The sequence below is a fragment of the Oreochromis aureus genome, linkage group 4 (assembly GCF_013358895.1).
Source record: "Oreochromis aureus strain Israel breed Guangdong linkage group 4, ZZ_aureus, whole genome shotgun sequence".
In the NCBI taxonomy this organism is placed as follows: Eukaryota; Metazoa; Chordata; class Actinopteri; order Cichliformes; family Cichlidae; genus Oreochromis; species Oreochromis aureus.
Window position 1 is genome coordinate 32,286,218 of NC_052945.1, and position 144,179 is coordinate 32,430,396.

The 144,179-nt window shown below is 41.4% G+C and overlaps 4 protein-coding genes across 13 annotated transcripts; 2 read left to right on the top strand and 2 right to left on the bottom strand.

The window, feature by feature from the left end:
- Positions 1–8,945: 8,945 nt before the first annotated feature.
- LOC116321938 (cytochrome b561) lies at positions 8,946–19,827 on the top strand. Its single transcript, XM_031741885.2, has 6 exons — positions 8,946–9,072; positions 10,633–10,840; positions 16,029–16,127; positions 16,238–16,341; positions 16,426–16,583; positions 17,970–19,827. The coding sequence occupies exons 2-6, from the start codon at positions 10,636–10,638 to the stop codon at positions 18,160–18,162; spliced, it is 759 nt and encodes a 252-aa protein (XP_031597745.2). The 5' UTR covers positions 8,946–9,072; positions 10,633–10,635; the 3' UTR covers positions 18,163–19,827.
- Positions 19,828–20,717: 890 nt separating this feature from the next.
- On the bottom strand, positions 20,718–77,907 carry tanc2a (tetratricopeptide repeat, ankyrin repeat and coiled-coil containing 2a). 3 transcript variants are annotated; one of them, XM_039611334.1, is made up of 29 exons: positions 77,600–77,907; positions 53,857–53,969; positions 53,491–53,592; positions 40,925–41,061; positions 39,399–39,567; positions 38,991–39,311; positions 36,899–37,024; positions 36,547–36,816; positions 35,975–36,111; positions 35,495–35,726; positions 35,221–35,393; positions 34,056–34,136; positions 33,775–33,975; positions 32,703–32,837; positions 31,582–31,778; positions 31,382–31,490; positions 31,106–31,228; positions 30,885–31,022; positions 30,667–30,765; positions 30,071–30,262; positions 29,864–29,957; positions 28,726–28,859; positions 28,510–28,633; positions 27,831–28,006; positions 27,554–27,686; positions 27,183–27,274; positions 26,963–27,097; positions 26,748–26,848; positions 20,718–25,744 (listed from the first exon to the last, which is right to left on the bottom strand). In XM_039611334.1, the coding sequence occupies exons 2-29, from the start codon at positions 53,915–53,917 to the stop codon at positions 23,884–23,886; spliced, it is 5,853 nt and encodes a 1,950-aa protein (XP_039467268.1). In that variant the 5' UTR covers positions 53,918–53,969; positions 77,600–77,907; the 3' UTR covers positions 20,718–23,883. The 3 variants fall into 3 exon arrangements, with proteins under 3 accessions (XP_039467268.1, XP_039467267.1, XP_039467266.1); XM_039611333.1 differs by lacking the exons at positions 53,491–53,592; positions 53,857–53,969; positions 77,600–77,907 and adding an exon at positions 45,555–46,526 and having other exon boundaries at positions 36,547–36,813; XM_039611332.1 differs by lacking the exons at positions 53,491–53,592; positions 53,857–53,969; positions 77,600–77,907 and adding an exon at positions 45,555–46,526.
- Positions 77,908–86,732: 8,825 nt separating this feature from the next.
- LOC116321929 (ornithine decarboxylase-like) lies at positions 86,733–102,310 on the bottom strand. Of its 8 annotated transcripts, XM_039610738.1 has the most exons (11): positions 94,495–94,601; positions 92,150–92,255; positions 91,387–91,578; positions 91,146–91,285; positions 90,856–91,029; positions 90,596–90,768; positions 90,288–90,504; positions 90,122–90,205; positions 88,300–88,465; positions 88,073–88,194; positions 86,733–87,762 (listed from the first exon to the last, which is right to left on the bottom strand). In XM_039610738.1, the coding sequence occupies exons 3-11, from the start codon at positions 91,406–91,408 to the stop codon at positions 87,505–87,507; spliced, it is 1,356 nt and encodes a 451-aa protein (XP_039466672.1). In that variant the 5' UTR covers positions 91,409–91,578; positions 92,150–92,255; positions 94,495–94,601; the 3' UTR covers positions 86,733–87,504. The 8 variants fall into 8 exon arrangements, with proteins under 8 accessions (XP_039466672.1, XP_039466674.1, XP_039466670.1 ...); XM_039610740.1 differs by lacking the exons at positions 92,150–92,255; positions 94,495–94,601 and adding an exon at positions 102,308–102,310; XM_039610736.1 differs by lacking the exon at positions 91,387–91,578 and having other exon boundaries at positions 94,500–94,601.
- Positions 102,311–116,716: 14,406 nt separating this feature from the next.
- Positions 116,717–127,111, top strand: LOC116321918 (ornithine decarboxylase-like). The gene is made up of 9 exons (XM_039610637.1): positions 116,717–116,825; positions 119,680–119,798; positions 120,663–120,836; positions 120,922–121,094; positions 121,182–121,398; positions 124,399–124,485; positions 125,174–125,330; positions 125,422–125,558; positions 126,652–127,111. The coding sequence occupies exons 1-9, from the start codon at positions 116,807–116,809 to the stop codon at positions 126,907–126,909; spliced, it is 1,341 nt and encodes a 446-aa protein (XP_039466571.1). The 5' UTR covers positions 116,717–116,806; the 3' UTR covers positions 126,910–127,111.
- The last annotated feature ends 17,068 nt before the right edge of the window (positions 127,112–144,179 follow it).

Genomic DNA, 144,179 nt, shown 5'->3' on the forward strand with positions numbered 1-144,179 from the left:
GAGAGAGGACGCAACACATCAATACTCAGTTGCTAGTGGATCTAAGAACAGACCACAGCAACCTCCCTGAACAGGATCCAGTAACTAGTGGCTTACATCCAAGAACTGTCTTGAGTCTCAAGTATGAAGAGTTGGATACCACCAGGCCCTGACATGATTCACACCTATTGGCGAAAGTATAACTACAAGTACCTTGGAATCCCACAGGCAAATAGGAACCATGAAAAGGCCACTAGGAAAGCAAAGCAGCAACCACTAAATACCTGCAGAGAATAAAGCAAGTCCTGAGGAGTCAGCTGAATGGGAAGCATAAGATCCGTGCAATCAACACCTATGCCATGCCAGTCTTTAGATACCTTGCTGAGGTTATAAGCTGGCCAAAGAAGAAGATAGAAACCACTGACATCAAGACTGGAAAGCTCCTTGCAATGCATGGAGAGTTTCAGCCCAAGTTCACCACCCTGATACTGTACTTTAAATGGAAGGAAGGAGCCCAAGTTCCAGTGAGTGTCAGAACTATGATCCAGGATGAAACAACAAAGATCCATCCAATAATGTCCTTAGTGAATACCTCAGGATGCAGAAATAAGAGAAAGAAAAGGAGCAAAAAGAGGAACTATCATGGAAGAACAAGCTCTTGCAGAGCCTACTATTTGCAGGTAGAAGCAGTGGCTGATATTGAAAAATGGCTACCAACACCAATGGCTGAAAAAACTGTACTGAAACATACCACAAAGGCACGAATCATGGCAATACAGTAACAAGCTCTAAGGACAAGATCGATAGAGGATGGGACCTACACCAAGCCAGATTCCAGGTGTAGCGTGTGCAAATCCGGCACATTACAGAAGGGTGCAAGATGCTAGCAGGCAGGGTATACATGGGATACCATAACCAAGTGGCTAGCATAGTATACAGGAACATCTGTGCCAAGGATGGCCTGGAAGTCACCAGGTCAAAGTGGGATACGGCCCCTATATTGGTTGAGAATGACCAAGCTAAGATCCTTTGGGTCTTCCAGATACAGAAGAACAAATGGTGACAGCTAACCAACCTGACATCATAGTGGCGGACAAGCAGAGGAAGCAAGCCTTAGTGATAGATGTAACTGTACTAAGTGATAGCAAAATATGTGAAAAGAACCACAAGAAGCACGAGAAATAGCAGGGACTGAGAGAGGAGCTAGAGAAAATGTGGAGGGTGAAGACAGCAGTGGTCCCCATGGTAATCTGAGCACTCAGGGCATTGACCCCCAAAACTGGGTGAGTGGCTCCAGCAGATCCCAGGAAGGACATCTGAGATCTCTGTCTAGAAGAGCGTAGACTTTAGGCCTGTCCATAGGTAGTGTTGTGGCATTGACACATTTGGCTGCCAATAGAAATGGGTCACTGCTGTTTAGTGATGGTGTGACTGCTGATAAGTAACAGGGTAGATTCTGAAGCAAATAAAGCTATACTCTGTGCTGAGATTTAGTAAAATGCAGAAAATTTGACAGTACTTCAAATGAACTGCAAAAGTGACTCAAAACACTGTAATGGAATGTTCTCAAATGGGAAATTACGGAACCTGAACTCATCTGAGCATTATAGTACTTACTGTAGACTAATCTGATGGCAGAAAACCCATAAGTTAGCAATAACTGAAGGCAACTGTAGTGAAGGCCTACCAAATTATTTTAGGGAGCAAGCGTAGCATTTTGTGATGTCCATGTTCTGCTGAGTTCAGACAATCATTCACTGAAAAGGATACGTTGTTACAGTAAGACACAATAGTTCTTTTTCTCATTATTATTATAACTACCATCATTGAGGACAACACTTCAATCATGTCAGTCATGTCAAGTGTGCGGAGGTAAATGAAAATGTTGCCATTTTTTAGGCATTTCTGAATCTCACTGTAGCCCACTAAACATATGGTGGCATGGATAGGATGTAGTAATGCATCATAATGGACACCAAATTTCTAATATTAGGCCAATCAGAGTCAAAGTCCCGCATATCAGTAATGCAGGAGCACCAGTTCAAATTTGTCAAAATCTGATTTTAAAAAAAGCAATTAGTCTGATGTAAACAGGTGAAAACAACTGTCAGATTTAACCGGAGAGCTCAGAAGAAACACAGCAGAATCTCACTTTCATTCACAGTAAACAAAAAGAGAGGAGAGGAGGAATCATAGCTGAGGCTATAAATATATTCTCTCTTTGCACAATGTGAAAATGCTAAATAGATACATGCGGAGGAGGTGGATGGAATAAAAAAATGGAGACTGGGAAAAAAAATGAGGGAGGAAAGAAGGTTTGGAGAGAGATGGGGTAGAAAGGACAAAAAAGGAAAGAAGGTGGGAAATGGAGGAGAGGGTTGAAAAGGAGGGCATGAGGAGGAGTGGAGAAACAATGTGCATTAAGACAAAAAGAGGAGAAAGGATGGGTTGCAATGAAAGGTCGGAGAAAATGGAGAGACAGAAATAGAGAAGTAAAGAGCTATTCTGGTAATGATGTTGTTGCCATGGAGATGCTGTCCTCGCTCAGGCTACTCCACAGGTGCCTCGTGGGTATTTTTAAGGAACTGTTCTGATTGGGGGGGTTTGTGGAAGAGAAGGCTATTGATTGGTTGGTATGCATGGATGTCAAAGGTCATGTCATTGCTTCCCATTACTCTCCACATATTTTCTTATCCCCTCCTTCTTTGTTCTCCCTCTGACGAGTCATGAAATGAATTTAAATAAAGCTAAAATGAATGAGCTGCATCAGTGAAAGTAAAATGTGTATCACACCTACACACTGTTATGTAGTAAATTAACAGTGCGTAGAGAGCTTAATGGAATGGGTTTCCATGACCAAGCAGCCTCATCCAAGAGCTTGCCACCACTGGACTCTAGAGCATTGGAGATTTGTTCTCTGGAGTGACAAATCACAGTTCTTTGTCTGGCAATCCAATGGACAAGCCTAGATTCAGTGGTTGCCAGGAGAACAGTACTTACCTGACTGCACTGTGCCAAGTGTAAAGTTTGGTGGAGAGGAGATTATGGTGTGGGGTTGTTTCTCGGGAGTTGGGCTTGGCCCCTTAATTCCAGTTAAAGGAACTCTTTATACGTGAGCACCCCAGAACATTTTGGACAATTTCATGTCCCAACTTTGTTGGAACCTTTAATGAGCAAGTTTGGTGTAGAAGAACTTGACTGGCCAGCACAGTGTCCGCTACCCAATAGAACACCTTTGAGATGATTTAGAGCAGAAACTGAGCCAGGCCTTCTCATCCACCATCAGTGTGTAACCTCAATTTCTGGAAGAAGAAAACGCCCATGAACATTCTTCTAAACCTTGTGGAAAGCCTTCCCAGAAGAGTTGAAGCTGTTATAGCTGCAAATGGTGGGCCAACATCATATTCAATACAATGGATTAAGAATGGGATGTCACTCAAATTCATATGCATGTGAAGGCAGATGAGCAAATACTTTTGGCAATATAGAGTACAAGAATTATTTATCAGGGTTGGGGTCACAGGGGCAGCAGTCTAAGTGGAGATCCCTCTCACCCGACCAGCTCCTCCAGCTCTTAATGGAGGACACTGAGGTGGAGGACTGAGCCAGTCAATCGGCGTAACATCTTCAGCGGGTCCTAGGTTGAGCCTTCAGCCTTCTCTCAGTTGGGCATGCCTGAAAAACCTCACCTAGGAGGTGTGAAGGAGGCATACTAGTTGCCTGAATGACCTTAACTGGATGTATTCTGAGCCCCTCCCACATTGCCAAGCTCCTCATCCCATCTCTAAGGCAGGGCCTTAGATCCTTAGATCAATACCTGGCTGCTTCAGTCCACACTTCAGAAAGCACTTTGGCATAGAAAAAAATGCTTGTATGAATGGGTGAATGAGGCATTTTGTATAAATCGCTTTTAGTGCTCAGATAGAGTAAAAAGCATTGCGTATTTACATTTACTCATTCAATATTGTTACTGAAAGGGTAAAAGTAGTATTGGGTTAAACATTTGTCTGTCTGTTTGTTTGTTTGTTTGTTTGTTTTTTGTTTTTTTGGGGGGTTTTTTTTGTCTGTCCCATTTGGTTCTTAAGCCGTCAGAATTGTTGTCTGAAGACCAACAAGGATACCAAATGGATTTATTTTGCCAAATGGATCATCATGGCATTGCCGTATTGGTCCATTTGATCAAACTTTGTTGTTATTATTTATTTTATTTTCAGTTGTTACAGATGGGACAGACATGACGGGGGATAGGAAAGGGAGAAAGAAAGAGAGGAAGGAAAAGAAAAACAGAAGGAAAAGGGACAGTGAGAAAGGGCACTTACAAAGACAAAGAGAAAAAAAAAAAAATCTCCTGGATCACCTGTTGAGAGAAAAAGAGAAAGAAGACAAGCAAAAAAACCCAAACAAAAACAAAGCAACATACTAAACACAACACCATCACGTTAATCTAGCTGAGTGTGAACAGCAGTAAATACTAAATATTGAAAGTTGTTGTGCAGCACGCAGGACAGACAGCGCACAATGTGCTTTGAAGTAGCAGCTAAGAAAGGTGTAGTTTATGTCTACGAACAGTGAACACCCGTGTGCACACCTGTGTGGATCAACGCGCTTGTATACAAAAAGGTTTCCCCATGTAACGGTCTGCTAGAGGGTGTGGAGGCCCATAGCCCCGTCCCCCAGGGCATGAAGCAGGCATGGAGGAGATCCAGGCTCCAGACATCCAGAGGACCCAGAGTGCGAGAGCCCAAGGAGTACCACCGGAGGGGCATCCGTGCCACCTTCCTGGGAAGGGCTGAGGAGATCCCCAGACGAGGGGTCACCCAGTAGCCACGGAGCAGAAGCCAGAGGGGCTGCACCGGCGTGCCCGCCCGGCTCTGCCGGTAGCCAGCTGTGCCAGAGTGAACCGAGTTGCAGGCCCGAGGCCGGAGGCCGAGGCCCCTTTGCCCCGGAAGAGGCCTGACCGAGCGACAGGCACCGGGCCCCGCCAAGTAGCCACCGGGAGTGAGCTGGTGCATACCTGAGCGCCCAGCCCGGACACCAAGAACCACCAATGCACCAACCCCTGAGGGCATCAGTTACCAGCAGGGAGTGTGGTGAGGGGAGATAGGCCTCCACACTTGGAGGGCCTGGGAGTACCCAGGGAGGTGGAGTCTAAGACCCGACCTGACATATAGACACAGACAAACAGGCACACACAGACATAAACATGCTTTCCCACCCTCATGCACACATATACAAACACTCAGCACTCACCCAACGTAGGGATAGACATACATAGACATGTACACACAATCATACTCCCCAAACATACTCTATGCCCTGGGTCCAGGTACCCTCGCCCCCAGAGGGGGAAACGGCACCCAGACCCAAGAGATGTCTTGTTTGTTTGTTTGTTTACTTTGGACCCTAATACAGTCATTTATGAGAACAGAAGCCCCACCCACATACTGTTCAAACTTTCTGTTTACTGGGGGTAACCAATCAGAAGAAAGCTAGCCAAAGGCAAAAGTAAACGAAATAGCTTGTTCAGACAGTGGATAAATTGAGGGAGTGCACCAGGGCCTGCTAAGTTTCACTAGACCAAAATGCAGTAGAGGACAACAGGTAAAAGGTAAAGGGTTTATTTACAACAAACAGAGAACAAGTTTGACAGAGATATCCAGGTGAGTGTTGCAAAGTTCAGGGGCAGGCATAATAACCAAAAATACACAGCAGAGATCTGAAACGCGGGAGAAATCTGCAGCAGAGAAGAAGAGATACAATGTAAGTCTTTGTCAAGAACCAGAATTACTAAATACAGCTGAGAGCTTGAATAAGGATTAATTTGAAACTCTGAATCATTAAACATAATCCAGTAGAGTCCATGAGTAAATATCCAACGCTTTAAATGAGTAGAATGCTCCAGTGGCATTAATATTCTCATTTAGACAAGAAAGCAACTAAAAGTATTTAACATAGTTTAATAAAATGAGAAAGTGAGCTTTATGTGCAAGTGTTTCTTTAATTGTGACATCATACAGCACCAGTGGGTGGAAGTACAATCTTAGAGTAATAGAAATGTGACAGGTTCAAACCCACAGCCGTAGGAAAAAAAGAAAAAATCTATTCATACTGAAGGAGGGCCAAAGAGACTTTATTATTAGAGTGAAAGAAGACGGGGAGAACTGGGCACATGGGTGTCATTAAAAGTTAGAAGACATTAAAAGATGAAAAGAAAGGAAGGGGATGGGGGCTGTTGAGGACAGATTAATAAACAGCATGTCAATATGTGGCATGCACACACACACACACACTTACGCAAAAGGAGCAGTGGTGAGTCAGCCTCCTGTGAGTCACAGGAGAAATCAGAAATGTCAGACTGAAAAAGAGAGCACACACACACACACACACACACACACACACACACACACACACACACACACACACACACACACACACACACACACACACACACACGGCTGTAGCCACCCATTTCTGACATTAATGAAGATATCTCTTTCCTTCTTCTAAAAAAAGGTGACAGCGTAAGGCTTTAGACACACACATCCTGTGTTACAGTGCAGCTGGACATTTGGATAATATTGAGTATACGCAGACATTAGACCTGCATCTCGTCGTGGAGGATGGATACTTCCCTGGAATTTTCTGTCATCTATTGTTGTCCCCTAACAACTCCCCAGACCCCCAAGATCAACATCATCAAGGATTTGGCTGCTGTTCATTAAACACCCGATCACAAGGTGAATTATCTGAGACAGCAGCACCCTCAAGAGGAGAAGAAGGCAGAGTGCAGGGATGTTACTGTGATTGCAATAACGCAGTACTTTTACTACATTTTAGGAGTAACCACTGTATTTTTAAGTGCACTTCAATTGAAAGCTTTTGTTCCCCCCCCCCCTTTTTCCACTTATCCAGTTCCACTAGAAATGAGTGCATCTGAAAATGTGAAATTTACAGTGGAGCCTGTAATTGTGATTTAAAGGCCAAACAGCCACAAGCTCCCAGAATGCATTGCTATTTACAGAATATTACTGTACTTTAAAAAAAATACAGTAAAATCATGCTGTGATTTTTGCAGGAAATCATTAGAACATATAATGTTTTTTTTAGTCTGAGTACAAAGTCAGCCAGCTACTATTTATGGAGTTCAGGAGTGCTGGTGGTGACTAATCCTAAGGATATATTGGCCTGACCTTCTTGTCTTCAGTCAGCCTCGGTAACACTGATGAGATAAAGATGACTACTAAAAATCAAAGCTATGCTTTTTTTTTCATGAGTACAAATGTACTTCAGCACCTCCACAGGTTGACACTTTTCCCAACTAACCAAATTAAAAATCTTTTGAGTTTCTGTGACGTGTTGACTAAACTGATTTTTTATTGAGTGAGCTGTGTGTGTCTCTTCTCCATTAAAGTTATAGTATTCTGAACTGATGTCAGGATTTACAGTCATTTGCAGCTTTATAATCTCTATAATTTCCATTAAGTTCAAAGATTAGTTGCTCATGTTGTTTCCTTCCTGTTGGAAGAGCAAAGCTTTCGCACCATGAGTGAAGTGGGCAGCTGGGTTATTGACAACACGGATAAAACTTCAGAGTGACGCTTGGCTCTTTCCCTGATGTTTGTCAAGAATGTATATTCGCTCCCGATAAACTTTACAAGACAAGAGCAATGACTCATGATCACCTTTAAACAGCAGCATTTGCTCCTGAGCCACAGCCGTCCAACAACAGCTAACAGGAAAAACTGGGAGCATTATTTGACAGCGACACAGATTGCCAAAGAGCCTCACTGTTATATTGTAGCTGATGTTGTTACCTGCATGATTTGCTTTTCTTGTGAGTCTGTGCTTTCCTTGAATGGAATAAATATATTCCTACTATCATGCACATATTGATGCTTAAAGGTTCGAGAGAATCCAGGAAATGATGCTCAGAACTTAGATCTGTATCCATGATTTTTTTTAAGAAACTGGGAAATTCTATCAGAATTTTTTTTTAAACAAACAAAAGCATCTGATAATTCAATGAATGATAACGATTTTAATGTGCACAGACCCACCAGAATTCTGTAAACATAAAAGAGGAGGTTTAATGGTGACTTTAATAGAGCTAGAGCTAATAATAAAATGTAGTGTGGTTGCAACAGTAAATATATTTGATTTTACTGAGTGGCTGAAGGAAACGATAGTGTGTCTCGCTCACATTTTTCAAAGTAAACAAGTTAGAGAGTTAGAGAATTGTAAGCAATGGTTCAAAACTCACTCATGTGCTGCTTCCATCTATTAAACCAACATCGATAGTGTTATTTAACAGCACATAGTTATACATTTACAGCGATACACTGGTGATTTTTTCACTCCTGTAATTTCTGCCGATTACTGTGCCACATCAACAACCCCCCAGCCCCGCCCCTACGTCCATTGTCTTCATTATTCTGAGTGAAACTTGCTTTCTGGAAGGTAACGCAAACTGAGAATCCACACGAGTGGGTTCCAGCAGTAACCCACTCGTGTGGTGTAGTGCCTGTAAAAGCACTGCTGGCTATGACTGTCTGCGTCTTCACTAACGAGCTTCTCTCATTCAAAGACGAGCGCTCCCATCTTCCTCCTCCTCCTCTTCTCGCTCACGTACCCACCTCCATCTTTCCCACTCCAGCGTTGTCAAGGCAACAAACCTTTACATCGAAGCTGTTAGTCATAAGTCCACGCAGACCACCCCCTCCCACCCCTCCTTTGACGTCGTCGTTACGTTTTATCACTTAAAATCTAATTTTCATGATTCATTTTTCTTGGAATCCTCTGTGTGAGCTGAGTGTGTACATCAGAGTTTGATCCCCATATCATCATCCTCATAATAATATTATTATTAATAGGATTTCATACATCTATAAACATTTATTGCTTTCCACTTCTTATCGCCGTCCTAAAGTCACGTGGGCTTTTTTTTTTCTCTAATAAGGCCACCCAAAACAAACACACACACCCACACACAGGCGCACTTCAGCCCGGTGGCAGGCAGGGAGGAGGAGGAAGGCGGATCTGTAAAGTCCACTCTGCAGGACTTCCTCGCTACAGCCGAGCAGACCCTGCAGCGCAGTAAGTACTCCACTCTTCCTGTCCACCTTATGCTCTGTGCCTTTCCACAGTCACTGTGAACATAACTCAGACACAGCTAAAACAGGCTGGAGCGTCCCGTTGATCCCACAGGTAACAGGTGACAGCGCACCGTGGGAGCGTAAACACGACTGTTTGATTTGCTGTCATTCTTCCCGTGTGTGTGCGCGCGCGCGCGCCGTGTGCGTGGAAGGTGAATTCTAACAAAGAGGAGCTGATAATGGAGTTTGAGCTGCAGTCGTGGAAATCCGTTGGATTCGGCTGTTCTGTGCTCCAGTCCTCATGTAACAGCTGTGACACACTTCCTGTTATGCATTCGGAGCGGCATTGATACCTTGTGACTTTTGGGTGATATAAAACATGATTAAACACAGCAGACACGGGCTCCTGGGTGTTTTTTATTTTTAAATCTTCCGCTTCAAACCAGTGTGGTGCTGGCTGTGTTCGCGCCATGGTGATTATGTTCTGTAACAGTGACATCAGGGAGTTTAAGATTCTATTGTGTAATGACACTGACTTTTTGCTCCTTTTATCAGTCAGTAGTTTAGCGCAGTTCAGAGCCAAAGACGTGTAAGTACATGAAGGTGCCATGGCAAATAGGTTATTCCATTTTATGCTATTTTATATTTTTTAATGCATTTCTTAGACACCCCAGAGAAGAAGCACGGTGGCAGTGGCATCATGATTTAGGCTTGTCCAGCTGATGTTTAGCAGAATTTCAGTGAGAGGTTATGAGCAACTCACAATTATAGGCATGAGCAGACCTAATGTTATGCCTGATCAGTGTGCATGTGGTACTTGAATGTTAATATAATTGTATAACACTGACATGCCCTATCCTTATTTCATACACTAATATGGCATCTTATGAAAAACTAACCCAAGAAACTGAAACAAACTAACTCTTCTCATTTCTTATTGTAAGGAGTAAGATGAGCGCCGTTGCATCATATTAGCACACGATAACAGACATGTCATGATGGCCTAATGTATGTGTAGTGCTTTTTGTTACCAGTGTATGAAGGGTTTAGAGCCTGATTTTATGTTCTAGCAGGCCTGAATCCTGAAACAATCACAGAGGGCATTCAGTATATCTGTTTTTAGATATTTATATATCTTTTCATAGATGGAAGACTGTTCAGCTGAATCCTTTTTGCATGTTAGACGTCCCCTTGGTGAGTCTTTTCACTGCCCAGTCTTTGACACTGGCTGGGAAAGACAGACCCCAAAGATGGAATACAAATGCAGGGGCGATGTTGACTGATGTTATGTTTCATGGGTACAGATTTTCCTTTTCATACTGCAAAATTTCCTGAAACAAATATAAGTTATTTTAGCTTTCTTTCCTCTCAAAAGCTCAAATAAGTCAAGCTCTTTATAATGTGACATGATGAAAAATAATGTTTGTGAGGTACTTTGTTATGTGATGCTCTGTGTTTATCTTCGTCTAACCCATCTTTCTAATTGAATTCACTATGATTTTATTCAGCAAATGGTATAGCCCAAGGCATCGGTTCTAACTGCTCTGTTCCTGGCTCTCAGATCATGGAGGACTCTGCCCCCCGTCGTAGTCGCGCCGCGTTTGCGGGGCTGGTGGGAGTGTCCCAGGTGCTGGGTTTGGCATCCGTGGTGCTAACCGGTGTGTGGATGGGTCATTTCCGTGGAGGTTTTGCCTGGAATGGCTCAAAGCAGGAGTTTAACGTCCACCCTCTGTGTATGGTGCTGGGCCTGGTCTTTCTGCATGGAGATGGTGAGTCCACACTGATCAATGACTGTACAGGCAAAACCACAGCCTAATCAGGATGTGGCTCAAACTGAGTGATGTATCTTTGTGAATGTATTGTACTTTTTCTTATTGTTAAAAAAAGGCTTTACTTTCCTCACCCATCACTCCCCATCAGGTCAGAGTAGATTGCTGCCCCTCCCTAAGCCTGGCTCTGCTGGAAGTTTCTTCCTGTTAAAAGGGAGTTTTTCTTTCCCACTGTGGCCAAGTGCTTGTTCAAAAGGGGTCGGCTGATTGTTGGGGATTTCTCTGTATTGTTGTAGGGTTTCTACCTTACAAGATAAAGTACCTGAGGTGACTGCTTTTGCGATTTTACTCTACACGAATAAAATTCAATTGATATAAATTGTTTGTTTATTATGTATTTGTTTTTTTCCAAGCGGATATACTGAGCATGCTACTGTCAAACATTTTAGATCCCTAATGTTAGTGTTAAGCAGTAATCCCAGTGAACTCATGAAATATCATCTGTATCATCTATAAAAAGATTTATTGAACAGAACATATTGTATGAAGAATAAAGATAGAGACAGGAGGTTATTAATGCAAACAAGTGCTAATACACACACACACAACCCAGAATCAACATGAAATCTAAGAAAGCCATCATATTCACATAAAAAAAAAGTTGAGCATTTTGGTAAATGTTTCAGTGTTATTCAAGTTAAACTCTTAACGTGCACCACCTGGGGTAGAAATAGGCGACTTAATTTAAAATGTTACATCTCATAGCTGATACTGATATTTGTTTATTGGGCATGTGGCTAAAAACACAAGCCAGCCCTGCTCCTAATCGTAGACTTGTTTCCATTGATCTAGTCAACTGGCCACCATAAATGCCTTATAGAAGCAGAGCGGAGAATTCTTGCTGAAATATCAAAGTGATGTCCAGCTGACCAGTTAGCTCAGCTGAAAATGTTAGAATAGTTTGAAAAACTTGCAGTCAGTGATTGTTCCTCTCTCTTTTTTTCTCCTGCAAAATGCTCAACAGAAAATGGCTGCTCTAATTTAGTAGGCCTGTTGGTGTGTGTCTGTGCTTACGAGTGTGCACTAGTGCATCGTAGCCTCAAGCCACTGTTTTGCTGACTTGTTACATTAAGCTAACACTGGCCAGACACCCATCAATCCTCCCTAACCTGACCCAGCAAGACTGAGACAAACAGAGGAAAGGGGGAATGGTTTGCATCACTGAATGAATGTAACAGCTTGCGTGTGTGTTTTTGTCACGCATCCAGTAAAGGTTTGACAGGATGACTCAATAGGGAATTGGACAAAGTGGCACAAAAAAAGCACCAGTCAGCAAACAACAGTATATTTTTCACTCATAGCAGAGGGGCTCCACTCTATTGGTCTTTAAATTCTCTTGTCCAATTATGGCATTTCTCAGAACTGGGTCTTCTTGTTTATTCATGCTGTAGCCTGTTTAGACAGCTCAGCCTCCTCATGCTGGATATATTGAGCTAACCACTGCTAACTGCACTCCACCATTTTTAAAATGTGTCAGTTGGAATTATTATATTATTTGCACCCTGATTGTCAAAATTGTATAAACAAAATCAAATATTCTTGTGTTAGAGTTCGGGTTAGTTTCAAGTAACCTTCATGCCCGTTACCAGTAGTTAATCTGATACCTGACATTAAGAAGGAAGTTAGTTTGTTAGATGAAAGTGAAATAATATTTTTGACTCAGCTTTTTAATGTATTTACTCTGCCTTCTATCATCCTTTATGCACAAGTATAGCTAGTTATAACTACAGGAAAACAAAAGGATGAGGCTCTACAAAAAAATTAAAGCAACACTGGGACTAGTATCTCCTCCTTTGTGCAAGGAGGAACAGGGTGTGCACTACCAGAGCTACAATATGATCTCCAGCAGGCCACTGATGTGAATGTTTGACAGACTTCATGAGGGCAGAACTGTCTGGGAACATGGAGCCCTATTGGTATATGCCATCGAATACCAGAACTGGCAGGTCCACCATTGACAGCACGTTCACCTTGATTGATACACGTGACAGGGTCTGGAGAAGTTCTGGAGAATGGGATGCTGCCTTTAGGATTGTTCAGACTGACATGTTTGGTGGTGGGTCAGTGATGGTCTGGGGAGGCATGCCCATGATGGGACACACTGACAGGCTACAGGTTACAGGCTAGTCGACACCATCCTGACGGCCATTGGGTGTCAAAAAAGAAATCCTTGGACGGATTGCCAGAAACTTGGGTTACTGCTAGTAACACGGGAAATCATCTTGTTGGTGCGGGAATATTATTTTATATCTGTCACACTGTATTGTCGATTTTTTTTTTAGGTCAGTGTTAAGTGGCTCAAAAAACAAAAAAACATTCCTCTTCAAATGGTCAGGTACAAGAACTGGACTGAAAATGGGTGAAAATGCAGCCAATGTCCAAGGAAAAACACCTTCAGAAAGCTGGAAGAGCTTCTGCTGAAGAACACTTAAGAAAAACAGATGAAAGTCTGACTGCTTAAAAAGGAAAATATAAGAAAATGAAGAGTGGCGTAAGATATCTGCACAGCGCTGCAGGTTTTTGTATGTAGGCTTCATGTCACTTTAGTCTTAGTCACTTTATTATCTGCAACAGCACGATAAACATCATTCAAGACTGAACTCAGTTCACCACAATATAATGTTACACCAGTGAAAAATGCAGAACACACTTCACACCACACATTAAGACAGTCGGATGACACGTCAGCACGACATCCACATCCACACAGCCAGATTAAAGGAAGTGCAAATGACAGCTGAGGTGAAGTTGCTCTGTCACACACAAATGTTTTGTGAGGTGAGCAAAAGACACACCAAATCTCTTTGTAAGAATTTTGTCACATCTGACTTAAACTTCAGACGCTTGGTGTGTGAACATGATGTGGAGAGACTGCCCACAAGCAATTACTGTGTCGCACAAGCGATTAATACATCTAAATGTATTCATTCATTCCTTGTTTCTAAATGACACTATATAGCAGCTTGGTTAGGCCATTCTTTCCAATTCCTGTGTTCAGTTTCTTTTTAATGCAGATTTTCCTCCTTGATGGTGCAGTCAGTCATCCAGCTCAACTTGATTAGTTTTGGACACACTGTCACTGTTTTTGACGTATTGCTGCCACCTGCTCACGCTGCAGCAGATTTTGCTTTGTGTCCGCAGCCCTGGGTACCGTTCTAATGAGAGTAACCACATTAGCTCAACTGGTTCAGTGCTAGATTGCATTAGAGCAATAAAAACAAAGGTTAACTGGACATTAGAATGAGATTGAGGAAGGATCTTAATGTGAAATGGAAACCTCCTGGGGGTGTTCCTCACACAGAAACAAACACATGTCCACACTAATGATGCTACACTTCAGCTCATGCCCCCCTTCTTCGCCTTTAATATTGGGTTCTTTTCAGTATCTTTCACCCCCATGAGGTGGCTTAAATTTCTGTGATGCTGTGAAGTTGAAATTAAACAAAGCTGTTGGCTCAGGTGGGTGAATGAAGGATTTATGCTGAGAACAATTAGCGAGTGTGTGTGGTAGAGCTGGAGGCTCAGTTGCTGCACAGTATTAATGCTGACCTTTTAGCACAGTGTCGCCTCACTTCCAGCTGGACCGTCCTGACTCTGGTTCTGCTGGAGGTTTCTTCCTGTTAAAAAGGAGTTTTACCTTCCCACTGTTGCCAAGTGCTTGCTTATAGGGGGTCATGTGATTGTTCATTCTAAATGAGTGTGTGGATGTGAGCTTGACAGATTGTCTGTCTGTGTGTGGTACCCTGGAACAGACTGGCAGTTTGTTTAGGGTGTACTCTGCCTCTGGAGCCATAACCATTGAGATAAGCTCCAGCCCCTCTGTGACCTTGTATTGGATAAAAGGAATGAAGGAAGGAATCTGTGATTGCTTTGTTTTATAGAAAATCAAATGTTAGCTCCAGTAATAGTGTGTCCCTGCAGGAAGTGACACACAACCATGCTGTTTAAGTGTTGCCTTGAATTCTGAAAAAATACCGAATACGTTTCCAGCAAAGTAAATATAGACCTCAAAATAACAATTGTTTCTTTTACTTGTGATTCCTTCCATAGTATAGATTATTAAAGTAATATAACAGGACATTGGTTACTGTTGCCCTGAAATACATTTGGAAAAAGCAGTCTTGGCAATCGACTCCAAAGCACGCTTGAACAGACTGTGAGAACACTTTCCTCCCCTAGTTGTCTCAAAGACCATCCAGGATCACAGAGTGCTTTAATGAGGACTTTTCAGTGGTTTCTTGATGGTCTACCCAACATTGAGCCATATTGACGAATATTGATATAGTCGCAAAACTGGCCAATCCTCATCAGCATGCCATGTCCTTGTGTTTATAATAGAGTTTTCTTAATCAACACTGATTGTATGATCTACTGTATAATATAAAGCACCTTGAGGCGACTGTTGTTGTGATTTGGCGCTATATAAATAAAACTGAATTGATTTAATGATTATTGATTTTATATCTGTCTATGAAATAGTCACTGGGAAAATATTTGATGATTCTTTTCCCTCACCTTTACATGGTCTTCTAATTTTGTTGCCCAGTGGTCAATGCAAACAGTTTACAGGCGTGCACCGTGTTAAAGACTGATTGCAGTAATCTTCATCCATTAGTAATGTGTCACATTCTACCAGGCACCGTTAAAAATGATGGACAATAAGTAGATGAGTTAAGTTAAGAAGATGAGAAATAGTTTCATAAAAAATGTTTCTCTGTATTTAATGATGATTTATAAAGCGCCTTGAGGTGACTGCTGTTGTGATTTGGCGCTATATAAATAAAACTGAATTGAATTGAATTTCAATATTCCAAAATCACTACCCTTCCTATATGTGTCAGCGTCGAGTTTCAGTGCATCCCTAGTACAAAGCTCTCGTTGAGCCAAACAGTGGCTACACTGATGGTTATGAAATATGAGTATGAATCATGTTTTGCTGTTTCAGTCTGCACTGGATGTCTTCAGTTTCATTCTTGAAAGCAGAATATACCAGAAGTCTAAAAAAGAACAAACAATAATTAACATGTGTGCAATGTTTAATCAGTGTTAATTGCACAGTTTCCCTCATCATAATTGATTCTATAGTCTTCCATCTGTCTCCATGACCTCTGTCTGTCTGCCTCTCCAGCCATCCTGGTCTACAGAGTGTTTCACAACGAGCCGAAGAAGAACGTAAAGCTGCTTCACGGAATTATTCACCTGCTTGCTCTCATCATGAGTATTGTAGGTAAGGGAGATGCATTAGCCGGCGTCTGACTGCTGCAGATGTTTTTTTTGTTTTTTTTAAAATAACCATGTGTGTGTCCGTCTGACATGTTGGCATTTTTGTGCGTGCAGGTTTTGTGGCTGTGTTTGACTACCACAGGGCAGCCAAGATTCCTGACATGTACTCTCTACACAGCTGGTGCGGCATGACTACCCTAATCCTGTTCTGCTTACAGGTACACACACAGACTGAATTTATGCAGCAAACGAAATTGTAACGGATTACAACACTAAACTTTTTATCCTTCCATTTTTCCCAGTGGGTGATGGGTTTGCTGTTCTTCCTGTTTCCTGTTGCGTCGGCATGGTTACGAGCCTCATACCTGCCTGTCCACGTGTTCTGTGGCCTGGCTCTGCTGGTAATGTCCGTAGGGACCAGCCTGCTGGGCATCACGGAGACGCTCCTCTTCAACATCATGTATGTCTGTCTGAATGTCAGGCAGTATCTGCCCCCTCGTCTCCTCTTCATTTCATTAGTGATGTTCTGTAGACGTAAACCACAGACAGTATGACGTCACACGAGTGGCTTGGTGAAGGTCGTTGTGTTTTTGTGGACAGAAGTGACCATATTTATGCTCACAAGCTTAGTTACCAAAGGCAGCGGAAAAATGAAAACCGCTTTTGATATGTGTCAGTGACACGGGTAACCTTTATGTATTGGAGGAAGCCAAACAGACCCTCATTGCAGAGACTTGGTAGAACAATTTAATAATAATAATGATAATTTAATGATTCAATGAGAAAAATGACAAATTATATTATATAGAAATGACACGTTAAAAAAAAAAAAAGCCATGAAATTACACAAACTTGTTGTGTAATGCATATACACAACAGAAGAACTGTGATTTTATCACACTGTGAAACAAATGAGGAATGATCAGGAGGAGAAATCATTTCTTGCTTAAGTAACTACATTTATTTGAGTATTTCAGCACCAGTGCACTTTTCAAGCAGTGGTTTGGTCTGAAAATATAAAGCTGCAGATTTGTCCAAATAACATGGCCGGTTTTAACGGCTTCATATCAGATATTACGAGTCTAGTGTGTAAAGGCCTTTTTGGTTAGGGTCATCGCTGATTACAACTTAGATCTCAGAGGTCAGATGGTTCTGATTAAAAAGAAATCCACCGCTCTAATCCAGCACATCCGCACACTGCTCTTGTTGCCTGCCATGTTGGATATGGTACAATCACATGTTGCTAAGGAAAATGTGTAGTGGTTCCTGGAAGTTGTTGGCTGCATGAAATTGGTTGCAAAGAAGGCGCTTTACCAAAACCCTCCTAGCAGGCTGCTGAGGTTGTGAGTCATTTTTTAAAATCATTGTCTGCAAATACTTGCTAACAACAAACTAAGTGGTAGCAAAACTTTCAAAAATCCAAGTCTGTCATTTCCATTCAAACTAAAAACTATATGATAGTGACCAAAGCAGTTGGAAGAAGGTCATTCCCAACCAGAATATGTTTTTCCCTAGTGACACGTGGTTGCCAGGTTGATCACTGACCAGTCTGTAGGTCTGTGTGATCCTTAAGCAGCAAACTCCACCAACCACTCGCAGTAAAGTTGGGGAGTACTAAATTTTCCCTCACAACTGCTAGTTGAGAGATGGTTGCTGAGTGACCTACATTCATTGATCCCACATTGTCACATGTCCAGAATGGCAGACAAGTTAACATCACATGGTTAGCGGTCATATGTCTGCAAATCCTCAATAACCATCATCTGGCCCTGATTTATCTCAACTATCCTTCCATTTTACTATGCCATTACCCACTTATGATGTCTCCTTGCTTCCTTGGGTCCAGGTCGACCTACTCTAAGTTCACCCCAGAGGGAGTGCTGGCCAACGTCTTGGGGATCCTGTTGGTGTGCTTTGGGTTGGTGCTGGGACACCTGATGACGAGGGAGGAGTACAGACGCCCACCAAACCCAGAGGAAGAAGCTCTGTCCGTTCATTTCAAGACACTGACTGACGGGGGATCACCAACCACGCCTTAATCTCACTCTGAAGCCTGACACCTCTCCGTGATCTACATCTACAGTCCTGCCAACAGACTACCTGTGCTACCAGTCTCTGTTAGTACCTGCATACCTGTCAGAAAATGAGTTCAGCTTTAGGTTCAATGAGTTAAGAACAGAAATCTGTAATAACTGTCTTTCTCATGTTATCATATCAACCAGCTCTGTCATTTATACACACATAGTTAAAGATGTACTGTTTCACTACACATTGTCACATGGAGCGTCATGTTTGTGTAGTTGAAGGGCGCAGTTTATATTTGATTGTTTCCTGTTGTGCAGTGTTCATGGTTACGTTGTGATTCTCGTTTTGCTTAAATGTGTCCTTCACTTGTGTTTTATCGTTGTGTCTTATCTATATTAAAGATGTAGCATCAGTAGCATGCTAGCCAACCCGAGTAAGTGCAGTGTTCTCCTCTCCCATCCTTTCCTCCACAGCTGCCTGCTCTGCTCTGTGTGTCGGCTTTGTGAGGACAGTTATTGACATTAATGCACTCTCAGCATCTCACCCCCAACTTTAACCATATTAACTACAGTAAATCTCAAACCTAACATAACCCTAAAACCAAGTCTTAACCCTCAGACGGCGGTATGAGAAGATGCAAGTTGTACCTTTCACAAGTGTTTCTCAGGAAGATAACCCGACACGTTTTTGTTGTTACTTGTTTCTGTTTTTTGTTTTCCTGTGAGAAATAACTAAAGTCATGATGTGCGGATGCGTGGTTCACATAATATTTGGAAAGCTGGAATTCAGAATCTGTCCGTTTGAATATCAAGTATTTCTCCTGTCATTTTTTATCCTCATCAATAAGCTACCACAACCACCACCACCTTTTCTGTCCCCTTACCAGTCACAGCAGATGGCTGCCATGGGCGTTATCTGGTGATTGCGCTGATGCTCTTTTTTAGTAAATCTGGCACCTTATCAGTGAAATTAAATTGGACTAAAAAAGAAACTACAAACACAAATTTCACACAAAAGAAACAAATTTCTGCTTTTACACTCAGAAAGAAACTACACTACCCTCTGAACAACTGTACAAATCCTGCAAATGTAGCCTTTCTGTGAGCAGGGTGTAGCATGGTGGTGCGCTGGTAGTCTGTAGAATAGATGCTGTGGTCTGCTGGAGAACCACGTGTTCAAAAACTGTTCTCCGCAGCCGCTGTCTACTCTCCGAGCTGCTTTTCATGCTTTTTTGTCTCTCCGTGGTGAACATTGGTCGAGTTCCCCTCATGTTCCTCTCTGTGTAACTAAAGAGCCACAGGTCCACGTTTATTTTGGGGTCAATATGTGACATTAAAGGTGGTGTAAATTGGTTGTATGATAAAATTTCCTCTGCTGTTGCTCTAGCTTCGTGACCTGCAGTACCATAAAGTGCTGTTTTCTGAGAGAATCCTATCTGTCAGTAACTGTTCCTGTTTAAATGGTTCAATAACCTGTTGTGTGTATTCAAATACCTAAATTTATTTTTTTAATGTACTTTTTGTTTTGTTTTGCTCGTCTTCGGCTCAGAGTTCAGTCCTTGTGCCTCAGAGAGAGCTTGGTGGAGGTTGTTCATTTTTCTGTAAGTTGTGACAGTGTCCTTGTTCACAGGAAGTCCCGATCTTATCAGGCCAACCTGAAATAAAAAGTGTTTGAAATTATTTTCCCCTGATTTTTAACATTGGATGTGAAATCAGCAAGAAAACATATTTGAATGGTAGATTGTTTTAAAATGAACATTCTAAAACCAATTTTTATGTCGTACGTAACAAGCTGTTAATTTGGATTTAGCTCCATGAGTTTTGTAGTTTTGCCTTTGTACACCAACATAGTGGATTTTAAATCACACAGGCAAGATGTCATTGAAGTGCAGACATTCAGCTTTTATTCAGTGGGTTTAACACTAATAAACTAAGTGGGTATTGCGTTAACTGTTCAGGGTTTACATCTTCTAACGCATCTTCTAATGTAATTGAACATTGAACTGAAAAGCAGTTTGATGGCCAGTTCAGGTCTGTTCCCTCTTTATTTCATGAAAGGTTAAACAGATAAAAGGTCTGTAGTTGACCCCGAGAGCTGCACTTGCCACTCCTAAAGTTTTCCACAGCAAAAAGTTTAGGTTTGGCCGAAGGAGCACTCTGGCTCATTCTTACAAAGCTATCGTAAAAAGGCCTGAAAGCCCACTGACTGGTGCTTTATGTTAACATCAATATTCTGTTTAGATTGCTTCTGCTGCCCCCAAGTGGCCAAAAACAATCAGTTATTGTAAGAGCACTGTATGTAAGAGCAACACAATCCTTCCACCACAGTTAAAACAAAAGCATTTATCCACGTGAGCATATGAATGAATACTTGTGCTAATAACACTGCAAATATTTTGCATTCAGCAGGTCATGCTGTCCTTAAAAGGCAAAGTTTTTCTTCATTGTTTTGGGGGTTTTAACCAGTGTTGCCACATAACAAGAAGGTAATGTTCTTGTTCTAATGTAAGATTATACCCATATAGCCTTTCCTTGTTGGGTCACACAATGAGAGATAGACTTACAGTTCAGTCTTTTATTCAGCTTTATTCCTCTTTCTAACTCAGTGATTTCACGTGAGCCAAAGAAACACATTCATGTTGCTTGAAATGTTTGATAATGAAGCTCTTCTTGTCACCATCCTTGGTTTTAAATTTCAGCTCATCTTACACACTGTGAAAGAGTCCAAAGTACACACTGACCAGGCTCTGTTCTGACGGGATATTTTATAGTCAGGCACCAATGCAGACAGAAGGTAAACATCCTACATGTGATGCACAACGCACAGTTTTGCTAACAGATTTTCCACGTTTTCACTTTCAGTTACTTTGAACATCAACATCTAATATCATCTCACAGCTGCAGTCGCCTGAGCAGCACGAGATGACGACAGTGGTCAGAGACTGTACTGTGTGTGCTGTGTCAGAGGTTACATGTTTCAATAGCAACAGCAACTGAAACTGAAAAGTTTTGAAAAAACCCCACTACAAATGTACAAAAACTGGCATTCATGTTCATAAAAACCATTTTTAAAGAAGCCTGATCTTAATATATGATTAAAGTAAAATTTGTCCCTCTTTTAAATATTCAGCTAGCCACCTCCCCTTGTCGTTAACAAGGTTAAGATGGAAAAGTTAAATCATTTGCCTTCATTCCTTGCTGACATAGACAAAAACACTTTGTGCAGCAAACCGTGTCTTTTGCCATAAATATGTTGTCTGTTTTATCTGTTTTAGCAAGATAGGCAAACTACTGGTTTGAAAGGAAAACCTTGTAAAGACATCATAAATAAATATGTGCTTGATGGATTCATAAACGATAGTGTGCTAAAAACTGTTAACATTCAAAATCCCAAGTAGATGGTGATCGCTTTAGGAAATGCAAAAAAGAAACAGCGTAATTTTTGTATTGCAGCAGATGCTTGTTAGCCCTAGCATCTAAGGTACGATAAGAAAAACGCATTTTCCATTCAAAGTACTGATTTTTAAAACCCAGTAATGTGGCGCAATGAGGGAATTTATTTTTTAATGTCACAGTTACTGTTACTGACGCCTATTCTTTGATATCACATAAGCAGAAACACTGTCAGCAACTATAAATGTTTGGTATATAATAAGAAACTTTTGATTAATGAGTTAAAATCATTTGTTGCAGACAAACAATTTAATTATGATCTTTGATTACGACCATTTTTTTTCCTATTTAACATCTAAATTTAGGTCTATGTTCTGACCTAAACTTACTTTTTTGAATTACGCTCTGCAAATTCTAACAAAAACTTTCACCACTTTTAAAAATCTTTTCTTGTCTCTTTATTTCTGCCCTTGTTGCCTCAAGAGGCTTTGCCTTTTCCCAGAACAGCACTATAAATAAGAGGATGATTAAATAAAGGTTATATTGATTCACTGCACCAGCTCATGGTACAAACCGATTTCACATGAAAAGTCTTGCCTGGCTCTAGTACAACTTAAGATGGTGTTGCTCCAACACAGTACAATGTACATGTTTTGGAGCTGTTGTTTCTTCACATTTTGTTTGAACTTTACGTAATTTTTGAAGATTTCAAACATTTTCGAAGCGCAGGCGTTTATAACAAGCACAGAAACACACCAAAGTTGGAGGAACCATCTGAAGAGTAAGTAAACACACGGCTACGTATGCTAATGTTTGTGAGGCTAAGATTCTGATCTGACTGTGAAATACACAGTAGATGATAAGATGATAAGAGTGAACTGAACTTTAGTTTTTGAAAAACAACCTCAACACAGTAAAGGAATGTAGTTGATTAATGGTACATTTTTGGGCCTCATATGTAAGGCTCTGTGGCTGCTGTTGGTGGTAAGCTAGTTAGCTTGGCATGGTCATAAATTAAGCTCATTTCAGCAGATAAATAGATTGTTTCATTGGAATTTTACACAGGTATCTTTGGAAAGGCAAGAAAAACATACAACACCATCCAAAGAGTTCAAATGCACATTGTTGAGGACAAATATCCAGAAATTACATGTCAAGCCTAGTTAATGGTCAGAGTGGGAGTGACTGACAATACTGATAACTGAGGCACATACAAGCAAAATGTTTCCAACATAATACAGTATGAAGAGCCCTGGTGTATCACTTGGAATCCTGTGGTTTGCATAATTAGACCATTAGGACTACAGAATATAAAAGGCCTTTAGATAGCACAGAAAAAGGCTGAATGGATGCCCCCTCAAAAAAATCAAATTTTTACAAATGCACTATATCGTTCTAATTGAACCCAGAAAGAAACCAATGTTAACCCAACATGAAACTCTTTAGAGTTTCTGCTTCATGTAAACTAAAACGCTAAAGTTTCAGTTTACCTGTTCTTACAGACAACCTCCCAAAATAAACACGAAGGCAAATACCGTTTTAAGAAAAAACAAAAAGAAACTTTATAGTTTAATACAGACATAACTTAAAAAGATAAATACCATTTTTTCTTTTTCTTTTTTAAGTCAGTGCTTATTCAATGACAGCATTTTCGAGTTTCTCAAACTATGGCTTGGGTCTGGGTCACTAACAAGCGTTTGACTGGTACAATGTTGCGAGCCTGGATTCATCCATTTCTTTCAAGTCTCTGTGTTATTTAAGCGCTTCAATCTTGAAATGAGATCTTTATTAAAGGCGTCGGCAGCAGGCAAAGGTAATTGCGGTGCTTTTTCTCTCCTGTCTGGACGTCACCATTTAGACTTGAACTGCAGTTTTAAAATGTACTTCAAGCCAGAATTGTGCAAGAAGGAGAATACAGTCTTATTCCATAATTGTCTTCTTATTCTTGTGCTTTGTGAGGTGAAGACCTGTTAATGTTTCACTTCCAAATGGCAGAACCAGTTCATTATTGGGGAATATGTTCCATGCCGTTCTAATAGGTTAGGCAACTTCACCATGAAGGAGTCAGTATGCCTAAGATGAAGTGGCACTCTTTCCAAAAACGACATACAGCAATCACTTAAAGTAGCAACTGACGTGGGGTTCTCTGAAGCATACTAACAAATACAACCAAATGAAAACAAATGCTTTTTCCCAATCTGAACTTGGTGTGTCTAGCTCTTATAAACATTCCAAGTACTAAATGTAGGAACTTGACATTACTTTGTTTCAAGAACAGTCTTCCAGTATATCGGTACACTGACTTCATTTATACCACTTTTAATTAATGTTCTTGTATTGTCTTTACACATTGGACTCTACAAAGGGTCTTTTTGGTTTAACCGGAGATGTAGGACCCGTACGTCTCTCAGTCGGTCTGTCCGAGCAGCTGTGGATCATGGGCAGCGTCCGAGCCACCTTCACATCCATGTAGGAGGGATTCTGACTGGCAACCTGTACTGACCCCTCACCCTGATGAACATTTCCTGGTGTCACCTCATAGAAGTCCAGCTGGTTATCATAAGAGGCGTGACCATTGTGGGCATTGTTGTTGCTGCGGTTGTGGTAGGCAAAGGATGAGAGCTGGGGTGGAGGGGGGTTTTTGCTGGGTGAAGTGACAACTGTGTCCACTGAAGACACGGCCCAGGAGCGAGACGGACTGAGACAGGATGCTGAGCTGGACGGAGCTTGTTGCTGATACTGCTGGTGCACCCTTGCTGTCTTGTCGATTACTCCCATAAAAGGAGTGTTCCTAGATGACCGTCCCACCTCTCCAGGGTAAGTCCCGCCTCCTGACATGCATATTTCTGACTGGGGAGAGGCGATCAGGAAGTTATCATCATGGTAACCACTAATGCTTCTAGCAGAGGCCAGATCTGAAGGTAAATCCATGTGCTGAACAGAGGCCGATGTCCTAAAGCCTGGCCCAAGATTAGCTGGCTGTCCAGTAGCAAGACTACCACTACTGGGGGAGAAACGGACGCTGACACTCTGGGAATGGATGAGAGGCCTAGGGGATTGACCAGAGGAGGAGGTTGGGTGGGCACTGAGTGGACGTCGAAGACCACCCTGGTGTTGATACTGATAATCGTGCGATGACTGAAGCCTATCTGAAGACCCCATTGCTGCCTCTGTAACTTCCAAAGGGTAGTAGGCTGCTTTGGATTGGTTACGGCTGAACTGACGGGACTGGCCAAAACGGTTTACCCCCGCCCACTCAGCTCCTGCTCCTTTCCCATAGCCAGATGTGCCTCTGGCTTGGCTAACCAGGTCAACTTCTTCTTCATCCTGTACATAAGAAGCTCCAGAGCTCAGACTAGGCTGAGCCAATAGGCTAGGCCTGACATCCATAGGATTTGAGCAAAAGCCTTCCCCAAGCTCTGCTAGTTCTTTGGGCAGATGTGCAAACTGGGAATAGGCAGAACTTCCCAAAACCATGCTGGAGTGGGTAGAAGAACTGGGCTGATTGGTTCGGACCACCTGTGCTTTGGCTGGTTGGAGCCAGTGGCCTTGGACGGGGTTCTGCTTCTGGAACCTCTGACCAGCCAGGTGGGGGTGACGCTGGACTCCCTGGTTGTGATCTAAGTCAGACTGTGGATAGTTTTGTAGACCTCCACTTTCCGACAATGCAGGCATACTTTCAGACACACTGCCGCCTCGCTGCTGATGCTGCATTAGGGAGGAAGTAGGGCTGAAATCGTGATAAGAGGTGGAAGGAGGGGGAGGTGCAGAGTGACTAGGTGAAGAAAGGGAGGCTGCGTGGGTGGGACTGGGGAGGTGATGATACAGATGAGTGGGGGAGAGGGAGGAGGGCGATAGTACCCCAGAGTGGCAGCGGGTGTCAAGAGTTTGAACTGCAGGTTGAAGGTGACAGGGAGAGGAGTCTCTTTCCCTGAAACTGCTCTCTGCTTTCTCCTCTTCCTCCTCTTCCTCTGTAAGCCCCTCTCTATCCTGCACCTGCAAACAACCTGAATCTCTAGACCTGGCCTCGCTGATGGACATGTTCTGCTGATAGATGTGATTAGATGATGGAGGATGAGTGTCCTTTTGCTGTGCAGCCTGCCGACACTCTTCTTTGACCCGTGACAGCAGGCGCTGGATCTCCCGGTTGGATGGGCACAAACGGCTGGCTTCAATCAGGTCCTCCAAAGCAGCGTGGAATTGTCTGGGTTGTGATAGTGAGAAGGAGTGAAAACAGGACAAAATTCAGAAGATGACAGAGAATGTGTATATAAAAATGTTTCCTGAATTATAGATTTCATATTGTCAGTGTTTAGAAGTTCTGTTCCAATCTTTCGATGTTTGGTTACCTGAAATTTGCTGTAATCACATTCACAAAGAAAAAACAGGCTTAAAAATGTGTCCCTCCATCTGCAAACTATGCCTTCAGTCACAGTGACTGTGATGCAATGCTAGGTCAAAACTTACTTAAATGCTAAAACTTTAGGTCTTTACTCTCTGTTCTCTCTCTGGTGACTGGTGCCAGTCAGTGACCCCACGGTAACCACTCGTCACTGGTGGAAAATGTGTCTGGTTGGCAAGCAGGAAGTTGCTGGCTGTTTCATTTGGTCACAGAGAGGTATACTTTTACTTTGAAGGGAAATGGTCTCCGTTTCCGGTTTGTGCTGTACTTTTTCATGCTTCACCACTACATGGTGGTTAGTTAGTGACTGAGTGCAGACAAGCTGGCGTCTTCTATGCAAACTATGAGTAACCGCAGTAATCTTCTAGCAATCGAAGCAATCACAAGATGGTTTTTGGTCCAGCACCCATTTTGCTTTCCTAGCAATTGGAGGTTAACAGGGGATTGCCAGCTGGTCTCTGGGCCTGTGTAACTGAGGCCTTAGCAAACTCTGTGTAGAGCCTTAGCATGGAGGTAACTGGAAACTGACAACACCCGCCAACTAAAACACATGAGACCCTACCTGACAGCACATATGTCTTCTACTTCTTCTTACAGTTCAGGTCACTCTATCTTTACATGGTAGTGAGCCTAAAACTACTCAACTCTTTCTCGCTGCAATCTTGTATCTAAATTTCAAATAGTTTAAAACTGCCAAACAATAAAATCATCACAGTTCTACAACTGAAGGTCCAAAGAATCCAAACTCTCAGAAGATGACGATCAGTTTGTTTTATTCAGTGCTCTTTCTCACGACACTAATTACCTGCGGCTGCGTTTGGCACGGGCTCTGGCATAAAAGGCTTCATAAGATTTGGCTTTTAGCTCCAGGGCCTTAGTAGCAAACTCCTCAGCAAGGCTAAAGTCCTGTAAGGAAGATATATAACGATATATCAATACTGAAATAAAGTTTTCGAGATGAGATTTGTTTCAAAATAACAAGCAAAATATTCTCAGCATGTGTGTAACAAAAAGCCTCACGTTCATCTTGCGGCGGCAGCGTGACAGGTTGAGCAGCACGCACACCCTGAGCTGTTTGAACGTCTTCAGCTCGTCTCCTGGAAACTTCTGGAGAGCTGACTGATAGGAGTGAGCGGCTTCCCTCACTTTACCTTGCTGGAAAGAAAAAAAAGAAACTCTTTTAGAAAGAACTTTGGAATATCAAATAAATGTATCAAATCAAGATGGAAATGTACGCTACCTTGTACAATTTATCTCCTTCTTGGATCAATTTACTGAGCAGAACCATTAAGATATCTGGCTTAGAGGTTGCCATGGCCCAGGTTGCAGGTCCTACACACACACACACACACACACACACACACACACACACACACACACACACACAAACATGCAAGTTTAGTTTAGGGATATATGAAGGATGATTTAGAATTCATTCATTCATTTGCAGGATGATGTATTGCTAATGGAAATAAACTATATGGGAGTCCGGCCATGCAGCAGTGAAGGTGCTTACTGCATAACTACAACATCCATGGTTTAATTATTGCTGTTAAACTGAACAAAAGTCTTGAGTGATGGGAGCAGCAGGGGTGTGGGTTGTGCTTCTACCTATTTTGGCTCCCTTTTTCAGTAGAGCGATGACTGCAGAAGTGTTTCTGCAGCCGACTGCTCGGTCCAGAGGGCGCATCCCGCTGCAGTCCACATGCTCCACTGATGCACCGTGATCCACAAGGTACTGCACCTGGACACGGATCAAAGCGACATTTTTCACCACTTTTATAAATTCTCTTCCGGCTACATTACATTGCCCTTGCAGAACAGGTAGGACAGATACACTGTTCTGAAGTAACGAAAACACAATCATGGATACTCTGGCTGTACACACCACTTCTGGGTCTCCGCAGAATGCAGCCAGATCCAGAGGCGTGCGTCCATTGCGGTCTGCATGAGTTGTGGCTGCTCCTCTCTCCACAAGCTCTCTGACCAATGAGAGCTGGCCTTTCAGACACGCCCAGCTCAGTGCCGTTAGCCCTTCTCTGTCGGTCTGTTCGAGGGAGGCTCCTGGAAACAGACAGAAGGAGATTCATTAGCTATTGTCGGCGTTATTGTGATTAGAATGGGGGCTCTAAGAAAGACCTTATAAATAATGGCTCCAAACCTGGCCTCACTAGTCTCAGCACACACATGCCATTTCTGTTAAAACTGTAAATTCCTACAGTGGAGTGTTTGATCACAAGGACAACAGATTCAATTCATAATTCTTCTACTTTTTTGTCAGTGTCAGGAAAGAGGAAAACACGTTTTCACAGCAGTGTACATACTGAGAATACTGTACAGTATCACAGCTGCAAACAGATTAGCGTTTGTAGTTAAAGTATTATTCATTAGGACCAATCTCGTTTTCAAGGGTTTTTAACATCTGAATCTCCTGATCAAAGCTGTGAAAAAGTTAAAAAATACTTTCTGACTGAACTGAAGTTCATAAACAATGTGACTGCTGGTTTATTGCATTGCTGCAGCAACTCCTGCTGTTTTTCTGGCTATAGAGTGCAGTGTGTGATTACCATGATCCAGCAGCAGCTGAGCAGTGCTCATGTGTCCCTCTGAGGCTGCAGTCATCAGAGCTGTTCGCCCCTGCTGGTCCACCATGTTCACCTCCACTCCCTGATTCAGAAACAACTCCACCACCTGACCAAAGGATGCAGGAGGAGGAAGACTGCAGTTATCTGCTGCAGGTATCATGTGATCATGTGCCTGTTTGCTTTCTGTTTCCACCATACCTGCCAGTGACCCCGTCTCACGGCGCTGAAAAGTGGAGTGACACCCTGCTTGTTTCCTTGCTCCACAGCTGCCCCCTGATCCAACAACAGCCTGCAGACAGACAGACAGCCACATCCTGCTGCTGCTGTCAGAGCTGATGGAAACACACAGAGTGAGACAAGGGAAACCAGACGATTACTTCAGCTCTGTAACTGAACATATGGCATTATAAAGCTGTGGTGCGTGTTAGAGAACAAACATTAAATATAGAAGCCAGAGTTTATTTTGAAATGACGCGATGGATATTAAATGAATTCACGTCTGAGCTTTGGTAAGAAAAAGTTTGCAATGAGACAGAATCACCCAGGTCTCATCCTGGCTCTGCTGGAGGTTTCTTCCTCTTAAAAGGGAGTTTTCCCTTCCTACTGTCACCAAGCACTTTCTCACCGAGGGGACGTCTGATGTTGGGGTTTTCGCTCTACTACTTCAGGGTCTTTATCTTACAACATAAAGGACCTTGAGATGACTTTTATTGTAATATAGCGCTACACAAATAAAACTTCTGTATTTCTTAGGAGAACCTTTCGGTTTCAATATAGTTTTCTATTGTGTATTTGCTTGTTTCCATTTAGTTTTTATTTATAGTCGTTATTGTATCAGCTTGTATGTAGTGGCAGTTTTCACATTTACTGTATGTTTTTATTTTATTTATTTATTTATTGTCTCATTTTAATTATATTTAGCAAAGACTTATTTTATTGTGTTGGTTTTTGGACTTATATAATAAAAATATAATAATCTTGGCCAGAGGAACCAAACATGTAGAAGAGTCCAAATACTTATGGTCAGAACTGTATTTTTTCTGTTTTTACTGAAGTGAACACTTTCATCCACTAGATGTTACTAATGTAAAGTACAGTGATCAGTCATGTTGTCTCCTGTTTGCCTCTGATTAATTATGAGGTTGTGGTGGCAAAATGATCCTGCTATATCATCCGTTATGTAAATGACCTTTTATGCAAACCAAAGCATGTTTATGAAAACATTGTTTCCCACCATGTTCCATGTGAATTTATCACAGTGATGGCTTCTGGTTGACAGAAAAACAAAGCCTGCTGTGACAAAGTAATTACACAATAGTAGTTACGTGGTCATTACCTGTCTCTCCCCATAGACTGTCATATGTGTTGATCTCAGGTCTCTCCTCCCCTTCTTCATCTTCCTCTGGAAGGTCCAATAGGTATGACACCATCTACACACACACACCCGACTATGTGATTATATTTTCATGATTCAGTACCACACAGTGTTATACATTAAAGGTGTGTGTGTGTGTGTGTGTGTGTGTGTGTGTGTGTGTATCACCTCTGTGTGTCCCATGCTGGCTGCAGCAATCAAAGCCTGCTGCACCGCTTGGCTCCTACTTGCCCCCTTCTGTCCACAGCAGGTAGTACAACTCCACTCCGCCCTCTTTAGGAGAAAGCGCAGCACCTCGAGGTAGCCTCGCTGGGCTGCGTGAACCAGCACGCACCGACCGGAGCTGTCCACGTGACCCACCTGCACCCAAGGAGAGACAGACACTCAAAAAGGGCTGGGACTCTTTCTAGGTTAAATTGCAATAATGTTACTGACTATCAGAAAAAGTTATGAGATCAAGAATCCAAAGAAAAAGAGCAACTGAACTGGAACAATTTGAATTTTCCCCTATTTAACATATTTCACTGTATGTATAAGGTTGGCCTATTGCATACCACGGTGAAGCAATATAATGCTGAACAATATTTTATTTCAATCCCGGGAACTTTGGAACAACGTGAGAGAGAGAAAACTATTACTTTTTTCCGTGAATGGTGGATCTCCAAGCTACTAAATTATGGGATGTACTGCACTGAAGCCTGTGAAAATCCTGCTGTTGTCATTCTTTACATCAGCTGCACATGTGGAGTAGAACTGGTAGCTACCTTGGCTCTGTGCTGACTCAGCATTGTGACGATATCCAGGTGACCAGCTGCAGCAGCGAATCCCAGTGCAGTCAAACCATCATGTGACCGAGCATCCAGCTAAAAATTCAAAGTGGAATTGTGGTTGGAGTAAATTTGCTCCTGTTAAAACCCAATGACGCGTCTCTATGAACTCACATGATATTTAAAAAGCTACACAGCCTTTTCTTTTTTCTTACCTGCGCTCCGTGATCAAGCAGCAGTGCTACAGCATCAGTGTGGCCCAGGTGAGCGTGGACACACAGCAGGGGGGCGTTGCTGAGGACATCACTACAGTAATCCACGTCAGCCCCGGCCATAATCAGCAATCTGCTCACCTGGAAAAGGAAAAGAGGAAAGTTACAGCAGAACTGTGCTAGGAAATACACTCGTGTGTGTGTGCGCACACATGGTATGTTACCTTGATATTGGGGGTGTAGAGGTTGCGCAGTGATGCAAGAACAGGGCTCAGGCTCTGGGTGCTGTATGACAGCCACAGCCCTTGCAGAACTGAGGAGGAAACCCCTAGCTTCTTACTCAGGCCCTGGATGAGCAGAACAAATGCGACAGAAACCAACAGTTAGACATAAAACAGTGGGATCTCATACGTTTGTGATATGTAAAGAAAATCTCCTGGTGTGGTTTCCAGCCACAGGTATCCGTGCATGCGTGTCGAACTTTGTGTGTGAGTGCTCGCCTTGTAGATGTGCGCCTTCAGGATGTGATGCCCGAGCTCCAGTGTCTGCTGTCGGGTCAGCTTTCCAGCCTGTCTGCAGAGCCAGAAGGACAGGAGAGTGTGGCCACTCCTGGAAACAAACACACACAGCTCGGTGAGAAACATCCTTCCCCGTTTTCTTCTCTCTCCATTTGTCACTTATGCCCTCTGGCTGATTATACCTGGGATCGCAGAGGAACCTGTCATCCTGGCCCTCCTCCCTCCACATGAGCCACTCCCTGAAGGAGGTGTGGTTTAGCATCCGGCTGCCGTCGCTGCGCCGCAACAGGAACGAGGAGAGCTGCTCCAGGCGCTGTGAGAACTCCGCCCATTGCAGCGAACCTCTGGTCAGGGTGCTCGCATTTACCACCTCAAACAGCTGTGCATTGACAGTATTGTATCCACTGTTAGCAACTATTGGCACGCTAGCACTAACTGAAGCACAGCTGAGGCTGAAAGGCACGTCAGTAAGTTTGATGATATTTGTTCATAAAAAATATCCTGATAGCATCACTGAATACAAAGGATGGTTCTTACAAGATGACACAATTATACACACAATCGATGCATTTCAAGTCATTACTTTGAGGGCTTGAATCTATTCGCAATATCAAATATGGCTACATGAGGTGCTCTGTGAGTGATATCATGGATTAGTTATAACGGTGATAAAGATGACAGAGGAACATTGTACAGTTTCCTTGTTGAGCAGCAGAGAAGGAGGGACCACCAATCAATTTTGAGCCAGCGAGAGAGGAATAGGTTGTCAGTACTGCTAATGCTAACTAGAGTTATTCGGTGTCTATATTTGTTAAACAGTCATCTACACTGTAGAAAAAAGTATCTCGTGTAGGTGTGATCACAAAATTCAGTAGTGTTACAAATGTTACTTCCAGTACACTCATCATGTTCTGAGACCATAGTATACTATATCAAGTTTATTGTAGCTGGTGTGGCATGCTACAGTCACACTGGAGACCACAGCCTGACTAAAATTACTAAATTACTGCAAAGTTGTTGCCTTTGAAATGGTTGTTTTAAGACGGTGACCAGGCCTGTGACCACTGCCGTCCTTAAAACAACTTTGCTGTGTCTCGACGACAGAATAACAGCAGTAAGACACAATCAGTCTGCTATCAGTCTGCAACTGATTGGCGTCAAGTCAGCAATTATATGCAATGTTTTTGTGATGCTAAAACGATTAACTGTGATAAATATACTACCTGCAATCAATTACTGATTTTTCCTAGTTGCAAGGAAGCTGCTGTCCTGTTTTTTTACTCTACTGCGACTGAGCCTTTACCTGCTGATCAGTCAGCGGGTGCAGCGATGCCACAGTAACGTTGAGTAAAGGTAGAACTCTCTGGAAGGACGACTGGGTGGGAAAGCGCATGTTGAGCTGCAGCAGGTAAACCTCTGCTAGACTCACAGGAACCACCTACACACACACACACACACACCCATTAAAAGACTTTTTGGTGTATCAAATGAGCTACAAAGAGTGCAAACATTTGTGCTTCATGGTTACACATCAGTATCTCTTTGTTTACATTTAAAATGCCACGCCCACTACTTTGCGCAGTGTCTAATTATTTAAACTAACATGCTCTCACTCTTGTACGCTTCAGTTATTTCAGCTGACATTTGTTTATATTATGTTTACACTAAAACTTAAAACAAGTTATCTGCAATGCAGCGGACAGTCACAGAATTACTGCTAGTAAACTTTTTGGCATGCACAATTCAAACTCATCGCAGCATTTCAATTGCAGATTAAGCTCAGGGTCGACTGAAAGTGATGTTGGTGATTTTCAGTGGAAAATATGTTGTGGCTCACATGCTGAGTTTCAGAAACTGTCCCTTTTAAAAAGTTGTTTGACATAAAATTCAATGACTGAAACAAATGTTAAAATAAAATGTAGTCAGAACAGTCAGTCCCTTTAAATACATTTACTCAAATACTGACATAATCTCCAAGAGCCAACTGTGACAGACATTTTTCCAGCGGTATGGCACAGTAACTGACTGAATGGGTCTAGCTTTTTAAACAGTAGCACACAGTAAATGTTTCCAGTATGGGGGAAACTGGCTAGAGATTAGTAACTGTCCTGTATTTTGGCTGAACAAATCTGGTAAAAATGACAAGCAGACAGTAGAGAAAATAATTTTTGCCCTCCATTTGGAGTTCCTGCAACAATGTGATGTCATGTGGAAACTATGAGTACCACTTGATTGCTTTCATCTGTGTTTAAATGAAAGTGCTTTAATCTGTGTTGATTATACTTCAACTGTCAATTACTTCTTTGGTCTAGTTTGTAGCAGTCTCGACTTTCTTCAGGACCTTTTTTGACCTTTACCTTCTTTCCCCGTCTCACCTTGAAGCTGGAGCTCTTCAGAACGAGATATCCCCCCTCTATCAGGTCCAGGATCAGTTTTAAATAGAGATACGAGCCTCTGCTCAGGCTCTTCAGGTGGCTGATCAGTTTGGACAGTGCTGTGTTGTCGAGGCGGCCATTGCTCAGTGACACATTGCTTTGGATCTCAGTGCTGCTGTGAATACGCTGCATCAAGTAACCCTGAAAAAAGACAGACCGATGCAGTACAGATGTGCAGACAGACAGAGAAACTCACAGAAATGTATCTGTTTGCACCTTACCTGCAGGTCCTGGTCAATGGCACTATTCTCATCCATTTGGTCTAAAGAGATGCGGTGAAAGGGCAGAGAATGAGTGATGTCCTGAGTGAATAAAAACACAAAGAAACAGATTTTGTTAGTTCAGAAAAAGTTTTCTTTATTAGCCTGTGTGTGCCGCTCGCAGTAATTTGGCAGCACAGATAGTAAATTTGCTTCAGAATAATATGATTTTAATCACATTCAAAAGGTTCCAAACTGATAAGAGATATGCAGTTAACACTGGTAACAATGACAGAAACCAACACAACTCAAAATAGTCTCCAAAAGTTGAATCTGTTCATCTGGACGTAACGTTTTGTGGGAGAAACGTTTCGTCACTCATCCAAGTGACTTCTTCAGTGACTGAAGAAGTCACTTGGATGAGTGACAAAACGTTTCTCCCACAAAATGTTACGTCCAGATGAACAGATTCAACTTTTGGAGATTTACTTTCCTGGATGATTGAGAATGCATCAAGACAACTCAAAATAGTCTCCATGTGCTTGTTTGTATGCTGAGGCTAACCTAGGACCCACTACACTAGCATAGAGTCTTTCTTCAGACCCTTTAAAGCCTGTCTCATGTGTTCAGGGTGAACCTGCTCTCAAAAGAGCTGCCAATTCTGGATTTGTATGGCAGATGTCCACAGTGCTGGGCTGTGACCAAAAGGCCCACTAGAGGACATTGGGCCCTCAGACCCTCATGAAGTCTGTTTCTGATTGTTTGGTCAGAAACATTCAAACAGGTTCTCACCCTCTTCAATCCTGTCCAGGTCTCCTACAGTCTCCTGGAATCTCTTCAATGTTCTTGAGACTGTGCTGGAAGACACAGCAAACCTTGTGGGAATGGCACACATTGATATGCCATCCTGGAGGAGCCGGACTACCTGTGTGACCTCTGTAGGGTCCAGGTATCACCTCATGCTACCAGCTGACCCCAGTCAAATGCAAACAAATGCAAAAGTAGTGAAAAAACAGTTGGAAAAGATGAGGAGGGAAAGATTTCCGTGTCATCCAGCTGTAAAGCCATTCCTGTTTTGGGGGTTGCCTCATTGTTGTCCCTCTCACGCACCTGTATGCTCTTTTGTTCCCATTTCATGGTCACCTTTGTGATGTTACACTTCTGTGTGTTTGTGACTTGTGTTTACCTGCTGACTGGTCCTGACAGTGGTAATGACCTTCAGCCAGGAAGGAAATTTCTGGATGGTTCGGGATAGAAAGGAGGTCAGCGTGTCTCCGTAGTCCGGCCGGTGGAACTCTGCCTCGTTTAGCCCATCAATCAGTACAATAAGGCCCGCCCCTTCTACATGCAATTTATTTTCTGGAAAACAAACAAAACAAACTCACATTGCATCACTGCACATCAGTTAATGTGGCACAGTTTACCAAATACAAGCTAGCAGAATGTAGTAGAAGCTGTACCTCTGTAGAGAGCATCGAGTGGTTCTAGTATTCCTTTCTGAAGGGCAGAGATCGGATCCTGGATACAGGAGCGCAGACTGAGCATGCTCTGGAGCTGTGGCGCCCGGTGCAGTAGTTCATGATAGGCGGCCAGCTGAGGTGCGCTACTTAATGTAGCCGCCATGTTGTGGACAAACTCCGGAACGAGACAGGTGTGGCAGTTATCGGCCTGACAGAAATGATATGAGACTACCTACAAAACAAAGGTGGAAGAAAGTCGGTGAATCATCTGTAGATTTTCAGTAAAACTTTGCTAAGGTGGATTCACACACTGGCCTTTTAGCTTGAGAGACTGGTGATCATTAATTATACTGGTTGGTATTAGAGCAGTCTAATTCATTATGGTCATTTCCACTGCTGTACACAAGCAGATAATTATGAAAAGCACAATGGGTCATCTCTGATTAGAAAGTAGAAAGAGGAATGAAGTAGGGATACTACCTGTCCCGCGAGCCTCCTCAGCACCTCCTCCTGTCTCCTCCTCATTTCTGGTGTACCTGGACAGCTTTCTCCTGATCCCCCTTCGTCTCCTCCTCCACCTCCTCTTCCCAGAGAGTCGTGGGAAAAAGTCTCCACATCTGGGAAATTCAAACATACAAATGTGTCATTCTTTCTGAGCAGCTCTTGCCTTCATTAACTACATGATTTTACAATGTTTTTCTGATGCCTGGCTCAGCTATGGGTCTGGCTACTGGCCCGGTGGATTTTATTGGGTTACATATGATGACTCCGTTACTCTGAGTGAATTTAAGTACATAAACATTTTCGTCTAAACTAGTCAAAGACAGCCAGAGTCTCGTGTGCTTTGGCTCTTTATCTTGATGAAATACGAGCCTCGTTTCCAGTCTCAGCAGTGAGGGCTACACAAGAAATGAACTTTCTGATATACAAATGCAACCTGAAGACAGTTTAACGTTTGCATACATTTTTTCTAGGGTTTTGCTAACAGCTACATAATGTCTCTTGTACGATACAGTCAAGAGCTGTGAAAGGGAGGGATCTTTTCCTCTTACGTTTGTGTACGGTCTGGCTGCTAGAAGCATTTGGCCACATACGGTTTCCATGACAACTAAGTGCCACCAAGCGAGCAATGATGGCTGTTTTGCCAAATCCCATGTTGCCGATGATAACGGCGCCCCGGCTGGTTGCTGGATCATCGCTGCGGAGGCAGGTGTCCATTTCTTGGAAGAGCCACTCCCTGCCGGTGAAGAGCCAATCAGATGAGAGACCAGGAACCTCAAAGTGAAGCGGCTTCAGGTTCAGAGAGGGAGTGAAACGAACTGCTGGAAGAGGAGAGGAGCGCGTGTAATACTGCCATTTAGAATAACTGCATCTCGGGATGTTTGGCACCATGTGTGCATTTACCTCTGTGGTCCTGTTGACTACGAATCCCAGAATTCTGTCTAGGCATTCTGAGCGATGTCCTTGAAGGGATGTGTCTCTGCTGCTCATCAAGATAAGCCAGATCTTCAAGGTGGGCCGAACTAGTGGCTAAAGAGAAATAAAAACATAAAAAATAATGCTGTAATAAGACTGCTGCAAAATAATTTACATAATGTGCTTTATACAGACGCTAAGTTGGTTAGAGAAAACTAAATTAGAGCCGTTTGTAGGTGTATTTTTTTCCTCTGAACAAAGTCCAAAGTTTAAGTTAGCTATGGTGAATGTGTCCTTACTACTTGGTACAAACAGGTCTGGCACTTTGGTAAACCGATGCATTCACGTTCTAGTTTATACGTTTATAGTTCCAAGACTTTAAATCTCTTTTAAAACTGTTCTTATTGTTAATTTACCATTAACATACCTCCACAAATATACTCCACAGCAGTGAGAAATATTTAAACGCTCTCAGTAACAAATATGTTACAAATCGCTGTATGAACAATTTAAACAAGTTAATCTTAACATAACTCCAACCAAACCTGAGGTCTGAAAATACTCATGTGTGTCTTCTAGCTTGTATGAAGACAAACGTGTTCATAGCTTTAGAACAGATTTCCGTATCTGTTGTTAGCAAAGCAGACCGGCAGTATTAGTAGGATTCCAGTATCTTGACAGTTCCTATAAAGTTGATATGAAACCTAACAAAGTACTAATGGAAGTTAAAAACTTTAACTTTCCCTGGCTGCAAACACAAAACCGTGAGAAACCTACCAGAACTTTTGTCTTAATGACTCCAGTAACAATCCTGTTGCACTGCAGAGAATACGAGTGCAGGCTGTGCCTTGTATCCTGTGTGTCACTTCCTTCCTTCCCCAAAGTGTTCATGACTTTTAGCTTTTATTGAAACAGAAGAAGGAGAAGAGGAAAAGGAGAATGGGCTCTGAACACGTTACCCGGGCACCATCTCCATTTTTCAGCTTGTTGCCTTTTATCAGCAGTTTATAAACTACCGATGACGAGCTCGTTAACACCTAGTTTTTAAATTCCTGCTTGTGTACAGATGAAATAAACCAGAAACTTGAAAGAAACCAGACAGTGTTAATAGGTGATTTTTTTTTAAGGTGTTAAGGATTCTGTATTAGCATCTCCCCGTGCCTCAGTTATGGTGAAGTATGACCTGGATCCAGGACTGTGTGCTTCTGAAACACTATCTTTAACTCTCCGTGGCCCAAGTCATCTCAGGTGACAACTGTAGCCCTAACCTGTACATGCTATTTTGGAGAAAGCTAAAACTGACTTCTCTCTGAAAAGATGTGCATAGTTAGAATGATTATTTCCTTTGTTCTCAGACTGCCAAGACTTGGAACAACTTTTTAAAAGGAGGTGAGGTTTTTTTTAAAGAAAGATTATAAACTAGAGAAAAAAACTGTGTTTTAATTCCTCACTACTGCGTTCACGTGATCCAATCAGACTGCAAAGTATCCTGGCAGGTTTTTTTAATAACAGCAAAATTTACAAAACAAATTTCAGATTTTATTCAGTTTGATGCAAAATGAGTGAACGTGCCCATAAAGTCATCAGTGTCCCTTATTAATAGTATAGGAATATTTTTCTAACTGTTGCCCCCATAATTCACTGCAATTGTTTGTATATTTGTATACAAATTTGAATATAAGTGAATTCACTTTTGCAGAGCAGAGGGGTGTACTATGAAGCCAGATTATGGGCTTAGTGAGCTGTGCTGAGTTTAAACCGAGTTTCCTGTCGTGCCGCTGGCTCTCTTTTTACCTGGCTAAATCACTATGGCAACTTATGCTGAACACACGTGCTGGTCAGAGGCAGGTTATCTTTTAAGATTTGGTCTAAAATGAAATCATCTGCAAGCAATCTGCTAAATTATAGATTCTTTTATATGTGGAGCTTGTTAAGCTGGACTTTTATGGTTGGTTGGTGTCAGCCAGTTAGTTGTGACTTTTCTAGACCACACTGACTATAAATATCTGGTAAAATGCAACAGAACCTCACACTGTGCTGAAAGGAAAAAAGGCCACATCGCATTCATCTGCCATCTTACCAGCAACCGAGTTAGGGCGAGGCATGAAGTAGAGGGGGATGGAATGGGTGGAACCTGATGACTGGGTGAGGCCAGTGCCTCGATCTGGGTGGAGTTTGTTTAGGCTGTAAGTGGAGGCAGCCATGCTGTCGTCCACCCTATATAGAAAACCCTCATTTCTGCTTCCTGACGCTACCACACTGGTGGACGAAGTGGACGCCACCACTGGCCGACCCCCCTGCTGCCACAGGTTGAGACTGCTGCCATGGTAACATTCTCCTGGATACTTAGCGCCGTCATCCCTCTCTGCAGCTGAGTCAGCAGAATAGCTAGTCAGCGTGGCTGAAAATTAGAGTGAAGGGGAAACAGGGGGCATTAGCAACAAGAGCTGGTTGTTTAATGGCCCATTAGAAGAAAACTGCACCTTACCTATGATCCCACTGTCTCTGCTCTCCAGTGTTGAGGTGGGGGAGGTGACGGAGGCGTGGTTCGGGGAGGCGTGTTTGTTGTTATTACTGCCTTCAGCACCAGTGGGAGGGTGCAGTGTGGAACTGGGCGAGGTGTTGCTACTAGCCAGACTTGAAGATGGAGACATCCTCTGCGGGAAAGGCAGAAGAAAAATTGAAATATTCTTCTATTATTGTGTGTAATAGATCAGCAGTCCCCAACCTTTTTTGCGCCACGGACCGGTTTATGTCTGACAATATTTTCACAGACCGGCCTTCAAGGTGTTGCGGATAAATACAACAAAATAAAACCAGTACCCAAAAAAAGAAGATTTATTCATAACTGTCGCAGGGTCCTCTCCTAAGCTTCTCCCGAACAAATGCAGGCGTAGTCAGGAAGCGTTCAGTGTGCATAGTTTATTCTGCCGGCCTCCCAGGTGCACAAAAGATTATTTACAAAGAAAATAAACAACTAACTTAATTCAAAACAAAACAAACATCTATATACAAAACACAAGCGGCTGAGCCAGCCTGCATGTTACCCTCACTGTAACATCTCACAGAATGCCCAGGTAGGCCCTGACAGCCTCCTTTTATACCCCATTGCCCCTCCCACTAGGCATAATAGTCATCCCTTTATTATTTCTTTTCCCAACACACTCTTTTTTCCTCAGCTTATTGCCAGCTGTATTCCTACAATACATACATATCTATCTATCTATCTATCTATCTATCTATCTATCTATCTATCTATCTATCTATCTATCTATATATTATGTACAGACATTTATGGCCACTTCCAGGCAGCCTACAGTGTTTCACAATAACAAAAAAACACAAACAAAAACAATGCAGTTCACGTGACCTTTCCAAACGCGCGCGAACCCACTATTTGAACCCTGGAACACCATACCATCGGCTTGCATAACCACTCGCATAATCGGCGATCACGGAGAGTCTACATGAGCGGCTTTATTGAAGGTAAGCAAAAAAAATATGTTGGCCACCGTCTGTGCCGCTCAAAATATACCTCTCACCCCTTTTTTGTTTATCTGCCCGGTCGACTAAAAGACGTGCAGCCACGGTAACCCAGCGAGACAATAGTAGACTAATGGTGGTGGTGCGTGTGTGCGCTCAGATCAGCTGTTTGCGGACCGGGACGGTGTAACTCCGTCACAATAACACACGGGAAAAGACCCGAGCCTCAACTCTCGCGGACCGGTACCAAACGACTCATGGGGGTTGGGGACTGCTGTTATAGATGTTAACATTATATCCTACAGTTTTCATTTTTATAATTATCATGTGTCTGTATATGTTAGCATTTTTTGGCAAATCATCTTTAAATATTCAAACATAAACACAGTGGATGGATGAGATACATTTATCAGTGCAAACAGACTTTCCATGACCTTGATAAAACATCGTATGGCAGATTCACAGTTAAATCTCAGAAACTAAGAACATTCGATGAGTTAGGTGGAACAAAAGCATGCGTGTGTTACTTACCTGCCCATCCTGAGCATGGTAAGGCGAGCCTGGCTCTCCACTGATGACCTTTTCTCCAAGTAGAAAACCAAGCCTCGTCATCAGGGCATCAGCTGCCTCATCTACTGAGGGGGGTGGTCCTAACTCCTCATCTTCACCTAACGAATGAAAAAAGGGGAATTTAAAAAAGATACTATGCTGATAATGTCATCTGGCTGTTGACTGTGACATGTGAAACAATGGAGACCGTGTACCTTCATGTATTACAAAGAAACATTGCGTTACTGTAATCATATTACCTTTTTTCAGTAATGTAGTAACATAAAACATTAGTGAAAAATGTAATTACAGTTGCAATTATGCCAGTCTGCAGGTCATCAAACAAACATGATTTTTTTCTTGTGCTACAGTCGGCTGATTTCAGCTTGTGTACAGCAGAAGGAGAAGGATGAAGTCTACAGCTTGTCAGGAATGAGATATGGACATTCATTTTATTTTTATTGCACAAAGGGATGAGAGCGTGACGATAATGTTGAATCTGCATCCAGGACAGAAACAACTGGATTATACTGGCAAGATTTGAGCTTTTTGCAAGAATCTGCACAGACAACATGCCAACGCGAGGCTAGGGAAAAACCTAGCGTGATGAGCAGGGAGGGGATGAGCTTCAACAGAAGACAAAGCAGTGATGAGCAGTCAGCCTCTGTTTCTACCTGTTCATAGTAGAATCACTGTGACGATTGTTTTCAGGTCTCTCATACACTCATATGTATTCCATGTGTGTCCACCGTCCGTATTTGTGTCCATGTGGGGATTTGTGTTGGTGTGTGGGACTGTAGTGATTCTACTTCCATCACTTATCAAATCGATTCCTTATTGATTCTCATTGGTGTCACTTTGAGAGTCACCACCATCGCCAAGCAGCTTATCAAACACATTACATTCATGCAAATTAATTGCATGCTGTGTGATTACATTTTTTTGCATGTTGGAGGTATTTCCCCTCTTTGTTGAGATCTGGGTTGGGGTCATTACTCAAAAAAAAGTGTTCTGTATTACACAGAACACTTTTCTAATCCAGCACATGTTACATTACTTTCGTGTTTCTCCATAAAATGACCTGAAACACACTGTCTCATAATTACCATTTAACAATATAAACCCACAGGCTACAGGCCCACAGCACAAATCCCTAAACTTACGAGGACACTCGTGATCTTTCTCTTTGTATTTAGGTATGAATACAAAGATGAAAACCAGCACAAAGAGACTTTAAAACATGAACAGATAGAAATGCAGGCTGTAGCCTGAGTGCTCATCAGATTGTTATCTGTTGAAGTTCAGAGTCTGGCTGCTGGGCTGGAGTCAGCATATGCTCAGCATAAAGCTGCCTCAATGACAGTTTTCTACAGACATCCACTGGCAACCTGCGAAAAAGTCCCAATTTAATGTGCTGGGTTCAAGAGTAGACACTGTTAGAAGTCCAACCAATCAGAAGAAATTATGAAAATAGAACAATTCAGAGAATCTGAATCATGCACACGCTGCAACTCACTCAAAGCACATGCAAAACAGTGATTGATGTCACTTTAAATGTATTCACTATCATGACCTAAATATGCCAAGAGCACTGCACACGTACACACACACACACACACACACACACACACACCAAGACAAGAATGTAAGCCGCAGCACGAAAGCTCCGACTCTCTGTTTCTCTCTCTGTAATTACAGCTTTAAACTGCTGACTGCTGGTGAAGAATCAGACACACACACACACACCAAAAATAAAGCCATCCAGCACAAAGCACGTGTGTGTGTGTACGTGTGCACATACATGCGTGTGTGTGGTCAGTCAATGACAGGGTGTGTGAGTCGTTTTTAGCAGAAGAAAAATAAAATGGAAAGATCAGATACAGAGCGCGCAGACATTTCCATTTCTGCTTTCTTAACTAGTTCAGCTTCTGATTGCTTCTCCTGCCTTTCCTTCCTTCCTTAGGAGCCTTCCTCTCCCTTTGCCGTCCCTTCTTCTCTTCTTTCTGCCTTTGTGTATTTCTTCTTTTTTCTTGTCCTTCTTCCCTTTTCCTCCCTTCCATTCTTACGTTCAGCTTTTCTTTCTGTCATAGTTTCTCTCTTCTTCTAACCATTTGTTTTTCATCTCTCCTCCAGTTTGTCACAGTCTTGTGTCTTTCCTTACTTTCCCTCCTCCTTTCCCTCATTAGTCTGCCTTTTTTTGTTCCTTTATTTCTTCCAACTTTCTTTGCACATTCATTTTTCATCCTTTGTCTTTTCTCTGGTCCCATCTTCGTTTTTCCTTCCTTCGTTTTTTCTTTTCTTTCTTTTTGCTTTTATCTCTTCCCTCCTTGATTTCTTTCTTTTTCCCTCATGTGCTCTCTTTACTTCCTTTCTTCCTGAACCATAAGGACTTTCTGCTATAACAGAATCCTGATATAGAAACTCTAACATGTTTCCGTCAGTAAAACGATGCATTCATTTCTAAAGTTCTGGAGGAGTCTGAAAGTGTCACTATGGTTCTGCTTGTTAACTGCACCTCTGACTTCCTGTAACATTCAGTGAATAAAGTGATGAACAGCACCAAGAGCATAATCCTGGGTAAGGAAGTTTAGATAAATTAGAAACTCAGAGCTTTGTAAACTGGGATTAACATGCATTTTAGCTGATCTAAGCACAAGTGAATGGATACAGGTAAAGGTGCAAATGCAGTCCATATGCTTGAGATCTGATTGGCCAGATCATTTTGGTCACATAATGCATTTTTTAAATGAAGAAAGACGTCATTATTTTCTGTTTTCAGTTATGGTTTAGATAAGTAAAAGCAACAGAACAAGCTGGTTATATTTTATGGAAAGTATGGTGGCTAAAATGGACCCTGTGAACTCTCTGAATAATAATAATAATAATAATGATAATAACAATAATAATAATACTAATACTACTACTACTACTACTACTAATAATAATAATGATAATAACAATAATACTAATACTAATAATAATAATGATAATAATAATAATAATAATAATAATACATTTATTTAAAAGGGCCTTTCAAGGACACTTACCAATAGAATAAAACACTTAATAGAACAATGACAACAAAGAACAATAAAAAAGCAAAAAGCACAAGACAAAATAAACAATTAGTTCACAGTAAATATGCAGATTTGAACAGATGGGTTTTGAGTTGGGACTAAACTGGGGGAGAGAACCAATGTTTCTTATATCTGGGAGTAGAAAGTTCCACAGTCTGGGAGCACAGCAATTGAAAGCTCTGCTTCCCATGGTGGTGAGGCTGGATAGAAGAAGACCGAAGTGAGCAAGCAGAGGAAGTAGTGCTTAACAGGTCAGAAAAGTAAGAAGGGCCTTGAAGGTGAGCAGAAGAAGTTTGCAAACTCTCTCTGGAATTTCACAGGGAGCCAGTGAAGCTCCTGAAGAATGGGGGTGATATGCTGGTAGGAGGGGGTTCTGGTAATAATGCGGGCAGCAGAAGTTTGAACCAGTTGAAGCTTATGGAGGGATTTTTGGGAGAGACCATGTAAGAGAGAATTACAACAGTCAGTGTGGGAGGTAACGAGGCTATGAACTATGAACCTCCTCACAGAGAGCCTGACACAAAGTCCTGAGGGAAAACTCAGTCTAAGGAGTTAGCTGTGAGTACATCAGCTAACATTACTTAATCAAACAGCCTTGTGAGAGGTCCTGACTTTATCTTAACAACATCATTCAGTATCACAGTAAGTACCTTGGATTTTTTAAAGGCCATTAGTATATAACTTAACTCATTTCTACATTGTAACATCTGTTTGCAAACCCATCTAATCTTGCTTTAGTTCTATCTGAAGACAAAAGACTAAGTTTTTCTCCCTTATTTCAGGAAAAAGATCTCTGACAAGGTGAAAATACAAAAGAGAAATGAAAGCAGCAGCTGAGGCAGCTGAAGCACACTAAATTGTCATAAATGTGAATATCTGCAGTTATTTATGGAAAGGATGAAGATACTAAAGTGTATACACTGGAGTACACAAAACCTGGAGGCAAGATCACCAGTAAACAACCTGAGGCTAGGACACAGGCTACGTCTGCTGAAGAGGAGGAGTCACCACAGAGCGATATAATACTCAAAAATGCAGATAATCACGTTCCTTAACTAAAAGGACAAACTTTCCTGCTGTGGCATAGAAAGACACTGTGAATAAGACCACTTGCTACTATGTGAGGCTCGTGGACACCTGCAGAGCTGAAAAATAAACAAAACTGCAGTTCTTCAAACAGCCACTTGGGGCGAGTACGGAAAAAAGTTTTTTCTAACCTTTCTGTTCATAAAAAACAAACTTTTTTTTACATTCATTTGCTTACACGCTTGAAACTGCATACTAATCAGACATTAAATGGCATCATCGGGTTTTCGCCAGCTTGAGCAGCTCGACTCATTTTTGGGGTGAAATGTAGAATCCACTTTTTTGAGCTAAAGGGAAAAAGATATTTTCGCACACTATTTGTACAATATCTGGAAAAAACCGAACACAATTACAGACAATAGACTAGAGTAAATAAAAAAAATATAGTATTTGGCTGTCAGCATGATAAAACAAGAACTTCTGGACAGAGAGAGATCCGTCACTCTCACCTTCCTCCTGTCTCCTTCCTCTTAGATCGCTCTCCACTCCTTGGATCGGACAATCCCCCCAGTCGCGACACAACTGCGAACTCTCCTCCTGAGACCGACAACAGCACACGTGCAACAGCAAGCGCCGCAGGAGGGACGAGGTGTGGTTGACGAAGCCCCCCGCAAACACACCTTGACCACAACCGCAGCCGTTCGCCGGCCCCCACGGGCGACGGACACTGGAGCGCCCTTGGCAACACCACTTGGCTCTGGAGCGGGCGCATGCTTTCAAAATAGCCGCCGTGCAGTCCATGGCTAGCTGTCAGCAGGAATCTGATTGGTTCACAGTACTTCCATGTAAACTAAGTCAGCTGAAGTTGTGCTCTTCTCCCTCTCCATTAAGTTTTGTTGGTGAAAATGTGATGACATCATGATCCCGTCTTCTTCTTCACTTTGGTATCGAGCTCCTCCTTCTCCAGAGTACACAAAGGAGAGGGGGAGAAAAAGATGAAGGAGGTAGAAATGAAGTGATAAGAAGAGGAAGAGACTCTCCGGAAAAAGAAAAAAAACACCAGAGGTGCTCCGACTTTTCAGGCTGAGTGACTGCGGGACAATAAAACATGCAAATCCAGTGGTAACAGATGAACTTCTCATATGCTCAGTAAATATTCTTTGTTACTCTTCAGAGGTCAAACAGCAATCCGCATACATGAGAAGTGCTCTAAAGTTGACTGCAACTCACACAAACCTGGACAATGCATTTCCACTGGTTATTGTCCTTTGTAGCCAGAAAAATGAATGTCTTTCTCATTCACAGGTAGAGTCCCAGAAAACAGTAACAACTAAAGCATCCAGTGGAAAGACAAGCAAAAAAAGTCCACAACAATCCTCTCACATACGGTACGCTCTTAGGTCAGAACACACAAAAAGGAACATTTCTAAGTGTGCAAAGCCTCTTTCTCTACCAGCAGAGCCTCCATATCTGGTCTGAAAGACGACCTCCCTCGTCTGACTGCACCGCAAATCAAAACCTCCCCTCCTCCAACACCCCCCCCTACCCCCCCAAAAAAAAACCCACACAGGAGAGAAACAGAAAGCCTGCAGGAGGAGCTGAACCGAGAGTGTAATCTGTTACATGTCGAGAAGCACGAGGAAAGTTTAGAAAAAGAGTTCAGCCTAGTCTCTTGTAAAAGAAGAAAAACGCGCAGAGACAGAACAATTTCTGAAAAGCAGCAGACAAAGAAATCCTGCAATTAAAGTGAAACTCTTTCCAAGAACAGAGGAGAGTGCGACCACAAATCACAGTGAACATGGAAGACTGTAATCCACTTTAGACCAAAAAATGTGGAAGATGTACATGAACTAAAAAAGAACAAGTTAGATTGAAGTAAATATTATTTAAATTTTGATTTTACAAAAGAGTGCAGAAAAAACGGGTTTAAATTTAAGACTTGAAGGAAAGATTTAGGCTGAAATTTGTGGAAGAAAGAAGAAAAAACACAAAAGGCTGGTTTATGATTCTATAATGTCTCCAACTTTTACCTTTGACCTTTTTGTTGTTCACCAAGAAATAGTTTTAGTGCAACCTAAAACATTTAACAGGTTACATTAATACCTTATAGGTAACATATGGATGTACAGAAAAATGAAACTACTAGAGATAATGTATCTAAAGCATTATCCACTCATCTTAGAACTTTATTACACTATTTATTTTTTTATTTAGTTTTCTAAAAACATACAGAGTAAGAACCTTTTGTAAAGCCACAGTTCAAAACACAGACAGTCAGAAACTAGTTTGTGAATGCAGCAGAGCATTTACAAGCTGTCCTCTGTAGTTGGTGGAGACCAAAAGCAGAGGTAAACCAGAATCCCCAAATTCGGATGTCACAGTTGCTTTTTACTGAAGATGTGGACTGGGTCAAAGTCGGAGCTCTGACACACTCCACGATCGTGGATCACGACAAGCCTCTGTGATGTCACCCACTGGACTGTGAGGTCCTGTTATAAAGGCTCGAGTCAAACATTTTTACCGTGAGCATCTCTTTGGAAGCCAGATGTGATAACAGAGAAGTGGAGCTGACTGTGAAACAATAACCTCCTCTGATTGAATAGTCATTAGCAAATAAGCTTGGGCGATATGTTAGAAATTTCGCGGCAATTGTCAGTCCAACAACCGACGACAGGCGCCATATTCGCGCAGGCGCAGACATTTTGATGGGCAGAGCCATGTAATCATGCATGGACTGATTTTCACATTTAGAATTTATACGTTTTGTTTGTTGAGGGAATATTTTACCTTCTTTTCTTGTTTGTTTCAGTATTAATATAGCTACTTTTTGGATTATTCATTCATTTAATTCTTTGTTTGAGATTCACCAAATCGCACAAAAGACTTAACATTACGTCTGAGATTTTTTTTATGCTCGCTGGAGGAGACATTTTGATTTTTAAATTACTTTTTGTTTAATTTGTCTTTGCTGTTTGGTCGAGTGTGTAAGACAAACACTGGAACAGCGTGTAAACACAGTTATAGTAGAAAAAGATCCAGTTTCTCGTTCTTTCTCTCCCCGCCATTGTTTTTTTTAATTTAAATAAAATGTTTTTGTGTTTTTTCTGAACACAGGCGGCTGCCTTTCGTTCTTTCTGCTATGAGTTTGAGTAAATGAATCGCTGCATTTTGCGCACTCTGAGGAGGCTGCATTTGTTCACAGCTGGAAGACTGTGCCGTTAAAAGCGCACTGTCATTTTTTTGGTTGACCGCTTCTCTTAGCTTCAGTAAACATTATTAGCAAACTTACTCATGGGCAAATAAATAAATACACCGCTCTTGTAAAAACGACTGGCGAAAGGCTCAGCCTGTCGTCAATAGTCTGTATATTTATCACCCAACCTTATTAGCAAATGACAATATGCTAAATAATCCTCCTTTCTGAGTCCATAAACTCATTAATAAAGAGTTTACCAGACAGAGACAGAATTGTATCCAACACAAAGTGTTTTTCAGGTTAAAGTATCTCCCCGTGTTCATTAAAAAGAATTCAGATTTAAGCCACTTCAGTTTTGACTGAACTTTTCTGACCCCCAAACTACATCCATCTTTTACACTGTTGGACTTGTTAGTAAATTTTTGCTAGTTAGTGTAAAATACCAGCATAAAAACTGATTATATGTTAATAATGTGTTTGCAGCTTATTTACACAGCACGTACATAGTTAATTATGGGAGGTTATACATGTTATTAAAAGAAAGTTTATCAAACATTGTAAACTGAAAATAAGCTAAAAGCTAACCTTGCAGTTAAGCTCAGATATGATAAGCTCTAGTCAATCTTGAGCTAGAGTTAGCTTGCGTTTTTTGTTTTTTAATGACTGAATTTAACTGCAAAGGCTTTAACTATGGTGAATTATTATAGTATTATAATAATTCATCAGATTATAGTGTTTACTAAGCAAAATACAAGTCCCAAATTGTATTTTAGCAAGAAATATCCATTCACTGCAGTTAAAATGAAAGCTGCTAAAGGTTGGTGGCCAAAAGATTTTACTGTTGACAAAAATCTGCTTAAATCGGCTTAAATCTGGGACTTAAAGAAGTCCAGACGCTAGGGCTGTTCGATATAACGATATATATCGGATGACGATAGAAAAACGTCTATCGTTTCATTTTACGCTATCGTTTGTTTCGTGGTGTCGCAAAATAAACTGTTTACGGCAATATTTTTTCATTATTTTGATGGTCACTGTAGTGGCTATATTAATTTCCTAAAGTTCTCTCTTTCTCTTATGTTTAATATAACCACACTACAGACGGACAAGCGCTTGTTTTGTCGTTAGCAACAACGACGGTAAAACCACCTCGTGTCCGCTTGTTTATTTTCCACATAAACCTTTCACAATAAAGCTCAAGATCCTGTTGAGACTTTTCAAAATAAACTGAATCACGTGAAAGATGCAGAGTATTTACGGATGAGAAGCAAAAAGAGCCGTCAGGTGCTAAAAATAAACCTTAGACTCAAACGTTAGAACAGGCTTTTCCCCGCAGCACGCTGTGTAATAAATACTCACAAAGAAAACGGCGGCCGTTACAACCTATGTCTAAAAATGTATCGTTTCATGCATCAGTTAAAACACTCGACTCCAGGTACGCGACGCCCAGCTGGAAACACTTCACGCAAGTCGAGCTGCCCGACATTCACAGAATTTACAGAAAATGTTACATTTTTGTGATTTATATCGTTATCGGACGATAGATGTCTTAATATCGGGATATGAGATTTTGGTCATATCGCACAGCCCTACCAGACGCTTTTCTTTCCAAGCTCCTTAGACTACTGTTAACAAAGGTTCACCTGTGGCTTAAAAAAGCATAACTGTGAGTTGTGTGTAAGTTTAACAGAGTGAAATCTTAAGCAGACATTAGCTCCTTTTTCTGGATTGAGTACATATCATTTATTTATTATTAAATTACTAAATAACTAAATATTTTGCACAATAAAAAATTTTTTTGTACATAGCAACAACTTAATTTCCAATAAAATTACGTTTAGCTATTAAAAAAAACTAGCTTACACTTAATTAGCGCTAGAACTGAAGCTATACTACATACCACAACATACTTTGCACACTGCCTCTATTTGAGGTCAGTGCAGGCAACAGCTCTCTGTGTTGCTTGTTCTTGACACAACCTCAAAGGTATTTGTGTCTCTTCCCAGGATCAAACTGTGGATTGTTCACATGTTAGGAAAATGTGAAAACTACTACACCATGTCAGCAACTAATGATGTGTCGAAATCACAGAAAGGAGCAGGACAAAACAAAGGACAGGGATATGCAGAGGAGGTGAAAAAGAGTGTGGAAGCACAGGGAAAACAAACACAATGGGAAGAAAAAAAGGGTTAAGAGAAATAAGCCAAATCTGAGATTGTCTATGTTTGTGTGTGTAGACGTGGTGCAATAACTAAAGAAGTCTCCCTTCTTTAGTGCCGTACTCCTTTATGAGGGGCAGAGAGATAAACTCCACATGGTAATGTTTAAGACAAGTGTGTCAAATCAGCCCCGAGGAGGAGGAAGAGGAGCAGCGGGAGAAGAGTTTAGGTGAGGAGAGGATTGGAGGGCTTGGCAGGGGGCTGGGGTGTAATATTTCAGTGTTTTCTCTCTCACTCAGGCACAGTGGGACGATCAAATACAGGGTCAAAGGCCAACCCACCCCCATCTGCTACCATACACTGTGTAACAGGTCACAGCCCTGTGTGTGTGTGTGTGTGTTTGTGTGTGTGTGTGTGTGTGTGTTTGTGTGTCTGAGGGAGGAAGAAAACACGTAGTGCGCAGATGACACAAACAGCAGTCTGCAGTTTTAACTGCCTTCGAGTGCCTTAATGAGGAACAGGCTTGTGTTACCATGGTTACAAGAAGACTTGCATAAATTGTGTGTATAGATTTCTTATGATATACATTCATTATGCACACGGAAGAGGACGCAGACCCTCCCAGCAGTTTGAATCCTGTTGTTTTAGCACGTTTCATACCAAACATGACGTTTTGAGCAGCAAAGCTTTTGCAAAGATGAACTGATGAAACGACACAGACAGAAATCAACATGTCGTCAGCTGAAAATGTTTCATCTTCATTGAAACGTTCGCTTGATGACAGAGCTTATCAGCTCAGATTGTTCCAGAAGGATTCCCCAGCTTACAGCCATTGTCTGTGTGCAGCTGGAGGGTTGTGATTTAACATTTACAGCCATACGGACTTCCTGAAATCCTGACAATATGTTACACAAACTTGATTCTAGCTGTTGGTTGTCCTCCTTCTCCTCCTGTTGGCAAACATTTGTGGGTTTCCACTGTATAAGTGTAGTCACATGATGAATGTGAGTCGAAGCTTCACAACAACGAGCAGGTTTCTTGAATTTGCAACGATGCACTTCATATGTATACATGTATATCCAACATGTTTATTACATTTCTCACACAAATGTATTTTAGTCTTGTACTTTTCATTTATTCTTGAAGGACTTTTTCTTCGAAGGAGTTGAGATTCACCCTCTAGATACGATCGCAATACCCTCCATTTTGTTTTGCCTTACAAACATTACTCCAGGTGTGGACTTGCACACTTTGATGGTAAGTAAAAATGAAACACTAAAATGCTAGTGAGAAAGAGCTCACATAGTGTTTTGATTGGTTATTTTTATATAGGCTCGCTTTACAGCAACAGGAAAAGCAAAGGCTAAGCTAACTGAAGTTAGCAAACATTAACTACTAGCTACGACACGATGACATAATCGAATATAATGTGAGTTGAGATTTTTTTAAGTATTTTCCCTGTGTGTGGTTCACAAATACAACAAACCCCCCAAAACCTACATCTTTGTCCTGTAATAAGTGGTGGCACCAGCAGCGCTGTAGCAGTTAAACAAGCTAACACAAGCTGGGGGATAAGACGGCATTTAGCGTTAGCCTGGTGAGTTAGTATCTAAAATCTAAAATATATTTGAGTGAGCGACATTGTGAGCTATGAATTGAGATTATTTGTTGACATTTTGGTTATTTTAAACAACTAAAGGCATGCAGAATTGTCTGGTAGTTGTTCTTGCTTGTAGTGCACCTATGAATGTAAACATACCTATCATTCAGTGTGTCTGTGCAGGTTCAGTCATCCAGGTCATGGATGGAGCTTGGAAAAAAGAAAAGCGACTGGAATTCTTTAAGTTTTCTAAGACCAAATGGTGGAGAGTCACAGGTATTTAAGCCCTAGTGGGAGTGTCCCTTAAGAGGGTCGTTGACCCACTATTGATCATGCACCTCACCATGTGAGCCAAGGTGTGAAAAAGGGTGTGGGTCATTATCAGCAGAGGTTTCGAGTGAAACTATTGTGAGACCTTCCCTCACCCATCATGTGACCTATTGGGATGAATTGGTGCAACTTTTTAAAGAAGTCCAGCTGCTTTTCTTTCCAAGTCCTTCGACTATCATTCAGTGACGCTGATACTGATAACATCATAAACATGTTCAGGAAGTATAACAACAGCGTTGATGGAGGATTTAAGGGCAGATTTACAAATATTTGTATATCCTGTCAGTGTGTTCATATTTCCATCGGGTTACAACATGAAAAAGTAGCTCTTGTACTTTCATTAAAAAGAACCGGGGCCATGGCTCTGACAGTGGACACTTGGTTACTAATGAATGGAACACTGCAGGTATTAACCCTTTTTGGTCTAAGTCATTGTCAGTGATGAATTTGCCCTAATCCTGTGCTTTCAGAACGTGATGTTTCTGTTCTTTTCAAAAACTGTTCTCCCAGGTCTTGGCAGTCAAAAGACAAAATGTACAGGTTAGGGTTAACTCCTAGGATTTTTTAGACCTCAGATGGTTGACATGAGTATCACATTAGTAAGGTAAAATAAAATCAAGGTATGTACATTAGATCAGAACTGGAAAAAAAATGGATCAGTGCATCTACGGGGAGAAGAACCTACAAGAACAAAGAAAACCGAGGAAGGAGTGCAGTACAGTTTACATATTATACTTAAAGACAATTTGAAATTTTAAAATATCACAGTTGCCATCACTACTGGTAGTTATTTCTGAGTCCTATGCAAAATGAACACTTGCTTTTGCATAGGATTCAACTCTGCTTTACTTTTTAAATTTTCCCTTATGAGCCGTTTTAAATGCAAATAAATATGCCAGCAAATATTTTATATCACATTCTATTTATAAGATGCAGAAATATATACACAGATACTGTGACTAATATATTTGCACACATATTTCCAGCACTACTTGTTGTTTTTATAAGATCACACAATCATATACTAAACATGTGTGATCAGCCAACATACTGAGCTGCACAGACAGCCCAGAAAGGTTGATTCTGTTCATCTGGACGTAGCGTTTTCAGTGGGAGAAACCTTTCATTGAGCACGCACTGAGATAAATAGACAGTCCTACCAGGTCTCTTGCCCAGGCGAAGGTTAAGGAGAGGAGAGGAGGGGAGTGAACGAGTGAATCCTTCGATCATCCTGACTTCTGATGCCTCTGAGTCTGTGCTACCTATTGGAAAAGTGACAAAGAGTCACAGAGAGACACTGCTGCATGAAACAGTGGTGTACATAAAAAGAACTCAACTGTGTGTGCCCAAACAAACAGCCACCCATGATCTGTGTGTTTTACAACAATATTACATGAAAATATTTTGTGTAATATAGCATTAACATATCTATCTATTTACACATCCATGACATGGCTTCATTGAAACGGTCATAGTAGAGGCACAAAACAACAGGTAAAAAACACATATAATATGAATTTACTGACCACTGGTATTGTTCTTGCGACCTTTGCCGCCCAGTAGCATCTTCAGGCTGTTCCGGAACATGATTGCTCACGATGTCAGCTAACACACATACGCACACTTCCTGTCAACACTCCTACAGAGACAGAGATAGAGAGAGAGTGTGTCAGTAAACTATTAGAACTAATCACTTCCTTTTCCAGCTGACTCCTAATGTCCAGTCATGTTATGATCTGTATGTGTTCCTTAACAGAATCTCATTCAGAGATTAATAATAACATGGTAAATGGCAAATGGTAAATGGACTGATTCTTATATAGCGCTTTTCTACTCTCCCGGAGTACTCAAAGCGCTCTATACAACATGCCTCATTCACCCATTCACACCCACTGATACAAGCACTTCTAACATGACGTGTATAAACACATAGTGAGTAAAACGGGGACTGAAGAAGAAAAACTGCATCATGGGAATCTTCCAGCAGCCTAGGCCTTTTGCAGCTAAGTGAGGGAGCATTCATTCAAGTATTGATCATGTTCATGAGACAAAGGTCTCAGAAACTCATGTAGCAAATATGATGCAAATGGCATTATAGGGTTAACATTCAAACATTCCCTTGGAGCATTCACAGACCAATGGATACATCAGGGGCAACTTGGAGTTCAGTATCTCGCCTAAAGATACTTAAATATACAAACCAAAGGAGCTGTATGCTCTACCTCCTGACCCACAGCTAAACGTATATGAGTTCAGAACTTCATTCTAATCAGTCATTTGCTCATAATGGGGTCTAAACACGGTATGAAATAAGTTACAGACCAGCTACCATGGCCCCAGTTAGCTAGTGTTATAGCAATAAGCTCATCAACCCACTTTTGGTGTTAGCAGAGTGTTGTGTGTGGTGCACCCTCTATGAATCTTTATAACCACTGTCTACGACTGTAGCTTCACACTAAAATCCTTTTTCTACTCTCTGGCCTCCAAGTTTTAGTTAGGAATTCAGTCTTTTCAGAGCAGATTTACAAAGCTGAACAAGGACCACTGTCAGCAGCTGCAGTCCAAGATGGTGGAAGTGGAGTCTATCCATGGAAAACTAAAAAGCAGTATTACATTTAAGAGTTGATTCTACACAGAATCACACATCACACCAAATTTCCCTTCTTTGCTCTTTTGTTTTACTACAGTGTGACTTTTGAACACACCCATACTGCTGCCTGGCAATGCTGTTGCTAGGCAACCATCTGCTGTTGCTAAGCAATCCCCTAATGATAACTCATATTGATGTAACCCCTTTTGCCTGGTGGTGTATGCTTCCCTGGTTTATCTGTGCCATATGAAGGCTACAGAACTTCAGATGTGGGTTACTGTGTCAGTGTGAGGTTATTTACTTTGAGCAAATAAGCACCTCCATAAGACTTTACACAACTTCAACTTAACGTGAAACACACTCAGGACAAATATATAAAACTATTCAAGTGAAAGATACATTTAATTGATAAAAAAAAAGATTTCTGACATATATCCTAAAAAAATGTTACTGAAGATGGCAAACGCACATCTTTAACCTTGTGACATCTAAGCTGTCAAACCCTAACCAACCTTAGGCAATCTAATCAATACCTCATTTGTGTTTTATTAAACTGTTCTCATAAGTCAGCAGTAAAAAAATTATTTATTCATTTTAACGATATTTTTCCAAAATATAGGGATAGGTTAGGGTTACTACCTACATCTTAGATCTCAGAGGGCTAAGAAGATAAAGAAGATGTACTCTACAAATCAAGGGCACTGATTTGATTACACGGTATGGGTACCTGACATCTGGGAACAAAAGATGTGTTTTAGTGTTGACTTCAGGTTTGGGGTTAGCCATGTGGTAGCTAATAGGCACTGCATTAGTTTTGCTGTGTGCCGGCTGTGACTTCATCAGATGACACAGTCTCGTCGCACTATCAATGTGTGGGGAACCTGGAATCCCTTCGGTCTTCTCCTGAATGACATTGTCGCCACTCCAAAAAAACTCTAAACTCTAAAAACTCGTGCCTTTTCTCTCTCCCTGTGCTCTGAACTCCGCTGGTGCTCCTTTTCCTGTTCCAGCCCACTTTTCTTCCAGTCACCACTCAATCTACACACAGCGTGATCCACGTCGAGCTACATACTGTTTGGTTTTTAGGGAAATACCTCTGCAAACAGAAACAAATGCGGTACTATGAATAAGTGGAGTGGAGGAAAGTAAATGTACTTCCTTGTAAAAAATTTAAATAGTTTGTGATGTCAGTTAGAGGGATTATTTTCTTTGTTCCCTGATTTCCAAGATGTGGGAGAATAATGCAAATAAAAACAAAAGTTATATTTCCTGATAGCATAGAGCATAGATAGCATAGGGTTACAGTTCAAGCATTGCTACATAGCAAAACCAAATTGTGTCTTGTGTGAGAGAGCCTACATGGCTGTACAAGAGGGACGTTTAAATAACACAGGAAGCCCGAGTCGCAGCGGCATTGCTTCCTCACTGTTTTACTAATAAAATGTCTCTGCTTCAGGATTTATATTCTGAAAAGAATCCCTGTACAACATGCACTGAATAGTCTTGGGACTGGCACTGAAACCACACCAGGGGTTTACAGTTTAAACAGTTTCAGGAACCACTGACCTCTGGCCCCCTCTGTTGACTAATGCTGACAACAGCAGCATAGTTATGAGTACTGGCTCCACTGGGAAACGGATGTTTTCACAGCACAGCAATTTAATAACTGTACTCTCATTCAGCTTTATTAAACTACCAGTGTGAGTCATGTCAGCAACAGTGGATATTAATTAGGACTTTACACACACACTAATTTCTGTCGTGTTACTGCTGGCTTATTCCAGTTCGAAATATGGCATACAACATATGGTTTCTATATTATTTCAACATTATTGTGGTTTTCTTTTACTGCATATGTCTGACAACCATAAGAAGATTGGCAGGAATATTTTAATCACAAGAAGATCATAAGCAGCACTGCTACTTAGACACTGTATGGAGCCATATGCCCCTTTAGTTCCATTATATTCATAACAAGGCAGATAGCTAACATCTCCAAAGCTGAGATTACTCCAAAACATTACAGACAGATGAACACGACTACAGACTGCAGGTAAAATAGATAAATTTGACGTTTGATTTTTGATTGAACGTTATGTCACAATAAGTGAGCATAACATTAGCAAAGAAATCTAGATGTCTGATAAGGTGAACGGTGTTACGAAAATAAAAGGTATGTCACTGTCTTACCAAGACGTTTTACGTTTTTATGTGCTGTACAGCACCAAACCTACCAAGTGATCAGAAGAAAAGTCATCTGTAACAATTCTGATTTTCTTCCATTAACATTTTTTTCTGCTTTTACCAAGGTTACAGTAAACCAACTGCACTCGTAGTGTCACAGCCGTGCTACTCAAATATAAAGCTTAACAAAAAAGAGCATCACTGTTTTTCAGTTCTTTTTCTCCAAAAAGGTTGGGGTGACTGTGACTAAGGCCACCAAGACATTTCCCCAGCTCTTTTAATATGTTTTGTGATTATCTTAAATTAAGTTTAAAAAATGAAATTGGAATGTGAGCAGCCAAAAGGTCTTTATTTATTTATTTAAATCAAGTTTACACTGGAGGTAAACCTAAGGTTTAAACTGCACAATCTTTAACAGACACATTATTTAATAATGGAAATGTAGGCTTCCTGCAATTATGAGGCGGGGTTCACATGACAAGCAAATTTAATTCAAATGACTCTGACACAGCACTACCTGCTTCCTGATATAATCTGAAATGATCCAGTGTATGCTGGGAGACTTCACTACATCAACAACAATTTAAAGTTAAACTTTCAAATATATTTTTCTGCTTTTAACAGTCCTACATTAACCCTGTGAGGATTAAGTCACCACAGAAGCTACATTATGAGCTAAGTTTAATGAGCTACATTAATTCAATTCAATTCAATTCAATTTTATTTATATAGCGCCAAATCACAACAAAAGTCGCCTCAAGGCGCTTTATATTGTACAGTAGATAGCACAATAATACATACAGAGAAAAACCCAACAATCATATGACCCCTATGAGCAAGCACTTTGGCGACAGTGGGAAGGAAAAACTCCCTTTAACAGGAAGAAACCTCCGGCAGAACCAGGCTCAGGGAGGCGGCCATCTGCTGAGACCGGTTGGGGTGAGAGAAGAAAAACAGGATAAAGACATGATGGAAGAGAGACAGAGATTAATAACAGATATGATTCGATGCAGAGAGGTCTATTAACACATAGTGAGTGAGAAAGGTGAGTGGAAGGGAAAAACTCAATGCATCATGGGAATCCCCGGCAGCCTACGTCTATCGCAGCATAACTAAGGGAGGATTCAGGGTCACCTGGTCCAGCCCTAACTATATGCTTTAGCAAAAAGGAAAGTTTTAAGCCTAATCTTGAAAGTAGAGATAGTGTCTGTCTCCGAATCCAAACTGGAAGCTGGTTCCACAGAAGAGGGGCCTGAAAACTGAAGGCTCTCCTCCCATTCTACTTTTAAATACTCTAGGAACAACAAGTAAGCCTGCAGAGCGAGAGCGAAGTGCTCTAATGGGGTGATATGGTACTACAAGGTCATTAAGATAAGATGGGGCCTGATTATTTAAGACCTTGTATGTGAGGAGCAGGATTTTGAATTCAATTCTGGATTTAACAGGAAGCCAATGAAGGAAGCCAAAACAGGAGAAATATGCTCTCTCTTTCTAGTCCCTGTCAGTACCCTTGCTGCAGCATTTTGGATCAGCTGAAGGCTTTTCAGTGAGTTTTAGGACACATCCTGATAATAAAGAATTACAGTAGTCCAGCCTGGAAGTAATAAATGCATGAACTAGTTTTTCAGCATCACTCTGAGACAGGATATTTCTAATTTTAGAGATGTTGCGCAAATGGAAGAAAGCAGTCTTACATATTTGTTTAATATGTGCATTGAAGGACATGTCCTGGTCAAAAATGACTCAAGGTTCCTCACAGCATTACTGGAGGCCAAGGTAATGCCATCCAGAGTAAGAATCTGGTTAGATACCATATTTCTAAGATTTTCAGGGCCGAGTACAATAACCTCAGTTTTATCTGAATTAAGAAGCAGAAAGTTAGCGGCCATCCAGGTCTTTATGTCTTTAAGACATTCCTGCAGTTTAACTAATTGGTGTGTGTTACCTGGCTTCATGGATAGATAGAGCTGCGTGTCATCTGCATAGCAGTGAAAATTTATGCTATGTCTTCTAATGATGCTGCCTAAGGGAAGCATGTACAATGTAAATAGAATTGGTCCTAGCACTGAACCCTGTGGAACACCATAATTGACCTTAGTGTGTGAAGAGGACTCTCCATTTACTTGAACAAATTGGAGTCTATTAGATAGATATGATACAAACCACTGCAGTGCAGTACCTGTAATACCTACAGCATGTTCTAATCGCTCTAATAGGATATTATGGTCAACAGTATCGAACGCAGCACTGAGGTCTAGCAGGACAAGCACAGAAATGAGTCCACTGTCAGAGGCCATAAGAAGATCATTTGTAACCTTCACTAAAGCTGTTTCTGTGCTGTGATGAGCTCTGAAACCTGACTGAAACTCTTCAAATAAGCCATTCCTCTGCAGATGATCTGTTAGCTGTTTGACAACTACTCTTTCAAGGATTTTTGATATGAAAGGAAGGTTGGAGATTGGCCTATAATTAGCTAAGACAGCTGGGTCTAGAGATGGCTTTTTAAGTAAAGGTTTAACTACAGCCACCTTGAAGGCCTGTGGTACATAGCCGATTATTAGAGATAGGTTGATCATATTTAAGATCGAAGAATTAATTAATGGCAGGACTTCTTTGAGCAGTTTTGTAGGAATGGGGTCTAAAAGACACGTTGATGGTTTGGAGGAATTAATTATTGAAGTTAACTCAGAAAGATCAATTGGAGAAAAAGAGTTTAACTTAACATCGATGGTACTAAAAGTAGCTGTAGATAATATTACATCTGTGGGATGATTATTGGTAATTTTTCTCTAATGATAAAAATTTTATTTGTGAAGAAGTTCATTAAGTCATTACTAGTTAACGTTAAAGGGATTGTTGGCTCAGTAGAGCTCTGACTTTTGTCAGCCTGGCTACAGTGCTGAAGAGAAACCTGGGGTTGTTCTTATTTTCTTCAATCAGTGACGAATAGTAAGATGTTCTGGCTTTATGGAGGGCTTTCTTATAAAGTAGCAAACTATTTCTCCAGGCTAAATGATGATCCTCTAAATTTGTGACACGCCATTTCCTCTCCAGCTTACGAGTTATCTGCTTTAGGCTACGTGTTTGAGAATTATACCACGGAGTCAGGTACTTCGGATTTGAGGCCTTCGTTTTCACAGGAGCTACAGTATCCAGAGTAAATGCGTAGTGAGGAGGTAAAATTATTAACAAGATAATCGACCTCTGTTGGAGTAGCGTTCAGATAGCTGCTCTGCTCTATGTTGGTACAGGGCGTTGAAGATGATAACAGTGGGTGGATTATATTCTTAAACTTAGTTACAGCACTTTCAGAAAGACATCTACTTTGATAAAGTCTACTCTCCGCTGCTGTGTAATCAATTATTGTAAATGTAAATGTTATCAGGAAATGATCAGACAGCAGAGGGTTTTCAGGAAACACTGTTAAATGTTCAGTTTCTATGCCATATGTTAAAACAAGATCTAGAGTGTGATTAAAGTGGTGGGTGGGTTCTTTTACAATTTGAGAGAAGCCAATTGAGTCTAATAACAGATTAAATGCCATGTTGAGGCTGTCATTTTAGCATCTACATGGATGTTAAAATCACCCACAATAATTATTTTATCTGAGCTGAGCACTAAATCAGATAAAAGTCTGAGAAATCAGACAGAAACTCTGTGTAAGGCCCAGGTGGACGATAGATGATAACAAGTAAGACTGGTTTCTGAGTTTTACAGCTGGGGTGGACAAGGCTAAGCATCAGGCTTTCAAATGAATTAAAAGTCTGTCTTGGTCTTTCGTTAATTAATAGACTGGTGTGAAAAATTGCTGCCACACCGCCCCCTCGGCCTGTGCTTCGGGATTTCTGGTAGTTAGAATGACCCGGGGTGTTGATTCATTTAAACTAACATACTCATCCTGCTGCAACCAGGTTTCTGTAAGGCAGAGTAAATCGATTTGTTGATCAATTATTAAGTCATGTATTAACAGAGACTTGGAGGAGAGAGACCTAATATTTAATAATCCACATTTCACTGTTTTACTATTTGGTTCAAATGTGGATACTGTATTGTTCTTTCTTTGTGATTTTTATGTTTAAGTTGTTTATTGCTGGTTTTAGTTTGTTTTTGTCTGTTTGGGAGCTGACACAGTCTCAATGGAGATGGGTTTTGGGGGTAGCAGGAGGAGAGAAGCTGCAGAGAGGCGTGTAAGACTGCAACTCTGCTTCCTGGTCCCAACTCTGGATAGTCATATTTTGGGGGTTTAATAAATTGGTCCATATTTCTAGAAATGAGAGCTGCTCCATCCAAAGTGGGATGGATGCCGTCTCCTAACAAGACCAGGTTTCCTCCAGAAGGTTTGCCAATTATCTATGAAGCCCACATCGTTTCTGGGACACCACTCAGACAGCCAGCAATTTAAGGAGAACATGCGGCTAAACATGTCACTCCTGGTCTGATTGGGGAGGGGACCAGAGACAACTACAGAGTCCGACATTGTTTTGGCAAAGTTACACACCGATTCAATATTGATTTTAGTGACCTCCGATTGGCGTAACCGGGTGTCATTACTGCCGACGTGAATTATGATCTTACTGTATTTACGTTTACCCTTAGCCAGCAGTTTTAAAGTTATACAAAACTAAATTAAACTTATACAATCAGAAATGTAATAATAAAAAAAAAATTCTTGGAAGGAGAAGAAGAAAATAATCATTCTAACTGACACACATCATAAAGTATTTATAGTGGATCCAAAAAATAGTTTTTTCCTCAAAATTAGGGGTTAGGGTTATCAAAACATTCAGATCAGTGACTTAAATTAGCAAACACTGATTGGCTACGACTGCCTGTGTGAACAAACCTGTCAACCAAAGCAGCCACATGGTGTAAGCAAAGCAGTAAAAATGATTCTGAATGCCATAAAATTGGCCTTTTTTAAAACTTCTGTGCTGACAAATAAAGACATGCTAAAAAAAAATAAAGGTAGTTATAACAAATATTGAATATTGACTTTCAAGCTTGTTTGTGTTGTACAAACTCTGTTTTTGTTTCAATAAATCGCTGTGCCTATTTCCCAGTTCAGTCTTTATTAACTGTGTTATACTTTAAGGTATAAAGGCACAAGTAGTCAGCTAAGCGGGCACCCTTATGCCTTTCCTGATGACTGTAACTCACATTCATCACAGAGAGAATTTGATTCATCACTGAAGACTGCCTGCCCTTTCCTCACCATGCAAGACTCATAAAGCTGCATCACATTGTGTAGCTGCTAAAATAAAATCTTTTTGGACATATTTACAGTCTTAGTGAGTTTGTACTTATTAACTACAGACATTCAAAAATACCACAGCGGTCTTTGCATGCCCTAAATCATTTCAACAACAAACACTGTCGTGATGGAAGAAAAAAACGTTATGAAATATGTGCACACATATATGTATGACACATTTCTATCCAGTCTTGTGTTGCCAGTTTGAGTCTGAGCAGTTCTTTCTCCATCGGCAGTTTTTATTATTTTATATGCGCATAAAGGTACATGATGGATGAGGAAACCACTCAGCATATCATCATTACTAGCAGAATGTGGCAGAGTCTCTATGCTGTCCAAGCCTCTTCCTCTTTTCCTCTCCCTTTGTGTTTGACTACGTTTCCTCTTGGGAACAACATTCTCCTTTGTATGTGTGTGTGTTTAGTGTGTGTATGTTTAGGTGTGTGTTTTTGTGTGCCCAAGGGAGAGTGGATCAGGTGCTACTACCAGGTGCACAACGAGCAAGAGAGAGAGTGAAGTGACTCCACAAGGACGAACCTTTCTTCAGTGAGTGTGTGCAGAGCATGTGTGTGCAGTCAGATAAGCCACTGCTGTCAGTAAATAACACTTTCTAATGTTTAATTTCATTCTTGAAGAAAAGCATAGTGCTGAAATTAATTTAGCATAACATTCATTCCCAGCGCAGCCTCTCTTGGCAGCAGATATTTCAAAACCTGAGCAAATAAACCCCATGGCTATCTGCGAGGGGAGTTTAGGAATAAGCCTAATCCATGTCTGAGAAAGAATCCCACAAAGAGCTTCTAGCTGCAGCAGCTAGAGGACTACTGGCTCTTTAGATATGATGCACACACAGCAGTGACTAGCTCAGCCTTACATGGGTGTGTAATGTGTGTCAGTGTGCTAATCCTTGATGGGAAGCAAGCTGGAATGACGGGACTAAGTCTAAAAAATAAAATCCCACAGACACCCCCCCAATCCACAACACACACGCATGACTGAACTGCAGCACATATTAATATGACAGTGCATGTGTCTGGGAAATGAAAGATGTTGGCCTTCTTATGTAAATGCACCGAAGACAAATTAGACAATGGAAAATAGACCAAGAGTCCTTTGTGTCTGCCTGAGATGGAAAAATGAGAAGGCAAGCAATAACAAACATAAACATGTTCACTTACACAAATGAAACAAAAGAAGAAGACAGGGGTTTCATGAGAAATATGTTTTTGTACTCACCAGTAAAAGCGTTTTAGATTGGGTTTTTTTTTAGCTTGGTCTCACTTTTGTTTATCAAATTGCCAAAAATGAGAGAAAAATACACAAACTTCTGCTAAGTGAGTTCAAATAAACTTTGTCTACTTACACGCATAGTTAGTTACACAAGGAGGCTGTGGAGCCTGTGTTTTGTACTTCTATCAAACTGAAACAACGGTAAACCAGTGGACTGATTCAGAGACAATCATAAAGCAACAGTAACTATTATTTTGGCCACCTGGGTAAACAGAATGAGCTGTAAAAATGCTTTTATAGCCAATGTGCCGGCCTAGTTCTATGTCAGGCAAATGTCAACTATTATTAGTAAATGATTTAAAAATTGAATAAGTGACAGAATCAACACCAGCAAGCTACACTATCAGAATTCTTGGAGCATGGGCCAAGAAGGAGGAGTGGCAGGGATCTTTCACTGCAGCTTGTGAAAGCTAGAAGATGTAGACCCAGATTTGTTAGCTTTACTCTGAGACTTCCCCCCTTAAAACACAACAGTTAGCTTGTTACTGTTACTAAAAGCCCTCTGTGAAGCTAGGACATCTGACTATTTGTCACTGATTGAGGAAAACAGAAACAACCCCAGGTTTGAGCAAAGCATCTCTGTAACTTTAACTTATAATTACTTCATGAATTTATTTACAAATAAAATTTTACCAATTAATAAAAAATAATTATTATTAACTATAGCAACCTTACTATCAGGTCCAGTCAAGATGATTAAAAGAGAGCTTTCAGTCAGCAAGATGTATGTAAGTTAAAATCACAGGATTTAGGTAAGCTTGTGTTAGGGTTATTAATGGCTGCCCACAGCCGCCTTTGTCTAAAACTATACAGTCTCTCTCACGCAGGTCTCCTGAGGCAGGCGAGACGGCTGCTGTTTCAGCCTCTCTTCACTACTAGTCTCCACTCGCAGACATCCCACGGTGGAAGCAGACCAGTAGGCAAAGCCAGTTGTGATTGTAAGATGGAGTTTATGAAAAACTCTCTCTTTTTTACACTTTTTTCATTTAAATTATCCTTAAAGTTTAAATACAAAATGTATATGAAAAGAGATATTTTTAACTTATAACTGATAACAGCAAGATAATTGTTAGTGTCATTCAGAATTATGATTAATAATACTGACCAAAATAATCCTGATTATGATTTCTACTTTAATCAAGCAGCCTTAGTCTTAATCAAGCAGCCATGTTATGTGTTTTTTCTTATTTCCAGTCACAGTGTTCCTGTGGTGGATCCTCTTGTCAAACAATTGAAGCTGCAAGATAAAACTTCATATTTAAACTGCTGTAAACAGTTTCTTCTTCTTCTTTCGACTCTGTATGTTGTCATAAGGAGAGAGTAGCTCAGCTCTTTTGCCATGGGACAGCTAATTAGCAGAAAGTTGTCTTAAACAGAGAAGCTGAAATATCTTGTTTCAGACAGTGAATGAGCTGAGAAACTCCATCAAGGCCCGATATGAACTAAAGAAGGATTATTTTAAGCTATAAATTATGCAAAGCTACTCTAATAAAGTCCAAGAATAAAAATTATAGGGCTGAATGTGATGAACTGACGCCATTTCAGCCCAGCATTCACTAGTTGTGTTCTTTAGCTGCCATAGGGACTACGTTTTTTCTCCCCCAAAAGTTAGCCACTAACATTTTGTGGTTGCTGAGTAAGTTTCAACAGATTTTTTTCTGTGAAAAACATCCAGTGGTGGTGCTTGAGAAACAACACTTATGTGAGTGGAAAGCTTAAGCTAACCATTAATATCAAAAAGTTTAATGTAACAACACAGGAATTCACAATTTAATGCAAGCATTCATTTTGAAGAGAGATTGTTTATTATCCCTGAAAATGTCATAAAGTTGTTCAAGAAACATGCTGCAGTATCCAGCAACCTTTGAATTTTTGTGTTGAAGCAGAGACTGAACAACAAAACAATGTTGCTGCTGTCCAAATGTGTACAATCTGCACTCTACATTACCACAAACACACCAAGAAACATGCCGAACTGAGGAGACATGTGGGAAACGAGGAATCTGATGTGAGTCACTCTGATCAGACGGAGGCCAGTAAACGTGACTCAGTGCTGACGTGGTGAGAAGCTCATTCATGTGAGTGCCAAAGCCACAGATAAGCGTGCTGTTTGCATGTCTCTCTCTCTCTTTCACACAAACACACCATCTGTCGTCAGTTCCTCCTCCATCTGACTTCCTCGAACCTTTAGTGAGTGTGTCATAAAAACAGAGTTCTCTCCAGATTTAACTGTAGCACAAAATATACATAATAGTGAAGCAGGCTGAACTGCCCAAACTCAGCTCATATATACACTCACCAAATGCTTAAGTAGGTACACTCTGCTAGTACCCGTTTGCCTTTCAAACTCCCTGAATTCTTCATGGTGTAGATTCAACAAGGTATTGGAAACATTCCTCAGAGATTTTGGTTCATGTTTACATGATAGCATCACACAGATGCTACAGATTTGTCAGCATGCACGTCCATGATGCCAATCTCCCACCACCACAACATACCAAAGGTGCTCTATTGGATGTAGACCTGGTGACTGTGGAGAGAAGAAAGCAGTTTGAAATGATTTCAGCTTTTGTGACAAGATGCATGTCCAAATGTGCCACTAAAAACATCAGCCACATCATGGCTTTCTATCAGCTCAAAGCAATCTGTCAATCCTTATCAAACCTCTAACATTAACATCACATTGTTGTCAGTCACTGGATGTTTTCTCAGTAAATCCTAGAAATGATTGTGTAGGGAAATCCCAGTCAATCAGCACTTTATGATGGGCAGGTCAGCTGCTCAGCCCAACCGACACCAAAAGCCATGCCACGTTCACAATCACGTCAATGATCTTTCTTTCACATTCAAAATGTTTACGTGCCTAAATGCAGTTGCTTTCTGCCGTGTGATTGGCTGATTAGATATTTGCATTCACGAACAGTTGAAGAGGTGTACCTGAAAAAGCTGGTGCTATGCATACTGCTGTAGAGCACAGCTACCTGTTAATGCTAAAAACACCCTAAAACAAAGTGTTACATTTTGTTTTCCCACCCATCTATCATCCATGTAATGGTGTGTTCACACCAGTAAAAAGCAAAGTTTTTCCCTGCATTACTTGTATTGTTGTCAGTTAACAAACCCACATACATTCATCTCTGACAGCTTACAGAACAAAGACTATAACTGATAGTTGGAATCAAGTAATATAAACATATTTTAATAACTTACTATTAAGTAGTGTAGTTTTCATTTTAATCTGCACTATCAATTATTTAAGTTCAACATTGACTAGTTATGTTCCTTAGCTGCCATATCGTCTACTTTTCCCCCCAAAAGTTACAAACTAACTTTTATTTATTTTGTCTATTTTTGATGGTTTCCACCCTTAGGTTAGATAGTTTGAAGTGATTCTACACTCAGTCATTCTGCTTCTGTTTTTACTGCAAAGAAAATGTAAAAGACACAACAACATCTCTCTAGACCAGGGGTCGGCTACCCTAGGCACGCGTGCCACAGTTGGCATGCGAAGGGTTAACTGATGGCACGACCATAACTGATGGCTGGGCTGGCCATCGGGCATTTCCTCGTTGGCCCGGTGACTTTTTTTTCCTTTGTAACGGTATAAACAATGAAAGGTGGTGGTTTGGCCAGATGCTGGTTGGTGTGTAAAAATAACTCAGTTGTTTGGTGGTGGCCATGGCGGAGCTTCCACAGAGGCCAGCAGGTGGATGAGAGAAAGGGGAGGCAGGAGGAGGAGAGACCCGAGGCGGCCGCCAGTCCGAGTGTCAGGTGAACTGAACTTCAGGTAAGAAGTTATGACCTGCAGTCTATCTGGGTCAGATATAAACCAAGTTTAGGTGGAGTTTATTTTCGTTGTGCTGACTTTTTACAGTCAGTTACAATAACTCGTACTGTGTGCTAGCTAGCATGACGGAGTTTATATACTGCTGGGTGGGTGCTTTGATGTTAGTGATACCATAGTGAACTATATTTTATTCATAAAAAATTTACATGCCTGTAAAAAGACGGAATCATCCCTCATTCAGAGAAAATATTACGCGTTTCGTATTAAGGTGAAAAGGAACAGTTTGTCCCGGACTTCAGCTACAATGAAAATAAGACACAAAGCTGGAGTTATTCTGTCGTTACGCTGCACAGCTGCCGCTTCTTCTCTCATTCTCTCCCGCTCCCTCTCCTGTTTCTACTTCAATCATGAAACGATCAATGATCAGCTGATCGGCTTTTCTCTTGTGTTTGTTTATTTGCGCCAGAAAGAGGAAACCAGCGGATGTCGCGCTAAACAACAGCAGCACGTTTAAGCTTGATCAGCTGTTGTTAGAATTTATTTAATATTACTTTCTAGTATCAGCTGATGTTTGCTGGAGCCACAGCTGTAAAGCTGCTGGTCATGATGGTTTGGTTATCTGGTGAGAGGGAAACATGAAGATGAAACCAGGAGATGTCCTTACTGAATCATCAGAGCTGAACAGGTGATGGAGAAACAGGTTTACCTTTTAGGTGACATGAATGAGTTGAAGGGAAGTTATGAACTGTTTCTGAGAGACAAATAACACCAGGATCCTTTTCTATGTAGCTGACAGCTGGTAACTGTGCAGGGGCGGGTCTAGCAAAGCTTTGCCAGGGGGCCAGGTAGGGCATTAACAGGGAAAGGGGGGGACAAAGAAATATTTTTCTTTCTTATTCTCATTTAAAATGTCTGGCTGTTATTAAATAATTATCTGAAGCTTACAACCAAAGTTTTTATCTGACATAAAATGTATAGATATCATACATATAACATCGAAGCAGCTGGAATCCACAGCTGTGCGTGTTCATGGAGCTGCATTTTCACCTGCTGGACATCACTACCTGACAAGTTTAACTCTCTTCAGAACATTGCAGAGGCCTTATTGACAGTATTTGGCTCTACATATCTGTGTGAGCAGATTTTCTATCACATGAGTGTCCTCAGGTAGCTGTCTGAATGCTGGACACTCGGAGACCTGTGTCTCTGAGTGGGAGACTAGAGATCACATTAACATGTGTGTCTCTGTATTAACAAACATGTCATATTGGCCCAGTTTATTTTTCTTATCATTGTTGTGAGGAGACCATAAATAGCATTTGTATTTTCTGTATTTGCTGTTATGGAGTTCTTGTTATGGATAAAAAGTGGGTTTTTTTTTGTTTCAAAATAGCTGATAACTATTCGCTGATAGCTGCCAACATCTGCGAACAAATATAATTCTATAAAGTGGTTCTATATAATGTGTAACTGTTAATATAGAGCGTTATTAAATTTATTGCTAATGCAATCATATGGCACACTGACTTCTGAGGAAATTTTAAATGGCACTCGCCATTGGAAAGGTTGCCGACCCCTGCTCTAGACTAATACAATTACTTACCTTATATGTGAGCTACCATCATGCTACCACATTTATGCATGGAAATATGCAACCTATCAAGCTAGCATATTTCCATATATAAATATATGAGCTCGATACCATCATGCTACCAGATGTAAGGACAGAAACACCTTGGATGCCGTTATAGTAGCACACTTAGGTACAAAAATCTTTGCTACTGTCAAGCAAGCACATTTAGAGCCAGAAATACACTGACACAAAGCACATGAACAGACAGCACAGATAAAAGACTCAATTACTGCCCAATACACTTTTTAACTATAACCAGATTGACCTTATTGATGAAATTTACAAACACTAAATAAAGTGTGTGCCTTTAGCTACATGTGGCTGATGGTCTGGATTTACTTTAGATAACTGCACGTTTTCTGTCTAACCACATTTGTGCTCAGAGAGACCTACAGTGGTACTATGGATGAATACAGGCTGGAAAGAAGTAAATCAAGAATTCAATTTATGGCTACTTTGAACAAAACAAGAACAACTAATTACTCAGCTAAAATGCCTTTATTTTGTAGTGAATATGTCTTTATTTAAACTGTACTTGTATTGTAGATAGCCCTTTATTTCCATTTGTCTCTACATCATAAGTTGAATCTTCCTTCATTGCCAAATTTGTTTTGTTAAATTTACTTTACAGCATTATGCTGTTGACATGGTGGAGAGCAGTTTTTTTTCTTTTATAGAGATTAGAGAGACTCTTAGAGAGATTGTTTCTCTGTGTAACTTTTCCCATTGTCATAAACCAATGAACCACTACTGAGGATCGTTGCTCACCCACTGCACTCTTGGTGTCGCAGCTTTGCTAATCTAAAAGGAAGGTAACTAAAACACAGTGATTCTGCATCATAGTTTACTAAAGTCTCAGTCTCTGTCATGCCAGATTTTCAAAGTAAAACTGGGTCAAAGGCATTTTCAAAGTCTTATGGATCCAGTGTGGATCCTGGTTTAAACAACAGAGTCATTATTTACTCTGCAGTTCTCAGGCAGGCTTGACATAGCATGCAAATTTAATTCAAATCACCCCACCTCTGCTCTACCTGTTCCAAGACAAACTTTGCGCATGTTTTTCCAAATGACCCAAGGTGTACTGGGAAATGTAGTCCTACTCGCCTCCCTGTTAGGTTGACTTGGGTGTTGCACTGATAGCCCCCCAACAACACAGAGAGATTTCCCTTTTTATCAACCACCCAAAGAGTGTCTGATTGTATAAGCAGAGGAAATCACCAGCGATATTCACACAACACACTCACAAACACAACTTCAAACACACTGAACCTAGAGCACACAGGTTTGTTTGACTAGCTTTAGTTGTGTATCTATAGGTGTGTCTGTTATTAGCAACAGCTGAGTGCAGATGCTCTTGCATTAGACTGAATCCGCTTGTACATGCACACACACATGCACTGTGCCAGACTCTTATCTCTCTTCCCCAGAGAAGCCAATCCTGACTTCCTGCAATCACTCAGGACACACTTGGCTTGCCCACATACAGTACAGGAAGGGAATGAGAGTGTGTGTGTGCGTGTGTGGCCCCCAAAACAGCTTCCTGCAGATAAACAAACAAAGGCCTAAGTGATATGCTCACCTTTTACCCTCTCCTCGTGGTGTAAACACTTCATCACTTTTCCACTCTTTGAAGTAATTTAAAACTTCACACCACTGCCCTCTCCCAGTCGGGTGAAAAGTGATTTAAAAAAAAATACAAGAGGACTTCAGCACCACGTAAAGTCTCATGTACAGACACAACCTATAACTGTACTGCAAGAAATAACTAAAAATCGGCCAACCATTTTGACCAAACAAACCTACTGTAATTAAGTTCCACTAAGCCAGACTGTCTAGCTCCAGCAGTCTTTCTGGGGACACTGGTCAGTCCAAGGGGGCAAAGTAAACAAGACAGCAAAAGCAGCATGCTAATAATGCTATGAAATACTATTCATTTCATAACAGCAGTGCTAAAGCCACATACTGTACTAATTGAGTCTTGATTACTTCTTAAGTTACTAGGATAACGTTATGTTAATGTTTGCTATTGCTAATAGCTGTTGCTCTGCTCTCCAAACCTTCAAAGATTCGTCTTGTGTGATTTTTGTAAAAGTACACAAAATATTTATTTTCTGCTAGCATTAGTCATTTCTCTCTTGATGCATGCTCAAGTAAATCCCCAAAAAACTGAATCTGTTCAGATGAACAGAATCTATTTTGGGGGCATTAGTTCTGTCATTCAGTAGAATAGATACTATTTGAAGTGTATGTACAGTAGTGGTAGCAGAGGCTTTCTTAAAAAAATTAGGGGAGCCTACTTTGTGACACTAAAAACAGAGCAGTAACCATCATTTTCTTCAGGGAGTATCTGATGTTGTGGATGAAGTCTAACTCCCCCATCTTGGATTGCAGCTGATACTGGTGGTCCTTGCACTGCTCTGAAGCTTCCTGGAGCTCTGCTGAGTACATAAACCAGTACTCCATTGCTACAGGCTCTGGTTAGTGACCTTCAAGCTCACAGTGAATCTTCAGAGCTCCACTTCTGCTGCAGCTGCTACGGAAACAGGAGGAAGTTAGCAGCCACTTAATTTTCAAAAATATGAGTGAGGGGATTTTCCATGACCAATGGGTATGAAGGGCAGTCCCCCATAGACTCCAGTGTTATAATGTTCCACTTTACAGCATTAGAAAGTATATTTTTTGGCTGATACAAGAAATGTTTTGCTAATCTTTGGATAGCCAATGAGTGCCTGTTAGACCTCACCTCTACTATTTAGAGTCGCTGAACTGAACTGAGCATTTTAAATTCCTTACCTGATTAATATTCTGCCCTGCTCTGTGGTACATGCCATCTAAGAAAGTTTTGCTACATTTTTAGTGAATTACAGTCTAATGTTTTATTATGCAATTCAATATTTTATTAGTCTGTTACTTAGCTGATATGTACATCCGTCTATTATACCTATACATTTTATAGATACAGCTTGCTAGCCAAGCTAGTTTTTCAAAGTGGTCTTGAGTAAAAGTTCTCCAGGTTTTCTGAAAATCTTTCAAAGGTTTTCTTTAGACACTGACTGGTGGTTCATTTTCAGCTTTTCTCATTTTCAGTACAGTCCTTTTTCCTGAACATTTTCAGAGGAATGATTCAACTGACCAATAAATTACTGCAGCACATAAAGGGGACCTAACTCAAGGGACAAACCAGTGTTGTGTTTACATGTAACAGGTAACTTAGCAAAGAATCAGTTTTAAAAGGTTTCTATCCTGTATCTGTAGCCTGCATCTTTGTTTCAGCAACAGAGTTTTATTATGTTGTTTTAAATGTATTGTTGTTGTTCTGGTCTGTGCGCGACTCCATGCATGATGTTTCTGTTTCTGTTTCTGTTTCTGCTCCTGTTTCTATTTTTATTGCACTGAGCATATAAATGGCACAAAAATTAACCATGGGAATAATAAAGTTCTTGTGCGTGTATATAATTTGCTCCCATTTGTGGAACCTACAACAAAAATATCAACAATAACGCAGTTTGGCAGGTATACAATTGTATTTTTTCACCAACAAAAGTGATTCCCAAAGGTCTTTAAGGAAAAACTCTGTCATATCTTAGTATCGTTTACAGTGCATCCTTAAAAAATGTAGGTAAACTGGACAAAAGATAAAGTGGCAGGCCTCAAACACTATCTACAAGAGACAAACAATATCCGAAAATCAAGTCCTTAAGAAATAAGAAACTATCCAGCAATGACCTGACGGAGGACCTAAGAGATGCATCTGCCCAATACTGTCTGCAGAAGTCTTAGCTAATGCAGTCAAAACACATCAGTCATGGCCTCCCTACAGCCCAGACCTCAACATTATTGAACAAGGGTGGGATCAACTTGGCATAGAACAGAACAAAAAGCAGCCAACATCCAAAGAAGCAACCCTGTATCAAGGCAAAATGTGTAATAGACACGCATGCAGAAACTGCATTACCAGCAGAGGGAGATAATATATGCCAAGAAACGAAGTCGCTAGTGAGCAAGTAGTGACTCCGTTACTGTACATGGAAGTTTTTCAACTTGTTTTGGTGGTAATAATAATAAACCTCTCGTAATCAGGTGTTTCTGATATTTAGTCTACTACTTCACATAGTATATCACATTACTACTGAATTTCATCTGACTAATAAATAACTGAACTACTGGAAATATCATTGCAAACACCACACAGAGGGCTGCATTTCATGTAAATGGACTGCATCATTGGAAGCATCCTGATAGGGTGCATCACTCTACTTTATGACAACTGGGCCGCTTCAGATGGCGAGCTGCGGAAGGATGGAAGAGAAAAATATTGGCATCCCTCGCTCCATGATAGGTGCATTAGTCACGCCAATATTAAAAGCTCAAAAGATCATCAAGGACACAGGTCAGGTGGTCCACACTCACTCTGTGGAAAATGATGGTGGGGCATTAAATCACAAGATGCCCATTTCCAAGAGAGTTTCTTCCCACAGGGAGTCAGAGTGGTGGGGTATGCTCACATACAAGCACTTACACTCTGGATTCCCTTCTATCAGTCATCATAGCATTTTGTGAGAAATATTTAACATATTTACACTGTTCTGAGCTCAAAAATAGAATTAATCAGGCAGACAGGTTTGGGAGAACGGGTTTTATTTGCTGGGTGAATTTGGAATTCATGTTGAACTCGTGAAGAGTGTTTTAAAAAATCCTAATAAAATTACATTGCTGGGGCACTTCAGTTTGTATTCTTTTAATTGGCACTAGTGAGGCCATGCAAGTGATCTAATTAAACTAATGACTGACATGGTGGGGAGGGGGAGGCTTTTAATCAGAGCGGCGTTAAACCCAGACTACGAAGTACAGGGTTAGGCAGATTAATACAGGATTATGCCCATCTGCACTCCCACTGTCTAGGAACAGAAGCCAGCAAGAGGCTGGGAGTGCGCAATACATGACAAACAACTCCATCACAGAGACGTGTAACTGCATTTTGAAAAAATAAAGTTTGGTGAAAAATAGACCATCTCAGCTTCAGTTCTATCCATCAAGCCTCAGCAGCTGCTGCCTACCAGCTTTAACATAGGGAGGAATCCAACAGAGTTTATTGGATAAAGATAGGAGTCCTGAATACTGACAAAAAAGAGGAAGGTTGCATTACTTTGCACAACTCTAGAGCTGAAATTGTATAAGGGATCATTTAAGTTTTAGGTAATTCAAGCTAATGCTTAATTCAAGTCCATTACAGATATTTCTTGTGTGAAAAAAGGTTTTTATTTGATTTGTTTTACATATCAGGGGGTAAAAGGGAAGATTCTTGATGGCCTAAATTCTTTAAATATTTTAAGCAAATCAAGTTATGCTCTGCTCGAGTATGGAAGTGGAATGGATTCACAAATAGGCAAAGGACTACCCTCATTCAGCAATTCTGACTTGCAACCTCATATTTGCTAAATGCTGGGTTCTGGACGGTACTTTGGATAAATGGTTATAATATGAAATGTGACTTTTTATACTCTGCAGACTTCTGTATTCCCACACTCTGACAATAGTTTCTATGTGTGACTTTTGAACCCCTTTTAGGGAGTACCGGATGAATCATCAGAGATATCATGAGAGAATCTATGAGAGAATTCTGATGGTGGTGAAATCAAATTTGACTGGGGCAGTTTTCCTTTTTTGTTACCAATGTAACATTACATTAACTTACCAGTAAGTCTCAGTAAGCTGTTGACATGTGCTGATATTTTCTTTGACTCCAAGAAAAAAAGACATCATTATTCTCAATAAAGAGCCAGTTTCTTTTCTTACAGCTCTTCATCATGTCATCTTTGATCATTTAGCCACAGTGACAGAACTAGGACCATACCTTAAGATTCTTTAAGTGTCAGGAAGTCAGCTGCCAGGAACTTAGAATTTTTGCTGTTGATTTCAACACCTTGCATCAAAAAATACAATTCCTGCTGTTTTCCAGAAAGCCACTGATACCACCAAATTCAACAATAATCAGTAAAAACAGTTTGGTCACAAAGTACAAATATTTTTTTTTCACATATGGTCCATTTGTGAACAGCAGTGAACAGCTTCCACTCATCTTCTTCATACTCACAATGTGCCCAAAAGTAATCATGGATTGCAAAGAATGGAATAAGATCCTTCTCATGATGCCACAAAATTTTGTTCCAGAAGCCAGGAAGTTTTTCCCCACAGAGCCTAGACCCAAGCAACTCAGCCATTTAAATTTAGTGGATCCAAATCTCGTGCTACGTCATTTAACTCCCGCTGACTTAGCATTTAACTCTCAGCTGGGGGTACAGCCATAACTGGGGGACATGAGCTACTAGAAGATGAATCTTCAAAGTCCTCATCACTAGAATGTTGCACATCTGGAGACAAAACGTGATCGTATCAACTGTGCCAGTAAAAATGGGAGGTGGCATTTCATCTGAATGTGGTACAGCTCTCTTTGCTGATGGGAGGTTAGATTAACCTCCCATCAGCCACCTTATGTGGTCTGATAGATGATTGAGTTTGAGAACTGTATCCAGAAATATTGACTAAACAAAAGTCACCAAAGTGACTCTGTGGCTCCTTCCATACTACTGGAATACCAAAAGCCAAGCTCTTTCTTGGATTGGGCTTGTGGGCTTCCTGGTTTTCTGTAGCTCAAGAGGTAGAGCAGGTCATCTACTAAGCAGAAGGTTGGTGGTTTGATCCCTGGCTGCTCCAGTCTGCATGCCTCTAGACGCATTTGTTGGAGTGTGAGTGTTAAGCAGAAAAGTACTTAGGCATAGAAAAAGGTACTTATATGAATGAGGCATGTTGTATAAAGTACTATATAAGCACCAGCTCATTGATTCATTCTCTTTTCCTTAGTCCATTTTTGCAGCTTTTCAACAAACTATGCTATCAAACTGAAAAGGATGCCCATGGCACAGTTGCCCATTTTCATACCAAAAGAAGCAAAGTGTATTTTTTTCACTAAGTGCTTATGTTTTGTTGTTATTTGGATGAGGTTGTGCAGATATGATCCAATATGATGCAGGCTGGTGTTATCAGTGATGCCCCAGATCCTTCCAGAAGGCCTTTGATATTGGCCACTGGCATCAGCACCAGCATTTGGCCAATGGAGCATGTATTACACCGCTAATAGTTAGCTATAACTGCCACTAATACAAGAGAAATTATAAGACATGTCTTCGAAAGACTCCTGAATCTAAATTTATGGGAGAATTTTGTCAGAACAAAGATGGTGGGACCTTCCAGAAAAGAAAAAGGATTTCTTAAGAATGGTGATTTGACTGGTTTTGGATAATACTGTTACTGCTTTATTCTAGTGACCACTGAAATGCAAGTTAGTGTACAAAGTGCCTCAGATTAACTGCTCATATAAGATGTGTTACCAAGATGGCTTCCAAGTGCTGAGACTTGCTTCTAGAAGAATGTCGATATTGGTACACTGCCATCAATAAATGTCACCTCATATAGGTGTCAGTAAGGTATAAATTGAAACTAAGACAGATATCTGGATGGTGCATTCTCTACACCCCTAGTAATTAGGTGTCATTTGTACCTATACTAATTCATTTCAACCTGTAACATGTTAGCTAAATAACATCACACACAGACAAACAGATCTGATTTAGCCATTCCAGCCAACAGAGACATCACAATAATGTAGCATGTACATAGTGTGGGAGATAATCCACTCATTTCCAAACAAAGGATTTGTGTTTCCTTCGAACACAACTGTAAACCACCAGCTGGCTCCATCAGACAACCGGCCCAGCAGTGGAGGCAGGGGAAACTGAAATGTGACCAAAATGTTTGAGAAAAACAAGACCACACCAGGGCGGGAAAAGTAAAACCTGTGTCACACATGTACATGCACACAGTTCCTGGTGAGGGTCATCTTTTCCAGTCTGTCACCATGCTCCCCTCACTGTCTCTGCTGTTATTTTCTCCTTTTTATCTTCAACTGCTTTTTATCTCAGTACAGCCACAACATCCCGCTGACAATTTTGCTTTTTATTTTACACGTGATGTTCAAATGTGTGTTAGCTATACCTTACATTAGCAGCAATGATTCTAATATCATTCAGAGAATATGAGAATGTGCTCATGTGATCTTCAAGCATGATTTTATAGTGATGTTTTCTGCTGTCAACACAATATTTCTGCAGTGACTAAGAGCTGCCGTGCTGAGTTCAGCAATAATATAGGACCACATTCTTTACAAGCGCCTACATTACAATGATTATTAAATAAAAACACCAATACGGGGTAACAATAATACTAAATATGGACCTTTTAAGATTAATGGGCCTGTAATACGTTATCTATCTATATATATATATAGATAGATATATAAAGGTATATATATATATATGACACACACGATATTATGGCTGTACGTCCACACACACACACACACACACACACACACACACACACAAATACACGCACCACCTTACTATAATATTTAGCTCCTTCCTTCGCTCACATACACGTATAAACACAGAAAAACACAGGAAAGACAGTGGGCCTACCTTAAGTGTTGTTTTTCCTCAATTCAGCGGCGATGAGAATAACAACCGCCTGACCGGTGGATAATAGGTCGGTCACGGTCGGGTTAATATCCAGCCCTCGGTGTATCCTCCTTCGTAAAACCCCGGTACAAACCAGCGGACCCGTTGTTGTGCGCGAGGCGGATTCCCACACTTCCCAAATTCCCCATTCATTACCGGATATTAATATCTTCTTATCAGTAGATGGACAGGTTATATTACGGTCATTATTCTCCTTCCTCCGGTGAGCACGAGCTGACGTCTGAAGAGCTCCGGTGGCACGAGTCTCCTCCGGTCGACGGGAGGTGCTGCATTATTCATAAGAGGGGCGTGGCCAATACGTGTGTGTGTGTGTGTGTGTGTGTGTGTGGGTGCGCGCGCGTGCGACAAACAACAGAATGCTTGGGCTGGGTTCAGTTAAACCAGCGAAGTCGCCATGATGCGCTCGCGAGGAGGACATCTAGCGGTCAAAAGGTAATTTGCAGAAATAAACTCTAATCAAAGGGCACCTTTATTGTGTTGGAGAAAGTCAATGAGCAACGCGGTTACGTTATGATTCGTAGAGTAACAAATGCGTGTTAATCCGCATGTGAAAATAGTCCCCTGTTGTGTTGGTATGCTTGTACCATTTTTTTGTCTCTGTAACGTGGTTGTTTTTTGTTTGTTTGTTTGTTTATTGTTTTTTCCTGGCTGACCTGTTCACCTGTTATATCAAGGCTTTAAGTTTGCACGATGTGGGCCATGGGCACGTTGAGTGACAGATGGATCTAAATGTTGAATCCTGAATGTCTTGCGGAGCAAAAGGATCTCATCTATAGACTCATCAGATCAAATTACATGCTTTCACTCATCAGGTGTTCCTTGGCACATGCAGCAAAGAGGAAATATTAGTCCTTCTTTCCCGAGGTGATTCTCATGAAAGCCACTGATATCTTTTGCACCTTCACAGGACGTTACAGTGATGTAATAACAACCTCTTATTTCTCCTCTAGAGTAGTCTTTTCCAGGGGCGGATCTAGAAGGGTGGCATGGGGTGGCAAGTGCCACCCTAAAATCATCCCTTGCCACCCCAGTTTTTCATATGACAGTGTTGTTTATTAAAATAAGATAGCATTAACAGTTTGAGCGTAGTTACAGTCAACAGTGAATAAAAATGCTAAAACTGAAGATATTGGATAGCGTCCCCCCCCCTGCACCATTAACAAATGGTTCAGCCCATAGCAGGGACCGGCTTTTTTCTTGTTTTCAGTAGCAAGCGATGCTTATGATTGTGCCAGAGCACATTTTGAACAACACCATGGGAATTTCGGATTTTACACAGGTGGTTGGATGTTACACTCTGGAAATGGAAGGAAGGTGAGTGTTGTTAACCCTCTGTGGTCCATGGACACCTGCACCTCCAAATCACATGACTGATCTAAGCTGACATAAGCTGCAGCCACGCTGAGTCTCTATTTCAGCCCACATTGAAAATTCAGACTTCAAAGTTTTTAAATTTTAATTACAGGCCAGTAAATCCAGAGTTGTGGTAATATATATAAGCCACGCTTTTTACTAAATACTGTCGTCACGTTTCTGTGTGTGTGTGTTTTAAGCGTTTTCTAAGGAAAGCGCGAAAACAGTAAAGAAAGGAAAAAAAGCCACCTCTTTCCTATTGGTGGAAAAATGCACCATGTCGACCAATTTTTAAAAAAGTCAACATGTGGGATTTTGTTGTTTAGGAAGAGGGAAAAGTTTTGGGAGTGAGGGTAACGGCAGCGAGACAGAGCGAGCGAGTGAGAGAGAGAGGGAGAGAGAGAGAGAGAGAGAGTTTTTAGATGTGGGAGATTTGTGACGTTTAGTGTGGAGTGTATACTTAGTGTGTTGTGTTGTCTTGTGTAGTTGTTCTGTTGTGTAGTAGTTTTGTTTTGTGTGTCAGTGAGGGCACTAATGAATGTCACAAAGGCACATTTGCAACGTAAACACTGTCACTAAGTAGAAAACCAGCGGAGTGATACACCTCCTGTTGTCAGGCCTGCAGGTTTATCCCTGTGCTGTTCTCCTCTGTCTTTTGATTTTTCAATTCAATTCAATTTTATTTATATAGCGCCAAATCACAACAAAAGTCGCCTCAAGGCACTTTATATTGTACAGTACATCGCACAATAATAAATACAGAGAAAAACCCAACAATCATATGACCCTCTATGAGCAAACACTTTGGCGACAGTGGGAAAGAAAAACTCCTTTTTAACAGGAAGAAACCTCCGGCAGAACCAGGCTCAGGGAGGGGCGGGGCCATCTGCTGCGACCGGTTGGGGTGAGAGAAGGAAAACAGGATAAAGACATGCTGTGGAAGAGAGACAGAGATTAATAACAGATATGATTCGATGCAGAGAGGTCTATTAACACATAGTGAGTGAGAAAGGTGACTGGAAAGGAAAAACTCAATGCATCATGGGAATCCCCGGCAGCCTATGTCTATTGCAGCATAACTAAGGGAGGATTCAGGGTCACCTGGTCCAGCCCTAACTATATGCTTTAGCAAAAAGGAAAGTTTTAAGCCTAATCTTGAAAGTAGAGATAGTGTCTGTCTCCCGAATCCAAACTGGAAGCTGGTTCCACAGAAGAGGGGCCTGAAAACTGAAGGCTCTCCCTCCCATTCTACTTTTAAATACTCTAGGAACAACAAGTAAGCCTGCAGTGCGAGAGCGAAGGGCTCTAATAGGGTGATATGGCACTACAAGGTCATTAAGATAAGATGGGGCCTGATTATTTAAGACCTTGTATGTGAGGAGCAGGATTTTGAATTCAATTCTGGATTTAACAGGAAGCCAATGAAGGAAGCCAAAACAGGAGAAATATGCTCTCTTTCTAGTCCCTGTCAGTACTCTTGCTGCAGCATTTTGGATTAGCTGAAGACTTTTCAGTGAGTTTTTAGGACATCCTGATAATAAAGAATTACAGTAGTCCAGCCTGGAAATAATAAATGCATGAACTAGTTTTTCAGCATCACTCTGAGACAGGATATTTCTAATTTTAGAGATGTTGCGCAAATGGAAGAAAGCAGTCTTACATATTTGTTTAATATGTGCGTTGAAGGACATGTCCTGGTCAAAAATGACTCAAGGTTCCTCACAGCATTACTGGAGGCCAAGGTAATGCCATCCAGAGTAAGAATCTGGTTAGATACCATATTTCTAAGATTTTCAGGGCCGAGTACAATAACCTCAGTTTTATCTGAATTAAGAAGCAGAAAGTTAGCGGCCATCCAGGTCTTTATGTCTTTAAGACATTCCTGCAGTTTAACTAATTGGTGTGTGTTACCTGGCTTCATGGACAGATAGAGCTGCGTGTCATCTGCATAGCAGTGAAAATTTATGCTATGTCTTCTAATGATGCTGCCTAGGGAAGCATGTACAATGTAAATAGAATTGGTCCTAGCACTGAACCCTGTGGAACACCATAATTGACCTTAGTGTGTGAAGAGGACTCTCCATTTACTTGAACAAATTGGAGTCTATTAGATAGATATGATACAAACCACTGCAGCGCAGTACCTGTAATACCTACAGCATGTTCTAATCGCTCTAATAGGATATTATGGTCAACAGTATCGAACGCAGCACTGAGGTCTAGCAGGACAAGCACAGAGATGAGTCCACTGTCAGAGGCCATAAGAAGATCATTTGTAACCTTCACTAAAGCTGTTTCTGTGCTGTGATGAGCTCTGAAACCTGACTGAAACTCTTCAAATAAGCCATTCCTCTGCAGATGATCTGTTAGCTGTTTGACAACTACTCTTTCAAGGATTTTTGATATGAAAGGAAGGTTGGAGATTGGCCTATAATTAGCTAAGACAGCTGGGTCTAGAGATCTTTAATCACAGCCAAACCGGTTTACTCAGGAACAAATAAAACACTGAAATAAACCAAACATTAACATTTAGAAGTGATCTAAGTGACTTATATATCATTTTTAACCTCAGTAGTGAAACCTCTATTAATAAAAATAGTGTACATGTACATACGTGTACATACCTTAATAAAAACAAGCAGGTGAGATGTTAGAACGCTTTTATTTCTATTTTAGTGGACACTCAATACTATAGACAGCTGCTGGAGTTTCTTTAACCTGAGTAGTGAGAAGACCGCGAGCGGGGGGGGTTGAAAACGATGTGCCGGGAGTCCGCTGTTGAGTTTTGGACGAAATGCATTCTGGGATATTTAGCTGTACCAAGTCCACACCGATGCATGCTCGATACATCCGGGACTTTTTCGCGTTCTCGGCTTGATGCGTACTTCGAATTGGAACAGTACTTGGTCTCCGACTGATGACGTATCACGAGTACACGAGAACGCAAGTACGCACAAGTACGCATATTGAGAAACGCCCCAAGTGACAGCGCCCGTGGACAAACTTTTTTTTTTTACTGGCACACATCATTTGTGGGGTATCTTATTGCGAAACATGATTGTTCTCTCATTTTAGTTTTAGTAATATTTTTAAATGGTTGTACAAAATGAAAAAACGGCAGGTGTATTGGCTGCATTTTTAGATAAATAGTTGTATATGTTTACAAAATGTACAATTTATATTTGCATTTCAAGTTATAAAAATTTACTCAACATGTCTGTTTTTTTTTACAGTAAAAAATACCACTAGGGTTTAAAGTTCTTTGTGTGATTTCAGATCAGTAATAGTACTATTAATAGTAATAGTAGTACTAATGCAGTATGTCAGTGAAAAAAAACAACTAAAAGAATGATACCAAACAAGGCAAGGGGGAAAAAATAAAATGAAACAATTTGAGGGTGAAATACAAACGTAAACTCAAAATTAGTCAAAAATGGCCGGTTGTATTTCAGACCTCAGTGGGTTAATCCAACAAATCATGAAAAATTAGGTTAAAATTTTTGTTCATGACAGTGCAGATTTCTGACATTTTGTGTAATTTAAGCTGTAACAATGTGATTGTTTTCTAACAAAAAACAGTGTGAAACTTAAGTTAGACTTGTGTTTGTAAATGAACCGCCCCATGTTGTGTAGCTTTCTGGATTTTATACTTATTGGGCTACATATTTATTTATTATACAGGCTATACAGTACATAACATCAAAACTCACATGTTTTATGTAACTAAAGTGTGTAATTATGTGGGCTACAGACAATAATTAAGTTATAGACTATATTTATATGAAAAACATGTATACTTACTGCATTTGAATCATTTTAACCATATGTAACCACCTGCATATGTGTTTGAAAAAAAGCCTTGATTTTGCCACCCCATTTGATTTCTTTGCCACCCTCTTGCCACCCTAAGAAAATTTCTCTAGATCCGCCCCTGGTCTTTTCCAAAGTAATGCTCCAGGTTATTTCCTGCAGACTGCCTTTGCTCAACAACTAATGAGCTTAAATGCATGAAGAGCTAACCCAACAATTTTTGAGGAACCTGTTAAGTGCAATACTGCTAGCATTTTACAAACTGTCACAGAACAGCGGCTACTCTGTGTGTTGCTTCCACAGACTGAATATAAAAGATGTAGAGCCACAAAGACATCAGTGAATACTCCGGTCATGTAGTCTTTCTGAGTGTCAACTTGACTGAAAAATCAAGGGACATCAGCTCTGATAGGCTAGCAATGACATGGTAAAACATACCCTACTTTCGAACTAGCAGTTTAGACCATCAAGTCATCAGGAGGGTGCTCACTGAGGTCACAAATAAACGGAGATAAAATCAACAGAGCTTGAACGTCAATATTTGGTATGACCACCTTTATTTACCACAACGACAAGCACGTCTTTGGATGTTTCTGCCTTCTGTTCTGTTGTCTGTCATGATGATCTCACACTGCCTCAACAATGTTGAGCTCTGATTTTTGGGGAAGCCAATCCTTGACTTATAGTGCTCCATTGGCATTGTCATGCTAAAAATTAAGCGATTGTTGTTTCAGTATACACTGGTACTTGGTGCCACATTACCTAAGCAGTTTCAGATGCATGCTTCACAACTGTGTCCTAAAACATAAATCCAAAAAATTTTGCCTCCTCTTCTTCATTATTTAACAGACATAACATGCAATTCTTGTTTGAACCAAATATTTCAAATTTGGATTCATCACTCCATAAGACCTGTTGTGACTAATTTTCAATTTAGCAATTCCATGGAGACCACGATGGATGGATCAATTATAAGGCATAATAAGGCCAAAGACATCTTTCTAACATTCACACTGCACCACATCCATCAGAGAACAACTTGGGGTTATCCCCAAGGATATTTGGCAAGAATGGAGCAACCAGGGATCAAACCACCAGCCTTCTTAGTAGTACAGGACCCGCTCTACCGCTTGAGCTACAGAAAATCACTTGCAAAGGTAAAGAACCTACAATAATACAGAGAAGACCCCAACAATCAGATGACTCACTATGAGCAAGGGCTTTGGTGACAGTGGGAAGGAAAAACTGCCCTTTCTACTTTCAAGATTAGGCTTAAAAATTTTCTTTCAACAAGGCATAGTTAGGGCTGGATCATGTGATCTTGAATTCCCCATTACAATGCAATAGGCCCATGCTGCTGGGAGATTCCTATGATTTTCTTTCTTCTTTTTTCACTCACTATGTATTTATACATCTCTCTGCATTTAATCATTAATTAGTCAATCTCTGGCTCTTTTCCACAGCATGTTTTAGCCTGTCTTTCTCCAATAAGCCCCATGATGTTGCCTCTACCTGAGCTTGAAAGTAGAGAGGGTGTCAGTCTCCTGAAACCAAACCCGTAGCTGGTTCCACAGAAGAGGGGCCTGAAAGCTAAAGGCTCTTCCTTTTGTTCTACATTTAAATACCTCAGGAACCACAAGTAAGCCTGCAGTCCGAGAGCGAAGTGCTTTAATGCGGTGATACAGTAGGATGGGACCTGAACATTCAAGACCGTATACGTGAGGAAAAGGTTCTTAAATATGATTCTAGATTTAAGAGGCAGCCAATAAACCAGTGTGGGCAAAATATGCTCTCTCTTTCTAGTCGCTGTCAGCACTCTGTCAGTTGCTGCAGCATCTTCAAGTGACTGAAGGCTTTTCAGGAAGTTTTTAATAGTGGTGGGCGGATCGATCCAAATATCGATAGTATCGATCCCAAGTCGGGATCGGTATCGGATCGATACTAGCCTGGTTAGATCGATTCTTTACTTTGAGTTCTGCTTGTTTGCTACGCTGTGCTTTCGGCAAAAACGAAACAGCCAGGTCGCTGGACTCGCCGCTCCTGTGACAGCGGAGAGCAGGCACACTTTGCTCCCCCCCCCCCCCCCTTCTTATGTTTCAGTGTTGCGCTGACACATCATGTAACTTAGACACTTTGGGGGTTGTTGTTTACATATTAATAATATATATTGTTTTTGTTGGTGTATAGAATGTTAATTGCCATTTTGTATTATAGTTTATCAACAGTATTTGTTTTAATTTGTTTACTGGTTTGCGTGCACTTAAGATTAAAAAAGAAAAGAAAAAAAAAAAGATCGCCACCACGGCAGACCCTACGGCATTTTCATGTTTCGCGCATCATTTATTCTTACAATAATCCCACGGTTCCTGTAATAGTACATTCAACGGCTGCAGCTCTCCGCTGGCAGCCGTACATCACCACCACCAAACCTGCAGCATCGCAGAACACGCCCTGCCACATACCCCTTGCCCGCTTCACCCCACCCCGCGAACAGGCGAGGGAATCGGCCCGGACCGTCGGCGCCCCATGTCCCGGCCCAGCGACGGGGAAGTGTCCACTCTGGCGGTCGCCCACGCCTCCAGTGGAAGCCCGGGAGCTGGCCTGATGGCCACCCATATGGCAAGCAGAGGCGGCGGAGCAGGAGTGGAAGTGAGCCGGGGCTCAGAGGCAGCTGGGCAGACGGCCAAGCGGACAGCATGCCGCCCTCAGACAGGACCCCAGCACCTCGACCTCCATCTCCAGCTTGGCAGGTCCGCTGCTGGCGCTGACCCCGAGCCGCGGCGCTGTCCACCCTTACAGTGATCACACGGTTGCTGTAACAGTAGCCTACATTAAAGCGGCTGCAGCCCTCCTGCTGCCAGCTGTACACATCAACACCAAAAACAACAACAGCACAAGCAGCGCACAGGTTTTAAGCCGGTGAGGCATGATTGTAGATGCAATGAAGGTAAGATTCCAGTTTCCAGTAGCAAAGCACCGAAAGAAGTTGCATGTTACAGATACATTAAGGGGAATGAGAGTAAGGATATAAGCATAGGTGACACAGGTGAGTCCATCTCACCAGCAGCAGCATCGCAGACCACAGCCGCCACAATAATAAAGCATTTTTTATTTAATTATAAATTAATTATTTCTCCTAATTATGTCCTGGATTTTAAGTAATAAATAATACAAAAGGAAAAATCACAAAAAGCACTTAAGGTCATGAAAATTAATTGCGATTTAGCAATTCAATGAGGCATCCACCTTATTTATTGAAAAGTATCGGTATCGGTATTGGTATCGGCGATACTGGCCCGTATTTACTTGGTATCGGATCAATACCAAAATATGCAGTATCGCACACCACTAGTTTTTAAGACATCCAAATGATGTGCATGCTGCACAACATGCAGAGATATGCCACATTTTCATCTAATACCTCTTTGGGAATCACTTTAGTGGTGTAAAAATATATATATTTTTTCCACATAGTCCATAGATCTCAAGCTCAAAGGGAGAGAGATCCAGAGTCCGGGGGCCACCGTTACAAAAGCTCTGTCACCTGTCGTTTTCAGTCTCGTATGATGGACAACCAGCAAGCCCCCTGGTAATTGTTATGTGTGTCTGTTTCGTTTGTCTTGAATGACACATTGGTGTGAAGTGGCTCAAACAAAATGATTTCTCTGAAAATGGTCAGGTACAATTACTGGACTGAAAAGGAGTGAAAAAGAGGCCAGTGTTCAAAGAAAACCTTCAAATGACCCAGAGAACTAAGAACTGATTACATTTCAAGCATGTCTGGCACCTTGGAAGCAAAACAATAAGGGGCACAGCTCTGCAAGGAAAAAAAAACCCACACTGAGTTTCAAGGTTTAAAATTTGTGCAAAATTTACTGCAAATTACCATCAGAATCAAGTAGAGGCGCTGGAGAAACAGCAAACTCTACCAAAGAATGCTTGACTGGTGTAGTAATTTCCACTGCTTTCTACAACTCTACTAATCAGTAAAGGTCTGCCTATGCGGCAAAACACAGCAGGAATATATCAATATTACTTGCATGTTAAAAACAAAGCAGACAAAAGAAGTTTAAAAGGCAAAACACAGAAGAAGAATTTACACCAGCACAGAAAAGTCTTTTTTGTTGTTTTTATAAAAACATGTCTTCTCCTCTCACCATATCTTTTTTGGAAGAGATGCACACACTAAAAGGCAAAAATAAAGAATGACAATTAGTCTTGCAACATTTGTAGACTGTAAGAGACGGACACCAAATAATTTCTTATAGCAGCATACAATTTTATATGCAGTTTTTTTTCGTAACACTTTTAGCTCTGACTTTCACTTCCTTTGGTTAAAATATCAGCAGACAGCAGATCATATTAACTAGTTACAGTCATTAAGGGGCCAAAATAACACTGGCGTGTGTTTCGTATTTAAAAAGGGAGTCCCATAAATGCGATTAAGGTTAGGTAACCGATTGGTCTTCACCCCACTTAAATTTGATGAGATTTGAAGGACATCATTGACCTCACAATACATTCATAGAAGCTCTGCAGTGGATGGCTTGCTTCTGCTAAGTTAACAGACTTAACACAGAGGCTATGTTAAAAAGAGGAAAACATTCTACAGTGCAGTGGAACAGACAAAAGACACGATATTCACAACAGGCCATTGAAGTTAAGTATATGTGCGCGTCTCATTAATGGACAGTATCGTAGGCACGAGACAGGTTTAGGGCGAGCCAAGTCTCAGCTGTCACAACAGTATAAATGTGTGCCTTTTCAAAGCTGTTGAAGTCTGTGGTTACGCTGACAGTGTAAGCACCCATGTTGTCGACGAGAAGCCAGTCGCCCACGTACAGCTCAGGAATCCAGTAGCTTTCGGTTATTTTGTCGATGCTGTCGCAGGTTGGACCCCAGATGATGGAGCGGTATCTCGGCTCGCTCTTCTTAACAGCCTGCAGAGAGGATATCAACTGAGACTTATTTAAAAAAAAACAAACAAACAAAAAAAACCACACTGTCTGAATTAACACTATGCTCAATTTTGTCAGATGTATGTTTAATGTTCCAGCAGGCGTAACCACAGTCCTCGATTCTAATCTTAGCACACATGATGTCACTGGCCTAAACATGCAGAAAAATGCTGGTGTTGAAACCATGGATGTTTAGCACTTTTCACTAGATGTGAAGAGAACCCCCCCCCCCCAAAAAAAAACCCCACACACAACAGTGAAATTCTTTTATAGAGATGTTGTTGATATTTACCCTGTGAGGGTACGGTTCAAGTTTGCTGTGAGCGGGGTCAAAGGTGATGCAACTCATGGAGCCGTACACACCGTCGTTAATGTAGTACATCATCAGTCTCTCAGGGCAGCTTTCTGCTCCATCTGGAGAACACACAAACGAGGAATGATGGTTGGGCAGCTCAGATGCTCAGAAACTACAACCCTGCACGCCAGGCTGTGTCAAACAGTTACATATAGCTACAACACCTGTGCATTTACTGGCTCTGTCCTCGACAACGACTCTTTTGGCGATGACGTTCACTGCCAGCGTGAAGGCCGATTCCACGTAGTATCTGCCCGGCTCTGCAATCACCTCCAACCCACTGACAGGTGGGAAGAATTCATCCAGCGATCCGTTAATGACTTGTGAGAACTAGGAGGACAAACATGCACACAAGGTTAACAATTTGACTCCATGGCCTTATGCCTCTGTTCACAATTCTTACTCTTTAAAACAAGGCAGGGGTGCTTTGTGGTAGCACGGGTTCCTCCCACAGTCCAAAGATGTGCGAGTTAGGTTAATAAATGGTTGTCCATCTGTGTGTGTGTGTGTGTGTGTGTGTGTGTGTGTGTGTGTGTGTTAACCTGCGATATCCTGGCAACCTGTGCCTCTGTGGGTCTTTACCCATGATGGCTGGGACAGACTCCAGCCCAACTGTGACCCTGCACTGAATAAGTGGAAGAAAATGGATGGATAGTGTTGCAGTGGTTAACTTGCACTATAAGGCAGATCTTATATTTAAACGCTCCTCCACAACTTGAGTTATGCATGAAAGATCCAGTGTCTGCGTGAGAGTGCAGACAAAAAGCTCATCTCAGAACACACATACACACCCCAACTCTTTATTTACCGTTGGCGAGCCCATTTTACATGCAGTCTTCAAATGACTGTGACGCTGTTACTGTTTGTGCTACAGACAAAATTCACATGGTTCCAGAAGAAGAGAAGACGAGCTTCCACAGGCTACTGCATTCCAGCAGATACTGGGTTCAGGACATCCAGACAAGTAGAGCAAAGACACCGAGCTAAATGACAGCACGCTCTCCTGAGTACCAGCCCGCTGTCACTGTGGGAGAATAACAAACACACAAACATGTGTGTTGGCTGGTGTAAGAGTTGTTTTTTTCTCCCTATAGCCTTTTAAATTAAATTTCTTCTTCAAAATCAATAAAAATAATATGACAGAACAAATTTCAGCTCCCCTGAACGCCCTGGGAATCTCAAATGTACCAACACCACCATCATGTGGCCACTGCTCTCCTTTCACCCTGCTTTGAACTACAAATCCAGAAAAACTGATTCCAAATATAATCTGCAGCGAGCAGAACGCTGTGCATGCTCTAAACGGGAACGTGGGAAAACAAAGAAACAAACCAACTGATAATGAAAGCATACGAGTCAGGTTTGTGTTCACACATCATTTCTTTGCTTGTTATATTGTTACGTGTTGTATTTGTTGTAACTTCTGCTAGACATTTTATTTCAGTGAGATTTTTACCTGGATAAATAAAGGATGACCATCAGGTGAATGTCTTTAAGGTTTCTCTGTGTTTATAAGTGTAACTGCCCCACACTCCTTCCCCACATTTTGTCACCCTGGTTGGCACCAGGCTGGGAGCTCACTGACCCTCAGGAGGCATTCCCTAAACTGCCATCTCAGGCTAGATATCCTTGTTTCCTTGTTTACCACAAAGATGGTGTTTACCACAGAGCATTTCATCAGTGTGTGAATGTGTGCGTGAATGGGTGGATGACTGGATGTGTAAAGCGCTTTGGGGTCCTTAGGGACTAGTAAAGCGCTATACAAATACAGGCCATTTACCATCCATCATAAACTAACTGTGTTTGAGGCTGTGGTTCTTTGCAAGTGAGTGAGAACTGATTGTATACTGTATATTTTTTGACTTTTCATACACAACCCTAAGAAACAAATCCTTTCAACTTGTGGGGAGTTAATGTACCAGAGCTGGTGATGAGCAACAGGACTTATATAATGTGGTGGAGACAATGCTAAAGCAGAGACTTTACCTCTTCAAACTTCTCTTGGAAGTCTCCAATCTTAGAAAATCCTCCACCAATGTCCAAGAGTCTCATCTGGAACCCCAAAAAACTCTGAAAGAGATCAGTGTTGCATGCTGGAGCTGCAAATAAACAATACAGGAATTATTGTTGCGTTTGTGTCACGACGGCTCACCGCTACATCAAAGACGCACCGAGCGTCTTCGATGGCCTGCCTGAAGGCCGAGCTCTTGGTGCAGCCGCTGCCCACGTGGAAGCTGACCCCGACCACCTCCAAGTTCAGCTCTCTGGCACGTTCCAGCAACTGTCTAACTGTGGGCAGTCTGGCTCCAAACTTTGGACTGAGTCTTACCATCGATTTGGAGTCGTCCACTGCAATTCGTATTACCAGCCTGGAAAGTGATTCAAAGGTGTTATTGCAAATCAATCCTCTCAAAGGAAGATGCACCAAATGCTGAAACATAATAGCGGCTGCTCACTTACTTGGCTTGGGGATGGACAAGAGAGATTTTTAAGAGTTCCTCCTCATTATCAAAAGTCATCAGATTCACTCTGTGAGCGCAGGCGTATCTGATGTGAGACAGCGGTTTGGTCGTGTGGGCGTAAATGATGTCATCGGGCTTCACTCCAAGCGACAGGGCCAGCTCGATCTCAGCCTGTGTGGGACCAAGATGCATTTCTACAAGAGCTGACTCTCAAGAACACAAACTAATCCGCATTATTTTAAGACATTCCATCAGCACCTTGCTGGCACAGTCGAAACCGGTGTCCAGAGCGCTCAGCATCTTCAAAACTGCTGTTGTGTTGTTGCACTTCACTGCATAGAAGGGTTTCACCCGAGGCAACAGACTGATCCACTGCAGGTGCCTCTCTAATATATTGTCAAGATTTACGACATAGAAGGGCTCCTCGCTGCCCTAGAAGATGCATTTTTTTGGAGACATCTTCATAATCATACATTATTTTGATAGCCATCACAGAACATTTGGACAAAATTAAGTTATTTGAATGATACAATGCCTCTGATGCTCACCACTGAATACAGCTGTCTAATCTTGCCATCAATGACGTCACTGATGCTCTTTCCAGTCTCTAATATGTCAATGGGATTCCTCTCAAGAGACAAACCATGCATGACTGATCCATTTGTAGTTTCAGGTGCTCGAGGAGACACTGAGCAGGAAAAGGCAAACATGTCTAGATTCATACACAAGAATCAACTTCATACACAAAAACCAAAACATCAAATTAAGTCCCCCCCCCCATTTTCTTACCATAGGATGAAATGTTCTCCATACAGTGGAAAAAAGAAACCAACAAAGCTATACAAGCTATTTTCAAACAGGCCCGAGTGTGTTTGCAGGGCTTTCGAGCTATGCAGGCACACTTGATGGGATTAAGTCTAACAGATGCTCATCTCAGTGTGCTGCATTTTATTAGCTGAGAACAGACTTTTCTCCACCTACCTTTAAGGAAAAATAAATAAATTAAAAAAAACCCATTAGTATTTACCTTACAAAACCTGTAATACTATTTTTTTTTTCCTGTGCAATGTCAAGATGTCTCTAAACTAATTACACTAAGACAAACAAGTCCGCTGTTATGCAGTCACAGTCACAAGGGAAAAGCCCGTGAGGTTACGTTTCAGTAGTGTTTCCACGTGTGCGTGTCAACCTGCAACCTCTAAACATGACAGCAGCAAGTTTTGAATGTATACTAATAAAACTTTGCAGGAGTGCTGAGTGGGGTCATGTAAACAATCTATTATAATCCACCATGGTCATCAAGATCAACTTGAATGTCGTTGTGGTTGTCTAAGGTAACCTGTTACATCTTTAAAGTATCATCAAGAGAAATCAGCTGCTGGGCAAGGTATAAATACAAAGCAATATAATACTGACGTCTGCAATAGTAAAATAGTGATGTGCTATGTGAAGACCGCCAGGCAGGAACTTCAATAACTTTATGAAATAGTGATGATGCAAGGACTACGCTGGGAGATGAAAATCAGGAGCCCCTCATGTTTTACAACTTTACCTGACTCATATTTGCCTGATAGCCTGTTCAAAGTCATCTTCTCACACAAGTCCAGAAAGTTTCCAGAGAAGCTGGTATTTTTTAGATTTTTCTCCTGTTGTTAAATCTGAAAAAAAGCAGCACATTTATCATATCTTTTATCAAATACGCGGCAGAAGGTCAGCATAAACAGGCAGTGAAAATACGTTTTTGCTGGGAGTCCTGTGTGAACATGTGCGATAAAGAAATTTTGACCTTGAGCACCCAGACCCACAGTGGCCTGTCCTCTGGGTGCATGCTTACTCCCTGAGCATCTGGCACAAACAGTGGAGTGCTCTCACAGCAAAACAGCATTTCTCAGGTTTCTATATTTGTATTACGCTCCCCGGAAGTCCTGCGCTGGCACTTCACCACAGTCCTGCACCTGCACAGCGAGCAAATCTGAATCTGTGTCAAACTGACCTCTTTTCTGTGTGAAAGGCCATTGCTGGTGATGAGAGCCGCATCTCCGTGGTGTTTCCCACACAAAGACGTGACACAGTGTGTGCTTACAGCAACCGGAGTGCACTCTCACTCATTTTACTAGCAGGCAAAGCCCTTGCCTTCTGCTCAGAGAATGCAACAAAACCCCAAGTTCACCAGAAGAACCAGCTGCAGTCCACAGGACGAGACACTCACTAATAATTACCAATTATGTTGCTAAAAATACTCAACTGCCTGGGAAGAGCTATTGCACTTCCTGTGAATAACACTGAGGAAATTACTCCAGAAAAAGGCTGCTATTCAGCCAAGAGTGTTTGTGAGACAGTAAGTGAATGAGGAGCAACAACTTAATCTATTACCTACATATGCTTCTACATAAAAAGGCTGTATCTTAAAAAAAACAACAACTTGTAAGATGGTGCTTTACTCCCACTAAAAGCAAATCTGTAAAAACAAAGCTGCAGATATTGCACCTCTTATGAAACCATGAAGTCCAGAGTGGGGGTCTGATAGGATTAGAAGTTCTACTCCATTACTAGCATACACATACATGTGTGCAAATGTCTCTCCCCTGACCAAAACAGACAAAATTTAGTGGGAAAGACTGCTGCAACTAATCTGAGCAGCTTTCAGTCAGCTAGTCCAATTTTCCAGCCTGAAGTCAACACATGAGGTGAGGAATGAGACCAGGAGACCGGGTAACACATCCTGTAAACCTGCCTAATTAACAGGTATGAAATCTCTGACTAATGATGAATCACATCTCAGCACATCCTCAGACCTCTGTGTGCTGATAAGTAGGAGTGTCTGCAGTTTTTAAAAGTGTCACAATTTTCTGTGACTTAAACAAACCTTCATTCCTTGGCTTTTTCCTGTTAGGCGCAAACAATTTCACAGCAATTTCAAGGTTCTACAAGCATTAATATGATAGTACAATAGCGCACTTCTTTGTATTTGTAGATTTATTTCAGTTGCAGACAAACATAAGTCTAAGCCTGCATTTGAATTCTGTTTTTTCATTTATTCTTTGTTTATGCTCTGATTCAAACACCACTGAGGCTGAAAGAATAAAAACTAAAACAATCTTGTACACTTTTAAACATAAACTGTAGACTGTGGTATTAAGAAGTCTGTTAACATTTTTATAGCTTTTTTGTCTGACTACAGAGAGGCTTAACTTGATTGATACAGTAGCTCGTATCCAGCCTTATAGAGCAACATGTCTTTTTCTAGTAAAGTCTATTTCTGCAAACAGTAGTGACCAGATGCATTTCTCCGGTCCTGTGTCAGGGCCGTGCTGATTTTTTTTTTTTTTAAACTTACTGTTCATCTGCTGTAGATAATAGGCCTGGCATTCCTTCACTTGTCCATTTTTCTAAAGTTTTTTGTTTTTTAAGGACATACTGAACACCAAGATATGCCAAGATTTGGGCTAATAGCTTGTTGAGAATCACTTTGTTGGTGTAAAATACTACTTTATGCCTGTCAAACTGTTGTCTTTGGAATTTTTGTAGATTTAACTGAATAGGGGAGTTTTTGCAACAGGCTGCTACTACCAAAGGGCCTAAATATACAGTTTAAAATTGGTTCTGTGCCAAGATGTCTATTATGTATAGACACAACACTGGTTTGTCTTTTTTTTTAATGTTTGTTAAGTGGCTTACAAATCCCTCTGAAAATATTCAGTGAAAGGACTGGGCCAAAAATGCGTGAAAAAGCACTTCACAAAGCCTGCAGGAGTCCTGCCTGCTTAGGAGAGCTTGGAAGCAAATACAGGGGAGGCTCAAGACTTTTACACAGCACTGTTTACTTCCGGACAAAAACACCATTGACCTGTGGTATAGTGGAGGTGTGCATTGCCTGTGTTTGCATGGACCATTTACCTAACCTGAAGATGGAAAGAGACACGTGGAAGCGGCTTCATCTCTGGGTCGTGCAAGGCTGAAGTCCAGTGCAGAATGCAGTGTTGCCAACTCCTCAGTAAGGAAAATCGCTATTGGCTGTCCTAAAAGTCGCTAAATGTCATCGCCTAATTTGCATAATTGGTCATACTAATGTAATTGTAACCTACGTTGTTGGAGAGAGAAATAACATCGTGGAAGAGACATAAAGTGAGTAAAAAACGTCCTAAATGCAGTTAGAATTTATTTAGAACTACAAATTAAATTTCTTTTAGCAATTATTGTTTTTTTTAATGTCACAATTCCAACCCTGCTCCTTTATCCGGGTTTGGACCGGCAAAAGTGAAATTGGCACTCTGGTGGAGTTACTTTCTGTGTGTGTGTTTATAAGTAGTTTTAAACCTTGTGATCCACAAAACAGCATAACAGTAAAAGAAGAACTGACTGCGTTACAGTCAGTGCGGGAGCAGCGGCTTCGCTCATGCGCGATTCATTTGCCGTTTGGACGCACAGGTGCGAACGTCTCCTGCCCTGATAGCAGCTGGGGGAGGACTGTCCTCTGCCTGTGAGTGCTTTGGCACGGGTGAGGTGCCCATGGCAGCACCGCTGCTTGTTGAGAGTAACGGTGCGTTCACACCGAACGCGATAGAGGCGGCCAGAGCGTCAGGTTTACATGTAAAGTCAATGGAAAGAGGGTGATGACACGCGATTGCGCGTCCGGCGAAAATTCTGAAGCAGATTTGCGTCGCGAAAACGCCAAAACGCCTGAAACGCGCGTCAGTGTAGCGCGTCTGGCGCGTTTGACTCGCGGAAAAAACCACGCGCGTGAGTTTTTGTGTTGCATTTTGTGCATACGCGTCTTTCGCCTCTACCGCTCGAGTTGGAAAAATTTGAACTCCAGCGTCAAGTCGCGCCGCGTCAACCAATCAGGAGCCTGGTGACGTGGCTGTAACCAGGTCAAAGGGGCAGATCAAACCAAAGCCCTTCATTCTTCATTCAGTATGGAGGAAAAACTCATCAACGCAGTGGCTAATCGTCCAGAACTATACGATGCTAGCTGCTACTTCTACCGGGACAGGAATAAAAAGGACCGAGCTTGGAGGCACAGAAGTGAGGAGATCGGGCAACCTGGTAAGTTCATTTGTTCTTCTTTTTAATTTTCAGACTGACCCGATGAAGCGCGCTAAAGCTAGCAAGCCCGCCTACTGTCCCGCTATTTTCCCACTGATGTACAAATACCGTTCTGGTTTTATGCATGTTGTCATATAGGAATATATTGTTTATTAATAAACAGCACACAGTGGTCCCGCTCATCCGTCACTGCCTCGCTTTTTTCGCTGATTTTTCATTGCACCGTACAGCATTGCATTCTGCAGCCTGATTGACAAATCTCCTCCGTGTCGTGTCTCCTGCGCTTGCCAAATTGATCATGTTTGGTTTTGATAACCATCACGTCCAATAGAAAAAACAGCACAAAAACACTCATAACTATGACCCTCATTCGGAAATAGACACCTGCACCGGGAGGAAAAGGAAAAGGCGCACGAAAGTGGCAGGCAGATGAAGACAAAACGCGGCATAAAAATACTTTTACGTTTTGCAATCTACAAAGGTTTGCACTTTGAGAATCAACTTGTGAGAACTGTGACTAATGTTCATGTGTGTGGGGAAAAAAGTGTATAAAGTGCGTGGCGAGGGGCTAGTTATTCTGAGAACCCCTGCTGCAATAAAACAGGGACCACTGTATATACTTTCTCTATGATTATTGTATTCAACCTGTTAACAGTTAATATTGTCTTGATAGAACCAACTGATTCTGCTGCAGAGCATCCCTGTTGCTTCTCCTGGCTCCCCAGTCCCTGAGCTCCTGCTGCTGCACCCACAGGTATGTACAGCAAGCACTGATAGCTTTTACTCGGTGTGGGATTGCCTTGTGATCACCTTTACTAAATATCTACAACTAATCTGATTATATCCTGTTTTGTTTTTTCAATGTTGAAATTAAAATCTAGTAGCAGCCTTCTCATTTCTTTGTGTTTTGTGCTGTGTTTTACACGCCCAGAGAGGAGGACAGCTCCGAGGCAGATGAGGGACGGGTCCCAGGACGGTCCATCGGCGGTGGAGCTGGCCATCCTGGAGTCCCTGAAGAGGCCACGCCAGTCTGCAATGGAGCATTTCCTCCTCAGCCTTGTTCCTGCTCTGGAGAGCAGCTGGGTTTTTTTTTTTATTCCTGTCTCTCTGTAAATAGTTATATTTTATATATTTATGTTTAATGTTTTCTCTGTGAGAATTTTAATATTATTTCAAATAAATTTTTATAATGACTAATGTCTCAGTTCTACTACACAGCAAATGTTGGCACACGACTTGACACATGTAGAATTTATTTCATATTACACTAATGACAGAATATACTAATACAGTGGGATGCAAAGGTTTGGGCAACCTTGTTAATAGCCATTATTTTCCTGTATAAATCGTTAGTTGTTACAATAAAAATGTCAGTTAAATATATCATACAGGAGACACACACAGTGATATTTGAGAAGTGAAAAGAAGTTTACTGGATTTACAAAAAGTGTGCAATAATTGTTTAAACAAAATCAAGCAGGAGCATAAATTTGGGCACCACAAAAAAGAAATGAAATAAATATTTAGTGTATATCAATGTGTGTGTCTCCTATGTGATATATGGGGGCCTTTGTCTGGACGTGCTTCCCATCCAGAGCTCCACAGCAGAGAGGGAAGTTCCAGCGCTCCTGGAATCCCTCTGTGATGGACCGCCAGTCTCCAGGTGAAGGCACAGCCATGAAGTCGCCCACTAGACAGTCCCAGATGGCCGTCGCTACCTGGGGGTGATCTGGCACACCGTGGACACACCGACTCTGAAACTGAACGCGATGGTCCTGAAGGAGTCCCGGTGGCAAGGAACCTGGACAAAAGTGTTCAAAATTAGTATTATGTGTACTGCAGTTACAAAATACATTATTCAAATTCCAAAATACTTTTGTGATGTCAGATTTAAATTACAAAACATAAATCTTACATAAAACATTTTCTAATTATAAGGATAATTACATAATATATATTAGATATAATATAAAACAGTCAGTTGTGTTTTGTTTTAACTTTACCATATCATAATTTGATTGGTAGCAACTTTTACCACTACAGTGAGCCAATCACTCATAATTCCTAAACATGTAAATCAGGCAGGAATGAAGTAAGACATTAATAGAAATAAAGAGTTGTATGTTGACATGTAGCCCTTTCCTTGCTTAAATCATTAATATTTTGAAAATTAATCTGTGATAAGACATAGCTTATCAAGATAGAACCATATAACTAAAGATGAACCAAACTGTTCACAATTTTATCTACCTCTCAGTTTAAAGAAAGGCTGGTGACCCCTGTTATAGAGTCTGACAGCTGCGAGGATTACATACAAATATTCATCTATACCAGAATTAAACCAGGTGTAAATAAGGAGTGAGTATCACTACAAAGATTAACCCACAGTGGCCCTTGTACCAGTTTGATATCAGCAAACACAGAGAGCATACACTGATAGACACCACAGCCATGCTATCAATGCAAACACTGATAACAGCATAAATTGAATTAAATCGGGACTTGATGAGACCTTTCAAGCATCACTAGAAATATTATAAACAGTCGTCTCCATACCACAGTTTGCTATCAGTAAACACCGACGGCATTCATTGATAGCATAGCACATCCATGTTAGCAGTGTATAAACGATAGTTTAGCATATATTAGCACAGGTATCAATAAAGGACTACCGTATTAAACACTTTTACTAACCGCAGGCAGATGGACAGGCGCTCTGCAGGTGGGATTGAGCACCTGTAGTTGGTGTCTAGGCGGGCGATGCTTGGACCAACGCGGGACAGCAGGTCCTCAAACTGGGCGAGGGAAAGACGGCGATATCGCTGAAATCGGCTGTCATCCAGGCGCAGCTCCTGGAGCAAGTGGTGAAACTCACCAAACTGCTCACCCGTCTGGAGGACTTGATGGACCCAGGTACGGCGAGGACGTCCTTAACGCTGCTGCTCTGCTCTCCACAGTAAATAGAAACGCTAGCTCGACAGCTGCCGTCTAGCAAAGATACTGTCTGGCACAACTTCCTCCCACATCCCTCCCACATTTCCGGTTCACGCGCGTCAAAATATGCAATTTTGACGCGCGATGGATTTTTCTTGGACACGCGTCGAGGTGCGAATGTGCACGCGTCAAATTAGGGGCGTTTGGGTATTTTGGGGCGTTTTCGCTCGCGTCTATCGCGTTCGGTGTGAACACACCGTAAGAGCGATACGCGTTTTCATGTCAAAAAGTCGTCATAAATAAGTCTCCAGTAATACCAGAAAAAGTCGCCAGATTTGTCGCTAGTCGCTTTTTAGAAAAAAAGTTGCTAAGGAGATCTGAAAACTCGCTAAATATAGCGACAAAGTCGCTAAGTTGGCAACACTGCCAGAATGACGGTGCAGGGAGCAGACTTACCAGGAACAGATGCCCCCTACAGGCTTATATAGGAATCTGCTGAGGTATGAAAACAAGCTATAATACTTCTGTCCAATCGCTAAGAATATACTGCACACATAACTTCAAGCTAATTTTTGACTTGTCCTAAGGTTAATCTATGGTTTATTTTAAGGGCAGACTGGATCGTCACAGTATAAAAAGAAGCCAGTTAAACCTAAGGGATATCAGTCTGTGCAATTAGGGGGGGGAAAAAAACATACATTTTAGCTGCTTTGGTGCAAATCAAAGTGACAAAAGGTGCAAAGGATATTATGCAATATTATTAACATTAATATTATTATTAAGTGAATGTGTAGAAAAACATTTGAACTTTAAACTTTTATTTTGAAATTTTAACTTGTTCTAAAGTTTACACACGCAATGATACTTATATAAAAAAACAAAACAGAGGTTTTGCAGATGGATAGTTACACGAACATCGAGAACTGCAAACGTCTGATTCAAATTGTACTTTTTTTAAAAACTACTTGAAATCCTAATTTGTGACAATTTACAATTGCTCAACTGCGCCCTCTCCAGGCAAATACACAAATTTGACATTAACAGCACTTCTTGTGCTAACTAAGGATTAGGGAATCCACTGTCCTTTGGCCACCATGTTGGATTCACAACCACGTGGCACACTGAGCCACAGTAAATATCCTTCGAAGCTTTGGTTTAGTGAATAATGAGGAAATAAACACACACACCAGAAATTCTGCATTCTTTATTAGGTGCACTAGCAAAAACGAGCGAACGAGTGTGTAGCCTATCTGTAACTGTGTACTAACTATGCAGCGTAAATGCTGACGTTTGACAAGCAGCCCTCATGAAGGCACTGACTGACACTGAGGGCCGTCAATCCATTACACTTAAATGACACAAAAAAATGAGTCTTCCTCATTACCTTTGTGAATTACCTAAGTGAATTGTTGCCCCTGTGGTAAAAATACAGAAGTGCCTGTTACAGGGCTAGTTCATGGTTGACCAACCTATAACAACAAAACATGTACACAAGTAAGGAAAAAAGAGTTTGAGTTTGTCATGTCCTGCTGTTCACAATTAAACACATATACACATCCTTCCTTCCTGATCATTTCTAAGAGTCTAACCAAGAATATCACAACCTTCATGCAGACTTCCCCATGTTTATTAACCTGCTGGTGATAGCTCATGTGTAATTGATTTTAGGTCATTCGGTTGAAAATCGTGTAGACAGATCACCCAGGATCCATCTCTGTTGCTAAGCAGCTTTGTCCATCAGTCCACTGGCTTGTTATGACGCACACTGCTATGTTTTATGATCTCAGACACATGAGCTGGACATCACTTGTGATAATTTGTGTATTTTCTTTCTCATCAACCTTACAAAGATGTACAGGCACAGATATGACAGCTGGATAGGCCGTCCATCCTCGTTGTCTGTTTATCCCAGATTACTGGTTGCCTCATTAATTGCCTTGTTTTAAGCTGTATTAAGCAGCTCCTCCTGATATTCAGTCAGGAACCAGAGAGATTCATCGATTGCTTCCTTTTGCTTATTTGTGAGGACCAATGTTTGTAATCTTGGTATAATATATGCTTCCTCTCTAGGCATTGATTCACATATAAAATCTACCTCGTGTTCCTGTTTCCTTCATTTAAGGAACATTTAAGCTACAGTCTGGCCCTCTGAACTGGGGAAAACTGGTCCTTTGTTTCGTTGTGTCAAGATTATTGTAATGCTCCATTTACCAACTTAGATAAACCGTCGCTTTTATGCTTCCAAGCTAGAAAAAATGTTGCAATGAGACAACAAACGTACTCTAGCAAGCAAGTTCACATTGCGCTGATCTTATTGTTTTTTTTGATGGCTTCCATTTGATTTTAGAATTTGTTTTTAAATTCTCATATTTGCATGCAGAGCTCCAGACTAAATATTTCAGCTTCCTGTTAAATACACTGCTGCTCGCTGTCTTTACTCAGAAAACTGAGAGGACTGAGGCCTGCAGGCTCCAATGTTCTGGAACAGAACCTCCTCTGTTTCGCTGAAGTTAAAAACTTTTCTGTTTAAACAGACCTTCTGTTTTTTTCGTTGGTCATGTTTTTATCAAGTTTTTTTTTTATTTATTCAATGTGTTTCCTTAGTCTAATATGATCCCAGTGGTAATAGGAAAATTAGGAGCTGTAACCCCCGAACTGAAAGAGTGGCCCCAGCAGATTTTAGGCACAACATCAGGGGTCTCTGTCCAGAAGACTGTAGTCCTAGAATCAGAGGAGATACTGTGCAGAACTCTCAAACGCTCAGGGCTCTGGTAGATGACACACACAACCATGCTGTGAAGTGACTGTGCTGACCAGTGTTGTTTTAAATTTATTGACTTTATTGTCAATTTATTGACTCACGAATCACTAACACTGCGAGATCTGCCAGAATAGCTTCGTCACTCTGTGTATTATGTAAATAAAACAATGTAAAAATATTTGTGATTCTCAGAAAACCATGTTTATTCACAATAGAACACAGAAACCAGTGTTCAAACTGAGTCGTACTATCTCACACTGGGGAGCAACTGAACATTTTATCCTCAAAGTGTTAGAAGCAGGAAAAATGGCCAAGCATGAGGATTTGTTAAATTATGATCAAACTGAAATGATTAGATGACCGGGTCAGATCATCTCCAAATCTGTACCTCTGGTGTTCCCAGTCTGTGGTGGTCAGTATCTATGAAAAGTGGTCCAAGGAAGGAACAGCGGTGAACCAGGGACAGGGTCGTGAGCGGCCGAGGCTTGAGTGGCACTGTGTGGTCCAATCCAACAGACGAGCTGCTGGTTAATGCTGGTTCTGATCAAAAGGATACACGATGCTTCAGGAATGGTTTGAGGAGCACAGCAATGAGTTTGAGGTGTTGACTCAACCCAGTTATCTGTGGGATGTGCTGGACAAACAGATTTTTTCAGTTTAAACATTCAATATGTTTTCTGCATTCTGCTGTGAATAAAATATGGGTTTATAAGATTTGCAAATCTTATAAACCCCAAATCTCAATTTTACACAGCATCTCAACTTTTTTCAAGTCGTGGTTGCACGTCTTCTCCACCAAAGCAGTGCTGATGGGAAAGCAGTGCTTGTTTACTGTATTTGAAAAGTAACCTAGTGCTTTATGAATTGATCAATCATGCTAAAACCCCATATTATGCTAATCATCATTCATAAATCATATGCTATCCCTGTAAATAATACACGACTAAAGACTGAATCTATCAAAATTACCTGCTGACATCATGTGAGACATTTTCTGTCTAAATGCTGGTTACTTCTCTTTGTATCCTCTAACAACCTCTCTGTTTTACAAGCTTGCTGCATTTGCCTTTGTTTGGTGTAGATGTTTTCGCAGTCATCTAAACCAAACTCTAACTGTTTGGTTATTGGATACAGTGCCTGCCCTGCAGCCTGCAATACAGAGAATAGCTGTTGAAGTCAGCTCATTAAGCAGTGGATGATGTTTTGAATTTTGAATTCAGTTCAGTTTTATTTGTATAGTGGCAAATCACAACAACATTCGCCTCAAGCAGCCTAGCTTCCTAGCCTATTGCAGTGTAACTAAGGGAGGGGCCGCCCCTAACTATAAGCTTTAGGAACGGTTTAAGCCTAATCTTAAAAGTAGAGATAGAGTCTGTCTCTTGAATCCAAACTGGGAGCTGGTTCCACAGAAGAGGGGCCTGAAAGCTGAAGGCTCTGCCTGCCATTTTACTTTTAAATATCCCAGGAACCACAAGTAATATTAGTCTTTCTATCAATATTTGGTTAGAGGCCCCTGGCATATGCAACTTTAGTAAATGACATACACACACACACACACACACACACACACACACACACACACACACACAAAATGCTCTTTTCTTCTCATTTCTGTTAACACACCAAACAAGTTTGTTCTGTTAGTATCTCTACAGAGATAGACAATCAGCTCACATTACACACAACAGGTTCTTCATTCAGTCTATGAAGACACTTCGTGTTTGCTGTAAAATCAGTTGATCATTATCAAAGACCGGTCCAGCAAAAATCAACACAGAAAAGTCTGTATTCGGAAGTCCACCATGGACATGATCTGGATTGCTGTTCTAAAGTAGAAATTATATTTCTAATAGTAGCTGTAAATGTGGTTATCAACAAGCAGGCGGGGGAGCATAAATTTGATACTGCATTTTGAATCTAGATTCATTTTTAGTTTTACTTTCATTAGATGCATGGGTTAGGTTTTGGAAAATCTAATCGTTGTTTGGGGTACCCCGTGCATTTATACCAAGCAGTCCTACCCAAGTGTTTGTATATCTCTACTTATACTTATGGTGATCATCATAAATGGTCATGATCTTCATGTAGTGGTACAATTCACCATGCCTGTTTCTGAACATTTCTCTCAGATGGCTACCACTGATGGTGATGCAACTTCCGTACCTCAGCGGGTGGGACACTAAGCATGGGGCCCAAACTTGCTGTAACTGGTAGTGTTTTGAAACCAATTCTTGTGTAAAGAAAGTCTCATTTTAATGCTTGTTTGTTGTAGGTGCGCATTTGCTTCTTTCCTCTTGAAAAGTCAACTGATATGTAGTATGGCTTGGAGGTTCCCAAGCTTGTACATAAACCTGGATATGCTGAACGCACAATATGTTGCAGAAAAATAGCCAACACTATTTAACAACTACTTAACAAAATAAGCTAATAAATAAAATACAAAAAAGAGAGAGAAAATGTACTGAGTCTGATGCTTGAGATTGGTTGCTGGACTACCTGTTCAATGTGTCAAGCCTGACACTTTCTGAAACAGAAAACCTGAAGAATGTAAGGCAATTACAGAGTTATTCACTCAATTTACTGCTAGTGTCAATACATTTTTTTGTATATTGACAGTAGTTAGGTTCCATGAGTTGACATTCTTGTAATTTATTTACAAGTGAGTTTTCCCCCATTTCTACCATTCGATTCGAGATGGCAACATTCGATTAGTTTAACTTCGGGGAAGGACAGAGATGATTACATCTCTGTGATAACCACAGAAGGCAGCAGGGGGTGCTTTGCTACTGTACAGAGCCATTAGTGTACACAGGTACAACAAAACAGCAACATACTGAACATGCAATTTATAACATTAACAAGGACTTACTGATGTTTTTTTCTTATTCAAATGCTCTTTAATTCTGCAAAGTGTGTTTTGAAACCTGTATTTCATTTGTGTGACTTCATCGTGGTTTTTCTAGTAAATAAGTCCAAAATGATTTAACACTGGTTTTTTCCCCACTGCAGTGCACAAAGCTATCAAATTGCTGCATTATGGTAATACAATATAGTGTATGCTGTCATATATGGAACGCCAGGACTGCCATAATGAATTAATTAAATACACCATTAAATAATTAATTAAATGTGGCAATAATTAATTAAAATGGGAAATAATTAATTACATAAATATTTATGACACATGTAATTAATTAATTATTAACACATTTAATTAATTATTGACATATTTAGTTAATTAATGACCCACTTAATTAATTATTGACACATTTAATTAATTATTGACACATTTAAATAATTATTGACAGTTTTAACTAATTATTTAATGATATATTTATTTAATTCATTTTGGCACTTTTGTCCCCTTCATCTCTCTCCTTGAAATAATTTTATCTGTCAGCCTCACCCATCAAACTAAGTGGGCGGGGTTAACGCTGCCCATGCAGCTTCTCTAACATTTGATTGGTTGCCGTGCAAAGTAAATCAAGACAGGTCGATCCTAGATAATCGATTGCTGGTGTGGACTTGGGGCAGCCAGGTATCCCAGAATGAATTCTAAATCACAGGCAGCAGTGGTGGTGGTGGTGTAAAGTTTTAAAATACCCCGTTTTTTTGTCACCAACTACACTTTTAACAGTGTTTTAGCCGCGAATGTAGTGGCGTAATCTTCACATGTCTAGTCAGGTTGTCAACATAGAACATGTTTACAAAAGTGCTCAGATGTTTTCAGAGATGTCACTAGCTCTGCTAACAGTCAGCTGACAGAGTGTACCGAGCTCACAGCCCCGGTGTTCCAGCTTAACTGTTTTTTTTTTGGTTTTTTGGGAGGGGGGGGGGTTACGTTAACTGGTTTGTTTACATATTCCACTCTCCATGTTTCACATGTTGCATTCGCAGATTCTCATTTTCACCAAACGATCGTCTCTTCCCGCCTGCTCTTGTGTCTCTGTGCTTCTGTAACATAAAGAACGAGCTGACATTTTTCTAATGACACCAGCGATCAGCTCAACAGGCCCTCAGTTTACCTGCATGCATCCTCCTCCTCACCTATCAACTGTTTAACACCTGCTGCTAATTCAAGAAACACGCCCACGTTACCTGGTGATAGTCACAGTTTAACTGGGCAGCCGGTGCTCGATATAACGCAATGTCGGCGCATTTTTCTGCACAAGATAAGTAAATATAGTTTTTTTCCCGAGCGCAAAGCTGCTGGAGCTTGTTTCCCTACAGAGCATTTTATAAGCGAACCCACTTTATCAGCGGCTGATGTCCAATCACCGGCACACAGCTTTGAAACCTCACCTGAGTTTTAGCTCTCAGTGGTTAAACACTGGACTTCCCTCGGTTCTGAAGGACAAGCTGGAGAACTGTGGAGTGGACCATCACCTCACTACCTGGATTTTGGACTACCTCACCGACCGACCACAGTATGTGAGGACTCAGGGCTGTGTGTCGGACAGGGTCGTCTGCAGTACGGGGGCCCCACAGGGAACGGTTCTGGCTCCGTTCCTCTTCACCATCTACACTGCAGACTTCTCCCACAACTCCACCCAGTGCTTCCTGCAGAAGTTCTCTGATGACTCTGCAATAGTCGGCCTCATCACTGATGGGGACGACAAGGAGTACAGAGGACTGACTCAGGACTTTGTGGACTGGTGCCAGCTGAACTACCTCCAGATCAATGCCAGTAAAACCAAGGAGCTGGTGGTAGACTTCCACAGGCACAAACATCCTCCACTGCAACCACTGAACATCCAAAGTATGGACATTGAGGCTGTGGACAGCTACAGGTACCTTGGTGTTCATCTGAACAGCAAACTGGACTGGACTCATAACTCAGACGCCCTCTACAGGAAAGGGCAGAGCAGGCTGTACCTGCTGCGGAGACTCAGGTCGTTTGGAGTGGAGGGCCCACTCCTGAAGACCTTCTATGACTCTGTGGTGGCCTCAGCCATCTTTTATGGTGTGGTCTGCTGGGGTGGCAGCATCTCTGCCGGGGACAGGAAGAGACTGAACAGGCTGATCCAAAGGGCCAGCTCTGTTCTAGGATGCCCTCTGGACCCAGTGGAGGTGGTGAGTGACAGGAGAATGGTGGCTAAGCTGTCATCCCTGTTGGACAACATCTCCCACCCCATGCAGGAGACTCTGACAGCACGGAGCAGCTCCTTCAGTGGGAGACTGCGGCACCCACGATGTGGGACGGAGAGATTTCGCAGGTCTTTCCTCCCCACTGCTGTCAGACTCCACAACAAAGACTTTAACTGATCAAACACACACATCCACACATGTGCAATAACACTAATGTGCAATAATCTTTTCTGGCATCGTTGTATTTTTACTCAGTTGTATATAGCATTTGTATTCTATTTTTATCTTATTGTATATTTTATTCTATTTTATTCTACTGTATATAGCATTTTGTTTTATTCTATTCTGTACAGTTGTGTACTGTATTTATTCTTATTTTATTTTATTCTAATTTTTGCTTCATAACTTTTGCACTGTCCACTTCCTGCTGTGACAAAACAAATTTCCCACGTGTGGGACTAATAAAGGTTATCTTATCTTATCTTATCTTATCTTATCTTATCTTATCTTAATTCACTCAGGTTCTGTCTGTCGGGTCACGTTTACTTCACTGTTTTATTTACAACTGAGCAAATCGGTTTGGCTGAGGTTAAAGTTACGTTTCATAACTGCATAGTTTTACTGAAGTTTAATGGTTCACTGGCACATGTGTTAGACTGAACCATTCGCTTTTCTTTATCTGGTGTGTTTTGGATTTAACAGTGAATTTTGAGATTAAACTGACTTTTAAAATGTTTTTATATAAAGAGGAAAGAGAAGGCGCATTTCCACCGAGAGGAGCAGAGTTTGCAACAGCGTGTTCATCATGAAGACTGCAAACTGTACAGAAATATTACATCATCTGTTTTTTAATAGTTATTCAACTGTAATCTAAGCACCAGCTATCTGTTAGAATTTTTAGAGTTTACTTAACTAAAAATACATGAGGTTAACATATAATTTGTGTGATTTTTTTTTTTCTTTCTTTCTTTTTTTTCTCGCTTTTTCGGTCATGTTATGTTTAACTGGGGTTGTTACAAACTATGAAACACATTGTGCAGACTTCTGGATGTTAGAAGAAAACTAATACTGCTCATGAATGAGACTAAAGGCAGGAAGGTGTCCTTTAAAACTAAACATGTTAATAGGACCCCCGTATTTATATCATAGTTTATGATATAGCACGTGTATTTCAGTAATAGCCTACTTATTTCAGTGTAGTGGTGAACAGTCACACAGCTCACGTGGGTGTTATCTGTGATACTCCTTAACTATAATTTATCCAAGTTAACTTTAGTTAACCATTCAGACAGTTCTTTTGCAATGACAAACATAAACAGCTGTGCCAGCTGTTTAAATTACAGCTGATTATGCAGTAACCATGGTAACCACGGACTCTGAGTGGCTGGATCGACAGAGGTCAGACAACAATTTTACATATGATCTTAAAACAGGACACAGCCATTATCCGTCCTGGCCTCGAATCAAATGTGAACGCAGACTGAGTCTATGTTTGACGTTTGCTTTATATCTAATCTTCCTCTCAAACATTTAAACAGCAGCGACTCTGCAGCTGAGGGAATAAACTCAAATTGTCAGAACAGGTTTGCTCGTTTCTTGCGTGTATTAATTTGGTGATTTATTAAATGTATAACTGTTATTCTAATCTGCTGCTGAGTCTGTTACGCTGATGAAAATGCAGATAACACAGATCACGAACACCTGTTCAACCAATCACGTTCATTCCACTTTGATCTGTGACAAACTTGACGGTTCATCTCTGTTACAGTTGTGTTCTTTATGCTGTAGATTTTCACATCTCTGGAATAGTTGGCAGTAATAAGGATGATTTTCTGTAAAATCATATTGATATGACCTGTGACATATTCGTAGATGACCGTTAGATTAGTCAGCTGGGAAACTGGGTTAACTCAGAGAGCTGAAGATATCGTGGATATGCTGACCTCGCTCCGTGATGTACAGGGCCGTTTACCCTCATGATTAATATTCACAATAAAAATATTAGCCGAACATCATGAAGTCTGTATGTGTTTCATAGTGTCGAACCACCTTTGTACGGTTAAAGCCAGCAGTTACTACATGATGGAAACACCAACGTTATCTGTTTTATGCGTTTATACACAGGTCACGCTGATTACTGAACAAAAACCCAAAGATCGGCTGTTAATCGAATTTATTTGCTCTCTCTCCTCCTTAAACATGTTTTTAATGTTAGTTATAATTCAGAATTGGCGACTGAAACACGTATGACACATAAGAACATCAGGAAATAAAAACTCGATAAATATAACCTCAGTAAATGAAGTAAGTGTACTGCTGGTTATGGCAGCTGTGTACCGGGGCCTGCGCTTTGTCGGTGGTAATGAAAGCTCGAATGCTTGCGAGGCGAGCGGGTCTATCCCACGCTTTGCCGTGAGACTGGGCTGGGCAGACATCTCCGAAATCATCGAAGCACTTTTGCAAAGAGGCTGTATCTTGACAAACCGACCAGATATCTGAGGATTAAACCACCACATTCTCGGCTAAAACAATATTAAAACGGTATTTGGTGACACACAAACAGGGTTTTTCCAAAGTTCAGTTCTGTTAGTTTCAACATGCCGGTTGTTGTGTGCTAAAAACAATGGCCACCAGGCCAAAGCAATGGTTTTGACTTGATCAGCGTTAACCCCGCCCCCTGGGTTTGATGGGTGAGGTTGACAGATAAAATTATTTCATGGTGAGACCTGAAGGAGTCAACTGTGCCAAAATGAATGAATTAAATACACCATTAAATAATTATTTAAATGTGGCAATAATTAATTAATTAAAAAAATAATTTAATTAATTATTTCCAATTTTAATTAATTATTGCCACATTTAATTAATTATTTAATGGTGTATTTAATTAATTCATTATGGCAGTCCTGGCGTTCCATAGTCATATACCAGGAGGATTGCCATGATTTATACATCGGGAAAACCAAACAACCTCTGGCTAAGTGGATTGCACAGCACAGAAGAGCTAACTCGTCAGGACTCTGCAGTCTATTTACACCTACAGACCAGTGGACACTCTTGCAATGATGAGGATGTACAAATCCTGGACAGGGAGCAATGCTGGTTTGAGTGGGGAGTCAAGGAGGCAATTTGAAAAGGGAAGACCATCTCTAAATCGAGGAGGGGCCTAAGTGTACATCTTTGACCATCTTAAAATGCTGTGATTGCAGCCATTCCCCAACTCTCTGTGAATGGTACTCGTGCCAGGCAAAGCCAGCAACAGTCAACTCATCACACCCCTCCCTCCCAACTAGGGCCATTTAGTCACTTAACAAATGGAGACCATGTTTGGATAAAGTCTTTTCCCCATTTGGAGATGGGTAGATATATTGAATCTGTGGCTGAAATTAGTTTATACAATTTAGAGAGAATTTTTTACTTGTTGGAGAAATCATTGAAAACTCTTTTACATGTGCAAGTGCTTATAAAAGGCTGTGAAGCATAGGAATTTTTTCTTAACTGCATTCTTCAGTTGTTGATAGCAAAGAACATTTCCGTTGCCTAGTCCAAATCTTTGAAACACATTAGTAGCTGGCATGAGCATATTATTGTGAAAGAGGGGATGAAGATGTGTGTTCTAAAGTAAAGAGTTGAAAGTAAAGCTGAATGTTCATTGTGTGCTTGTATCTACCTGTGGACGAAGAGGTTATTTCTACCAGTCACAAACAAAGTTTTTTTTTAAAACTCTGTCCGGTGGTTCTTTGAGTTTTAAAGGTAGAATGGGAGGCAGAGTTTCAGCTATCAGGACCCTCTCCTGTGGAACCAGCTCACAGTTTATATTCAGAAGACAGAGACTCTCCTCTTTTAAGATGAGACTCCAAACTTTCCTTTTTGATACATTTTAGAGTTAGAATTGGATCAGTTGACCCTGACCCAACCTTTACTTATCCTGTTTTAGGTTGTCCCTCCCTGAGCCTGGTTCTGCTTAAAGTTTCTTTGTGTTAAAAGGCAGTTTTCTCTTCCCTCTGTTGCCAAGTGATTGTTTAGAGGGGATCATGTGATTGTTAGGGTTTTTTCTCCAGTACTGTAGGGGGTTTACCTTACAATATATGATGACTGTCTTGTGAATTGCCGCTATATAAATTGAATGGAATCACATCAAATTGAACTTGCCTCCTACAACTCAATCAAATCAAGCCTAAAGGCGTCTCATCCAATTTGGACATCCAGCACAATCATCATGATATCCTCCTGAGACCCAGTGTATTCATTATGTCCTCTGTAGTGGGCAAAAAGTTAAATTAAAAGATGGGGATATTAATCTTTGAATTTTCTTCACCCTATACTTTATTCAATAAAATGTTACTATTTTGTTAAACAATATTGACTTTATTGTGTTTTGCTATAAAATAAAGCTAGCCTTTATATGAGGACAAGTATGCAACAGCAGCAAATTAATGACTTTCTGTTCAAAAGTGAAATTTATTTAGCATCATGAATACGTCTGTGCTTCCTATTGTGAGCTGAAAATATAATGCTAGGTTCTTGTTGTCACTGTACCCTCCCTCAGTCATCTTCTTCCTCACAGATGTTCCCTATTTAATAGTGCATTTGTTGCCAAACTCAGGATCGAGCAGTAGATATAATCATCAGTAAAACCACTTTTACTCACTCCCAGCAGAGGGCAGTACAGTATAGGTAGAGTTTATGTGCCTCTCTCCCCTGTTATCTTTACTATGAGGCTTTAATGTTAATTCTACAGTAATTTAGAGAAACACATATCAATGCTAAGCTGTTTAGAAGCTACTTACAATAATCTGAACAAGTGCATTATGTATTTCCTCTTTTAATCACATTAAATGTGGGAGCTGTATGCATTTAGAACCTTTTTATCCTAACCATACACAAAATCTAAATGTTGGGATTTCAGTATTTTAAGGATTGCAAGCCCTGCATATTTTCTAGAAGAAAGACCAACATAATTAATGAGATTATTCAACACCGAAATCAGTTAGAAATCATTTCACTGCAAATTCAGTCAAATTTCTTGTTGCTAACTAACTCCATACAACTTTAAAGACAGTTAAAGTCAGAATATTGACAGTGTAGACACTGACTGTTCTCAGTTATAATTCACAAGCTCTGATACTGGATATCGATGTGTCCAAGTAGCCACAAAATCCTGGAAGTGGATACAGAGGCCTCAGGACCATCACATACATTTATTTAGAATTAGAATAGAATAGAATTCAACTTTATTGTCATTGCGCATGTCACAAGTACAAGGCAATGAAATGCAGTAATTAAACAGTCAACATAACAAGTACAAGTACAGAAATCAGTGCAGACAGCTGTTCTTCAAAAAAGTCAAAGAAAAATAGCATAGATGTGATTTGACCTGGATTTTCTCTTTAAAGAAATCCAATTAAAAATAATGTTAAACAAGAAAAAGAATTAAAAACTGATGTTATGGAAGATCTTATAATGTATAAATTGAGGCACTGAGTGTCTTATTAAAGCTGGACATCATTAACACAGTTTTGGAATTATGTGACATCAGCAGGACAGAACCCCTGATTTCATCTACCACAATGCTTTGTGTTACATTGTCATGGTAATTATGAAGTAAAAAAACAAAAATGGAATGGAGTCTTTTTCTCCAATTGATTTTTCTGACTTTTACTTCAATAATTACTTCCTCCAAACCATCATCATGTCTTTTAGACCCCATTCCTACAAGACTGCTCAAGGAAATCTAACCATTAATTCAAATTGTCTTTGGTAATTATAGGCTAATCTCCAACCTCCCTTTTATCTCAAAAATTCTTGAAAGAATAGTTGTAAAACAGCTAACTGATCATCTGCAGAGGAGTGGTTTGTGTGAACTGGACTCCTTTAGGGTGGTGTCTGAGAGGCAGATGTTTGAGATTACCAAAAAGCACCACTGAACGAAACAGGAAATCATCCCTGCCTGTATCCATCTCCCTGTACAGCTCCTCCATCTGAAACACTGTAAACACTGCAATAGTTACACCCTTTCTGCACACGCTCTACAGTAAAATAGCAAATGACAAAGTTCACAGGTTAGAGTCAAATCTCAATCATATATATTTTGCCTCTGTAATATTCTTGTCAATATTCTCGATATTTATTCTTGATATTTATAATTGAGCAATTTGTGTATATTAGTGTTACGCCATTTCTTAAATTTGTAAAATCTGTAACGTAATGTATTGTTTAAATAGTTTAGTTTGTTACTGTTTCTCCAAGAGAGTAACAGTAACCCACATAAATTCCTTAGGGATTAATAAAGTATTCTGATTTTGATTCTGAAGTACAGCTTGATAACTCTTAGCGGTCATTGTAGATACATGTCTGTGAAGGTTCTCAGTCATCCAGGTCATCGTAGTCTAAGGAGCTTGGAAAGAAAAGCGTCTGGACTTCTTTAAGTTGCATTAAGACCTTTCACCTCTCATCCGAGAAGCTTCTTCAGTTCTAAGGTCAAATGGTGGAGAGTCCCAGATTTAAGCGCTGTGGTAGATACAGTGTTTACTGCCTGGAATGCACAGAGGTGATTGGCTTAGTGGAATTATGTGGGATGGGTTAAGTCGCATCTAATTGGTCTGTGCATGTCTTCAGCCACTGAACCATTACTGTAAAGACCAGAAAAGCTGAAGTGCCCAACCAGTGATAACCTTAAGTGATAACCTTCTGTTTTGGCTGTAGGTGCAAGCTCTAGGTTGACAGCTTGTGGGTCGGATCTGGACAGCGGTCTGCCTGATAGTGACTTCTTCTCTATTTTTTAATCAAGCATCTGCTGACAATACTGCTGCAATATCACAATTCGTCTGCATCTTTTAAGCAGTGCTCAATAAATATTCATAACTTTTTAGAAATAACTTTTTTAAAAGTTTCATTCAGTTTATCCTTCGTTCTATTTTAGTATAAAATAGATTTTCTCGGTCTATTCCAATTTAAGCACTAAGCCTTAAAACCACAAAGAAGATTTTTATAGTGTAACAAATACAAATATAAATAGAGGAAATAGAGGTATATGGGATATAGTCAATCCATGAAGAAATAATCCTATGTCTTTGTGAAACAAATTTGGTTATTGACAAAAAAATGCGACAGACTGGCGACCTGTCCAGGGTGTACCCCGCCTCTCGCCCTATGACAGCTGGGATAGGCTCCAGCGCCCCCCGCGACCCTGGAAAGGATAAGCGGAAGCGAATGGATGGATGGATGGACAAAAAAATGGCAGTTTTGGTTGTGTGGACTGAATTAAATATGCAGTAGTTGGTACAGGTCATGGAGAATGGCATTTGTTGTCACTTCCTAGTGTCTGAGGTAATGTAGTAGGAACAGAGATGGGCAGTAATGCATGAAAAGTAATGTGTTTTTGTAATCTGATTACATTTTCCAAGTAACAAGTTAAGAAAAGGATTACTCTTGCAAAAAAAGTAATTAGATTACTGTCGATTTCCCGTAAGCAGGCTGTTTTACTGCATTTCTAAACCATGATTTTGTTTGTAAGATTGTCCCTGACAATGACGTATGAGCGTGCGATGTCCGTGGGGTAGCAACAGACGTGTGTAGATCAACAACAGATAACATGGAGTACAGGAGAGAGCATGACCAATGCTTGGAAGTACCAACATTACTTTGAGTTTGACTCTGTAAAAAGTGACAACAGCATTAGTGTCCGAAGTGCACTCTACATGGGAAGAAAACTTCTTTCTATAGCGAAAAATTCCACGGGAATGTGACACAGAGAAACGTGCCAAACACAGCAGAATGTGATGAAATGTATTTGTAGATTTCTCAGTTCAAGTCAAGTTAATACGAAACCTTGGCTGTGCAAGTTAACCAAGTGGAAAAGATACCTGAAATTCATTACTTATTATAATATATGAATGTCTCTCACTCTCTTCTTCTCCCTCACTGCAGCAGGGAGATCCAAACCTGCTGTATGTCCTGTTACTAGACTGAGCAGTAACTCAACAAGGTGAAAGCAAAATGTAGTACTTTGATGAAATTATGACTATTAATGATCATGTCACATGATATGATGAGTGATAGTGGTGTAGCACAGACTCTAATGTTCAGTATGTTTCTTTAGGCTAGTTTAATTAATTTCAATTAAGTTCAACTTTCTATATTTTCTTTATTGTCAGAGAATTCTCAACTGTATAGAACCAAAATGAAATAAACTCAAAAACAACATAAAATTTTTGCTTCGAACAGCTACGAATTGAATCCTCAAAGCCGTCCAGCTGTTACACTGCCCCAATTTAGCATTTGTTGAATTGTTCCTTCAATCCAAAAACCGTGGACACTACAGTTAAGAAACCATTTCATGGAAACTACAATTTCTGGAGAATTTTGTTATTTATTTGCTAGTGACATAGAATCACTGACTGCCATTTAATGTTTTGCCCAGACATTTGTTTGTTTATACAGGTAGTCCCATTGAGACTCAATGTCTTTTTTTATAAGGGAGACCTGAAACAACTGTCTGAAACAATTGTATTGTAATTGTAATTGTATTGTCATTTTAATTAAAAATGATAATTGCGACAATAAAAGAAACAATACTGCACCTGATGTCCGAGCTTAGTTGAATAAACATTGGGTGCCTTGAGGGTCAAAGGAACTTTAACCATTTTTCAATGGCCAAACCACCATCTTAACATAATAAAGCATGCTTTTCAGTTATGAATTAAAAACAAAATTAACTCAGGAAGCGTCACACACAAGCAGCTACTCAAGGTGGAGAAAACAGCATCTGGTAATGTCCATGTTTTCTAGACTAGACTTCATTTTAGACTTCAGTTAAGTTCTGTTTTATTTATATATCACCATTTGTGTAATCACAGTGGTTGCTCTTTAATAACAATAAGTACTCTGTTAGGATAATATGGTGCTATAAAGTCACATTTCACAGAGCAAGAAAATATAAGTTAAAGTGTGACACACCGTGATGGAGAAAGATGTAAGAAGAATAGGAGAAGCCAATGAGAGATTATTTTCAAAGGTAAACACTGCTCATCAACGGACAATTTACAGCTTACTCATAATATCCCCCCAAATTATTTGTTTCTAGATTATGGTTTTATGAAGTGTCTTAAAAAACAAATTTGAAGTAATATAATTAAGTGTTAAATACAGGTTGCATGAAAACTGGGGAGTTTAGTATGCTTACAGGCTGAAGTGGTATAGTGGTTAAGTTTACAGTAATGCACAGCAATGCTGAACTGATGGACAGTAGGCTGTTGTGTTCATGGTCAGTGTGAAGTTACAAGTGTGGGGACATCAAATTCAATTCAAAGGGCTGATGCTCTTAATGTTCAGTCAACCAAATTAGCTATAAGCTTTATGGCGTCTAGGGGTTGGAACTCGGCCGTGTAGTTTGTGAAAAATCTGCTTATATTTTGTTGAATTCAGTTAACTAAATCCAGAAAGATCATTAAATCTTAGAGCAGCACAGGTCAGTGTCAGGTAGTGGTCAGGTGACCACAGACGTTGGTTCTAAAAGGGAGATCCACCACCTGTTCTGCGCGCTGACATTGGTTCCTTCATGTCAGGAGCACCGAAACCTTTGCTTCCATCAGCCACCACTTGCCTCAGGTGCCATGAGTGTTTTGTTCATTCAGCTTTGTTCATTCTTCCATCCTGGTTCAGCCTGCGGATCAGTCGTAACACTGGTTCCGAAGCCGTGGTGAGCAGACCAGGTGTTACTAAAGTAAGTACGTGCCTCTTCCAACCTATCACTAGCCCTTGCCGCATTTTGGTCTAGCCAACACGCTACATGGGCACGCCGATTTATTAAGAATAATCAGTGCGTGTTTTCCCGATCGTGGCAGTCAGCTGATCAAAACTTGCATACAAATTAAAATCTAATTCTCACAATAGAAATTATTATGTGACCTATTTCTAATTGATTCTTTTCTCCATGCTGTACTACTACAGCTGATCTTAGTGTTCTGCCACCTGGTAAATCCCACTATAACTCTGGGTAATAATTAAATAGATGTCTTCATGAGGTCATAGATATAAATGTATTCATGCAGTTTCACAGGAAATAAGTCTCAAGTAATGCAAATTATGACTTTTATTTTTAGAAAGTAAAAGCTTATGTTTAGGTTAGTGTATGGGTCTCCGCTAAACTAAACCTTAATTTATAGGCAATAAGGGACCTACAAGTTAATAAAGGAATCCAAGTTAAAATGAGTTAAAGTTCAACATTATTCGTGTGAAAGTTAATGAACTGTTAAAGTCAAATTTACGTAAAAAAGTGGGTGGGAAAATGCCACTAACAAAACCAGCCGATCAAGCCATTCTCTGTTGTTTTACTTTGAACTTCTGGAAGTTCTCTGCAAGATCTTTACACTGGAGAACATGGACACTACAAAGGAAGGTAAGCCAAAAACTTTATGATCTGATGTGTGAACATGAACATTGCTGTTTGTCCGTGTAGATTCTCTGTCATCCAGATCATGGTAGTCTAAAGAGCTTGGAAAGAAGGTGACTGGAGTTTCTTTAAGATGTTTCACCTAAAGGTAGGAAAAGAGGTCGGAGAACAGAAAATACTGTCATCTATTATGTAGCAGGTTTATTGGAGAAACTCAGGAGAATTTTCTCCAAGTACGACATCCCAGGGACAAAATTCCCAAATATTGGTCTCCGTACTAATACTGAAATATCAATTCCTCCAATACCAGATATTTATGTTCTTCTCATATTAAAATATCGACATTTTAATGACCCACACCTTTTTTCAAAACTTGTCAATGTTTGATGAAAAAAATAAAAATAAAATAATGGCACACTTTTTGGACACTTTTTCCCCCTCACATCATCTCACTGTGTTTGGTATTTTTAAAATTGTTTTGTTATAATAACACTGATCGCATTTTGTGAACATGTGCTTTGCTAGCTGATTGCATGGCTCAGCACAACCCGCCTGCCCAGGAAAGTCTAGATTGCTGGACACCAGCTTGTTGGTCTGGTAACTCAAATTGTCTTTCGTGTCTATACTCATAATGTGCTTTACAAACCCGAACATTATGGCTAACAGGTGGACTTTCCTGTGTCAGTGCAGCTAGCCAAAAAAATTAAGAACCACTGACTGTCATGTAACGGTGCTGCGGCAGCAGGAAGACGACCTAGATGTACTCGAAACAAAAAGGTAAACTGTAGGAGGCAGCTTTATTGTGCTATAGCAAAACTTGAATGTTACCACCAGGGAAAACAAGACCTAAACTGGGAACTGAAAAAACTAGGAAAACAAGAAACCAGAAACTCACACAGCAGGATGGAACGACGTTACAATCGGTAGAGAAAAACACAGGGCTTAAATACACAAAGGATAACGAGGGGATGAGACACAGGAGGGGAACACAGCTGGGAATAATCACACACACACACGAGACAAGGAGGAAGCAAAACTGAAGACACTGAAAACTAGACGAGAGACTATCAAAATAAAACAGGAAACATGAGACACAGACTAAGACGCAGACTTGACACTGACATGGAGACATGATTGACTGGTGAGACTGAGGGTACATGGAACAAGGAAAGCAAGAGTAACTAAACTAGAAGGCACAGGGAATGGAGCCATGAAGGATATTAAATCAAAGTTTATAATTTAGACCAGAAAAAACACAAATGCTGGGTCACAGACCCAGGACTGTGACACTTGCAAGCTAATGGTAGCCATAGTTACCATTGTTTACATCTCCCCTGATGGTAATGTTAGCTCAACACTCAACCACCTCCAACTTATCATCAGCAAACAGCAATAAGAGCACCTAGCGGCTATCCATATTGTCACTGAGGACTTTAATAAGCCATGTTTGAAATCTGTACTCCCCAAATTTCACCTGTCCTACTGGGGGACCAAAGCACACAACCATGTTTACAGTATCATCAAGCAGGCCTACAAAGTGACACCCGTCCCCCACCTAGGACAATCTGGCCACCTCTCTTTCCTCCTTATCGCTCCCTACAACCCCCTCAGGAAACAAACCCCTCCAAGCACCATTAAAGCATGTCCAGATGAGGCTCTTCTCCTGCTACAGGACTGTTTTGATCTCTCAAATGGATCCATCTTTAAATAGCTTGAACTGGAAACCTTTTCTCAGACTTTCCTTTTCTACATTAAGTGCTGTGTAGAGAATGTGACAGTGACCAAAACCATCTGGGGTTTTCCTATCCAAAAACTTTGGATGACAAGTGAAGTATATGCTCTGATCAGAACTCATAACTCAGTCCTGCTACCCCTGACAGCAACCGTAAACTAGCTTTGTGTGGCAAGCAAGTTAGGAGCCAAAATGCAGAACTATCAGACAGAATTAAACTTAAAGGCAGCTTTATTGCTGAGTTTACAGATAACAACCAACCAACCAACTGGGAAGATACCAGGCAGGCAGACCACACGGCATTGAGGTGTTGAAGAGCAGAGGCAGACTGAGGTCATAAATACACAGAGGATATTAAGAGAACAGACCACAGGTGAGAACAAACTGAAACTAATCCGACTGACAAGACAGGGGATGCAAAACTGAACACAACGCACACCAGATGAGCGACTATCAAAATAAGACAGGAAGTAAGATAACCATGGAGACAAAGACTAAGACACACAGGCTTGACACAGACATGGGGACATGACCAACTGAGGAAACAAGAGATAAACAAACATGAAGACAAGGCTGACTAAACACAGCAGAAGACTATACAGTACATATGACTATGTTATGACCAGTAAAGACGCAATCAAATAAAAAATAATGACATGAGTTTTATCTTTTTAACTGTATATTAATACTGACTTCTGATACCAGTCCTGAGATGAATGACAGAGGGAAAAGAAAGTACACGTTGGCCAGTGGTGCAGTCCTCTCCCGGCTGCACCAGATAAAGTCCGAATCGGGCAGCAATGATTTATTCCAAAGTCCTCCAACACTGCAAAAATGAGTAGAGAAAAAGCCCCAAATTACAAGTCCACAGTGCTTGTGCAGTGGTTAATCCACTTCTCCCTGAAATTTTTGACTGTGAATTCCATAATCCCGTCTTCCAAAGTTGCTTTTTTCTCATTCGCAGGAAACTAGAGGAAAAAACGGAACCTTCCTGAACAGCTCCGTTTATACTTATTTGCTCAAATGCATCACCTTTTCCCGTCTCTCTCTCGCTTTCTCATACTTTCAGACATCTCACATTGTGTTACGCTTTTTGTTTATATGTACCTTTGCTCTTGACACCTGCAGCTACCATAAATGAATCAATGGTGCGTGTTTTTTCCCCTGAAAATGATGACATTGAAATCCTGGACAGTGGAAGGAGCATCACTGCGATAGACACAAAGATGAAAGAGCTTGATTCACAGGTGAGTATCAGAGGCAGCATGCAAGAATATTTGTGCATCAAGTTTTTCCACTTCTTTTCCCACTAACTTAAGTCCATTCTGATAGTTTTAGCAATGTCCCTGACCTCTGTGAAACCTTATATTTCAGAGATTATTATTCCTCATACCGAGGCAATGATGATTATGATAGATGAGAATTAACGATGTACAAATACTTTGTTACCATACTTCAGGGGCATAATTTCACATCACTGAAAGCCTTCAAACATCAAGGTTGTTTGTGCCTAAACAATTAACACATGAAAGGCATGGATTATCGCTAGGGATGTTCCTGGTAATTAATTCCCCTGATGGTAATGTTAATTTTGACTAAAGTAAAAAATTGGACTAATCAATGAGTCTAAAAGGGTCTAAAATGTTAAACTTTTGATCTGTTTAGTGTCAAAAACTCATTAAACAAAGGCATTTGAAACCATCACATTCTTTAATAATGAATCATGTCACTTAATTGTGCAGCCCCTTGCATTGTGCATCAATAACCGTATCACTAAGGTAGAACCCATTCACCTTTCAGAGAAAGCTAATTTCCGCCATTTGTATCGCATTCTGATTGTGTTAACAAAAAGATCAGGTCTAGATGAACAGATTTATGGCATTTCTCAACAACAATGCACCATCTGGTGGCAGATGGTTGCATAACATTACGTACACAATAATTTACTGCATCAATTAAAATGTTAACAATTACTTAACTAGTAAGTCTGGTAGCAACTAGTGACAATAGCAATGATTAGTCATCTAGTTGACTAGCGGCACACATCCCTAGTGTGGTGAATACACCAGAGATTTTCGACATCTTTGAAATAAAATGTTTCTTTTTTTCAGGGCAAAGATGAGCCATTCTATGTGTTAAATCTTGATGATATATTAGAAAAGCACATCAGGTGGATCACTAGGTTGCCTCGGGTCAAACCTTTCTATGCAGTAAAGTGCAACTACACACCAGCAGTTATCAGGATGCTCAACGCTCTGGACACAGGTTTTGACTGTGCCAGCAAGGTACTGGTGTTTCAAAGATGATTTTGGGATTCTGTTTATGTTCTTGTGAGTTTGTTCGTGTGAAACACATCTTTGTCTGACACAGGCTGAGATCGAGCTGGCCCTGTCCCTTGGAGTTACGCCTGATAAGATCATTTATGCCCATCCTACCAAACCACGGTCCCACATTAGATATGCCCGCACTCACAGAGTGAATGTAATGACTTTTGATAATGAGGAGGAACTCTTAAAAATCTCTCTTACCCATCCTCAAGCCAAGTAAGTAAGCAACTGCTAATATGTTTCAGCATTTTATGCAATGTCTTTTGAGAGTATTGACTATTAATGTCTGGACGCATTTTGTAGGCTAGTAATGCGAATTGCAGTGGATGACTCCAAATCTCTCCTAAGACTCAATGCAAAGTTTGGAGTCAGACTGTCCTCAGTTAGTAAACTGCTGGAATGTGCCAGATGGCTGAACTTGGAGGTGATTGGGGTCAGCTTCCACGTAGGCAGTGGGTGCACTGGAAGTATGGCCTTCAAGCAGGCTATCACAGATGCTCGATATGCTTTTGATATAGCAGTAAGTTATTGTTGCACAAACAAACCTTTATAAGAATACTGTACTGTACATTTAGTCTAAGGAGCTTGGAAAGAAAAGCGTCTGGACTTCTTTAAGTTGCTTGAAGATATTTCACCTCTCATCCGAGAAGCTTCTTCAGTTCTAAGAGTCAAATGGTGGAGAGTCCCAGATTTAAGCCCAGTGGGAGTTTCTCCCCCAAGAGGGACAAAGGACCCCCTGATGATCCTCTACCTAATCACATGAGCCAAGGTGTGAAAACGGGTGTGGGTCACTATCAGCCAGGGTTTTAGGTAAGCTCATTGTGAAACCTGGCCCCACCCTATCATGTGATTTCCTGAGGTCAGATGGCCCAGGGTGTGAGTGGGCATTAAGGCGTCTGGGGAGGGAACTTAAAACTGGATTATATATGGCAGACAGTTGGTGTCGTAAACCACCACCTCTGTTCAAAGATGGTGGCTCACAGTGGACATAAATGGCTTCTTTCACTCTATCTGTCCTCTCTGTCCAAAATGTGAACATTGGCATTCTCGAAAGAGTGACCTTTATCCTTAAGATGCAGATGGACTGCTGAGTCTTGTCCTGTGGAGGTGACTCTTCTATGTTGTGCCATGTGCTTGTGAAGTGGCTGTTTGGTCTCTCCAATGTAGAGGTCTGGGCATTCCTCGCTGCACTGTACAGCATACACCACGTTGTTAAGTTTGTGTTTTGGAGTTTTGTCTTTCGGATGAACCAGTTTCTGTCTGAGTGTGTTGCTGGGTCTGAAGTATACTGGGATGTCGTGCTTGGAGAAAACTCTCCTGAGTTTCTCTGATACACCGGCTACATAGGGGATGACAACGTTGTTGCGTCTGTCTTTCTTATCCTCCCTCGCTGGTGTCTGATCTTCTTTTCTGTGCCTCTTTGCTGACTTTATAAATGCCCAGTTAGGATAACCGCATGTTTTGAGTGCTTCCTTTACATGTGTGTGTTCCTTCTTTTTTCCTTCAGGCTTAGAGGGAACATGTTCTGCCCGGTGGTGTAGGGTCCTGATTACTCCAAGTTTGTGTTCCAGAGGGTGATGGGAGTCAAAGAGGAGGTACTGGTCCGTGTGTGTGGGCTTCCGGTAAACTTCGATGTTGAGGTTGCCGTTCTCTTCAATGTGCACAGCGCAGTCCAGGAGGCAAGGCAAACAGTTATCCTTTGTGTCTTCCCTGGTGAACTTGATGTTTTTATCCACGGCGTTAACGTGAGCAGTGAAGGATTCCACTTCTTGTGTTTTGATTTTGACCCAGGTGTCGTCTACATATCTGTACCAGTGGCTGGGTACTCTCCCTTTAAAAGAGCCAAGAGCCTTTCTTTCCACTTCCTCCATGTAAAGGTTGGCTACAATAGGTGACACGGGGGAGCCCATGGCGCAGCCATGTTTTTGTCTGTAGAAACCCTCATTGTATTTGAAATATGTTGTGGTGAGGCAGAGGTCTAACAGTGTGCAAATCTGATCGGGTGTGAAGCTGGTCCTTTCTTCCAAGGCGCTGTCTTCTTGTAGTTGTTTTCTGACAGTCTCCACTGTCTCCGTGGTGAGTATGCAAGTGAAGAGAGAGACTACATCAAAGGACACCATGGTTTCATCTGGGTCCAGGGTAAGTTTCTGGACCTTGTCGGTGAAGTCGGTGGAGTTCTTGATGTGATGTGGGGTGTTCCCCACAAGAGGTGCTAGGATGGTAGCAAGGTGTTTCAAAATGTTGTAAGTGGCTGAGTTTATGCTACTGACTATGGGTCTGAGTGGGACACCTTCTTTGTGGATTTTAGGAAGTCCGTAAATGCAGGGTATGGCATCCCCTGGGTAAAGGTGGTGATATGTAAGGCGGTCATTGATTTTGTCCTTTTCAAGGTCTTGAAGGCAAGCTTTAACTTTCTTTTTGTAGCTGCTTGTGGGGTCTCGCTTTAAGGCTTCGTAGGTATTGTGGTCACTGAGGAGAGTAGTGATCTTTGTGTGGTAATCCGTTGTGTTTAGGACCACGGTGCACCTTCCCTTATCAGCTGGTAATATAGTGATGTTGTGGTCTTTACTCAGGGAAGCAACGGCCTTCTTTTCTTGTATTGTGAGGTTAGACGGAGGGACTTTGGCACTGGACAGGGTGGCTGAGAATTTCATCCTGATTTGCTCTGCTTTTGTCTGTGATAATTTATTAATCCGTATGGCGGTTTCTGTGGATGTGATGAGGTCCACTATGGGCAACTGTTGCGGAGAAATGGCAAAATTGAGTCCTTTGGCTAATACTTTCTTTTCAGGTTCAGTGAGATTCCGGTCTGAAAGGTTCTTCACCCATTTTTCCTGACTGTCCTCAGGTGTGTGTTCTTCTCTGAGTTGTGTAGGTTCAGACTGAAGCCCCACAGCGCTTAAATCTGGGACTCTCCACCATTTGACTCTTAGAACTGAAGAAGCTTCTCGGATGAGAGGTGAAACATCTTCAAGCAACTTAAAGAAGTCCAGACGCTTTTCTTTCCAAGCTCCTTAGACTACGATGACCTGGATGACTGAGGACCTTCACAGACATACTGTACATTTAATTTAGAATAACTGCCACTAATATGGATTGGTTGTGATGATCGGTTGTTAAATGTACCACCTTCTCAAGGTATTTTTTAATGTCTTTATTAATGACTCATTCAGTATTGCTTTAAGGATATGATTTAAATTATGAAATTTTACTGAAAGCTTTATCTCATTGTGATCTAGCGTTCGAAAATGTTAATGCTAAAGTAAAGACCAATGTGATGATGCAAGGCGGGAATGTAACTGTGACACTGCACACACTCCTCATTTCTGTAACTTAAAATGACCCAAGTTCATAAAATGGACTTAATGTTGTATTCAGTATGACCTGAAATGAGTGACTGAGCCCACAAACTAATCAGGAAACTATGGAAACAATGTTATTAATATATAGAAAGCAGAAGACTTCTCAGCTAAACCCTACATGGCAAAGTCTCAAGTTTAAACAGATTATATCTTTGCAGAATTCAGTGGGCTTCCAGATGCGCCTCTTGGATATTGGTGGAGGCTTTCCTGGGAGAGAAGACTTCACTGAAGTGAAATTTGAGGAGGTATTATTAATAATAAAAACACTGTACAATACAGTGGGAACGTGTTTAGGACATTCAAACCTAACATTGGTTGGCAGAATTTTAACTTACAATGAGTTGTTCCTTTTGTTTAATTGTGATAATATCTGGAATAAATAAGCATATGCACATTTAGTTATGTGTTAGAGCCCTGACTGCCCTGGTGACGAAACAGATATCATCCTGTTCAGATGCTGGTCACGTTATCGCTTTCCTTCATCTTTTCTCTTGTTTGCGAAGGGGACCTTGATGGTTCGGCCTAAAATCAGTCATTTTAATGTAAAACTACTGATTACTACAGCTTATAGAGTAGTGTGAAATAGATTAGAACTACCTATAAGTGTTACTGTTTTGAGAAGAGAGGTGAGTTCCCAAGGAAAAGTAATTCATCATCAGCATAAAGACGGCATATTTTGTATATGCATTTGTTTGTTTTTTTTGTCTAGAATATCACACAAACTCTATCCTTAGTATTTTTCATTCTGAATGTTTATCTACCACAATTTAGAATCACCATTCTCTTGTACTTCATAGAAGCACAGGTAGAGACCTTGATGCCTTTGAGGTCAGAGGTACTGATCGCTGCAGAACATCTTATAGTGTCAAGAAAATATCAGAAGTATTAACAGCTCAGCAATATCCATTAACCTAATGTGTTTTGCATTCTTAGTTTTCAGAAGTCATTAATAAAGCACTGGATGAATTATTCCCACCTGCCAATGGGTTGGAGATCATTGCAGAACCAGGCCGATTCTATGTCGACTCAGCCTTCACACTGGCAGTAAATGTCATTGCCAAAAGAGTTGAAGACACAGATGAATGCAGTGGTAAATGTACAGATATGCAGTTTAAAGCAAGTTAAATACTCCATAATGATGTGCCTTTGTATTTAAATTGAAATTAATTTCAAATATAAAGGTAAATGCTTACCAGATCGGAAGGACTACAGCTCTGAGAAGATGATGATGTACTACATTAATGATGGAGTATACGGATCATTAAGCTACCTTATCAATGATCCTGCCCACACCAAGGTTGAACCATGGCCTCTCAGGGTAAATAATATAAAATCACCATGCTTTTGACTCTGTGTTCATATCCAGTTTCTTGTGGTAAAAGTTGGTAAAATTGTGGTTATAGCATACCATGTACATTTAAGTCATGGTTACAGTTAGGCAATTAATATATGTTTATGTTACTGACATTTAAGATGTGCTGTTGATCAATACTGATGAACAGCACAACTTGCTAATAGAACTCAGAACGAGACCTCCATAAGCTTCCTTTTTAATCTTAAGTCACAAAGGCCTTAAAAACTCGTTGGTGGCTGCCTGGCAACCACGATCACTAGGAAAAATTGAGTGTACCTCAACAGGTTTCAAATAGCTACTGGAGTTTGCTGGGAAATTGATTACTTAAGCTCTAGTCATGCCTAGGCCTAGAGATGCTTAGTGTCCCACTTTTAGCCACCAACTGCAATGGAAAAAGTTGTATTCCTTGATGGGTTGGGAAGTGGTTGTGGGAGGTTACTGGGACAGGTCAGTAGCAGTTGCCACAGTAGCCCGTTGTTTATACAGAAGACACAATTTTTTCTGCAAACCATACAGTTGATGTTAAACTGTGAAGAATGTGATGCAAACTAAAAATGGAAGACTGTTTGAATTCAAAGTAAGTGTTGTGCCGTATCACTGTAACCAACAAGTTGCGAAAGGCACAACTTGTAGGCAAACTGTCTGTTTGTATTTACATCTTTACAACGTTTCACTACTACTCACTGTTGAGTGTGTGTTTGCAGACAAGTTCGCATCATCCTTGTAATCTTCAACTGACTGCAGCATCCAACATAATCACAGGGAATTTTTTGGTGCATCATCATATCTGCGACGGATTTCACTTGGTTATACCGAACAACAACTTGTGAATCAGTCAGATATCATGCATTTTTCTTTTGTGACCCAACAGGACTAAGGTCTTACTACATCTTGGATTGTTAAATTTCAATCTCATTGCTTGGAAAATAAGATAAACCTAGACCTTTTACTTATAGCTCATTACAACTAAACCTGGTATTGTATATATGGAATTCACATGGTTAGATTGTGAGAATGCGATTAGGATTTTATATTTCATTTGCTTTCCTTTTTACAGGCTGTTGACAACAGTGAACCGAGATACTACTCTGCTATCTGGGGTCCAACCTGCGACAGCTTTGACAAAGTCACCGAAAGCTACTGGATTCCTGAGTTGCATGTGGGGGACTGGCTTCTTATTGATAACATGGGGGCTTATTCTCTTAGTACATCCACTGACTTCAACGGCTTTGAAAGGGCACACATTTACCCTGTTGTGACAGCTAAGACCTGGCTCGCCATACACCAGTCTTGCTTAAAAAACACTATCAATTAATGATCAGATAATAACTGAGAAAAGAACAATAAGAAAATGTAACTTAATGTAACTATCATTAATTTGTGAGTCGATCATTTGAGTTTTTCTTGCTGCCCGGTAATTATAGAATTGTGTAGAATTTCTGCTCTTCAAGAAATGTAAACTGAAAGAGTGTGATTTCATGAACAAATATTGAACATGGATAAACATGCTGTTTTGAGACTGACTTTGCAGATGTCTGAATATAAATCTCCTTAGAATTGTTTTTAGTGAGTTCATACTGAAAACATAATCTAACCCTTTCACAATTTTACTTCATAAAAAAATAACACAAATTCAGGGATATGTCTCTAACAATCTCAAAAAGTGCTATGAAAACAAATAATTGTTTTACCATTGTAATGCTGTGTGAACATGAACTAGTCCTGCTTAATTTGAAAACTGATCAGATATTTACTTAAAACCTTGGTGGCCCTGAGAGGCAAAACGGACTGCAACTTAAGAAAACACCAGCAATAAGAAAAATGCTGCAAAAGCACACAAAACACAACGGAAATAGGAAAAACGAAAACAGAAATAGGAAAAAACAGATTTCCAAAAGCACAAGGGAAGTGTTTCTGGGGAGACACTTCCCTAACCTGACGGACCAGTTGCAGGAACCAAAATATGCTAAGAATTGCGCTGGGAGACAAAAGAAGTAGAGGATCTATCGGTTTTGTGAGGAAAGAAAAGATGAGAGGTAAGTTTGTTAGCCTAACTATTAGTCTAAAAATCCGTCATTAGTATTATATTAATCATGATAAAACACACCTACCATGTTTTGGGTTCCTGCAACTGGTCCGTCGGGTTATTGTCTCCCCAGAAACACTTCCCTTGTGCTTTTGGAAATCTGTTTTTCCTATTTCTGTTTTGTTCTGCAGCGCTATATACATATGGACAGTATTAACATATATATATATATATATATATATATATTGTCGCGAAATCGATCAATGTAGAGCAGTGAAACAAACCACGGAGGCCCCAGAAAAGTGCAATCAAACGGTGAGTTTATTAATACAGAACAAAAAATTACAGCATGAGTCTTCTCTCTCTCTGCTAAAAATACATGTGGAGAACACTTTTAAAGCAATGGGGTATCCGCCCCCCCATGGCGTCAAATACAGGTCAAAAATACATTATGTACAGTCATTGTTTACAGACAAGAGTACATCTTGTACATCTCTAATAACTATAAACAGACATGTAACTTCTCTTTTCTATAACACTTTCCATGCAAAGTCATAGTCTTAAGCCTTCAGGGTGTCTGAGGGCTGGTTATCGCCTCCAGTCATCTGTTACCAAGTAGGTAAAAGGGCAGCCGGTTACAAAAAGGTCAAAGACACTTGGGCCTTCGCTCAGGCCTGTTGCTAGATTTATGTATTGTAAGCATGCATGCAATCAACCTGCTATGTTCTCATCCTCCCTCAACATGTATCACCTGGACACTCTCACCAGTGAAGCTTAAAACCCTCTTGGATGGAACATCAACTCTAAACAAGCACAGATATGCAATGTGTATTTCTTCTCTTGCTCTCGGCGAAGGCGGTTGCACTTTTTTCCTCCTCCTCTCCTCTCCCTTAGCTTCCCTGCTTAGCCTCTTGTGTCCTTGTCTAGTCTCGTGTTTTTTTGTATTACTTTTCCCTGGAACACTCTCTCACAGTCTGTTCTCTAAAACCTTAAAGAGGAGTTATGGATTTGATCAACTGGTCCCTGAATGCAATTGACACCCCTTTCTCAACGAGAAGTCTGGGCTCGGGTGAGCCTGACTGCTGAAGGTATCTACCTATTCGGAACCATGATAACAGGGTTCTTGCTGATCGGAGCTGGCTTGGCCCTGGCTTATCGAAGAATTAAGGAAGCCGAACCGGCTGTTCAAACCCCCACAAGGCTGCCCGCTGGGATTGAAACGATGGGACGAGGCGGCGTGAGTTTCTCAAAATGGGCTCATTGAGTGCAGCACGGATAAGATCTTGGAGAACCGCATGGCTGCCGTGAATACTCAGAACAAGACCTCTGAGTGCAAACTGGATTACATCTGGAGGGGCTCGCTCGGAATAACACCTCTGAGCGCAAATTGGATCACATCTTGGAGAAGCTCACTGCGGTCGTGAGTTCTCAGAATCGGCTCTTTGAGCACAAGAATGACAACATCACGGAGCGTAAGTCTGATAACATCAAGGAGAAGCTCGCGGCTCCCCAACGGGAGATTGAGTGACCAGTGTTGGACTGTTAGAACAGCTTTGAAATTCATATGAGTTGTTCGCACTAAAGTAAAAACCACCATCACTTCATGCGGATACCCCTTCGGCGCCAGCTGCGGTCTCAAGGCTGGAGCTGAACAACAACACCCTGATAACGACTGTGTTGAGACTGTTCTTCCCATTCTATGCAAGGCCACCTGGGTTGGCTGGAAGACTGTTTACTTAGCCTGGCGGGGCGAAGGACACTGTCTCAGCTGAACTCTGGACACACACACACACACGCACACAGAGATATATACACATGCAGATGTACACTCATCCCCCCTCCCCCCTCCCCCCTCCAAACGCCTTCGACGCTTATTCCCTTCCGATGCTGACGGTGGATCATGGAGACCAGCGCATAGGCTGCAGGCCCAGATGTACTGTCTACATTGGCTGTCTTTCACCCTTTACCCATCCCTGTTGCTTGTCATGTGTTTCTTTGGTGTATTAAGAGTTTTTTTCATGTGCTATGTGCAGAGGTGTTTTTTTTCTGTTCTCAAACTGATCTCCCTGTTGGAGCTCAGTCTGGGGGAAGTTATTTTTTTCTCCTTATCTTTCCTCATGTTGTGCTTTTCCATGTTATGCCCCTCTGACCTGTCTTCCCCATGTGATGTTTGTGTAATGTATGTATGGTCGGAAGGGTAAGACGGCGCTGGCACGGCTGGCAGCCTTAACCCAATTTCCCTCGGGATGAATAAAGTATGATCAATCAATCAATCAATCAATCAATCAATCAATCAAATGAACTCTACCTGTGAATAGAATGAATGTGATGACAAACATATTCAATGCAATATGAACCCTGTAAGGAATATTACTAATCAAATAATGCTGCAAAACATGTTATTAATGCAATTATAATAATGCAGGTTATATGGCAGCAATAAAAGAACTTCTGAATCTCCACAATATATATATATATATATATATATATATATATATATATATATATATATATATAAAAACACCCAGCACGCCCCACGGGCGGTTTATCCTTCAAGCTCGGGTCCTCTACCAGAGGCCTGGGAGCTTGAGGGTCCTCATGCAGTATCTTAGCTGTTCCCAGGACTGCGCTCTTCTGGACAGAGATCTCCGATGTTGTTCCGGGATCTGCTGGAGCCACTCGCCTAGCTTGGGAGTCACCGCACCTAGTGCTCCGATTACCACGGGGACCACCGTTACCTTCACCCTCCACATCCTCTCGAGCTCTTCTCTGAGCCCTTGGTATTTCTCCAGCTTCTCGTGTTCCTTCTTCCTGATATTGCTGTCATTCGGAACCGCTACATCGATCACTACAGCCGTCTTCTTCTGTTTGTCTACCACCACTATGTCCGGTTGGTTAGCCACCACCATTTTGTCCGTCTGCATCTGGAAGTCCCACAGGATCTTAGCTCGGTCATTCTCCATCACCCTTGGGGCATCTCCCATTTTGACCTCGGGACTTCCAGGTTATACTCGGCGCAGATGTTCCTGTACACTATGCCGGCCACTTGGTTATGGCGTTCCATGTATGCCTTGCCTGCTAGCATCTTGCACCCTGCTGTTATGTGCTGGATTGTCTCTGGGGCATCTTTACACAGCCTGCACCTGGGGTCTTGCCTGGTGTGGTAGACCCCAGCCTCTATGGATCTTGTACTCAGAGCTTGTTCTTGTGCTGCCATGATTAGTGCCTCTGTGCTGTCTTTCAGTCCAGCTTTGTCCAGCCACTGGTAGGATTTCTGGATATCAGCCACCTCCTCTATCTGCCGGTGGTACATACCATGCAGGGGCCTGTCCTTCCATGATGGTTCCTCGCCTTCCTCCTCTTTCTTGGGTTTCTGCTGCCTGAGGTATTCACTGAGCACGCTGTCAGTTGGGGCCGTCTTCGTGATGTATTCGTGGATGTTTCTTGTCTCATCCTGGACTGTGGTGCTGACACTCACCAGTCCCGGCCCCCCCTTCCTTCCGCTTAGCGTACAGCCTCAGGGTGCTGGACTTGGGGTGAAACCCTCCATGCATGGTAAGGAGCTTTCTTGTCTTTATGTCAGTGGCTTCTATCTCCTCCCTTGGCCAGCCTATTACCCCAGCAGGGTACCTGATCACGGGCAGGGCGAGGTGTTGATGGCCCGGATCTTGTTCTTACCGTTCAGCTGACTCCTCAGGACTTGCCTGACCCGCTGCAGGTATTTGGTGGTTGCAGCTTTCCTAGCGGCCTCTTCATGGTTCCCATTCGCTTGCGGGATCCCCAGGTACTTGTAACTGTCCTCTATGTCTGCAATGTTGCCTTCTGGTAGTTCAATCCCCTCAGTTCTGACTACCTTCCCTCTCTTTGTTACCATCCGACTACACTTCTCCAGTCCGAATGACATTCCAATGTCATTGCTGTATATCCTGGTAGTGTGTATCAGCTGTATGCCAAGAGTGAACGAGACATCGATTCACTGATATATATATATATATATATATCTATATATCTATATATCTATATATATATATATATATATATATATATATTGCCCCTTGTGGGTATTGCCGGGCAATACCCTCCATGGAGAAGGAGGCTAGAGGGCAAGATCAAAGTAGCACGGAGGGAGGAGGTTAGCCAACTAACGGAGTTGCAGAAAGGTGCAACAAAGAAGGTGCATAAGAAATACAGCAAGCTGTCCATACCTGAGGCCTTGGAAACTGCCAAGCAAAGACTCACAGCCTTGGCCACCCGCTTGAGGAGGTACACCAGAGAGAGAGAAGGCAGCTGTTCTTCACAGAACCAGCAAAGGTGTACTCTCAGTGGCAAGGGAACAACAACAGAACAGCACCACCAAGGCTGGAGACGGAGCAAAACTGGAAGAGCATATGGGAGAAGGACGCAACCCATAACAGCAATGCTCAGTGGCTAGTGGATCTGAGGGCAGACCATAGCGACCTCACAGTGGCAGATATCCAAGAAAGGGTCTCCAGTATGAAGAGTTGGACAGCACCAGGGCCCGACATGGTTCACGCCTACTGGCTGAAGAAGCTGACTGCACTCCACGAGCGTCTGGCAGCACAAATGAACCAGCTGCTAGTTAACGAGAGACACCCGGAATGGCTAACCGAAGGTCGGACGGTCCTGATCCCCAAGGACCCCAAGAAGGGACCGGTCCCATCCAACTACCGACCAATAACCTGCCTCAGTACTACATGGAAGCTCCTGTCAGGCATCATATCGGCTAAGATGAACAGGCACATGGGTCAATACATGAGCGGGGCACAGAAAGGGATTGGCAAGAATACCAGAGGCGCAAAACACCAGCTACTGGTAGACAGAACGGTCAGCCGAGACTGCAAGACCAGACTGACCAACCTGTGCACTGCCTGGATTGATTACAAGAAGGCCTATGACTCAATGCCCCACAGCTGGATACTGGAATGCCTAGAATTGTACAGGACCCTAAGAGCCTTCATCAGGAACTCAATGGGGATGTGGCGCACAACACTAGAGGCCAACTCCAAGCCCATAGCACAAGTCACCATCAAGTGCGGGATCTACCAAGGAGATGCTCTGTCCCCACTGCTGTTCTGCATAGGCCTGAACCCCCTCAGTGAGATCATTAACAAGACTGACTACGGATACCGACTACGAAACGGAGCGGTTGTCAGCCACCTCCTGTACATGGATGACATCAAGCTGTATGCCAAGAGTGAACGAGACATCGATTCACTGATACACACTACCAGGCTATACAGCAATGACATTGGAATGTCGTTCGGACTGGAGAAGTGTAGTCGGATGGTAACAAAGAGAGGAAAGGTAGTCAGAACTGAGGGGATTGAACTACCAGAAGGCAACATTGCAGACATAGAGGACAGTTACAAGTACCTGGGGATCCCATGGCGAATGGGAACCATGAAGAGGGCGCTAGGAAAGCTGCAACCACCAAGTACCTGCAGAGGGTCAGGCAAGTCCTGAGGAGTCAGCTGAACGGTAAGAACAAGATCCGGGCCATCAACACCACGCCCTGCCCGTGATCAGGTACCCTGCTGGGGTAATAGGCTGGCCAAAGGAGGAGATAGAAGCCACTGACATAAAGACAAGAAAGCTCCTTACCATGCATGGAGGGTTTCACCCCAAGTCCAGCACCCTGAGGCTGTATGCTAAGCGGAAGGAAAGGGGCCGGGGACTGGTGAGTGTCAGCACCACAGTCCAGGATGAGACAAGAAACATCCACGAATACATCACGAAGACGGCCCCAACTGACAGCGTGCTCAGTGAATACCTCAGGCAGCAGAAACCCAAGAAAGAGGAGGAAGGCGAGGAACCATCATGGAAGGACAGGCCCCTGCACGGTATGTACCACCGGCAGATAGAGGAGGTGGCTGATATCCAGAAATCCTACCAGTGGCTGGACAAAGCTGGACTGAAAGACAGCACAGAGGCACTAATCATGGCAGCACAAGAACAAGCTCTGAGTACAAGATCCATAGAGGCTGGGGTCTATCACACCAGGCAAGACCCCAGGTGCAGGCTGTGTAAAGATGCCCCAGAGACAATCCAGCACATAACAGCAGGGTGCAAGATGCTAGCAGGCAAGGCATACATGGAACGCCATAACCAAGTGGCCGGCATAGTGTACAGGAACATCTGTGCCGAGTATAACCTGGAAGTCCCGAGGTCAAAATGGGAGATGCCCCCAAGGGTGGTGGAGAATGACCGAGCTAAGATCCTGTGGGACTTCCAGATGCAGACGGGCAAAATGGTGGTGGCTAACCAACCGGACATAGTGGTGGTAGACAAACAGAAGAAGACGGCTGTAGTGATCGATGTAGCGGTTCGAATGACAGCAATATCAGGAAGAAGGAACACGAGAAGCTGGAGAAATACCAAGGGCTCAGAGAAGAGCTCGAGAGGATGTGGAGGGTGAAGGTGACGGTGGTCCCCGTGGTAATCGGAGCACTAGGTGCGGTGACTCCCAAGCTAGGCGAGTGGCTCCAGCAGATCCCGGGAACAACATCGGAGATCTCTGTCCAGAAGAGCGCAGTCCTGGGAACTGCTAAGATACTGCGCAGGACCCTCAAGCTCCCAGGCCTCTGGTAGAGGACCCGAGCTTGAAGGATAAACCGCCCGCAGGGGCGTGCTGGGTGTTTTTTTTTTTTTTTTTATATATATAAAATGTACAAATATACAAGCCGGTTTTAAAAAAGTAATATGTAATAAATAGTGTTGTGTATATACAGTTGGGTTATTGCACATAGAATTGGTATTGCACAGTGGTGGTTCATAGAGGAAATGTGTTATCGGTGCATGTGTGAGTTCAGGGTGGTTATGGCTTTGGGGAAGAAACTGTTTTTGAGTCTGTGAGTTTATGTGCTGATGCACCTGTAGCGCTTCCCTAAGGGAAGCAGGCTGAACATGTTGAAACCAGGGTGGGAGCTGTCCTTGATGATGTTTGCTGCTCTGCTGAGGCAGCGGGAGGAATAAATGTCCATCAGGGAGGGAAGAGGGCAGCCGATGATCTTTTGTGCTGTCTTGACTACACTCTGAAGCCTCACTCTATCCGCCTTAGTGCAGCTGCCGTACCATACCGTGATGCAGTAGGTTAGCAGGCTCTCAATGGATGAGCGGTAGAAGGTCAGCAGCAGGTTGGAGTTCAGCTTGTACTTCCTGAGGACTCTCAGAAAAAGTACTCTAAAGATGTACTTTTTCTGTTACACTGCTTCTGAATGTCTAATATCATTGCCTACGAATGACCAGATAATTTTTATTATTCCCTGATTTAAAGACCTTAGAATTAAAAGATAGGGTGCTTTCTTTTTACCATGACTGTGAACAAGGAAAGCAATAAAATGGGAACAAAATTAGTTTCAATGAACATCATGAAGATCTTAAAGCCATACATGAAATATAAGACATCTACGTTCCTAATATACAATGGCTTTACACTGTAGTGGTTTACACTTTCACCTTGGTCCCAGTGTAACGTACGGCCCAAAATGGCCTCCGTACAAGAATGTAGGAAGCTCTAATATTGACCAGTAAGAAACCACCACACTCACACTGCAATGTGGTACACAAGATGTATTTTGTCCTCCAAGTCAGACTACTGGCTGAAGACACAACTCTGGCCTGGAATCTAAGGCCCAAAGCCGCCGTGGTTGGGATTGTTAGCCTGGTTACATACAGGTGGTCACTCACAAGGACAAGCAGCCAAAAACACATCAATCCTGCATCAATCCTGAGAAAGGCTTTCCACCCACCTTATCAGGCCAGGTGTTGTTAGAGGGTGGGTCACCACACCAGATCCTGGGGCTTCCACTCTCAAGCTCAAACTTCTCCAAATCTTGACCAATTTCCTTTCCCTGAACGTAGAGGGTCTCCAATCCAGTCTTTTTATCCCAGTAAATCCACACAAACCCTGCTAAAAATGAGTCCTCCCTCCAACATTATTAGATTATTTTAAAAGCAAAATCAGGCCAGGTTAAAAACTCCTGTACTCAACTCCAAATAGCTGGCAGCTGGACTGTGTGTCTGGACTGAAAGAGGCTGTGTTTTCTTTTCATAACTTTTAGTTTAATTTTAGTTTATCAACATTTTGTACAGCTGTAGGTTGTACCCAGGCCTCTCTGTTTAGGAAGTACATCGGTTCATTATGCAAAAATCAGTCACCAAACAACAGAGTTAAATATCTTGAACATGACTACAGTGTCCACAATCTTATGAGAAGATATTTTTATGCCTTCTTTTCTTCTTTTGATAAAACACTGAGATTTCAGACTTTTACAAAGAAATGCTCCTGTGGAACTGGAACTGGTCTCCCACCAATTCAGCTCCAGCCAATTTGAGTTTTTGATCTCTTGGACATAAAAGGCAAGGTATATATAAGAGAACTTTTATTTTTGTTCATTACCTTTATTAGACCTGGCATTCGTATAATTAAACTATTTGCTTTGTGTCAACATATTTTGGTCAGGAACAGAAAACTAAAAGTTTTGATAAATATCCTCCTCTTCTCCATAATTGTCAAGATCACCTTCAGGAAGTGACTGGTCCGCATCTTCGTAGTTAAGTTTGTAGGCTTTAAAATTCCTGCTTTGTTCTGCTTTAGCTTCATTAACAGCAGCGGTGTCTTCATACACTGCTTCCTCTTCATTGCCGTATTCTCCTTCTACATAAATGTCAGTATCATGTCCTGAAGATGGCTCACCCATATCTATGTAGTCGTCTTCGCTCTCATTGTTTTTTTCATCCTTACCTTCTTTGTTTAGAGCAAGGCAGTCTTCATACACCTCTTCCTGTTCATCATTATCAAACATATCAGTTCTTACATTATCAAAACCTTCAGCGGTATTCTCTCCCTCAGTGCTGGGATCTTCATCACTCCTCTTTTCCTCCATCTGCATTGGTTTCTTCTTTTGCCTGTCCTTATAGTACAGTGGTTCAAAGTTCATATATACCTGCTGTTCCTCGTTCTCCTCAGAGACTTCATAAGTGTTCCTGATAGCCACTGGAAAATAGGCATTGACAGTGTAATTAATATAATGGCTTAATCCCCCTAAACTACACTATAGTACAATATTTGTCAAAATTTACTAACCAAGGGAAATTGGTGTGAGGCCACAGTCAGAAAAAACAAGCAAACAAGACGGGATGAGAGTGCGTAATCCACTAACAATATAAGTGTAGCTTTTTACTCATATCATACAGTTTCAAAGTAAAGTAAATGTAGCTGGGTGGAAAAACCAGGGAAGACTTTTCTCCCTTCCACTAATGGGTGATGACATATTTTGAGCACCTTCTCTGGTTGTAGTAGAAAGTAGCTCAAGGGGAACTAAAAACTACAAATACCTGGACAGGAAACAGGAAGTTCTTTTGTTCATGCCAAGGCAGATGGCCACACCTGAGACTTTTGGAACAAATAGGTGCTTTTAGGTAAAGTATTTTGAAACATACTTCTATCTAGCTCCAACGTCAGGGAGTATCTGTATATGTTTGAAGTGGAGGAGTTGTCCAGCATTGTATTTACCAAGGATCTTATCTGCCTGCTGGCCAGTCATCACAGCAGTTGTTATTACATAATGTAATTAACCTGACTGATCCTTAGGCCATGTTGGAGTTAACTCTTTTGAGGTCTTAGTTGCCAGTGAAGACCCTAAACAAAACCGCAGTGTTCTCCGAAGTCTTAGCAATCAGGGAATTTAAAAAAAGTGAAACATGTCGAAAACTTTTCAAATTTCTTTCTAAGAAAATGGCCATCTTGGCTTCCTCCAAAACAGGAAGCGATGATAGGGTTAACAACTATGGTGACTTAGTGGTGAGTGTGTACCTCTCAGAGCTAAAGGCACTGTGTCACAATTGGCTGTGTGCAGGCAGTAGAGGACCCAGATGTAAACTCACACATTTAGAATGCAGCTTTATTGCTGAACAAGGAAACAATACAAAAGTAAACTGGGAAAACTAATTATTTGAATAAACAGGGAAAGCACACAGCGAATTACACACAACCATGGAGGAGATCGTAATGACGAGCACAACAAGACACAGACACTAAATACAAAAGGGATAACCAGGGAAGTGAGGACACACGGGGAACACAGAGGACAGAAATTACCTAGACAGCACAGGGGAAGCAGAACAACATGTGCCGAACATGGGAACATGGCCTTCACAATAAAACAGGAAACGGGAATAGAGGAGTGGCAGACTAGAGCGAGAGAGAGTGCAGACGTGATGGGCTGGGGAACAAAGATAAACATAACGGAAAAAAACACGAGGGGAAACATAGCACAAGAACTCACACCACAATATAAGCACAGACACACAGAGGGGGACACCAAGGGCAAAGACAGAAGGGAAATCTAATAACTAAATCTAAACACAGGAAACTCAAACCGTTGGGTCACCAACCCAGGACCGTGACACACTGAGTCTGTTACTACTTATACCTATCTAACCTACTTTAGTGTTTTCTGTTGTGCTTTTGCTTTTTAGGATATTTTCCAAAACAGCCACGAAGCACTGTATTTTAGTGAGCTGAGCAATTTGATCTTAAGCATCTTTTCCTATTTTGTGATTTGGCGCTATCTAAATAAAACTGAGTTGAATTGAATTTGTGCTGTTTTTAAAATGAAAAATGAAAGTAAATCTTTTGATGTCAGGCCTAGAAAACTTTCTTGGACAACCAGCTGAGTGTTCAAACTGTTCAGATTCTGAGGGTAATGGAGGAGGAGTGCATGTGTAAATGTGGCTTTACATACATAAATGCACTTACACTCTATTATTCATCTAAATACTCTACTCAGTGCAATACTCTTTTTCTGACAAAGCTGTATTTTTACTCAGTTGTATATAGCATTTGTATTCTATTTTTATCCTATTGTATATGTTGCCCCCCTGGTGTGACAGGTGCCTGGGAGGGGTGCAATCCTAGATCCCACAGCTGTATATCGAAATAAAGAGGCACAGATCATTAACTTGTTTACAATTCAACTGCAGGATTTATTCTGCAGATTTGCCTCCCAGGGGGGTTTACGCTTCTCCTGGCCGCTATGCGCCACCTAGTGGTATTTTTAAGTAATGCCATGGAAGATGTAAAGTATAATTAGAAAATACTGAATCAACACTGAAAGATATAACAAAGACCAAAATATAACTGGGGTGTTCCCTTTTTTTTCTTTGTTTGAAGACATAAACTGAACTAACATCCCCATAAGTCTTTTTATCTCTTAACTTTTTAACTATTGGTGTAATCCAGATTTACCAGCCACACATTTCAACTTAAACACATATGTTAACCTATTACATATATATTATTTTATTTTATTCTGTACACTTGTGTACAGTATCTTATTCTTATTGTATTCCAGTGTTCTCTAATTTTTGCTATATAACTTTGCACTGTCCACTTTCTGCTGAAACAAAACAAATTTCCCACATGTGGGACTAATAAAGGTTATCTTATCTTATCTTACTCAAATATTGTAGTCTGAAAGGGAGACTCTTACAAGATGTACTGATTATATAATACAGTTGTTTTGGGTTTTTTTTTGGCAGAGCTTTGTGACAAAAACAGGGAGTTTGGGTTTGTAAATCTGGCCTTAAGAAATACAAAAAAACACTGAAATTGTGTTGAAAATAAGTTTCATGTGTTGTAGTGAGTCTTTGTGAGCACATACTCTCAGTCTGGACCTTTGCTCTAGATTGCTGGGCTTTTCTGTGGACCAACCAGACCACCAACAAGACCAGCAGGACCAGTGGGAGGGTTCCAGAAACTACTGAAGTGATCAGGAGCATCAAGGGAACTGCAAAAGAAAACAGCACAAAATACAGACATTTTTTTCAACCCCATTTATCTTGGTCTTCTCTTCCAAGAAACCATGAATTCTTATTCAGAGAGGAAAGTTATTTGGTAAACTATTGGCGGAGAGCAGTTTCGGCTTCATTCACGTATGCGTATGGAAAAATCTGTGCATAAATTGTGCGTTTCATAAACAAATCAGTCATCCATCATTGTTTCTTTACCTGCTCCAAACAATGTGTATCAATGAGTAATGATCCTCCAAAATACAAAATGAAAAAGTTTAGTGTTAATTTAAACGTATTCCTTGCCTTATCTTATCTTCCCTTAAACAAATGGATCCTAAACGAATTAATTAAAGTTACTTCTATCATTGCTGGATGTCAACACTTATGCATATGTAAGTAGGCAGAATGAATCCCATTTCAGAGCATTGTATAGTAACTACTAAAAGAAAACCGCAAATTTAGAAAGGGAATCTGTAACTTTAACTGAACTGGCACTGGATTATTAATGATATCATATCTGTATTTTTAACATGATAATGATCATTTTTCAGGTATGTTACCACACTGCAGTAAAAGGATAAATGTGTAACCTGTATTGTACTTGGGGATTGATGTTGACAATAATTTCAGAAATTAGTTTTCAAGTAAAGTATTGATACTTTTGTCATCACCCGATTAGAGGAATAACATTATAAATATATATATAGTATATACATTGGGTGAATGTGCAGTAGAAGCAGCAGCAGGTGAATTCTGTACATTAATATGAATAGACATCTGAATATTTTACAGAATGGACACTATAAACATATTTAAAGTTAAAGGAAGTTAAAGGAATTGAGTGTCTGGAGGAGAGTCTCAGTCAATTATAGACGATGTGAGATGGCGGGATGTGTGTGTGTGTGTGTGTGGGGGTGTTGGTTTAGGGTCCGGATGGCTTGAGGATAGAAGCTCTTCTTGAGTCTCTCTGTCCTTGCCCGGATGATGCGGAACCTTCTACCAGATTGTAGAAGTTGGAACAGTTTGTTGCCAGGATGGGACGGGTCCTTCAGTATCTGCATTGCTCTAGTCTGGCATCTCCTGGTGTAGGTGTCCTGAAGTGGGGGGAGAGCAATCCTGCAGCAGCGTTCTGCTGTATGGATCACTCTCTGGAGAGCTTTTTGGTCCTTCACACAGCTGTTCCCGAACCACGCTGTCATGTTCTGTGTGAGGATGCTCTCCACAGCGCCTGTATAGAAGATCCTGAGGATCTTTGGAGAGACCCTGAACTTCCTTAGTTGTCGGAGGTGATACAGGCGCTGCCTAGCCTTCTTGGTCTGGACCTGAATGTGGGCAGCCCATGTCAGGTCTGAGGAGATGTGGACACCAAGATATTTGAAGGACTGCACCCTCTCCACTGGAGCTCCATTGATGAAAATGGGCTTGTAGTCTCTGTGCTGACTCCTTCTGAAGTCCACCACCAGCTCCTTGGTCTTGCTGACGTTCAGCTGGAGGTGGTTGTCCTGGCACCATGATGCCAAATTCTTCACTTCGTCCATGTAGGCCGCCTCATCGCTGTTGGAGATGGCACCCAACACCACTGTGTCGTCAGCAAACTTCACAATGGTGTTGGAGCCATGGGTGGCCACACAGTCAGAAGTGTAGAGGGAGTAGAGCAGTGGCGAGAGGACACACCCCTGTGGTGCTCCTGTGTTGATGGTGATGCTGTCGGAGACACACCCACCCACTCTCACCACCTGAGTTCTGCCGGTGAGGAAGTCCAACACCCATGCACACAGACGGCTGTTGAGTCCCAGGTCCCTCAGCTTTGTGAACAGTCTGCTGGGCACTATTGTGTTAAACGCTGAACTGTAATCAACAAACAGCATTCTCACATAGTTACCCTGTTTCTTGTCCACGTGGCTGAGGGTGGTGTGCAGGACATGGGCGATGGCGTCTTCAGTGGATCTGTTGGGTCGGTAGGCGAACTGGAGCGGATCTGTGGAGTCTGGGATGGAGGAGGAGATGATGTTCTTCAGCAGCCTCTCAAACACCTTCATGACTACTGAGGTCAGCGCAACTGGCCGGTAATCGTTCAGGGATGAGGGTTTGCTGTTCTTGGGCACCGGGATGATGGTGGATCTTTTGAAGCATGTGGGGACCACAGACTTCGCCAGGGACTCGTTGAAGATGTAAGTGAACACACCTGTTAGCTGGTCAGCACAGCAGCGCAGCAGACGGCCGGTGATGCCGTCTGGCCCCGCCGCTTTCCTTGTGTTCACTCTCCTCAATGCCGCTCGGACGTCATGCTCCGCCATGAAGCTGGTCACGGTCTCTCGTTGATGACGTCATTGTCCTCGGTAGTCCAGCGGTAGATGGCATTAGCCGCCTGGCTAACCTCGAAACAGGCGTAGAACTGGTTCAGCTCATTGGTGAATGCAGAGTCGGCGTTGATCGGGCGCAGTGTCCCTGGGTTTGTAGTCCGTAATAGTGCGTAGTCCGTGCCACATACTCCATGTGTCGCCCTGGTGGAAGCGGGACTCCACACGCTCCCGGTACCGGCGTTTGGCATCTCTCACCGCGCCGCCGCCGTATGATGCCGCTTTGTAGGCGCTCATATCGCCAGTGGCGAGACCAGCGTTGTAGGTGGCGGTCCTGGCGTTTACTGCAGCGCGGATCGATCTGTCCATCCACGGTTTCTGGTTAGGGAATGTGGTGACTCTCGCAGTGGGGATAATCTCCTCCGCTAGCATGTTGACGAAGCTTACTGCTACTTCCGTAAACTTCGTTGATGTTGACTGCGCATGCTCTGAACATGTCCCAGTCGGCGTCGCCGAAAGTGCGCCCTGTAGCGTAGCTTCTGATTGGGCAGACCACCGTTTCACCTCCCTTGTGGTTACTTCTTCCCTCCGTATGTTTTGTTTATACTGGGGATGAGGAAGATGGCGTTGTGGTCAGACTTCCCAAAAGCCGGGTGTGAGACGGCTTTGTAGCCCTGCTTGTATGGTGTGTAGCAGTGATCCAAAATTCGGTCCCCCTCGTTGGACACGAGACATGCTGGTAAAAGTTTGGCATGACTTGTCTGAGGTTCGCTTTATTAAAGTCTCCTGCTACAATGAGGGCTGCGCCCGGATCTTTGTTTTGAAGCGAACTCAGCACATCATGTAGTTCGGACAAAGCCATACCTGTGTCCGCTTGGGGTGGGATGTAGACTGCCGTGGCGATGACCGAGTTGAACTCACGGGCAGATAGAAAGGGCGGCACTTAATGCTCAGGAATTCCAGATGTGGCAAGCAGCTGCTGGAAAGAGTAGAAATGCTCCTGGCATCACACCACTTTCTGTTTACCATGAAGCACACTCCTCCACCTTTTGTTTTGTTCGACACTGCCGTTCTGTCCGCGCTGAGCACAAAGAGTGAATCCGGACGGAGTTACGGCCTGGTCCGCACGGTGGGGTCAGCCATGTCTCCGTGAAGCACAGAATGTTGCAGTCCCTCATGTCACGTTGGAAGGTGACTCTTGCTCTTAGGTCATCGAGTTTGTTCTCCATGGATTGTACGTTGGCCAGTAGGATACTGGGCAGTGGTGCGTGATGCGCCTGCTGTCTCAGTCTGTTCCTAATGCCAGCAGCGTTTCCCCGGTGCTTCTTTGTTCTACGCCTCGGATGAGCGGCCCGTCCTTTGTTGTTCTCTCGCGCGCGTAGAATCTCTGGCGGCCAGGATGGGTCAGGTTTAAAAGTGTCTAAGATAAGATGTGCAACCTTGTCACCGATGTTTACAAGTGATCTGCCGTCGTATACTATAAGACTAGAGGATTTTGGAATGTAAACCAGTGCATATAATAAATAAAAAACAAGAAAAGTGGATAGTCGGAGCGGAGCGGTCAGGAAGGCGTCTGGACGTGGCCGCGCCATCTTGCAATATATAGTTTGAGTACTCACATGTAATGGTGATGGCAATTGGTGCTGTTTCTGCTGAAATGAATTTCCTTGAGGACAATGTGACTTCATACACACAGCTGTAGTTGCCCTGGTGTTCATACTCAGCCACATGGAAAGTAAACAAGGCTGAGTTGTTGACTACAGGCTTGGTGTGTGTGATGTTGGCATCAAAGATGAGAGAGAAAACCCCATTAGGGTAGTAGGTGGAAGCGATGCAGGTGATTACAAAGCTGTAACCCTTGGTGATCTCTGCATGTTTTTGACCCCAGACAAGCCCTCGATTTGGTGATGTTAGGGAGATATTGGGCTGCCGAAGTGGAACTGAGTTAAAAAAAAAAAAAGACACAAAATGTAAAGCTGTATTTATCTGTAAGTAATGGTAAAAAAAAAAAAGACAAAAAAGCTTTCTCATCCAAGTTTAAGGGAAAGTAATATTACTTGCTTGAATACATGCTTGCATAAAAAAATAAAATAAAATGGCAAGCTTACTTTTTAATTCACAACTCCTTACTTACAATTCTACACTCTTATTTAAAATGAGCTTCGCTTGTAGTGAAATTAACAGAATTTCTATTTGATGTTTTGAGAGAGCCTGACAGAATCACTCAAATTTGTGCTTAAGTCTTGAAACGTACACTGGTATGATCCCTCAATGGCAATGTTGCGTTGAGGGATATTCGAACTTGAAGATATATATTCCTCTTAACTGATGAGACTAGACAAGTGATGGCAAAATTCTTACCCTTTGTTCAAACCCATTGTCATACTTTAAATATATGAAGCATTAACTGTTAATTTATGGTAACTGTTGGTTTGAAAGAGTGAC

Coding starts and splice junctions, on each gene's coding strand:
- LOC116321918 (XM_039610637.1), top strand. Junction 119,799..120,662: donor TGAAAGAGCTTGATTCACAG/GTGAGTATCAGA, acceptor TCTTTTTTTCAG/GGCAAAGATGAGCCATTCTA. Junction 125,559..126,651: donor TTGAACCATGGCCTCTCAGG/GTAAATAATATA, acceptor TCCTTTTTACAG/GCTGTTGACAACAGTGAACC.
- tanc2a (XM_039611332.1), bottom strand. CDS start 45,846: ATGGACTGCACGGCGGCTATTTTGAAAGCATGCGCCCGCTCCAGAGCC. Junction 31,491..31,581: donor AGGTTCCTCTGCGATCCCAG/GTATAATCAGCC, acceptor GTTTGTTTCCAG/GAGTGGCCACACTCTCCTGT. Junction 30,766..30,884: donor TGCTTGATCACGGAGCGCAG/GTAAGAAAAAAG, acceptor TTGAATTTTTAG/CTGGATGCTCGGTCACATGA.
- LOC116321929 (XM_039610736.1), bottom strand. CDS start 92,186: ATGACTTTGAACAGGCTATCAGGCAAATATGAGTCAG. Junction 91,030..91,145: donor TTAGACAGCTGTATTCAGTG/GTGAGCATCAGA, acceptor TGCATCTTCTAG/GGCAGCGAGGAGCCCTTCTA. Junction 90,505..90,595: donor CTTGTCCATCCCCAAGCCAA/GTAAGTGAGCAG, acceptor ATCACTTTCCAG/GCTGGTAATACGAATTGCAG.
- LOC116321938 (XM_031741885.2), top strand. CDS start 10,636: ATGGAGGACTCTGCCCCCCGTCGTAGTCGCGCCGCGTTTGCGGGGCTG. Junction 16,128..16,237: donor TCTCATCATGAGTATTGTAG/GTAAGGGAGATG, acceptor TTGTGCGTGCAG/GTTTTGTGGCTGTGTTTGAC. Junction 16,584..17,969: donor ACGCTCCTCTTCAACATCAT/GTATGTCTGTCT, acceptor CCTTGGGTCCAG/GTCGACCTACTCTAAGTTCA.